Source organism: Rattus norvegicus, chromosome 4 (assembly GCF_021556685.1).
Source record: "Rattus norvegicus strain SHRSP/BbbUtx chromosome 4, alternate assembly SHRSP_T2T, whole genome shotgun sequence".
Taxonomy (NCBI): domain Eukaryota; kingdom Metazoa; phylum Chordata; class Mammalia; order Rodentia; family Muridae; genus Rattus; species Rattus norvegicus.
The window spans coordinates 66,678,694-66,822,204 of record NC_141537.1 but is presented as its reverse complement, the minus strand read 5'-3'; the positions used below and the strand labels follow the sequence as shown (position 1 = coordinate 66,822,204).

Below are 143,511 nucleotides of genomic sequence, written 5' to 3'. Positions count from 1 at the left end.
GAGACAGTCTTTCTTGCTGGTCTGGAGCTCATCAACAGACTGAGTATCCCAGGACCTGCTTGTCCTGCCTGCCCACTGTTGCAACAAGAGGCATCCACATCACTGTGCTGTCCTTCTTTCCTCGGGTTCTGGGGTTCTGACTCAAGCCACCAGGCTTGCATGCATGTACTTTATCAGTGGAACCATCTCTTCAGCCCTGTTTTTCAGTTTCTTAAAGTGAAATCTTAGATTTATTTTTTTCATCTTTCTCATTTTCTTTGTATATGCTTTGATGCTATACATTTTTTTCACAGCACTGCTTTTACTGTATCCCTCACTTTTAAAAAACTGGGTTCTAGTTTGGTTCTTTTGTTGGCTAGTTGGTTGGTTTTATTGTTGTTTGAGACAGGGTGTCATTTAGATTAGCTTTGAATCTGTTATATAGCTAAGGCTGTCCTTGAACTCTTTTTGTTTTCTTGCTTGTGTTTGTTTACTTGATTGCTTTTGAGACAGGGTGTCTCTGTATACCAGCCCTGCCTGTTCTTGGAGCTTGCTTTGTAGATCAAGCTGGCCTTGAACTCACAGAGATCCACCTGCATCTGCCTCCCAAGTGCTGGGATCATAGGCTTGTTCTGCTCCCACCTGACCTGTCCTTGAGCTCTTGATCCTCCTACCTCCTTCTCCTGAGTGCTGACATTACAAGTAACCTACTGCAAAAGGTAGTTTCTCTCACCAAAGCTGACAGCTGCACTTATCTATGGATAGAAATACAATTGTGTAGAAGACATTTGATGAACACACCATGTCCATTTAGGGGGACAAAAAGCTTCTATACTATGGCCTCTGACCTTCTCAGCCATGGACTTTTGACCAGGCTTAGAGTACCAGATGAAGACTGGGCCAACCTGAAAGCGCTTGTAATCCTCCCTAACTGTGAAGTCGCTACTGTTCCACTGAGCACATCTTGAGTGGCTGGTCACCATTGCTGCATGCAGGCTCCATCTACAGCTGAGTTAGAGCATTGATGCTGCTTTCCTCCTGAAGTGTGTTCAGCTCTGTCTAGCATCATTAAGGCTCTCCAGTAGGGAGGGAACTTTCAGCCCAGCTCTAGCTTGATTTCTCCATGTCCTGTCACCAGAATATCTGATGTCTTCAGCAATAAGGTCTTGCCATCTAGTTCTGGTGGGTAATGAAGGAAACCAACCCTTAGTTCTTGGGTTTTTGTTTGTTTGTTCTTTGACAAGCCTTTATTGGGATAGAAATCGTGGCTCGAGTCTAGACAAACCACACCAGGTCAACACCGTTCCATGTGGAAGAGGTTTACTGGGATGAAGGAGACAAGAAGCGGGTAAGAGAGGGAGAAGAGAGAGAAAGAGAAGAGAAATGAAGAAAGAGAAGAGAGAAAAGAGAAAAAGAGGATGGGAGCAGAAAGAACCTACCTTCTATTTGAACTGCTCCCAGATAAAGGTGGGAGCTGAACCAAATGTATGCTGGGAATGTATGGCCATTGCCATGGCAACAAAGCCAATGCACAGGTAACCAGGTGAAATCACTGCTGGAGGCAAGAGTAGTTCCTGATACCCAACAGCCTTGGCCTTGAATTGATCCTCCTGGCTCAGCCTGCTGAGTGCTAGGACTATGGACAAGTGTCACCATGCCTGGTTTGTATTACGTAAATATTGGTGAGTTATGGTTATCTCTCTTGTGACCTCATTGATCCATGTTCACTCAGAAATATATCCTTTAATCTCAAGTATTTCTATGGAGTTTTTCAGTTTTCCCTTCTTGTTTTCTAGTTTAATCTCACTGCCATTTGTGAACTTTGTATAATTTTTATTTAAGCGTAGCAGTGCAGGCCTTTAGTCCCAGCACTAAGGACACAGAGGGTCTCTGTGAGTTTGAGGCTAGCCTGAACTACATTCTGAGCTCCACATAAACCAGAGCCACAAAGAATGAGACCCTGTTTCCAAAAAACCTTTTTTACTTATTTCTATCTATGACTGTTTACATATGAGTGTTTGCCTGCATGTTTGTATGTATGTATACCACACGTGTGCCTGGTGCCCACAAAGGCCGAAGAGAATGTCAGATCCCCTGGAATAGAGTTAGAAGTGGTTGTGAGCCACCATGTGGGTGCTGGAAAACTAGCCTAGAAAGAACAGCCAGTGCAGTTATCCACTGAGGCATCTCTCCATCCCTATTTAGGATATTTCCAGTGTGTTTGTGTGGTCCAGGACATGACTTGCAATGCTGATTGTTTTGGATGAGTTTGAAATAAATCTTTTTCTATTGTTGGATGTCATACCGTACAGGTTCCAGTTGTACCCAGTTGGCTGATGATGTCATTCAGTTCAACTGTGTCTTTCACAATGTTCTACCCTCTGAACCTGCCAATTACGAGTAGAATGGGGTTGCGGTTTTCAGTGATGAATAGTAGAGTCGACTATTGCAGTTTCTACAGTTGAATTAACAGGTTTTGGTCTGTAGGCCATTGAACTGTGACTCAGAGCTAGGGATGGATCCGTGTCACCCCTGAGCACCTGGGGTGATCTGGAAATGCTAGAGAAGTAGAGTTCAGATGGTCTCCTTATTTCTGTAAGGTTAGACACCAGTGGAACCTGTGGTCCATGCAATGGAGACAGTTTCTTAAGTTTTCTGTGGTCACACCTAGTTAACAGTAGGACCTCTCATTTAAAATGGACCATCTGTCTCTTTTTCAGAAGGATGTCCTCCCATTCTCACCATGAGAACTTGGAAGGTTCAAAGTAAAGGGGGAAAATGGTAACTCCCCAGAGACTGTGCAGCCTGTGAGACGATGCACTCTCAGACTTCTTAGTGTTGATACTCAGCCAAGGACACTCCGAGTATAGTGCTATGGTACAGAGAGCTCTTGAACTCCTGTATACTGACGGCATCAGAGTCACCTCCAAACAGGGTCTCTTACAAAGTAAGAAGTAGAAGCCAGAGTTCTCCCAAAGCAGTGGCAGACTCAGAAAACCACCCTTGCATGAGTAGGGATGTACAGTAGGCTGAAGACCTTCATTCTCCTGTCCTATAACCAGGAGGAAGGAGTACTTTGCTTCATTTCTCCACAGGAGCCTGTTGAAGCACGCCATGCCCAGTCTCATCTCCACATGGCTCCTCATCTGCACCGAGTCTGGGTAGAGTTTTAAACACATGTGCTGTCATGTAAACCTCTGATCAAACAAAATACTCTTTTTTCTTGCCTGTCTGCCCTTGTTGTAGGGGTATCACATTTGTGAGTAGAGAGAAGTGAGAAGTGAGGAGAGGAGAGGAAAGGAGGGGGAGGGGAAGGAAGGGGAGAGGAGGGGAGAGGGAATGCTAGAGAAGAGGAGTAAAGTGGAGGAGAGAAGGGCAGAGGAGAAGAGTGCAGTAGAGCCATGGGCAGAGGAAAGGAGAGGAGGAGAGAAAAGGGAAGAGAAGGGAAGAAGAGGGGAAAAGAGGGAGAGAGTGGCAGAGGAGAGGAGGGGAGTGGAGGGCAGAGGGGAGGAAAGGAAAGGAGAGGACAGGAGGGGAGAAGTGAGGGGAGAACAGGGGAGGAGAGATGAGGATGATAAAGGAAGAAAGGGGAGGTGATAGGCTAAGTATTGCTATCAATGCCACAGTCTCCTCCCTGCATTGGCAATCGGCTGTTATCCTGCACCAGGACCAACTCCAGCCTCTGTGGTTCCTCCACTTGCTGTGATTCCGTCTGTCCAAACGCTCTCCAACACACGGACAGGGCTGTGCCTGTGAACACAGCTCTCCAAAACACCTAAAAGACACTGATCCTCACTGCACTCTGCTTTTGTTCTTATTGATATGAATGATGACATTGACGTTCTTTACACGCTGGGCCAGAAACTGGAAGTTTCCCCAAGGTTTTTTACCATAGTAGATCACGACACTCCTTTCCTCTAACCAATCCCATGTCTCAGTAAATGAAATGCTTACACGTGCATGAGAAAACATAACAGTGTTTCTCTGAAACACTTAGTTAATATGTGGAGAAAGACTCTGTAAAGGATAGGACTCAAGGGGCAGGAAGATAGGTGATTTGAAACATATTCATACAATGGAAAAGTATGTCAAGGGGGAAATGGGCAAACAATGGTTTTCCAGAACAGTGTGCACAAGTTTCACCCATGACACTAAGAAAAATCAGTAGAGAAAGGAATATATAACAAAACATCCTTCCTATAAAGGTCAAACATGTCTCAATATTTATCTTGCTGAGGCAAAGACACAGTAGGTGCTTGTTATCTGTGGGTGTCACATCTATGGCATAGCCCTATAGAGTGGAATGGATACTTAGGTCTCCAATGTTTGTAAGTGTATAGAGGACCTGTCCTCTGTTCTTGTCACAATCCTCCTTTAAGTCTGGTATAAAACCTATTCACAGGGGCTGCAGAGATAGCTCAGCGAGTAAGAGTGCTTGCTTTGTAAGCGTGAAGTCCTGTATTTGAATCCCCAGCACTCATAGCAAGTCTGGACATGGCTGCACATGCCTGTAACCACTCCATGAAGGAAGAGAGAAGAAGGATTCTTCTGAGAGCTTGCTGGCTCGCCAGCCTAGCTGAGATGGTTCGGTGAGAGACTTTGTCTCAAGGAAATAAGCTAAGAGTGATTAGAAAGGCTCTTGAGATCCTACTGTGGCCTCTGCATGAGTGTGTGCTAGCACACACCCACGTATCCACTACACGCAAGTGCATCGTGCACACACAAAGAAAAAGAACTAACAAGTAAATGCTTTTCCTGTTCTGGTTGATTGTATGGGCAGTATACAACTCATTTCAAGAATAAAGGGGATAGGTGTCGTTTCATATAAGGGACTAGAACAGATTTTAATATCTGTAAGGGTTACTGGAACCAGTGTCCATGGGACTGTGGGATGGCTATATTATACTCCATGGATTGTGAGATGCAATTTGAGGAATAACTCTGGACGGAAAAGGTAGAAACTAATAAAAACAGCTCCCCCTAGTGGCTGTGATGGGAGGGAATGCCCTGGTGGCTTAAAGCTTAAAGAATCATTTGTGTTTTTCGTTCTTCACACATTAGAAGTACATATTTTTAAAAAAACAAAATTGGATTACAAAAGTAGGATCCCTGAGGTAGAGAACACCGGGGAGAACTGAACAAAACTGTTTGTCAAGCTGGGGAGATACAGCCTTCTTTCACGTGCTCAACTTTCCATGCTGCCCAGCCGACCCCTGATGGTTATTTCTGACACCAGAGGGTAATTTTTCCACATCAAGTAATCCTGCAGGTCACTGTGGGGGGACGACTTGGAGTCCTATAATTCAATTCGACATGATACTGCATGATCTGTGCACGGATCCCACAGATGTTTTGCAAAGTGTCCCGTTAAACTTGTGTTTGTACTTGCAACACAGTACACAGTCCTGTGACCCTCCAACCTTGGTTGCTGTCATTTAAAAAAATTGTTCAAACAACCCACACAAACATATTTTCTGGTTTTTTATAGACTAAATAAGTGAATGAATAGCCAGATGAAAAAGCACATTGGGGCAAGGTCTTGAACAGTCCCTGTGAGCATCTGGATGCATGGAATTGGCCCGGCTCTGTTCTCGCCTGGAGATGTGTTCAGACCTGAAGCTGGGAGCCATGCTGTCTAGAGATTACTATAGATGAATCATGTAGGCACCAACTTTTATTAACTGCTTCTCCCCACCCTAAACCAGGGCAGATGAGCCCAAAAGGTCCAAACTTCTAACCTTTCTGTATTCCTTCCTTCCTCCCTTCTTTCCTTCTTTCCTTCTTTCCTTCTTTCCTTCCTTCCTTCCTTCCTTCCTTCCTTCTTTCCTTCCTTCCTTCCTTCCTTTTTTCAACTCCTGATCCTCCAGCTTCCACCTCCCATGATCTGGGTTTCAGGATACATGGCACCACACCAACAGCAAACACTGAACTTTCAACAGGTTTTCTGGTGATTGGCATTCACCAAAGAGCCCACCAAGACTCAACTCATTGGAAGAAAGGCTGCTGCGGTCACTTGGTAAATTCCACAGGATTTAGGAACTTTGTGTTAGATGCTCCCAGTCCTTGGAAATAGATTAAGTTTTTGGGAGTCTGTGACAGGAAACCAGAGTCCAAGAAAATACTAGAACAAGATTCTCCTATTTGTAAGCTATTCAAGAGCTCTGTGCTTGGAATAGGGGATTCCCTCCCACACAATCTCAGAGACAAAATAATTTCCTAAATGACCTTCAGACACGATTCTGAGCGTCCTTAGGTAAGACACAGACTAAATGCTCTACAGTCAACAAGAGCTACAGGCAGACGGGTCCCTTCCACCACTACTTCGTTATAGTGGCGATGATGCAGTTTTAGTGGTAATCTTTAAAGTCACAGGAACTTCCAGGGCCGGTTGTGCATAACAGGAGGAGCTAGAGTGCCACACACCCTTTTATGGGTGTGTGCAAAGCAGAAACAGTCTTTATTAAGAATTATTAAAGACAAGAACTAAACCACTACCATGGGACAGACCCATGGCTCCAGCTCATATGTAGCAGAGGATGGCCTTGTTGGGCACCAGTGGGAGGAGAAGCCCTTGGTCCTGCCAAGGCTGGACGCCCCTTCCCCAGTGTAGGGGGATGTCAGGGCAGGAAGGAGGGATGGTTGGGAAGGGGGAACACCCTCATAGAAGAAGGGGGAGGAGGAGAGGATAGGGGGCTTATGGCCAGGAAACTGGGAAAGGAAATAACATTTGAAATGTAAATTTTAAAAATCCAATAAAAAAAGAAGAAAAGAAAATACAAGACAGACCAAAAAATTATTAAAGAAAAGCAAAAATTAAAAGTAAGAAATCAAAGAAGGAGAAGAAACTCCCAGGAGTGGTGGGGTTTCCAAGAGAAGAGAAAGCTGATAAATTTCCACTGTTTAGAAGTTTTATGAGTGAAGGCAGTCTCTGGACAAAGACTGAGATCTCTGGTGAGACAGGTTAATTCTCTGGGCTATCCTGGGCAGAGCTATAGGAGGGCTCCTATGATATAGGCATGTGCTCCTGAACTACAGGGGGACTGGGGACTGTCTACACACCACTCACCCAGTTAGAGGAGTTCACCAGCTTTGACCTTGGCTGTCTGCTAGCAGTTCGTCTCTTGGCCAGTGTTACCGCCCACGCTCTGACCGTGCTGGAGTGTGGTTAATTACACTAAACTCTCTTTGTTCTCACATGTTCATGGTCAGTCCGTCTCTTTACCATGGCAGAAAGTTAGTCACCAGCATATAACTAAGCCCTCCTTGGTCCCTTCATATTCCTTGTCTATAGGGTGCTCTAAAGTGACCTTCTAGGTGGAAGGTCTTATTAGAAGCCATCCTTACTTATAATTAAGTCTGCATGGTTGGATGTATTAGAAGCCAGAATACATGAAAAGACAACAGTCCTTATACAAGTGTCTCAACGGTGTGACGGGAGGGATGGCAGGTGTGCTGTCACTGGCTCAGAGCCCCACCACCCTTCCTCTTCTGGTTAGCTTGGCTAGTCATATCCAGATAAGACCCCTTTTATTCATTTTCCTCAGCTCTCCACGCTCTGCCCTTTTAACCCTTTACCTTCCTTTACCCCCCAGCTTCCGTTTGCACTGCAGCGCATGCGAGCATCCGGCAGATCTGATGGTGGGTCTTTCTTCTTTATCACCTACAAATAGAGAGGTGGCTCTGCCTCACTAGTACGGGCATGGCAGTGCTGAGAGCACTTTATCTTCATTGTCCAGCAAAGGAGATGTATCTCAGAGCTACTTAGAACCAAGATGTACAGTGGGAAACAGCTACCAAGTAATGCTGCCTCACACTGGGTTGGAATTGACCATCGATATAAACTCAACTGGGAAACACATTACCTTGTCTACACAGTGCAACCCTGTCTCAAAAAGGAAAACCAGAACCCAAACAGACAAAAAACAAAACAAAACTAATAGTAAAAATAAAATAAAATAGTAGTGTGTGTGTGGGGGGGTGATAATAGCAGTGCCTGTGGGCACGCATGTGCACACACACACACACACACACACACACGTTTGCATGTGACAGTTCTCTGCATTTGTGGGGAACAGGCTTCAAGACCCACAGAGCTATCAAAATCCGGAGATGCTCAACTTCCTTCGATGAAATGATGTAGCATTTGCATAGAACTTACATGTATCCTGTGTAGACTTTACCTCATCTCTAGATTACTAGTGATACAGTGTGATGCCATGGAAATAGTTATGAGCACTGGATCATTTAGGGAGTGATGGCTACCTGAGCCAGGGAATTACTTGGCAGGAGCTAGCTGGGCTAGCTGTACGTGCCCAGCAGTCTGAGTTTGATTCCTGGAGCTCACAGTGGAAGGAAAGTTGTCCTCTGATCTCCACATGCGGGTCTTGGCATATGTGAGCCCTAAACATACACAATAGTAGTAGTAGCAGTAATTATAATAGTAATAATAATAATAATGATGATGATGATGATGATGATGATGATGATGATGATGATGATGATGACGACGACAACAACAACAACAACAAGCCAAATAAAAGTATATTTAAAAAGAAGTAATGGCAAGAAAAAAATGGCTGTGGATGTTTGGGTCATTTTCATTTTTCAAAATATTTTTCCCTTTTATAAAATCAAAAGTAGATCTTTTTCATATAATATATTCTGTGGTTCTCCTCCTCCTACCTATTCCAGTTCTTCCCACCGTCCTAGTCTAGAGCCACTCTACTTCTGTCTCTTGTTAGAAAACAAACAGGTTTTTAAACAAAATATGATTAAAAAGAACCAAAAAGAAACAAAACAGAGCAGAAGAGCCAAAGAAAAAGCACAAGAAACAAATGTAGACTCAGGAAGTATTTTTGCACATGCAGGAATCCTTTAAAAACACAAAACTGAAAGCCACAATGTATATGGAAAGGACCTGTAACATAATAAATAATAAACAAACAAACATATCCTGATACATTCCTTAACAGTGGTTTGTTTCCCTTAGAGAAAACAAAGTTTTTATTTGCAAGTGGCTGTCAATTGTAGACAGCTTCTGGGTTTGGGAGGGGCCATCTGTCTGCTTCCTTCGGCTCTAGGACCCCATCTGGTGCAGACCCGTGCAGGATCTGTGTGTGGCCACAGTCTCTGAGTTCATATGTGCATGAGTCCCGCTGCGTTTCCTTGGTTTCCTCCATCCCGCCTGGCTCTTATAGGCTTCCCACCTCCTATTCTCTAGGGTTCCCAGATTCCTGAAGGGAAGGATTTGAAGGAGAATCCCGTTTAGGGCTGAGAGCTCTGAGGTGGCTCACTCTCTGCATATTGTCTGGACGTGGGTCTCTGTATTCGATCCCATCTACCGCGGGAGGACGCTTCTCTGATGAGGGCTGAGCAGGGTGCGCCGCTCCATGAGTATAGCAGAATGTCACTGGGACTCGTTTTATTGCTGTGTTCCTTCAGCACAGTGGTTCTCGACCTCCCTAAAGCTGTGACCCTTTAATAGACTTCCTCATGTTGTGTGTGGTGACCATACAGTTATTTTCGTTGCTATTTCATAACTGTAATTTTGCTGCTGTAATGAAATATAATATAAATATCTGACACGCAGGATACCTGACATGTGACCCCTGTGAAAGGGTCATTTGATCCCCTCAAAGGGCTGTGACCCACAGGTTGAGAAACACTTCTTTAGTATTTGGTTCTCCCTTAGGTCCCTGACCTATCCTGTATGAGGTCCTTGGGCACCCAAGCAGTGCTGAGCATGAGTTCTACCTCACGAGGTGGGCCTTGACTTAATCAGATATTAGGTGGTTACGCCCACAACCTTTGAGTCACTATTGTGTATCTTGGAGGCAGGTCATGGTTGTAGATACAAGGGTTTGTAGCTGGGTGGTGTTTACCTTTCTCTTTTGGTATCATGCCTGGTACCTCCCAGTACCATAAACACTAACTAGTACGGAGGGGTGAAGGCTCTATTTGGCTCAACTTCTCTGTGTTCAATGAGTTATGTAGATGTTGCAATAGAGCTTTGCAGTCAGTTGGTAAAGGGCAACCAATTGGCTTGCCAATGGTCTGGGTTCTTTGGGGATTCCCATGGGACCCCTTTGGCCAATTGCTCGACAAGATGTAGGCCATTCCTAGTACTGGAAGCTTCGTTTGGTGATAAAAAATATTCAGTTGGGGCTCCACCTTCTATGCCCTTTGTCTGTTTCATTTAGATCACTTTCATATATGTGTATATCTGAGGAACTTTCTACTGTATTACGTTTCCATATGACCCCTTAAATGGACCTTATATTTTAGCTTTTCCTTCCTCTGTTTCTTCTCCCCTCTTTCCTCCCTTTCCTCATTTGATCCTCTCATTCTAGACCCTCCCCCTCTTTCGGTTATTTCTTGCCACCTACTCCTTTTGAGTATTACTTCTTCTTTGTGTACTAGATCCTTCAGGTGTCCTGTTAAGTTACCAGTATAAGATCACTCCAATTTTTTAAATGTAGGCACGTAATCCTATGAATCTGAGTGTAAGAACCACCATCATTGTATCCCATAAATTTGGGTATGTTGTGTTTTCACTTTCATTCAATTCTAGGAAGTTCTTAATTTCTTTCTATTAATGTCTGTCCTGACCCATTTTTCATTTAGTAGTGGGTTGTTCAGCTTCTGTGAGTTTGTAAGCTTTCTGTTGTTTCTGTTGTTGATAGCAGCTTTAATCCATGGTGGTCACGTAGTATGCAGTATGTTATTTCAATTTCTTTTATCCGTTGAGCCTGGCTTTGAGTCTGAATATGTGGTCAATGTTGGAGAAAGTTCAGTGAGATGCTGAGAAGGTATATATATTGTGTTTGGATGAAACATTCTATAAATATTTATTGAGTTCATTTGTTTTATAATGTCTGTTAGTTCATTTGTTTTATAATGTCTGCATTTCTCTGTTTATCTTTTGTCTGGATGACCCGTCTTTTGGCAAGAGTCAGGTATTGAAGCCATGCACAGAATGAAGGGAGAAATGCAGGTCTGATGAAAGGCCCTGCTGCTAAGGTTGCAGTCGGCAACTCGGAGAAGCTCTCCGAGTGTGGTACAAAATGAAGGACTCAATTTCTCAGTGGGACTTCCTTTTCTCGGCCAGATCTTATCTGGAGCATATCTCTAAGCACCGGTGCCTAACCTTATCTCCAGGATGACCCAGCACAGATCGTCCTACAGATGCTGCATGATTCAGCATGTAAATCCCTCTCAGCTCAACCCTTCTCCCCATTTGATAATTAGGTTCTATGTTTTGACCAATCAACAGCCCTTCTACCTGTAACCCCCCCCAAATCCTCTGAGGATGGCCAGATTACAGGCTCAACTTCCTCTCTCCCTATAAGAACCTGCCACACAGATTCTTGGATTTCCTCTTCATGTAAATGAAGCATTCCCAACCTAGCCAATAATCACTCTGGGAATCCCTACCCATTCCCCAAGATCTATGTAGTCCCTGTTCACCCTGAATAAAGTTGAGTTGAGTCACTAAAGCTGATCCTGGAAGTCTATCTATTGTTCAGTACTCACAACATCAGAACCCTGCTCACGCCCCACCAGTGACCAACAGCCCCCAGGAGGGGTCACGAAGGACATTACAGGAACTAGGAAAATTTAAGAGTTAAGGAAATGTTTGTTTCATTGGTTTTGTTTGTTTATTTTGTTTTGTTTTTAATAGTTGCATAGGAGCCAACGTTCATAAAAGATAGTTAACGTATAGTTCAAAGATTCTCAGTCTACTGTATTTCCATTATACTTCAACAAAGCCAGCATATACAAGGACAATCCCAACAAAGTAAGAATTTGTTTACACAACTCAACCCAGAAGGAGAAAAAAGCATTTGAACACATTAATCACTTGCTCATAATGAAAACAAAGATTCCTTCACAGATTTACGTGTGTGTAATGTCTGCCCTGAAATTCCCCAAACCCTAACATCTCCAGAAGCCCAAGTCCCTTAGAGGAAAAGATACTTGCACATAACCTTTGCAATTTTCCTGACTTTCTTAAATGACGTCTAAGTTATACATGATACATAATATAATGTCAGTGCTGTGTAAATAGTCATTATATTCTATTGTTTGGGGATTAGTAAGAAAAAAAAATCTGAGTCAAAACAGACTCACCGGGGTTGGGGATTTGGCTCAGTGGCAGAGCGCTTGCCTAGGAAACGCAAGGCCCTGGGTTCGGTCCCCAGCTCCGGAAAAAAAAAAAAAAGAACCAAAAAAAAAAAAAAAGAATACTTTGAAAAAAAAAACAAAACAGACTCACCATTTTCCGAGTCCTTTCTTGCTCCTTTCCTCTCTCCTCTGTCTCCTCTCTCCCCTCTCTCTTCTTCACTCTGACAGGATCTCTCTCTATAACTCCAGGCTGGCCTCAACTCTTGAAATTCCTGCCTCAGCATCCTAAGTGCTGGAATTTCAGGAGTGGAACACAGTCCAAGATGTAAAATGCTTAAAACCAGGAAGGCAGAGCCCACGGGTGAGCAAGATTGACTACTGGGTGTCTCCGATCCTCATTTGGTTGAACCTGCAGAAAGGGAAGGGTATATTCTCCACCAGAATCCTCCTCAGCTGGTCTGGCTCCTACTTAAAAGGGCTGCCTTAGACCCCAGTGCCTTTCTTTGCCAGCCAGAGAGAGGTTACTGGGAAAGGCTTGCAAAAACATTCCCTGTAGCCGAATGTAGACGGGAGTGGACAAGAAAACTGATGGATTATGTAATCTGAACAAACACCTCTGCTGATCCCACAGGGTTCAGGTTGCTACCTGTCCAGATGTGTTCCAAATTAAGTGACAAGAACTGGGTCTCTAATCTCTCCATTCACTGGATGAGGGTTGTCTCTTAAGCTGAGGTATGAACTTGGGAAAAAGACTTCAGTCAAGCTCAAATTCTGGAAAAGGCTCAACCGAGAGCTGTTAGCTGCTACAACAGCCTGGGTGTGGGGTTGGGGAGATCTGAGCTGCATAATGACATCAACTGCAGAAGGGACCATTCCACCTACAACACAGATAAATAAAACCAGCAACAAATGCCAGCTTGTAGAGCAAATATTGAGCATTGTTCACCCAAGACTGGAAACAAGAGAATGTTTATTCTTACCATTTTGGTAATGTTGTGAAGGCATACGTCAGTGCATTAGGACAAGGAAAAAATTCAAGTTGTCTTATTTTTGGCTCTTATAGTAGGATGCCATGGACTGGGAGGTTCAAACAGCCTGCATAATTTCTCATGGCTTTGGAAGCAGCCAGTCTAAGATCACAGGATCTCATGCCTGCTGAGGGTCCGCATCCTAGGTGCAGACAGCGTTCCCTGAAGATGTTCCCTGCAGATGTCGGGGGAGAGGCAGCAGGCTCTCTCCTGTTCTTTTGGAGCACTATCCCCACTGCGGGGACCACTTCCATGTCTTCATTACCTTTGAAGGTCTGAGTCTTCAAACACCGTGACACTGGACTTAGGATTTCAACATGTAAATCTGGGGAGACACAAAGGTTCAGGTCATAGCAATGGTAAGAGGGTTTGAGAGAAGGAAGTGATGCAGTTTGCACGCACACACACACACACACACACACACACACACAGGGTTAAACACACGGAGAGCATAAGAGAGTGGAAAGGGATATGTGAATTGATGAGGCTGCAGAGGGACAAAGTTCTTTGCATTTCTATTGATGCTAACAATCAGAAAAAGAAATTGAGAAAGGAACCATGTCCTAACCAGGGCGAGCATTAGGGATCAGTTTGAGATGTAAGTACGGACATTTAAATCTTAATTTAAAACGGAAGATTTAATATTTTGAAAACTACAAAATGTCGCTGAGCGGATGGAAAACAGATCCAATGAATAGTGGTCTCTTGACCATTAAAACTTGGAAAACTCATTATCTTTACGATAACAATTACCCCTAAGTTTACTTAGAAGTTCAAAGAGATTTTCTTCAGAATTTTAAATGTGTGGATGGATGACAGTACAGTTCGTGTGGAAGAGTAAAAGACCTGGATAACCTGAACAATCTTGGAAAAGAAGAAAGGAGTCGTACGTTACCATATTCCAAGGCAAACTGTGAAACAGCGATTAAGACTGCAGGTATGAAATAGAATATATTCTTAGGGTATAAGAACAGATAAATGAGTGGATAAGACAGAGTTGAAAGATGAGCCAGTGGGGTTCAGCTCTTTGGTGGCCTGCAGGTTGGAGACATGGGGAAGAGTTGATGCCGTGACCAGAGTCTGAGAACACTAGAAGGTTCCCATTATATTGAGGGAGCTTAGCCACTTTCCTGAGGCCTTTGATTGATATGAGGTACATGTAAACTTGGCAGCTTAATACACTCTATTCAAAGTACACTGACCTAAATATTAATTTCGTCTTAAAATACCTTCTTCTCAGACATGATGAGCGGACTTGTGGTTGTGAGACCTCGCCAACTCAACACATCAGTGTCAATCAAGTTGACATGTCAACGTCCATCATTTCAAAGAGGAAGGGTCTTCTGGCGCTAGAGCAACTCGATAGCTGTGCCAAAAATAATCATTTCTAACTCAATGCATATTATGCAGAAAATGGAATTTGACATGGACATAGAGCAAAATGTGACAGGTAAAATTGTAAAGCTTTTATCTAACAGGAGCAAGACCCTGATTTCAATATCTAGGGATAAGCAAAGATTTCATAGGAAGCCAAAATCAATAACCATAAATGAATATACTTGACAGCTTAGAATTGATATCAATTTTTAAAAAGCTACAGGTAAGAAAGTGAAAAGACAAGCCACTTCCAGGTAGACAACTGTCACACCCACAGTGTATGTGCTTATTTGACAAGGACTCATGTATATATGAAGCGCTCAGTAATGAAAAGGATAAATAGTATAATTAAAACTTGAATTAAATCATTCAAGAGAGTTGGAAACATAACCAAAAAGACATATATCCAGGGGCTGGAAAGATGATATAAGTTCCCAGCATCCATGTAAAAGCTGGTCATGGTGACATATATCCAAAACCCCAGCTCTAGGGGCCAGAGAAAGAGGAAGCCATGGGTTCACTCCAGCCAGCCTGGAACAATGAGCTCCAGGTTCACAAAAAGACCCTGTCTCAAAAAAGTAAAATGGGAGCAACAGAGAAAGATGGTTAGTGTTGACCTCTGGCCCTCACATGTGCATGCACAGGTCAATGCATTCATACACTTATGTGTACCATATGCATGCACCACATATATACACATTCACAAAGGAAAAACTGTGTCCAAATGGTCAGGATATCTATGGGCAAGTGTGCAATACCACTCATCATGAGGTGAACACAAATTAAGACCAAAAGCACACACCCCATCTGATCAAACACATGGACAACCAACCCCTGTGGCGGGTGATCCTGAAGAGGGGAGAGCAGGTGGGGCTCCTGTGGTGTTGAGGAGAGCATGACTGCATCAGCTCTCTGGGAATCCGAGCTTCCAAGAGTGCATAGCAACTCTGTACCTCGGTCATACATCCAAGAGGGATGTGTCTATTTTCACCACAAAAAGGGTGTTTTTGGAGAGCTTCAGCAGCCTAGTGCTGTAGGGTGTAAGCAACCCCTTCTGTCTATAAGTTAATACGTGCAGACAGTGGGGTATCTCTCAGCAATAGAGAAGAAGAAAGAATCCAGTCGCCGTTCTCCATGGGATTCTACCCATGTGTTGAAATGTGTTTGTAACTGAAAAGCGAACATCCATGATGCTTCTGTGATTCGTGGACATGCGTGGACGGACAAACATTTGTAGTCACCAGTTGCATGCAGTTCCAATGAAGGTGACCGGTGACCGAAGCCCTGTGACATCTTCTCACTCCACCTCTCATGCTGTAAGTGTGTTGGCTTCATTGTTCATTTAATGCCACGTTGCTCACATTTAGTGCTTTTTGTTGTCCACTTTGCTGTTTAAAATGATCCCCAAGTGGAGTGCCAAGAGCCATGTGGTGCCCACTGCAAGAAGGCTGTGGTATGAAGATTATTAAATGACAAGAACACACCAATTATGGCTTTGTTGGTTTACATGTACTGATAGTCACCTACATTCACACACACTCACATCCACACACTCACAAACACTCTCAAACAGAGATACACAAACACACACACTGGTTTGTTTTTGTTTGTTTGTTTGTTTGTTTTATGTGAATTGACCAGATGATGAGACTGTTGTCATCAGATACTCACAGGGGAAAAAAAAACCTAACTTCACCCCAGGAGCAATGGTTCAGTATTGTTCCTTTCTGTGTTTGTTGTGAGTTTACAGGCCACAGTTACTGTGACTAATGAGAATCAACCGTACATGTAACATACATGTATCATAATACTCAATAGGAATTCCATTCATGTTCTGTTTAAAAAACCTGGCGGTTCCAGCCTTTGACCATCAGAATAGCAATGGCCTCCAGGGGAGTACTGAATGGATAATATCATAAGGACGTTCTATGAGGGAAGGTTCTGCATTTTCACCTGAGAGTTGGCGGTTAAAAACAAGGGTGAGAGAGACTTGGTTTCAGAGAGACCATTTGGGCTAACTGGGTGCAGTGTTCTATTACAACCACAGGGTGGCAGTGTTGTAGAGATGACGTCTCTGAGTGTTCTATTACAACCACAGGGTGGCAGTGTTGTAGAGATGACGTCTCTGGCATTTGCTTAGCGGTGGGGTTGTGCTTTCCCTCCTCCTTCCTGCCTTTGTTCCTGTGACACTCTCAACGGCGTCCTCTTTTTAAAATTAATTATCTTTCTTACAACTATACAGTATGTGTTGAGCATGTCTACCCTCTACCCTATCTCCCCTCCCTTTTCTCACCCCTCCTCTTTCTTATGGATGTTTAAATGAGGTGCCCATTACAGTCTCTGGCATTTCAATACTTGGTCCCCAACTGGTGGGTAGGTCTAGTATGGTTTTGCTGGAGAAACGTGTCACTGGGGGTGGCCTTGACATCCTGAAGCTTTTTCTCATTCTCAGTTTGATCTCTCTGCTTCCTGACTATGGTTCAAGACGTGAGCTCTCGGCTGTTCCCACCACCACATCAGTATCTCTAGTTGTCTACTGCCACACTCTCTACCACGATAGAGTCATCTCTCTCTCTCTCTCTCTCTCTCTCTCTCTCTCTCTCTCTCTCTCTCTCTCTCTCTCTCACACACACACACACACACACACACACACACACACACACGGAGCTGCAAGCCCAATAACCCCTTTCTTCCAAATGGCCTTGGCTATGGCAGTCTACCAGAGCAATAGAAAAGTAACCAATACAGTCTCTAGACAACCTCACTTCCACTTTCATTTAATATTCAGTGTTCGCATCCATGTAAATTTATCCTGAGCCATATGTTTCCCATGTTCTCAATTATGCCCACGCCCTGACCACTCAAAATTATGAATATTTTTTATTTAGTTTCCCTTTATGCTTGTTTTGTTTGACGTTTGTATTCTTAGTCTACCTGAAGATTTAGAATGCATGTGGTAAGGTAGGAGTTTGAGTTAAAAAAAATCCTGTTGTTTTTTTAAGACAAAATTTTATTACGTAGCCCAGCCTAGCCTGGGATTTGCTCTGTAGCCCAGGCTAGTTTTAGTCTTCTGAATGTTGGGATTATAGTGGATGTCACCATCTCTAAAATTTACTTTTAGGCCAGCATGGTCCTATGTGCCTATAACTACAGCATTTGGGAAGTGGCAACAGGAGGGTCAGGAGTTTAAAGACACACTGGCTATGTAGTGAGTTCGAGGCCAGCCTGGGCTTTGTGAAAGTCTGTCTCCAAAATAACAAAAATTATAAAACCAGCTAGCCAATTTACTCGGAGTTTTGGAGGTGCCATAGTGCATTAGTGGGCTCTATCTCAAGGGTGAATTCCTGTGAGTAGCATTCCACACTGAGATGCTTAAAAAAGTTAGGAGTTAGGGCAACACAGGAGGCAGGACAGTGTATGTGCTTGCTGCTCTCTCCTCCCAGCCTGTCTCTGTTGTCCCACTTGCCTCCACATGAACTTGTCAAGACTGGTGGAGGTCTCTGCACAGATCTCTGTTAGATTTCCAAAGGGCGTCCTCTGCTCAGGACTTTCATAGTCCAATATTCAGAGACTGAGAGATAGGGACTTTCTTCTCTGCTACAGGCAGAGTGGCTGCACCGAAGAGCCCTCTGCTATTTTCTCTCCACTGTGATTCCCCACTGAGGCGTAGGTGTGCGTGCCTTTGGCCCTTCCTCACAGGGAGTGTTTCAGAGGTCAGCAGCCTCTTAGCCCTTCCTGGAGAATGGGAGGGAGAGACTCCAATTAATGGCACCTACCTGTGTCCCCACCAACTTTACCACATGAGTTCCAAGTTAACCACATCCTTCCCCCCCCACTCCTTTAAACTCATTAACTACCCCTAAGTACAGTATATGGTTCCTTAATAAAACCAGCACAGCCTTTAAAATAGGACTCTATGTGACAGCTGAGTCCTCAGTGGTTGGTCATGTGCCTCCTGCTGTTCTCATGTGGGTTACCCCAGTGTCTCGGACTTCTTAGGGAAAGGCTACAGTTTCTCCCAGATGTCATGCCTCTGTGCACAAAAGAATAAAAACTAAAAAGTGGAGGAGGAGGAGCTCTTTTCTGATTATGTTATCATAATTGTAATAATTCCTCGATTATTCATTCCACCAGTCTAGGAAATGTGTCCCACTGACAGATGTCAGATGTTAGGTATGGTGTTGTGTGCCCATAGACCCAGATGCTCAGGAGGACCATCTGAGACCAAGTGTTCTGAACCGGGTGACTTAGCAGGACTCTATCAGTGAGACTAAAGCAAACAGCCCAAGAGTGTTAAAGCAGGAAGAATGAAAAGAGGGCAAGGTGAACCTAGTCACAGTTTACTCCCCTTTCAAAGAACGGTGCTAACACAGAAAGGAGATTTTCAAAAGATGGCAGGAAGCAGGGATAACTGAGGTGCAAAGCCAGTGCTGGTCAGAATTCATAGAAACAGTGTTGAGAGAGGTGATGGAGTTTGCTAAACTAGGAGAGAAAAGCGCCCAGCAGGAATGGTACATGCTCAGAAGTCGCATCGGGGTGTGCAGTTCTTACACTTTGCACCACATACTGACTTGGTCTGGCTTACTTTCCTCTCCATTTATGACTATCTAGACTGAATTATGTAAGCATGATGACAACCGAGGAGCCGAAGAGAAGGCTGGGTGGGTAACAGCGCTGGCCACCAACTTAGTTGAATCCCCAGGACGTACACTGTCCTGGGACCTTTCAATGCTCCTTGCGGCACATTCAAGTCTTCTCACTCCAGATACATGCACAATAAGTAAATACACGACCTTGTTCTAAAAACAAATACAGCTATGGAAGAAAGAAGAGGAAAGTATCTTTCTGACCATCGTTAACTCCAGTCTCTTTAGCTAAGTCTTCAGAGGTCAGTTATAAACCCAGGGAATGCTTGGGAAACACCATGCTGGAATGCATCTTCCCCCTGATGGCTTCCACATCTTCACGCTCAGACTGAATATGACCTTTTTTTTCTTTCTGTAAGAGTGAGGTCAGAAACAGGTGAACGATAGACCAAATTTACTCCAGTATAATTTATACCCAGATAAATGTGCACAAAATGCTGTCTGGAGTTTTCCAGATATTTAGCTAGCTCTTTCGGAGAAACTAAAAGTCTTGGATGTGAAAAGGTGAAATTCATGGGCTGGAGAGATAGATGGTGCAGAGGTTAAGAGCATTTACTACTCCTCCAATGCTCCTGAGTTCTATTTCCAGCAACCACAAGGTGGCTCACAACCATCTGTAATGGGATCTGATGCCCTCTTCTAGTGTGTCTGAAGACAGCTACAGTGTACTCATATATATATAATAAATAAATCTTTAAGAAAAAGAAAAAGGGAAATTCAACAAATTAATATTTGCTGGTTAATCAAATACAGAGTGCGCCAATGAACGGGGCCAGGTTAATATAGAAGTTGGATTCTGCTCTCCTGATGCGAGAGTCTGTCAAGTGTCGATTCCAGATAGGGACAATGACAGAGATGAGGGGAAAACAAGCATGGAGAGCAAATTTGTAAAGAGGCTGACACAGGAAAACAAACATCAGGGGAAGTCAGGAGAGCATCTGGCTGGCTCGTCATGTATGTGTCTGAATTTGGTTTAAGGAAGCATGGTGTCTAGCCACACTGTTGATAATAGAGAAGGGACAGGGGCACGATGCCAAGAAGCTGGGGAAACAGTGAGCTACATTGTCAAACCCTAAGAGTGCCGGGGAAAGGGAATGGATGACTTTAGCATTCAAGATGGGAAACAGGAGGATGTACTAGCAAGGGGTCTTGTGTGTAGTTGTTGGGAAAAATACGTATGAGACAGGAGGCTGAAGAAATCCATGGACCACACTGGCATCTTTAGGATCAACCTAACATTACTCAAACCTCCTCCTTACTTACCAAAGGAAAGACTTGGTGGCTTAAAGCCTTTTAGCACAGAACCTGTGGGTCAGGAATCTGTGTAACTCAGCCGCAATCTGTGACTCCAGTTTTCTCACAAGCTGTAGCCATCTGAAGGGCCACATGGGAGAGAACCTTCTTCCACAGCTATTAGCAGACTCAGTTGATCATGGACTGTTGCTCAGCTGGTAACTAAGCACTTCTGTTCCTTGGATGTATCTGTCTCTCCACGGGGAAGATTACATGGTGGCTGGCTTTCCTTGGAGCAAACAGGCAAGAGAGAAGAGGAGAGAGCAAGAGGGTCAGTCAGAATCTTTTTATTGTCTCCTCATTTTTGCCCCCTCTGGAGAGGAGGGATACACCCAAAGGTGCTGACACCTGGAGGGCATTGTGGAAGCTGCCTACCACTGGGGCATTACTAGAATCAATCTTTGTCAGATGCAGATATGCTGGGCAGAGAAATGCTTGGGCCCTTATGTTTAGGAGAACGAACATTTCTAACCTTACTTGCTCATGATAAATTCTGTGTTAAAAGGAAATAGGGCTTTAAACGCTGAAAGAGGGATTTGCAAAAGAGATGCGGTGAAGGGGACTAACAGGTAAGAAAAGAAGGACCTAAGGCTTACAGAAAAGTTGAGAAAACTATTGTATAAGAAATGTGTGGCTGGGCAGTGGTGGTACTCACCTTTAATTTCAACATGCTGGAGGCAGAGGCTGGTGGATCTCTGAGTTCGAGGCCAGCCTGGTCTACAGAGTGAGTTCCAGAACATCCAGGACTATACTGAGAAACACTATCTCAAACATAGATAGATAGATAGATAGATAGATAGATAGATAGATAGATAGATAGATAGATATAAAATAAAAAAAAAACAAAGAAAGACAGGTCTGTATTCAAATATTAAAAGTCTCAAAATGTCCTAGGCTAGACAGACTCATTTACATGAAGATGAAATGTTGCTCAAAGACAGTGTAAAGTTCTGAGACTTTTGAGTGTCCCCATACAGCAAAGCCATGCTTTAAGGAAGACACTATACTCTGTAGACCTGATACCTGACTGTTCCCTGTAAGAACCACCTGGAACCACAGCATTTCCCTTGTATGTAAAATGGCTAAGCTATAGCAGACTAGGGCTGTTTCTATAAAAGGAATCATCAAAAAGGAAAAAGAAAAATCATGTTGGGGGAAATTCCACAGAATGGGCCCTTTCTTCTCTAATGGGGTCAAGGCTTAGAACTCTTTCCCACCACTCACTTTGGGGTGCATTAAAACACTTGCTTTCCTCTAAGCCCCACTTCATCCACATGCCACACAAATGTCACCTCCCTGACCAGTATCTGAAATAGTATCCACCTGCCCATTCTCTCATTTTTTGCCTGACATTCCACTGGGAATAAAAGATCTGTGAACCAGGCACTAGTAGCATAACCCTGTAGTCCCTCCCAGCTCTCCGGGAAGCGAGGCAGGGAGATCAGGAGTTTAAGGCCAGCCTCAGCTGCACAGCAAGGTTGAGGACAGCCTGGGCTACCTACATTCTACCTTATCTCAAAAACAGAACAAATCAACAAAACTCTATGAATTAAAAAAAAAATCAGGCCACTGATTTAGGACTTGGCAAAGTGTGTCATTGGTTAATATCTGTTTAATAAAGCCCATAAAACTACATAAAAAGCAGGCAACGAGTGTGCTAGAACTGTGATAATTCAGAATTCTGTGCACGTGCGCCTTTTCATATATGTAGTGCATTTTTTAAAATCCAGAGTCAGGCGACCTAAACAGTTTGAAATGTGGACAGCGCTTCAATCTGCTTGGTTTCTCTGAGGAAATAAACTCGCGAAACAAAACTCCTTTAAGCGGAGACTCTTAGGGAGCACACTGGACGCGCACGCCCTCTCTTATAAAAATGTATTCTTGTCGCTATTTGATTGGTTGGCTCCGCCAGGTCCCCCTCGTTCATTGATCTATGTTCCAGTCTATCATTTCTAGACCCAAGCACCCTATTGGTCCGTTTCGACGCTCCGGCAGGAGGCGTTCCTCGATGACGTAAAAGAGCCTCTCCGCCCACATTCCGAGGTCTAGGCGGAGACTTCCCTCGACTCTGTCTCTGGGGGCGGGACATGGATGAGAGAGGGACTTTTGATACGGTATAGATGGCAAGACGCGCGTCCGATTGGTCACTGGCCTGGAAGGAGGTGGGGTCGCCTCTGGATCCAGGGGCAGAGCTCAAAAGCCCAAGGGAGTCTCAAAGTTTGTCTGGAACACTAGTGGGGAGTGGGCTTGTTGCGGGAGGACTTTCTTGGGATGAAAGCTGCCTTCTTGCCTTCCTTTTGGATGCACAGCCCGATTTAACCCCTGCACTTCCCGCCCGATCCCAGCAGTTTTGTCCTCCCCGGGGATTCACAGATCTCCGAGGACACGGGTCGTGGAGCCTTCGGCAGGGCTCTCGCGGGTTCCTGCTCCAGTGCATAAGTTCCACTCGCGCACACGCAAGTACCCGCGGAGAGAGGCGTCTCACCCGCCCGCGGCGGCTCTGCGTGGTCCCTTCCTGCCTCAGCATCCTCGGCCCTGCGCGGTGCCCACCGCCATGGAGGTGCTGGAGAGCGGGGAGCAGAGTGTCCTGCAGTGGGACCGCAAGCTGAGCGAGCTGTCAGAACCCGGAGAGACTGAGGCTCTCATGTACCACACGGTGAGGACCCGTGGTCCGGGCAAAGGGGGGCGGGGGTGAGGAGAAAAGTGGATTTTGTCACCAGCTGGGTCCTGGGAGGCAGCGTTTGGGAAGGGGCATGGCCATAACTAGAGGTCTGGTGAAAGGAGTTTTCTTCTATGAACACTTGAAGGTGCACAGCTGGGACCTTTAAACTTTCTTCCGAATAAATCACCCTTTGTATTCCAAAGCAGTTTATAGTGTTTTCCTATCAGTCGCACCATTTCCTATTGCTAACGGTACAGCAACGCTGGGAAGGGACGCGTTTTGAGAATAATGCCTCCACCCAGTTACATTGATTTTGGGGGGGGGGTATGCTAAGGTTTGTAACTAACACACACACACACACACACACACACACACACACACACACACCAAAATTTGGACAAGCTAATGTAATATTTTCTTCCCATATGGTTTTTTATCCCCACCCCACCCAGTTTCTTTACTTTCTTGTTTATATCTTTAAAATGTTCGTGAGTCTTAAAAGCCTTTCTTCCCCACACTGGAAGGCGGCTGCCTCACTTGGCTGCTTAGTCTGTGTAGCCGCGAACTCCTACCCCCCTTTTCAGGAGAAAGATCTCTGAGAAGTTTGGAAAATCTGAGGCATGTTTCTGAGAGGCTCTGGGGAAAGATGGGACAGCTCACGAGTTCTTTCCTGCAGAGACCTCTTTGGAGACTCAGCTGTCAGAAGCGTGAATCTTTTAAAGATGTCACTTTTAGCTTTTTTTGCAAGAGAAAATCCTGTTTGTAATAGCCAGTGCTTGTAATGTGGCTTTGTTCAGACCTCTTAGAAGGAGAGAGAGAGAGAGAGAAAGAGAGAGAGAGAGAGAGAGAGAGAGACAGAGAGAGAGAGAGACAGAGAGAGAGAGAGACAGAGAGAGAGACAGAGAGAGAGACAGAGAGAGAGACAGAGAGAGAGACAGAGAGAGACAGAGACAGAGACAGAGACAGAGAGACAGAGACTGAGAGACTCACTGAGGTAAGGACAGGCTTGGCTGCATTTCTGTCTTACTGCTGTTAATGGGGTCAGTACTAGGATATTTGAAACTTTTGCAAAACGGCCAGTCAGGCTCCACCTCTTTGGCCTTTGCTGCTGGCTGACTGTATTTTGGGAAAAGGGATGGGGCCTCCCTGCTGCTTCCCACCAGAGCATTTGTGGTGGCTGAGAAGGTTTGGTTAAAAAAAGAAGCCATGTGTAGGCTGGAGAGGGAGTGGTGGTTCACACTGGAGCAAAAGCCAGATGTTGAGTGTGATTCTGATCATCCGGCCTTTGCCCACTGTCTATCCCGATGAAACCTTCAGGTTGGGAGCCTAGGTGTGCTTCATGGGCTTCAGAAAGAGCCTGAGCATTTCAGACCATAGCCTTTTTTTTTTTAACTTTGGGGACTCCAGATGTTTGCACTGACATGAGCTGCAGCTTGCCACGAGTGGAGAGACAGCTCTCCCCTTGTTTTCAGCAACAGCTCTCACCAAAATGCCTTACGCATGCAGCCACAAGGCCACAGCGTCAGGCCATCTTTCAGTGGGTTGGATAAAATGTGCAGACAGCCACATTGCTGGATCCTGAGAGATCCCATGCCGGGCTTTGAGATAAGTCTCTACCTGGGACTCGCAGGAGCTGTAGGACAAAAGCTTGGCTTGGCTCCAGCTGCCTACCATCCTTACAGATTCAGGGCTGAAGACCTTGCATTCCTTTTGATATTAACAACTTAGGTGTCCTGTGAAAGGCAGTGTTGTAGAGTTGGTTTTTGTTTTTGTTTTTGTTTTTTTTTCTGACAACCCTCTGCTTCTCAACAACTATTATATGGTCTCCAGACAAGTGTCTTACTTCTGAACAGCTCACATACACAACATGCCACTCATGGTGGCTGTCAGTCATTAGTATGTGTGCATGGATTACTAACAAAAGAAACATAGATGGCTGGATCCTAGGCCTCTGAACTGGGGCAAGTTTGGAAAAGATTTATAAATCTGTATTTTTTTTCCCCCTGCTAGCGCTCAAACTCAGATGTCTCTGTTCCGAGCGGTCGTCAGTGCTCTTCATCCCTGATGGCACAAGGCTGAATCCCCAGTGTGGACCAGTTTTTATTTTGTTTTCACTCAAAGACATTCTTTCCCTTCATATTTATCCAGTAATTTCCACGTGCCAAACACTATTCCAAGCACTTGGGATCCATAATGAACCAAAATAGACCAAAGCACACCACTCTGAGAAGTTGATGGGTTTTTTTTTTTGCATGTTTGTAGGAAAAAATAAACAAGAAACGGCAAGCATAAAAGAGGCGCGCAGTATAGAACGGTTGACATTTTAAGTGCAGAGGAAGAAGTAAAAGCAGACTGGTGTCACCCCTGTTGTCTACCCCAGGGTAGAGACCTCAAGGACAGAGGCTAGGATAGTATCTGTGCAAGGGTCTGAAGAGGGGAGTGTTAACCCCTTGGAAAAGCCTAGGCTCAGGCTGGCTGTCAGAGGTAGGGAACCTCAGCCATGTTCTGTGTCGGTAACATCATGTTCTGTGTCTCGGTGAGACATTTTCTATGTAAATGTGGGCCACTTCCAAGATGCTGGTGCCTGGTTTTGGAATGACCCGGGTACCTTTTCTAAGTTGAGTGTGGTGAGAGGAGAACGTTTGGGGTAGGAATCAGAAGAGAGACTGTCTTTGGAAAAAGTTCTAAGAGAGATCATAGTTACAGTCCCCACTTTACAGAAAGGGCTTCTTTCTTTGTGTGCCTGTGCCCTGCTGCAGTCTCCCAGGCCCCACCCTTGGTTGGATGCTCTTTTTGTTGTTGTTGTTGTTGTTTAACCATCTTTTGACTATCTATGATGCATGTGTGCTGCATGTGTGCCCGTAGAATCCAATACAATCTTGGATGTTACTCCCCAGGTACCACCCATGTCGTTTCTTGTTTGGGACAGGGTCTCCCAGTGGCCTGTAACTTGTCCTATAGGCTAGGGTGTATGGTCAATGAACCCGAGAGATCCACCCTTCTCTACTTCCCCAGTGCTGGGATTACAAGCCTGAGATAGCAGGCCTGTTCTTGTTTTGTTTTTGTTTCGTGTTTTTAACTATGGCTCTAGGGTTTGAACTTCAGTCCTTGGGCTTGCCAGGCAAGCGCATTCTGGCCTGATCACCAGATCTCTCCAGCACTACTGTCACCATCTTAAAAATCTCAGTTATTTTTGGGGTAGGAGCTCTAGACTTTTATTTTGCAAGGGTTCCCCCAAATTATGCTGGTGCCCTACTAATGTCGAATACTTTACTAAAATCATGCAGTTTCCCCTCTTTCATGACCCAGTGAGAGCGCCCCTTCTTTGTCCATTTTTTTGCCGTGGGTCCCAGGGCTTCAAACTCGGGTCTTCAGGCTTGTGCAGTTAAGTCCCTTGATCTGCTAAGCCGTCTTGCGGTTTAAGCCCATCTTCTTTTAGTTTAAGAAAACTACGGCTTAGTGCACTGGAGAACGCTGTGGGACCTGGGCCTCGCCCCTAACTGGATGCAAATCCAGATCTGCCTGACTCCAAAACCCTTTTCACCACTATAGGTTGAAAAATCCCGACTTAACGAGAAGTATCTGATTAGAAGGCTGGGAGAGAATGATAGGGTTATAGAAACTGCTGAGTCCCAAAGCAGCCAACGTTTAACTGGAGCTGCCAGTGTCTTCTGTAGTCAGGTTCATTGCTCTAAGGCGGGATTTAGCGAACGACATATCTGATCTCAAAGGCTCTTTTTAAACAAACTTTTAACATGCTCACTTTCAAAAGGAGAAAATATCCAAGTTGCCCGAGGTTGGGATTTTTTCTTTTTCAATTGTGTCTTGTGAGCCATGAAGAGCTATGCTTTTTTTCTCCTTTGGCTAGCGGTGAAGACTTCTGGGTCTTGAAGGCTCAAGGCTTAAGGGAGATGGTCAACAGAATGATGAAACCCTTGAATAGGGTGGATGTGGACTTGCTCAGCGGATCCCGAATTACTAAAGCTTTGGGCTTCCTCTCAAGGCTTGTATAATAAAACCTTCTGAGCTAGAGGTGTGAGTCAGGTTTCCAGCACTACCACTGAAGTGAAAAGTCGTGATTAAGGTGAGGTATGGCCTTTTAGTTCAGTAAATAGTTTTTCTATGAACTCTGCTGCTTCCAGACTGATCAAAGCTGAACGAGTGTTCAGCCCCAAGGCTGCTACAGAACCTAGGACTTGTCTCTCAGGGCTGAGAAACCTTGCTGGCATGCCTGGATGTTCTGAGGTTATATGAACCTGTAAGGTTCTATACAAATTATATCCCTGGCAATTCTCTGTGGGCTTTTGCAGTATAAAGGACAGATTCACCAGTTCTCCATTAAAGCTCAGTACTCACGTAGCACAGGCTTTGGTGAAGACACCAGAGAGCGGGATGCTTGGTGGAATGGGATTCCCAGGTTGAATAAACGTCGTCATCTTGGCTACTTTTCCTTTTCTATTCTATCTGGCAAACAAAGATTCTGTTAGGTTTTTTTTTTTTTCTGAACAATTCTATTTACTTAAAATGGAGTAGGTAGAAACTAGTCTTGGCCAAGGCGGCCACAGATGTTCTGTGTGTCTTTAGTGTATAGTACAACGAGTTGGGGGGTTATGCTACTCCAATTTTCCATGTGGTCAGTTTCTGAGGTGAAATGGCTGGTGTCGGTGCTTGGGAGGGAAGCTGATGGTATCCTGAGGGAAACATTTGGCTTTCTCGTTGTCTGCTGAGAGGAGTCCACCTCCTACGCTGAAGGGTTTGGTCTTCCTGCCAGCAGGCCCAGATACTAGGGGGGTTCTGATGGGCAGTGAAGCCTTTGGCTGGACATTCTCACTTGGATGTCATTTCCTGTTGTCACCTCCTGCAAAGTGCTGGTGAGGAATCTGGGTCTTCGTTGGCTGAGAATGTCACTGTTTCGGGTCACCTGGCCTTCGCTTGTTGAATAGGCCTAGAGATCTAGCAGGACATAGAAGTATAATTTGTCTTCCAGGCCCTTGTCTGATCTTCCTACATCGTTTTCCTTTTCAAATTTTCCCTCTTTCCCGGGCCCCAAGTATTATCGCTTTGATGTCCTCTCCCCAGCCCGTCTCTTTACTTCATGTTCACTTCTGCTAATATTAAAATTTCGAGTGCGTCCATATCGAGCCATCATTACTTTAGAGCAAAATGTCAGCTCTGTACATACCTGAGGCAGTAGCCGGGGAGTATGGCAGAGCACTTGGGGAATGGAGGGCAGGGTGAGTCTCAACTGCTCTGTTATGCCACACATAGGGCCCTTGAAGGACAGCCTCTCTTGCTCATGTGTGGCTAATTTAAGCAGGACTTAAAGATTCCCAACGTCTCTGTAAATATCCCTAACCCCTTATTCTTGTTGTTTCCCAGATGGGGGTGGTATTAATTGGTCTGCAGTATTTCTCATATCGCAAGGGGCTAAGAAATGTAGCTCTGTGTTTGAATGATTCACTAGCTCCCCAGTGTCCCAGTGGACTTCGGTTCCACCCATCCATGTGGGATTCCTGGTGGGCACAGTGGTTTTGGATATTATACCCACGGTGACAGTATGCAGACTAAGAAGAGAGGTGGTTTCTTTCATATGGCCCTTTTCTGAGTTGGAGGAGACTTTTCTTTACAAAGGGGTTTGTTTGCTTTCCACAATGATTGATTGATTGTGTGCACGGGTGTGTTCATGCGCATATGTATGGGTAGTGTGTGTGCTGCACATGTATGTGGCCTACAGAGACCAAAAGAGGACGTCAGGTCCTCCGAAGCTGGAGTTACAGGTGTTTACGAGCCACCCAGCATGGGTGCTGGGAATCAAACCCTGGTCTGCTGCAAGAGCCATCTCTCCAGCACCCCCCAAAATTTTCTTAACAACTTTCCAGAGTTAGTTTATGTTTAGGATTGGGTCATACACGGTCATTTCTAAATGCACAACTAAAGAAGGGTTTAGTTTAAAAGAATTATATATTCTAGCTAACCCATATAAATGACACAAAAACCTGGTATTTGACAAGCTGTAAACCTAGAATGGACAGGTTCTGAGCTATTCTAACTGACACCCAATCCGCAGGCCCCGTGTTACCTGCCGTTTGAGTCTTGCCCGGGGCTGATTCCATTCCATCATCCGGTCCCCAGGGTGCACTTCTGGCCATGTGTTTATGATCCATGTGACCTCATGGTGGCCTCCTCCTCTCTCGGTTTCCTTCTTCTTCTCCTGTGGTCTCTCTTAAGACCCCTCACTAGATAGATTCTCAGGTCCAGCCTTTCTCGCTCTACTGCCCAATCACAACTCTAGCCTTTCATTAACCAATAGCTTTAAATTGGGGAGCAGTGTTTCCACAGCAAAGTCCGATGTGTGTGAGAATTCACCAGTCTGGGGGCAGCCAGACCCTGGGGTTCAGAACTTAGCATTTGAATACATAGCAGCACCACACCAACCCCCAACAGCCAGCGTAGGATTGAAAACACTGGCTTAGATTAATCATTTTGGGATGAAAGAGATACTAGAGACCAGGTGTGATGGTTGGTATAATAGTCTGTCAAAAGTTTTGTTTGATTAGCAAACAAAGGTGTGCCCGCTATCTCTCAGAGGTGGGACAGCAACTAGAAAAATGTTTTAAATGGATAATTATTAGCTATGAGAACAAAAGAACAAGCCCGGAGTCTGTGCCACTTGCAAAGTCTGAGGATTGTTTAGGCGTGCCGTAAGTATCCAAGGAAGGACCCTTACAGTGGTAGAGAAAAAAACATCCTGGGCTACATACAATGCTTGATCACGGAGGTACGGTTGGCGATGGACCAGGAGGGAGTGTCCTGGCTCATTGCCTGGGACATGCAGAATTAACTACATTATCCAGACTCTCAGCATCAGAGCCCAATACCAGGGCTAGAGGTAGGCAGCAGGGCATGGAGGCAAGAGAGACTCCTTCCTTTCCAGGGCCACAGCAGGGTGAAAGCCAAGGGCCAATTTCAAGGCTGTTTTCCTACTTGCATGGGGCTATTGAAATATTGATGAGGCATCCTGTGTCTCTCCACAACCTGGACCTCCTGCCACAGCCTGGCCTCTCCGCTGACTTCTGTGGGAATGGTCCTGAGGCCTTGCCGGGGTTGAGCCTATGACTGTAGGGCCCCAGTGAATGCCTCTGTTTCCTGCCTGAGAACTGAAAGGAAATAACGAGACCTGTCACCTTACCATCTTTGCGTTAACCTTGAGCCAGTTCCTTCCTGCTCAGATGATGTTCTTCCAAATAAAAGTTCCAAGTGACCTTGGTTTTTCCCTGGATGGAATTGTATGCCATAGGTGTGGCGTACAGAGTGGGTTTTATATGGATAGTCTGAGATTTGGAGTCCTAAAGGAATTTGTCCCCCCCCAGAAGACAGACTTCTTGAGGTCAGATGTGCCTTCAGTTTTTCTGTACTCTTCTCTTTGCTAAGGTCAGGCATGAAATGTTAATCAATCCGTTATTGTTCCATGGTACACAGTCTTCCTAGGAAATGGAGAAACTGAGTGATTCTGGCCTCTTTTGTTGATAGAGAACAATGTATCAGTACACGCACATATGTATATACATTTTAAATCTGCATAGTCATGAGGGCTTTTTAAGATATGCACGTTTAGTTTGATAAGGCAGTGTCTTAGCTAGAATTTCTTTCGCTGTGAGGAAACACCACGATCAAGGCAACTTGGGGAAGAAAGGGCTTATTTGGCTTACTCGTCCATATCACTGTGTATTACTGGATGAAGTCAGGACATGGAGGGCCAATCCTTGAAGGGTTGCTGCTTACTGGCTTGTCCCCATGGCTTGCTCAGCTTGCTTTCTTATAGAACCCAGGGCCACCAGCCCGGGGATGGCACCACCGACAACAGGCTGGGCCCTTCCCGTCAATCACTAATTGAGTGCCTTACAGTTAGATCTTATGGAGGCACTTTCTCTGTCAGGGTTCCCTACTTTCAGGTAAGTAGCTTGTGTCAGGTTGACCTAACCACTTGGCATCCATCTCTCTCTTTTTGTTCAGGGACTACAATGAGGGTGGAGCAGGTATGTAAGAGCTCCCACTTTCACTAGGGGTGGGAGTGGGGGTTGTATTGTGCAGTGGGTGTGTCTTTGATCCAGGTTGCTGGTTACCTTGGGTGTGCTAGTTGGATTTGTTTCTTTGCCTGTAATAGAGGCATTCATTTTGACCCTGTCCTCCATGTGTCTTCAGTTTGCAGATGAGCTGTCCCAGCCAAGAGAATCTGATGTCATTTGGAATGCAGAAGGGCATGCAATTATTTTCTCTTGTGCATCTCAATTCTTCTCTTGCCAGCTTCTATCTTCAGCTATAAACACAGGTTTCTGCCATCAACACACGCTTGCTAGCTGCCCCTTCTCGGGGCATGTTTCTGTCTGTCTTGTTTATGGTCAGGTTTTTTTCTTTTTTTCCCACACAAGTAGTTATCAGCTACAGCCTCCGTTTCTTCAGTTTTCATTGCTGTCTAGAACCCACCCACCCACCCACCCAACGTGTTCTGTTTCCTATCACTGATTGTAGGGTTCACCAGCCTCTCTCTAACTGCAAGTCCAACCATCTTTTCCCTGTGTTTCTCTGCTAGACCTTGTGGAAATATTTGATAATATTGACCATCGGTTTACCTTGTAACTCTTTTCTTTGAGACAGGGTCTTGCACTGTAGCACAGGCTGGCTTTGATTCTCTCTGTAGCTCAGGCTGGCCACAAACTCACTATCTTTTGGCAGCAGCCTCGTAAGTACTGATTTTATAGGCACGTGCTGTCGTGTCTGACTATCAGGGGCATTTGCCTGAGTTTCCCCAACACTGAGGTGTCAGGGTGATGGGCTTAGCATTTTTCCTCTTTCCCTGAGTTGTTAATCTTAAACATTGAGCATTTGGTCCTTGGCTGTCATCTCTTTTTCTGTCCTCCCCACCTCCTCTGTCAGCTGCAATGGAACTAATTCTTCACATGTCTCATTTGTGGATGGAGAGCAAGAGATCTTTGGAGTGTGACCTAAGATTCTTCTGGGTCCACCTTAGCTGCAGAATAGCTCAGGCTGGCTAACCCTTCATAATGTGTTCTCTAACTAAGGAGAACTGAGGCTACTTTGACTCCTGTTATCAGGTGCCTCCCCTTCCTTATCTCAGGGATGCTTGGTGACTCAGTAGTTCCAAGTATAAACCAATGCAGCGTTCTCATGGGCCATTCCTGGGACAGCCGCTTCTGGATTCAATGTCACACACCAGATAAAGGCTGTGTTTTGTCTGGGCTTCTGATACACTTCGGCTAGGGAAACCATGAACTTGGAGTGGTGGTGGTATGTAGAGCTGTTTGATTGTTTGGAAGGTCAGGGCAAAAGTCAGACCTTAGATTATGTCCCTTGCATCCCCGTGTTGTTTGGGTGAGTTACAATCGGTTCATGTTAAATCGCCTGCCTTGGGGTTGTTTTCCCCTGATGTAATTTATTTATCTAAACCTAACTGGCATCATAGAAGAGCTTTGGTGGTGGTAGTGGTGGTGATGGAGGTGGTGGTGATGGAGGTGGTGGAGGTGGTGATGGTGGAGGTGGTGGTGATGGTGGAGGTGGTGGAGGTGGTGATGGTGGAGGTGGTGGTGGTGGAGGTGAAGAGTTGAGATGGGTCCCTCTGAACTGCTCAAATCTCTATGGCTACTCCACTTGTAGCTGCACCTATGGTTGGTAACCCTCAGCTGGCATCTGGGGCATGTTGATGTGGGAACTCATTGTATGCAATTTGCCCCAATCGAAGGTCTGTGTTTGTGTTAAATAGGCTGAGTTCTGTTTTGTACTTTATGTCTTGGGTACCTACCATTGAAAGCTGTGTAGTTGGTTTTTGGTTTTGGGTTATTGTTGTTGTTGTGTGTGTGTGCGCGCGTGTGTGTGTGTGTGTGTGTGTGTGTGTGTGTGTGTGTGTGTCTGTGTCTGTGTCTGTGTGTGTGTGTGTGTGTCTGTGTGTCTGTGTGTCTGTGTGTCTGTGTGTCTGTGTGATACTGAACTCTCTAGTTCAGCCTGGCCCCAAACTCACTGAGTAGCCAACACCAAATCTTCCTGCTGAGCTCCTCAGAGATTTAGAATTACAGATGTTAGTCACCACACCAGGCTAAAAGTCTCCTGCCTAAAAACCAAAACAGGCTACTTAATGCCACTTTGCATACTAACTTAACAATATAATAAAGAAAAAAAAAACTACCACAAACTTTAATTAAATGGGTTATTAAAAATAACAACAATGAGGATATTAAATTGGTTGGACTATTTCATTGGGACAACCTGGTTTATGAGTACAGTTGTGTTTGTTTTTGTTGTTATTCTTTGAGACAGAGTCTCCCTGTGCAGTCTAGGCTAGTCTTAGAGTCATGGTCCTCTCGCCTCACCCCCCTGGGTGCTGGCATTCCACGTGCTTGCTACACCGACTGGCTAATTTGTATTTTATAATGTGGAAATCTGCTTTCTGGTTTAAAAGTTGGCTTCAGTGAAACCTAGACAAAATAAAAAGTGGAAAAAAAAACGGGGGTAGGAGACTTTTTTTTTTTCATACTAAGGAGAAAAGGCCTTTCAGACTTCTTGGCCAATAAGAAGTGCCTGGGGAGAAACAATCCACAGTTTCCAAGTTGTCTGAGTGGAAAATCCTGGTTTGTAGCATTTTGTGCCTTGGAAATGTCTGAATAGTTTTTGTGTGAAGGGAAATTCCTTTTGGCTGAGAGAAAGCAAGCCAGCCGGATTCAAACTGATAGGATGGTGTTTTTAGACAAGAGGAGGAAAATGGGATTTGTGGTGGCAGAGCCCCCTCACTGGTCAGTCCTGTTAACGGACAGTTAAGGCAGCCAATCAGAGCTTTGCAAGAGTCCCCAACCTCAAGGCCTTCCTTGCTTCCTGCTCACACATCCTGGGGAAATAACACTCTTAACTGGCTCTTCCTCCAATCTCAGGATAGCTGTCTCTGCTTCTGTCCGTCTCTGACTCACACTGTCTCTCTGTCTGCTCCCTCCCCCTCCCTCCCTGCTTCCCTCCCTCCCTACCTCCCTCGCTTGTTTTCTGAACTGATTTCGAAGCCTGTCCCTGCAGGCTATACCTGTTTTGACCTTGCGCTCTCCCAGTAGTGGCAAGAGAGACAGGCAAGGAGGTCATCGAGTTACAGGTCTTAAATACCCGGAATGTGTTTTGCAGCAGAGCTGTGTTCGGACTCTTTTTGCAGAGAGGAGAATGGAATGACAAAATGAAAGTGCGGAAGGGCTCTTTACAGAGAGTGTGGCATACCGAGGATAAACAGAAGTTCCCCAGCCTTCGGAGCAGAGCATACAACACAGGGCGATACAAAAAAGCTAACGTTGAATCTGGGAATCCTAAGTAGTTTGGTTTAGAAAGGGGCTTCAAACTTCAGATCTTTCTGCCTCCATCCCCCAAGTTCTCGAATTACAGACACACACTGTCACCTTCCCCCACACACCGCAGTTTTAAGGAAAGGGGCTCTGTTGGGGAGCGTTGGGAGCCAGTCCAAGATGGTGAAAGGTTTGCACATTCTTCCTGTGGACGGGAAGGCTGATGATAAGAGAAGGACCGACGTCGGAATGAATGTATTCGAGGAAGGAAACTTAGAAAGTGGCTAAAAGAGATAAGTTAGAACGGCTGGAGTTGATGGTGACACAATGGTCTGCTGGCCCCGGCAAGTTCATCCTGGAGCAGAAGCATATGAGGCCTGAGACCACAGGAAGGAGCAACGTATGTGAGAGGACTAGAAGCCAGATCCGAGGACTTGGTGGCCTTAGGGGAGACTTCCCGTCCCCTGCGTAGGCTGGCTGAGTTGCCAGTGACCTAGAATGGAAATGTTTAGAGAGCAAATGAGTTTGATGGGAAGATAGTGAGCTCATTTTAAGACTTGGTGACAGACAGATCTGTGGGACATCCGGGAATGATGTTAAAAAAGCAGTTGGAAAATTGTGTGTGGAGTTCTGGAGAGAGGTTCCGACTGGGGACTTAAATTGGGGTGTTGGGAATCTGGTGTTTTGTAGTGAAGCTAGGGGTTCATATAACCCCTATACACAGTGAGAGGAATGGTGAGAGGAATCGGAGCAGTAGGAAGAGGACGGAGTCGGGATGCAGGAACACTGTCAAGGCAGAGGCACGCTAGTGGAACTCAGAGAGAATGGGCAGAGAGAGTTCAGAAAGTGAGTACGCCTCCTTTACAGGATCCTGAAGAGGGGCGAGATGCTGGTCAAGGAGAAGACTGTGTGCACGTTCAGCTGACTGCCCAGCCTTGGAGGGGTGGATTTGCCTGTTAGTCCAGGGTTGTTTCAGTGTCTCTGCAGCCATGGGTCTTCTGTGGTGACAGAGCCTTTGTGCAGGGCATGTGACTCCCTCTGGGAAGAGCTGTCTGCTGAGAGTGCAGACTGCAGGAAAAGGGGGAGCCAATGAGTGGGGTGCACTGTACACAGGACTGCTTTGGTTTCTAAAAGGATTAATCCCAGTTCTCAAAACTGGCAGCATTTGGGTACCTCTGTGGTCTTTTATTCTGTCCATGGTGAGCCCATCTGTCCCTGGATGTCCTTCTTGTCAGCATAGTTTTTTTTTGTGTGTGTGTGCATGTGTGTGTGTGTGTGTGTATGTGTGTGCGTGTGCATGTGTGTGTATGTGAGAAAGAGAGTTTGTGTGTGTGCATGTGTGTGTGTGTGAGAAAGAGTTTGTCTGTCTGTGTGTGTGTGTGTGTGAGAAAGAGTTTGTCTGTGTGTGTGTGTGTGTGTGTGTGTGTGTGTGTGTATGTGTGTGTGTATGTGTGTGTGTATGAGATTTGCCAATGAACCACATGTGCTTTGGGATCCACAGAAAAGATGGCTGGCCACGGCCTTCATAATACTTAAGTGCTGGTGTTTGCCACTCCATTTCCCCTTGTTACTTCTGATCCGTTCACTAAGAAGGGCTTGGAACACCAGTGTCCACACTGTAGAGAAATGAGAGAAAGCCAGGTGTGGTAGCCTATGCCTGGGAATCCCAGCATGTGGACGGGACAGGCACAAGGAGCAGGAGTTCATTTTTCTTTTCTTTTTTTTTTTTTTTCAGAGCTGAGGACCAAACCCAGGGCCTTGTGCTTGCTAGGCAAGGGGCAGGAGTTCAAAGCAAAACTCAACTACAGAGGGAGTTTGGGCTGAGTTTGGGCCCAGCCTGGGCTTTATTCAAGAGTTACTTCAACGAGAGAGAGGGGTGGGTAGAAGAGGAGAAAAAAGAAAGAAAAATAGAGGGAAAAAAGCTTCTTCAAACAAATTGGCTCCAGTCTTGTAGGAAATAGTAACAGGGCAGGTGAGGACAGATGGCGTTGTAGTGTGGTCAGACTGTAGGAGAGACTAAAATAAATAACGTTCAAGAAAATGAGCAGTTCCAAACTCACCAGAGAAGGATACGGCCAACCTTGCCGGATGTCGTTTTCAGGCCCTCAGGCCTCCCAGAGATGTGAGGAGGTGGGCACATGGGGACTGTAGATACATGTGGCTGTAGAGAAAAGGTTAGTTTCTGGGCTTCGTGGAGGAGCCGGAATTCACACTACAGTTTCGTTTGGGGGCAAATTTCTGATGTCTTTTTTTAATTATTAATTTTATTTTGTGCACATTAGTGTGAGGGTATCAGATGCCTTGGAACTGGAGTTACAGACGGTTGTAAGCTGCCATGTGGGTGCTGGGCATTGAACCCGAATTCTTTGGAAGAGCAGACAGTGTGCTCCTAACCACTGAGCCATCTCTCTAGCTAGTTTCTAGTGTCTTAACTAGGACACAAAGAATTCTGTCTCAGCCTTTGGGTCCTGAAGTTTATTTTATTTCATTCCATTTTGTTTATGTTTGTGACTGGGTCTCACATAATGCAGGCTGGTCTTTTAAACACTTTTTTGGGTCTGTTTTAAAGTTTAAAAAAATATGTGTATGTGTCTCTTTTGAGTGTGTACACGTGCGTGTGGGTTTCAGAGAGACCAGTACAAGTTTCAGATCCTCTGGAGCTGGAGTCGAGCAGTTGTGCACCAACTTCAGTAGTGGGGCTAGAACTCTGGTCCTGAGAAGAGTAGCAAGTGTTCTTTCCAGCACCGGCTTCAAATTCTCCTTTGGCCAGCAATGACCCTGAATTTCTTAACTCAGATCCCAGGGATGTGCTGCCACACCTGGTTTACAAGTTGCTTGGCATTGAACCTAGGAGATATATGTGCATGCTAGGTGAGCGCTCTGCCAAGGGAACCACTTCCCAACCTTTCTCATTCTTTCAATAAGAAATGTCTTGTAAATTTGAAGCACCTGTAAAGAAACATTTTCTAAAAAAAAAAAAATGACCTTAAAAACATTATTTTGTTTTATGTCTAAGAATGCTTTTTCAGCATGTATGTAAATGTGGCATGTATGTAAATACATGCCTGGTGCCTGAGGTAACCAGAAGAGGTCATTGGAACCTCTGGACCTGGAGTTACAGATAATGTGAGCTGCAGTGTGGGTGCTGGGCACATAACATATTTTCTACAAGAGCAGCAAGTGCTCTTAACCTCTGAGCCATCTCTCCAGCCCCTGATTCTAATTTTTGAAGCATTTTTAGGTACAGAGCAAAACATAGCACAGACACAGAAAGTTCCTGGAACCCCTGCCCCGGACATACAAATCCTTTGTTCACCCCACTGTCACACTGTGGACTATGGCTTCATCAGCTTTGGTTGCCTGTGGCAGTGTTTCACTTTACTTTTGTATCTTAAGTTCAGTCGTAATGACTTTCCCCCCATACAACCAGCAAGAATCCGGAATAGCCTACAAGAGCCTTAAACCTGTTGGCATGCGCTTGCTGTTTTCTCTTCATGTTGACAAGGGCTTATTCAAACACCCAGGTGTACTTCAGCAGAGCGCAGCTGAAACAGTAGAATGTTCTCATGACTTAGTCACTGTACGCCATCCTTTCAGAGGGGGCTGGAATCCACCAAAGACTTTATATAAAATTCTAGTGAGGGATATTTATGTAAAAACCAAAGACTTCCCATGCCAACTTTTGTGACTCTAACTTTCAGCTGGCCATGCACTCACTGGGGAGGTGCAGGTACTGTGTGAAGTTGTTTTTCTGGTTCTGTTCTGGGTTTGTGAGTTTTCTTTCCAGGATTCTTGCTGCAGCCTGTGATTGACATTTGAGAGCCCCTAGAAAGCAGGGGCCCAAGGGGTAAGGCCATGACCAAACCCAGATGGAAAGAGCCTGGCTTCCCTTGGGTCCAGGTCATCAGGGGCTGTGTAAACATAACCAGTGACCTTGATGGTCTGGAGGCGCACAATTTTCTTGCATGGTGAGAGAGGTAGACATAGCTGCCAGCAGATCCTTTGGGAGGAGCATGAAGTTCTTTGGTGTTGCCTTTGACTTTGGGAAGACACTGGATCAGCAGAAAGGTCACGTGAACCAAGAAGGGAGATGTTTGGGCTTTCTTGTTCTATCTCATCCTGATTCTGTTGTGGGATTCCGTTCATTCTATGGGGGAGAGAGGTGGGAGCGTGGCTTCCACACATCTCCATGGCTCTGATTGCCACCAACAAACTGTTGAGTGTGTATAAACTGTGCTGACATGGCACACAGAGAAAATGATGGTCCCTGGAGTCTCAGATGAATGCAGGTGTGATCCACCCCAAGTGGATCCAGGTTCTAGGTTCCACAGCTACATGAATGGAGCCGGGTTGCTCTGTGGCACACTTGTTGGAAAGCCCTGAGAATTCTAGTTGTCCAGTATTTCCTCCAGTAAAGAATAAACACCGTAAAAGCAGATCTTCCTGTGGTTAACCACTGTCGGGGACCTTAACTTCCAGAAGAGTCTTGGACACTTTGCAGTTATCCAATAAAATGGTTGATGGATGATGGGTAAAGCCTAAAGGAGTGTGGTTCTGTCTGTCTAAACCCCAAGTGTCTCTCTGAGACTATTTCACTAAGCTTTGAGAGAGAAAGGAGGACACGGCATAGGTGTCTACTGTTGTGCCTGGTGCCAAGCTACTTACTTCCTTTGCCCTAGTTTTCTGTTTCCGTAACTTCAGAGAGACATAGGAAGAAAATGTGTTGGATCATGAACTTACGATGAAAAGTTCAATGAGCAGAACAGGGGGTCTGGGTGTATTCTGGCTCAGCTGTGAAAAGATGTTGAGAGAATAGGGTTACTAGAAGTTTCCTTGGCTCCCTACAGAGTGACCTTGGGCTCCAGGCCCTTTGGTGATTTGCATGGCTGAGTTCACACTTCAATTTTTCAGGCACCTGCCCCTGAGGAACTGAAATTCTCTGTGAGTTTTGATGGGGGAGGGTTGAGGCAGGTGTTTATATCCTTGAAGTTAGTCTTATGGTTTCCATTGCCGTGAAGAGACACCACAACCAAAGCAGCTCTTATAAAGGACAATATGTAATTGGGGCTGGCTCACAGGTTCTGAGGTTCAGTCCATTTTCATCATGGCAGGAAGCATGGCAGCATGCAGGCAGACATGGTGCTGGAGAAGGAGTTGAGAGTTCTATCTATATCTTGATTTGAAAGCAACCAGGAGAGACTGACATCCTCAGGCAGCTTGGAGGAAGCTCTCTCCTGCAATTGGTGGAGCCTACGCATAGGAGGAGACCTCCAGTGCCCACCCCCACAGTGACACACTTCCTCCAACAAGGCCACATTTCCTAACAGTACCACTACCTAGGGGCTTGACAAGAGGGGACAAGATACCTGCCAGCCTCTGCAGCATTACTAGACATTGAGATGACCAACTTCATGTTTTCCTTATGTAAACAGCCTTCATCGCTATTTAAAGGAATCTGTCAGCATGAGGAGAGTGGAGGAGGGGGACCCATAACTGTGATTGAGTGGCCCAGGTGAGGTTACAACCCATGGCTTCACAGAGCTCATAGCTCCTCCAATTTATGACACTACTTCACTACCCCCAGCTTCCCAGCAGAGCAGCTCTACCATGCCACTGAGAAACAGAACTGAGGACAAGGAAGTCACATGGAGTCCCTCTGGTGTGGGCTGCATCCAGCCTTACTTAGGTTTTCTGAAGAAGGTCATAAAAGTAGCCTGCAGTCTTCCACACCTGTAATCTAAACACGTAGAAGTCAGGGATAGAGGGGCATCACAATTTTGAGGTCAGCCAGAGTTACATCCTGTCAAAAATAATTGGTACGTATCCATGGAAGTTGAGTTATTCTCTTCCTCAGAGAGCCTCCTGAGACCTGCATTCTAAGACGTTATCTGTCTTTCCTTTCATGTGGACCTGTCAGCCCCCATCATACAACAGAAATCCACAGAGGCTCCCTCCCTGTGGATGGACCCTTTCCCATGGTGTCTTATGACTGTGGTACAGGCAACATAGCTCCAGGAAGAAGCTTCTAGAAACACGTGTCTAAATTTCCACCTCCCCTGGAAGTTACAGTTTTTATTTTCACGAAAACGTCACTGCGGATCATGGTGTTGATGTGGAAGAGCAAGTCCTTGGCCATGCAGCTGACACGTTCTAAGCAGTTACCCAACAGTTCTTTGTGGAACTCCAGTACAGCAAGACATTTTATAATTTCAGAGGCTTTCTGGTGTCTTTGGTCTTTCATGAAATGGTCTTTGTCAACTGAAAGAGAAATCCCCTGGTTGAGAGACTTTCCTTTTTTACTGTTCATTTAAGAAACTCACTTTGGCCAACTTGCCTTTAGAAAAATAAAACAAACACACACACAAACCAAAAAAAAAAAAAAAAAAAAGACAACCCCACACCAGTCACAATTTAAAACTATAAAATTCACAAGCACATTGGGCAATGTCTTGAAAACCCAGCAATTTAAACAGGTAAGAACATACTTATGCCATGAACCCAAAGTGTTTGAGCTAGGTCCTCTAGGACTCGTGTAGCTACTGGCCCAAGTTCACGGAGCCTGGAATTTTCCTGTACATTTATTCTTCCATCTCTAGCACAGAGACCTTTGTTTTTATGACTGCAAAGCCAGCTGCTTCACTTGTAGCCCGTCCTTACACTGGGAAGGAAGGGAAAGGCGAAGCAGGAAGGCCTGACTTGTGAAGCCAGCGATTCCACCCACACCTTCAACAGAAGGCCATTTGCCTTTCCTTGACCGCCTCTCCCGAAAGAGCCACTAGAAAGAAGGCCTTCTCATAGCTGAGTGCCTTTCTGTCCAGGGCAAGCGCTGGATGGGAAAGGCAGTTACTCCAGGGCCAGGCAGCAGTGTCTTTTGTGGCATCGGAGTCCCATTTGACCAGGCTTATGCAGTCATTGGACTAAAGATGAGCTGTGAGCTGATCACAATCCCTTCCCCCATAGATGAAGGAGCTGCTTCCTTTTCTTCTCTTGTTTCTCAGGGGAGGAGGAGGGAATCCTCAGCGGTCCTTTTGATACTTCTGGGTGGGTACTTCTCTTCTGATCTGTTAACTGTGGCTGGAACATGTGTGGACTGTGCGGTTCCCTTCCACTGGTGATGTGGGTAACAGGGAACAGTCAGTGTTGTGTGTAGGAACCAAAAGGCCTTATTATGCTTTCCCAGGAAAAGCGGCCGGCCAACAATAATTAAGGGGCCGCCTCTGAGTGCAGGGCCTGGAATCTGGCCTTCTGGAATGATCGCAAAGCAGAAACCGTTGTAAGACTCAGCCCTGCCCTTGAGGAGCGCAGGCTAGGAGGGCCTACAAGCCACAGTTGCAGGGAAGAGGCACCAAGGAGGTGAATGGGGGAAGAAGGAAAAGCCATGGAGTCAGAGTAGCCAGGGCCAGATGTTGGCTCTGGGGGAGCTGATTTGGAAGAGGCATTTGTGAAGCTCTCCTGGATGGTGGATGGAAATCTGCTTTGACAGTAAGCAGTTTTGTTGGAAATAGTGCTGTCACCAGTCAGAAACCCGGTGTGTTTTCCCTGCAAGAGCAGCCTGAGCCGCCAGTGCTTAGGGGTGTTAGAGTACCCCGGTGACTATAGGTGGCTCTCAAACTGGAATGGAACCCTCCGGAATGCTCTCTAGGACGTTGGATGTATACTGTGTATTGTCACCTCTCATGAAATGCCAAGGAAAGTAAGTAGGAGCCAAGCAGTGCTACATGTCGTCGGCTTAAATTGCAGGGTGAGGCACCAGCCATGTTCTGTATGTGTGTGTAGGCCCTGTTGTGGCTGTTCCTGTCCTGGAAGCATTTTCAATAAGCTCTGCTTCCTGTTGCCTCCAGGACTCCATTAGATCCTGGCTATTGACAGGTGAGAGCTGATGGCCTGAGGACCAAAGAGAATTGCACATCAGCAAGTTGTGCTGTGCACTCAACAGCTGCACCCAGAACCTAATCCTTAGACTTGGCTTTTTTGGGGGGGCGGGGTGATTGTTTTTTAAAAAGAAGTGAAAAAAGAAAAACAGCTGTGTTACATTGTGCTGCTAATTCAAGGCCTCTTAACACATTCTCAGGATTCTAACTTGGAGAAGACACAGGTCGAAAGTGACCTTTCTGACCATCAGTGGTGGGCTCATAGGTCCCTGAGTTGAGCCACCATTTCCCCTCCACTTACCCTGGCTGCCTGGCTGTGGCAGGCTCTCTGATTTGGAGCACTAGTGGACCTTTCTGAGTTGGTTGGGGGTACAAACAAGAGTGTTTTCCAGCCCCGTGCTTCCTTTTCTTCTTTCCTTGTTCTTGGCATGGCCGATTCTTTTCTACACCCGTTTTGAATTTTATTTGACCTCAAATTGTTAAGTTTCCTTTAAGTTGCTTAAAAGCCTTTCAAGACCTGGCCAACAAGAATGCACTTGAAGAGTGTAGATTCAGAGCCTGACTGAGGGCTAAGCCACTCCTGACCACAGTCCACTCACTCACTCCATAGTCCCTGAAGCATGCAGAAGGCATTTGCCACCGCCCCTGCCTGCATTTCCCATGTGGCCACTGCTCTGCTCTCTCCTTCCCCCCTCCCCTCCCTTCTCCCCCATCTCTCTCTCTCTCTCTCTCTCTCTCTCTCTCTCTCTCTCTCTCTCTCTCTCTCTCTCTCTCTCTCTCTCTCTGTGCTGTTGCATTCCTCTCCCTTGTTCTTGGGTCTGTCTTCCCCCTTCTCCCCTTGTTTTAGCTTCTAGTAGCCTTGAACTAGGGTGACCTCTTTCATTACGAGGAGTTGATAGCCACGGTGTTTTGGAGGGTATCCACTACAAGACATGTATCCCTACCTGTTTGGAGTGTATTTCTCTCTGGTGTATGAAAACTGCATGATTTTAGTCCCAGACCTATGGGACAGCTAGGGCCAGAGGAGGAGTCCCATTGTGCTAAACCATGAACTAGTGAATAAACATTGGGTACAGCAAGGACAGGGGCTAGGCGCTCTTGGAATTAGAGATGGATGAGGAGTCTGGTTTCCGGTTGGGCAGATAATTTCTTCCCATTTTGCCTTTCCTGTCCCTCACTCTGTTTATTTGAAATACTGGTTCTGTAGCCCTACCCGTTCTTCAACCCAAGTTTAGAAATCTCTGCTCTGTATTTTCAGAGCTGGACTTGCAGGACGGAGACACGTGAAACTGAGCTGCTGTTTACAGATGTCTGGAAGCTTAGTGCAAGCCTTGGAGGGTAGCTGGCATTTGCTACCCTCCATTTTCCCCAGCTGAAGTTTCCTAGGCCTAGGAGGCACTCTGCCGGTGTGCCACCTTCTTAATTAGACCTCTGGTCACTTCCTTGACTGACTTCAACAGTTTTGGAGCTGTGAAAGCCCTGTTGTGATACCTCCACTGTCTATGGCAATGGTGCTCTGTCTTGGATGCTGGTCACAATGACCTTGGAGCTTAGAAAGCAGTGATATTGGTGTCCCAGCCTCAGATTTATGTTCAGTAGGTTTTGGGGTAAGATCAGGATGCCACAGGTTTTCCAGTCTTTCCTGGTAATTCCAAAATGAGTTTGAGTACTACCTGGCTTTGAGCCTTGACACTCAAGACTAGTCCACGGATGGGCAAACATCAGCAACACACGGGAGTTTATCCTTCATACAGGAGTTCAGATTCTCTTCCAGAGTCCAAGTTTGAAGAGCCGGCCATCTTCAGATACACTAGTACATACAAATTATTACAAAGCAGTGTCTACATGTAGACATTGAAACAGAAAAAAATGTTGAATTACTGCAGATAAATATACACAAATAACAAATAATAATTAGATACTGCGTTCTTTGGCAACATAGGTAGATTAAGTTTAGTAAAGTTTCCCCATGTTCTGGTCACTGTGTTTTGGTACTTGGAAATAGTTTTTATTAAAGTATAATTGTCTTATTTTCCTTTCCCTATTTCCTCCCTCAACCCATCTTGTTCTCTCTCAAATTTGTGGCCTCCTTTTCTTTGTTATTTACTCCAATAAATATATAGTCAGTGTATGTGCGTGTGTGCATGTGCGTGTGCGTGTGCGTGTGCGTGTGCGTGCGTGTGCGTGCGTGTGCGTTCGTGTGCGTGCGTGTGTGTGTGTGTGTGTGTGTGTGTGTGTGTGTGTGTGTGTGTGTATGTGTGTAGTTTCAGGGCTGATGACTAGGTTATTGGATAAACAGTTGTGGGGCTCCTTCCCGGAAGATGTATTTTTCCAGCTCTCCTTGGTTGCCTGTAGTTCTTTGTCTAGGGGTGAGATTTCCCCCTTCCCTGTTAGCATGTGTGTTGGTATCATGCTTGTTTAGAGCTCCTTTAGGGCAGCCATGTTCTTGACATTTCCTGAATGTAGCTTCAGACCTTTCTAGAAGGTGGAGTCTTGCCGGCTTTTCCAGTCTTTCCAGCCCTTGTTCTGCTTCGTTCGCTGAGTCTTAGGTGCAGGAGTTGTATTATCAATGCATCGGTTGGGGCAGGGTACCCCACGACTACTTATTCTCTGTCTTTTGATAACTTGTGTGGGGTCTTTGGTAATGGTCTCCGTCTGTTGCAAAGAGACGTTCTGAAGGGTGAGAGTTACGTTTATCTGTGAGTCTGTGCTTATAAAATCTGAGAACTACTGGCTAAGCCGCTCGAATGTCTGATCACCCTGGTATGTGGCTTCCTGGACCCTCAACATTCTTCAGTGTATGAGGGGAAGCTAGAGGGAGTTGAGCAAACTGAGAAGTCCATCCTCGGGGTCAGCTCTTGATCTGCGTCGGGATCTTACCACCTTCCCTTCCTGACCAGTACTTCATGCATCGGTCCACTCAGAAGCCCCAGCATGTGTCAAGGCAAGGATCTAGTCATTGTTCTTTTGAAATCAGTCAGACAGGACTTTGTACAGCTTGTGCTTTTTGATAGTTTGAACCAATGGCCTCACCTGGCTCTGTGTTGTTCAACCTGCCTGGTAGAGTTTGCCCTGTCTTGATCTCCGAGGTAGAAGCAGGAAACTCAGGCGGAACAGTATTAAAAAGGAAACAGACAAAGCTTTTGAGAGCTGTGATAGGTGCACATGGGTGACAGGTACAGGGCCCTGGCATTTATTCCTTCCCTCTCTGGTTCCCACAGACAACTCTCATGAACCTAGCAGACACAGAGGAAGGGTGCCCAGGAGCTCAGAAGGATGGAGAGCTTAGGATCCGTTCATAGGGAGCAGTGGCCCCTCAGCTCTCATGACTCCTTATCAGCATTTGAACCCTGAGATGCCAGATGATCAGGAAACAAAGTATAGGTTTGGGGGATGTAAAAAAATTACTTCCTAAAAGTTGCCCTACCTGCCTCCCATGGTAGGCCAACAAATTTGAGAGAAGGCCAAGCCATGCATGTCTTAGAGGCAGACCATCCAGGGTAAGACAGGGATGTTGGAAAATTCACAGACATAAGGCATGTGTTTTACCTGGTTTTCTTTTCTTTCTTCTATCATCTATCAATCATCCACCTATTTATCATCAATCAATTATCATCTATCACTTTCTTGTCTCTATCTCTACCGATCTACCAATCATAACCACCATTTATCACCTTCATGATATTGTCCAGGACCAGGACATCCTGAAACTAGTCTAATGCTTCAGTCAGATGCCTCACAGATTCTATGAAGTGCCCCACTCCAAGTCACAGCTTCTCATCTTTTCTGAGCCCTCGTGAATATACCCACCCCTTCTTGTGTGCCTGCAGCCACTGTACTGCTGGAGCTCCCTCTCCTCAGCGTGTTCTGGGTCTCTGAGAGGACGGGACTGGGCTGTAGCTCCTGTCACTTCAAAGCATCTTGGGCTAGGATCTTCTAGTCTAGTAAGCAGACTTCCTTGCTTTGTTTGTGGTAGTGATTATGCATTTGATGAAACCTGGAGGCTCCAGGCTGCTTGGCTCCTGTAGAATATACAGATTTGTGACAGGTAAGAATAATGGAATGCTATTGATAGCCCATAGGCATGCAGTGTTGTAACATTTTTTTTCAACTTCTCCGTGATTTACATTTTTTTCCCAGTGTGAAAGGCGGGCGGGGGGGGGGGGGGACACAGCACACCTCCACAGAGGACTATCCCGGCACTGAAGTGTGAGCACTGAAGTGTGAAATGGTGACCGTGGCTATGAGACATTTAGGGCATGATATCTGGGGCCGATTCCTCCAAAGCTTGACGTTGAGATGAGCAGGCAGAGACTGCGTCGGTGGGCTTTACGGAGAAGGAGTATGGGAGCGGCAGCTCTGAGCGCATGCGTGATGGCCGTGGGCGTAGGCGGGGTGGCGTTCCATTTGGAGAAGGAACCTCAGAAATCCCTAGATAGGAAAGGGAAAACTCGGTTGCTCACATAGCCCTGTTAAAACCAAAGCTTGCTCAGTCAGAGCTCTGAGTATCACGAATTCACATATTCTCAGAGAGAGAAGGGATGTTTTGGACGAGGCTGACTCCATCAGAGGTGGTGTCTGGGGAACATCTGGTTCTCACATGTGGGAGTAGAGCGCTCAGCAGTAGGAAGCAGAGGGCCATTTGGCCCAGCCTCCCACTCAGTGTCTCTCTCAGTGAACTACACTCGGTTTACACAGCTGGGCAGAGTGACTCCAGGGTACAATTCTGAGAATGAAGCCACTTCTAACTCCAGCAGATGTGTCTCCAAGCCTGTCTTACATAACACCCAATGGCCTTCTTCCTGCTCTCCTATATCGGGGTGTGGAGAGTCTGTAGGAGGAACAGCACCCTAAGGAGAGCTATGTCCTATGTCCTTCGCTCTCCTTGTCAGCTCCTCAACCCTTCCCCAACCCAGCCATCTCCTTGCAGCTCCCCAGCTCCCCTGACTTCTGCTTCTATGGAGTGCAGAAGCAAAGGCCCTTCTGTCCTGCCGGGGAGGCTGCAGAACAAATGACAAAGGCCCTTTAAGAGACGGAGACAGACCAGAGGACTGCAGATGTGAGGTTACAGTGTGTCCGTGGGGGCTGCCGAGCTGCAGTCAGCTTGTTGCTGAGGCCTAAGTATGGGGCTCACTTGTGGCTTCTGGAAAAGAACCCCTCTGCCGCAGCTGTGGAATTTTTCAGCGCCCCCCCATCCTGGAGCCTCCTCAGAGCCCCCAGGGAGCTCAGGCTGTTCCCTCCCTCGGCTTTTTGGAGCTCTGTTATAAGTTAAACTCGGTCTGAGTTTATGTGGCGAATGTCCTTGGGAGCCTGACTTGCAACCTTATCAGCGCCTGATCTAGGAAACACAGAGAGAGGCCAGGTCTTTTCAGTTGCTGGAGTCACTGGTGTTTTAAAAAACGCCGTACTGTTTATAAAACACGCCCATTAACATTATGTCTTTCAATTCATACAGCCTTCTTAGAGAGCCCAGATAACGGATGGTGACATGTCTCTTCTCACTGTCACTTTTGTGGCTCTGGGTATCATCTGTCTGTAGGTGATGGAAACCTCATTACCTCTTTAGCCTGGGACTCTCTACAAGGTCTGATCATCAAGTTTCCAGTGTATCCCAAAGACTCCTCAACTAATTCCCTCCTGCCTAAATTTGTGCTGTGTTCCCCACCTGAATGAACAGTGAGGTCATCTCTCCACACGCACAGCAGCATCTAGCAGCTCCGTCGTCTCCCCCTCCAATCCAGCTGTTCACACAGGCCTGCGCCTTCCTTCCTGAATTCTACTCCACGCCCTTCTTCTGTTCCTTTAGCCTCCTTGTTAGGACAAGGTGAGCCCTGTTTTCTCTAGCGGAGTCTCCTGGAACGTGCTGTGTGTCCTCTCTGCTTCTTGTCTCCCTCAGATTGGTAAGAAATCCTTCAGAGTGCAGCTCTGGTTATGTCACTGTTACTCCATAACTCCACAATGGCTTTTACGTGGTTGTGGGGATAGAAACACAACACCCAGTCAGAGGGGCCTACAGCATCCTCTTTGGTTTGACCTCTGTATAGCTAGGTCTCTGATTAGGTCTCTTCTCATACATAAGAGCTCCCTCTCTTCCTTCCTTCCTTCCTTCCTTCCTTCCTTCCTTCCTTCCTTCCCTTCCCTTCCCTTTCCTTTATTTCTTTTTAAATGTATTTTATGCTCATTAATGTTGTTCTGCTTGTATGTACATGCACTACACGCTTGCAGTGCCCAAAGAGTTCTGAAGAGGGTGTTGAAGCTCCGGGAATTACAGGCACTTGCGAGCAGCTGCCGTATGGGTGCTGGGAACCAAACTGAAGTCCTCTGTGAGAGCAGCAAGTGCTCTTGACCACTGAGCCATCTGTCCCTCCAGCCCCCCTCCCCCGTTCCCCTTCTTAAAGCTTGTTAAATATGTTCCTTATTGCGTTGGGCTTTTGCACCCATGCCTTGGTGTAAACACTTCTTCCTTTTGCTTTGATCAGTTAGCAGTTGCTTGTCCCTCTGGTCTACCCAAGGCATAAACAAATGCTCGCTGCTCTTCCCTAAGAAAAGAGTTTCTAACCTGATCTCTTTCTGGCCCACTCCTGATTATTTGATTGCCATCTTGTCTCCTGCCAATGTGAGAGGGATCTCTTTCCTTTGCACCACTGCTGCCCCTCCCCCGTCCCAGCTCTCAGAAAGATTTGTTGACTGAAGGATTCTGCCCATCAGAGTTAGTGATGCATAATCATTGGCTTCGGAATTGTTCCTCAGAGTGCACGGCACTATTTTACACAATGATCTCTGATAGCTAGAAATGATATGGAACTCACAGAGTAAACTTTTGGGCAGTCATTGGTTAGATGCTTGGTCACCATCACTGGTGCCACAATGCAGGGAGGCTTGTAAGAGGCAAGATTAAAGACTGACTTGTAAGGCTGGCGGCGGCCCCCTCTCTCCACTCCTGTGTTTTCCCATATGGCCCTTGGCACCTGCATCATCTCAGATCTCCTGAGTAAGTCTGGGAAAAATCACTCATCTGTGTAGCTAGGTCTGTGTGTGCTCAGTGTGGGGGCATCTCCAAGTGCTGTTTGCTGCTTGCTTCTTCTGAGGAGTACAATAGGCTATGACTTACTGTGAGGTTGTTCCTCCAGCTCCCCAGGGCTGTTTGGCTTTCCCTTGTGTTCTTCAAAGAGACTAGGTACCCCTGGTTTGTCCAGCGTGCCTTGCTGCAGTATCAGACTAACTCCTAACAGCTCACCACTTCTAAGCCAGAGTTACTTTGAGCTTATGGATTCCTTGGTGGGTCCAGGTCTTCTGTGTGAGGCAAACCAATGAGAAAACTGGTCTGTCTGCAGCACTCAGACAAACATTAGCTGAAGGTGTTCAGATTTTCACTCCAGCTCTGCTGTTTTAAGTCTCTGAAGGAGGTGGTGCACAGAGGGATGGAAGGGAGAGGGGGAGAAAGGAGGATGGTGAGAGAATGAGAGAGTGAACCTTCTTCCCATCTGCACTGGGATTGAGGACAGTCCCCAAATCAAGGAGGACTCTGTTGCCAGGGTGTCCATCTGGGCACCTGCTCTCAGGAAAGCACAAGTATTTGCCCGTGAATATCACAGCGACTTTGATGTTCATGGTGTCCTTTGGTTATGCATGGAATTCAAAATAAGAGATCTCCTCATCCTAGATTCATGGTTTTCCCATTTTCTTAGATAGAAAAAAAATTTTTTTGTCATTTTCGTTCGTCATAAAAAAGCATTACCTCGCTATAGAAACCTAAAAGCATTTATTTGTCATTTTGTTCATTATATAAAAAAGTATTGCCTTTCTGTAGAAACCAAAAGCCCTGCATCCCTCAAAAAACTCATTATCCACTTCCCCATTTGATGCTTATTCTGACAGACCATCAGCCACCGCTTCCTATGAAAGTCTGACAGGGTTATGGTCTGTTATATGGCTGCTGGGATTCGATGCCTTCTGTTCAGTAATAGAAACTTCCCTACTTAATACTGACCTATCACTTTTAGTGGCTGGGTCCATCCTTTGTATGTAAGCTTTGTAGTTTCTTAGTTAATAACCACGCAATGTTTGGCTGTTTCCTATATTTTGCTTTTGGAAACCCATTGTCTTTGTCTTTAACTAATAATTTCGGAGGGTGAGAACTGCCCAGATATGAAGTGGAAGTGCTTGGTAGCTTTTCTGAGACTCCATGGGAAGCCCAGGGCTAAGTCCAGGCAGCTGACCACCGGGAAGGTGACTCAGGCAGTCATGCCTGCGCTGAGGCCATGGGTTCTGTGCACACTAGCTCATTGTCACACATAAACAGGAGTTCTGCTTGACTGACCTTCCACAAACCTTCAAATCCCACATAGCCCCCTCTATTTTTGATGTAACTCAAACTCTTAGAATAGGCGAGCTATGCCAGTAGCTACGCAAGCTTGATTATTTTCATTCTGATTTGTGTTTAACTCTCAGAAATCACGCTAACTTTTTAGGGAGTCAGATCATGCTGGGGTTGGAAGCCTGCCACCCTCCAGGCCTTTTAGAAGTGTGGGTATTCCCAGAATCTCACAGTGGGGCACACAGTTCTAAAATGACTGGGGCTAGGTGTGTACGCACGGTGTTAAGGGAGCTCCTGTGTGCTGGAGGCATGGCTCAAGGAGAAAGCTGTTCTTAGAACAAGGCGCATGCTGTCGGTTCCAGACAAGTGGTGTTTAACAGGCCGCTGGCCCCTGGCCCACCCTCCAGACCTGTGGAATGTGCTCTGTCTGGACTACACTCCCAGCCAGCCAGGCCCTGACTTAGAGAGGTCTGAAGCCCGCTCTCCTACTCTCTCAGCCCTTGGCCCATGCCCTTGCTCTAAAGAGTAATCTGTTGGGAAAACTGGGTTTCACCCTAGGCCACCCCCCTCATTCCAGAGGCTGTCCACTTACCTGTGGAGACTTGGGGGCTTTTTTGTTTGGTCGTTTGTTGTTGTTTTTCTTCCTCGTGGTTCCTTCCTTACGTGGGTTTTCCTCAGAATGTAAAACAGAAGACAACGCTTCTAAGAATGTATGTAAACTTCAGTTGAGATACATCAACCCATTCTGAGCTAAAGGCTGTGACAGACAGAGAAGCTGGAGAAATGGCTCAGATGTGGAGAGCGGTGAGGGGCAGCTCCAGGCACCCAAGTGGAGTTGCAGATGCTTGTGACCACCATGTGGGCACTAGGAACTCGGCTCCTCTACAAGACAGGCAAGTGCTCTTAATCACTAAACCATCTCTCCAGCCCTCTTTAAGTTTTTTGTCCTGAATAAGTTCAAGCCTGAGGGAAGTCATATAAACAGAGCAGCAGGACCAGGAGGTAGAGGTACCGATGCCTAACAACCCGAGGCTGCGTCCTGGGAAATACATGGCAGAAGGAGAGAACTGTCACCCTTCCATTTGTCCCCCAATCTCTACATGTGCACCGTAGCACACTTTTCCCCCAACCCCCACATAAACAAGTAGACGTAGTCTAAAATCTAAAAGTAAACAAATAAAAGCCCAGTGCCACAAAGATAGGTCTCTTTCAACATACATACACGTACATACATACAGGTACACACACACACACACACACACACACACACACACACACACACACACACACACACTACTGAGTGAGGGTATTTATAATTGCTTGGATTATTTTGTCCACGTGAGATTGGATAGGCTATGTGGAGTCTCATCTCTGGAGGAAACTGCTTCTTCTCCCATGAGCCATCACAAGTGTACAGCGCTTCATCTAGCAGCGAGGCCTTGTGGAATGTCCCCATCCCCTTTGGCATGTCTACCACTGTTGTTGCTGTGCAGGCCTCCTTTAGGCAGCTATGTTGTTGAGAAGTCTTCGGTGCAGCTTTCCTGTCAAGTCTTGAGGACACTAACTGGCAGCCGCCTTCCTGGTCTTCCGGCTCCTACAATCTTTTAGTCTCCTTATCCGTGATTTTCGCTGAGCCTTTAGGGATTGCGTTAAGGATGCATAACTGGGGTTGCGGGAGGATGGGGGAGGGGTGGTTACTCAGGATTTTGTTTGTTTGCTTGTTTTGTTTAATGGCCCTTTGAAAGCTCATTGAGACTCGGTGACATCCCTCCCCAGAATGCTTCGCGAGTGTCTTTGAAGATCCAACACATTTCCTTAAATGATCTCAAAGTCGTATTGCTCATGAATTTGTACTCTATTTACCTTTTATGTCCTTGATCAGATTGCCCAAGTTGTCCCCAAAATGTCCTTTATAGATGCTTCTTGTTTGATTCAATACACGGATCAAATGTTGCTATATGATTTACAGACTTGATATTCTGGGCGTCTCCGTCTCCAGCCAGGAACCATTTTCTTTTGCTTGTCTGAAGACTGCAGGTCCTGCTGGGACTGCAGACTGGGGCACCCATCCCTTTGACTGCACAGCGGCCTTACATGTTGCTTGTTGTCTCACTGGGCTCCATGTCTTTTGCATTTTCTTCTCTCTTCTACTCTTTTCTCTGCCTTCCTTTTTTCTTTCCTCCTTTCCTCTTCTCTCTCTCTCTCTTCCCCCCTCCTTTCACTAACCTATCACAACGCACATAGACTTCTATGTCCTTGCGTGCCGAAAAGACTGAGAAAACATAAAGGTTGTCAGCTCTTGTCCAGGGAGACAGCATCAGTGGAAGGCAGGAGGGTATCTTGTGTGCCAAGACCCAAGTAGAAGTGGCACTGTGATGCACTGGGGAACGTATGGGCTTTTAAAAGCCACATGAAGATGTTAGACTAGCAAGTCTTTACGGAGTGGTCTACTGTATGATCTATTGTATGATCTATTGTATTACTTAACTCCACGTGCTCTTCTCTCACAGTGGGAAGAGTCCTGTCTTCTCTTGTGGTGCTGTTAGAGATTAGGAAAAATACTCCAGAGCAAAGATCCTGCCATACAGCTGAGCTCAGATATTGGTGACCATTATGTACATGATGTCCCTGCTAGTGTTTGCTCCAGAGAAGACTCAAGTGAAGAGCTGGCTGGTCACGAGGTTGGCTCAAATGAGACTGACCTTTGGGATGGAGTTTGGGGTGGATGGAAATTTGAAAGGCAGGTGCTGCTCTCAGAAGCAGAAACAGAAGCTAAGCTCCCATCGTAAAGCACAGCACCTGATACCTGGAACACAGCCTGAGACTCAGAGCCAACTGTCCCAGTGCGTGGCACTGTGAATGGCAAAGGAGACTAGCTATTAGGAGCACCTCTTGTTTGAGCCTCACACTGGGAATGAACTGGAGGGGCAGGGAGCTGCTGTGGGAGGGGGCTGGCTCTCAAACAAAAGCCGGCATTGATTTCCATTTTAGAACTGCTAGTGACAGAATGATCATGGTTGTACGCCAGAGGAGCTTCTCTTCCCGAGTGTTTGGTCTAATGGTAGACAGTTGGCACTAGGCTGTTGATGGGACTTCCATTAGGAACTCACTGTCAAACTTCTGAACCGGCCTAAAATTATCTGCTTTGCTGCTTCTATCAGCACAGGCTGTAGGAGCAAAGCCCCATGGATGATACGGTTGGAACAATCATTCTGGAGGCTGAAGGTCCAAGGTCAGCATGCCAACATAGAGCAGATCTAGTGAGAGCCACCTTCTGACTTGCATGTGACTTCTCCAAGCTGTGTCCTCACAGGGCAGTCGAAGGGAGGGAGGGAGGAGGAAGTGACAGAGGGTAAGGAGAGCATGCAGCTCGTGCTCTCTGGTCTCTTTTTATAAGAGCACTAATCCATCATGAGGACCCTGGGCTTCAGGACTTGACCTAAACACAAGCACCTTTCGAGGCCTCTCTTTCAAATAGCATCACATTGCAGACTGGGGTTTTAACATACAAGTTCTGAGGGTTCCATTATCCCTTCCTTCCATGGCCTATCCCTTGGGAATCCATATTCAGTGGAAACAGTTACCTTGCCGTGTATTGTGTGTGGGGTGTGGAGGCAGGGACATGATATGGAACTACAGTTCTAACAAAATGGCTTTTACAGGGGATTTCAAGAGAGCACCACACCACATGGCCCCTTCCTTTCTGCCTCGTACACATTCCTATTTATGCTGTTCGTTATTCCAGACGTGAACCCAAGGCAAAATGCTATTGCTTATTCTCTGTCAGACCTCCAAACTGAACTTTTTGTAGCCCCAAAGTAAAGCTTTCCCCCCACCTCTCTTCAATAAAGTCCATTGTTTTAAGCTGCACCTCTTCCCACTGAACTATGGCTAAAATCAACATATGATTCTGAAGTGTCCGGGTCCAATACAACCAGCATTTCCAGAGTTCTTTGTGGGCAGAATTTTTATTTTTTTTTCTTTCACGTGCTTTCTGAAAGAGCATCCTATTAGCATCCCAACTTATCAGAATATCGTTCTAAAGAAGTATTTAAGCAAGTCATACAATCCAAAGACCACACGATGAGTGGATCACATAGCATTGTCGGTTAGGATATAAGATGCAGTTGGTTCTAATCTCTCCCGTTTCTACAAGAACTTCAATGACTGCTCAACATGAATCTCTTTTCTCTAACCAATGTCATATATCACTCTCCTATCAATCTCTGCTCGCCTAAGTCCCTCATCCTGGAGGTGAACATCGGGCTTCTCTGTGACCAGTGGCTCTTCCTGGGTGTTCTGTGAACTAAAGACAGCAATGAGAACTTGTTAGAAGGGCAGAACTCTGGGCCCCTCACAGACCCAAGAAATTAGAAACTGGTATGAGACATGGTGTCCATGCCTTAGTGGGTATTCTGGTTGGTGCTGATGTATCCAAACGGTTAAGATTTCCTGCATCAGACTAGATAGAGTCGGGTAGATATTTATCTCCTTATTGACTGTGCTGTCACAACTGACAGTGTTTTGTTTTGGCCACCTTCAAACATCAAACCAGTTTAAATAGAGTGCGATATTGAGTGACAGTCCCCTGGTCGATTCAGTGTAGATGAGAATTTATGACCTGTGTCAACGGATGCTGATGGTGGTGGCATTCCCTCGGGCACTGAAGGTTTCTTTGTTCTTAGTCCTTTGTCATGAACGTGGGCCGTGCCTACTTCTTAGAGGCCTCGTCAGTACTTTCTGACACTAGGGATCTTTGAAAGGTGGTACAAGGAAATATTCTAGAAGACCTAATAGCATTGACCCAATCACTCATGGACTCTCTTAACATATTAATGTTAGCAACATCCAGTATCTCATAAGGGGTTCCCAAGTCTCAAAGTCAAGGGCTTTGCCATTGCTTCCATTTAATTATTCTCTGGGAGGAATCGAATGCCTAAATTAGTAGCATTCCTTGTGTTTCCGTCTTGTTTTATTCTTTTTCAGCTTTAGTGTTCCCATCTTAAATGAATGTAAGTATATTTGTGTGTAGATGCCGGCATGCTTTGTGTTTGAATGACAAAAGGTAGGCAGACAGACTGCATTTGCTTACTGGAAAAATGTCTGTTATCTGAGGAAGGAGTGGTGCTTGGAGATTGGGGACAGTTCACTGTCTTGCCCTTTGCTATCTGGATAAGGGGTGGTTGCTTTCAGAGTTCCAGTATGAGTCCTTTCCTTATCTAACTCACTCCCCTAAGTAGGTTAATCTCTTAACAGAAGGAGATTTTTGTCAGTACTGGTTTGCAATTCTGTAATCTAAAGAAAGGGTAGAATTTAATGAATTTGCAAGTAGTGTTTCCAGAACATTCAGTATTGGGTTTCCTGTTCTATTACATCAGCTCCTATCCTGCCTCTGGGGTGGGATTGCTAGGGACAGGAACAGGGGTGGGGAGGGGGGTGGGATGGGGTGATGCTGTACAAAGCCAGCCTCTTCAGGAATGACCTGGGTTTTTGAAGTCGGTTAAAATGTTTAGATTTGGTATGTCGGGAGCCTCAAATGCTTCATTCTCTGTACTGATAACATGAAAGGGTTACCACACAGGAAAATAATTTTTCCCTGTCAGAATAGATCTGGATTGTGTTGGAAGCCAGAGATGTTCTGCTGGGTAAAGTGAGGCTTCCTCTTTTATTATTTTATTTTTATTTGTATGCTTTACATAAGTTACGTCCTGACCACAGTTTCCCCTACCTCCACTCTGGCCCTGCTTCCCCTTCCCCCTAGATCCACTCCTCCATTTCCCTTCATGGAAAAAAACTAAAACTAAAACTGGAGATCAGGCCTTCCAGAGATATCAACCGAACACAGCATAACAAATTACAGGCTAGGCACAGACTTTCATATCCAGGATGGCTACTTTTGAGGCAACCCATAGGAGGAAAAAGTTCCCAAGTGCACGCAAAGCAGTCAGAGACACCCCCAACTTGCACTGTTACAGGCCCCACAGGGACACCAAGCTACAAGACCATAACATATATGCAGAAGACTACCTCAGGGCCATACAGGGTCCATGGCTGTCCTCAGTCTCTGTGAGCCTCTATGATCCCTGCTTAGTTGATTCTGCAGGTCCTGTGCTCACAGTGTCCTCCACTCAAGTGGGGCTTTTTGTACCATGGTGATTTTTAAAGGGATGAGAGGTCTGTTTAGAGCTTTGAGGAATGTATTTTTGCAGAAAACAGATGTGAGATACTCATGACACCCCGACAGGGTGAAGCTTTGTGTCAGGTTGTCCCAGTGTTCTGAGCTGCCTCATGAGTTCAACATTCTGGGCTTGTCAACTGAAAACCTCTTAGGCCCCTCTCAGCCAGCTGTTCACTGAAAGCTCCTGACTTCAGGCCTGACATTAGGTGGGTAGGCGGGAAGGTCAGGTGGAGACCTGGGGTTGATGGATTTTTTAGGGTTATTTCAGTCTTAGGGTACTTCCTAGGAGAGGAATCCTATAGATTACAAAGGTTAAGGGACAACTGTAAAGACACAGAACAGTGGTACATTCCGGCAGTGTGACTCTTGAGATCAGGGGACACCGGGCAGATGCTGAGATCATCTATATCTGTCAGGAAACACAAAAGAATGAGCCTGAGATTTTCTGGGGACAGAATGCAGAAATGAGTGGCCATGGCCAAGACTGGAAGGCTTCTGAGGAGTCCCTGGCAAGAGAAGGAGCCTCAGTGGGCTAGAAATGCAGCTGAATAGTTAGATGCTTACCCAGTGTGCTTGAAGCCTTGGGTTCTGTAGCCACCACAGTGTGCAAACCAATGGTTTTCCAAACGCTTCGTCTAGGTTTGGTGTGCATGGTTGTTAAGTCCTACCTTCTGAGGAAGCCGAGGCAGGAGGATCACTTGCACTTCTGGTTCAGCTTGGATTATACCCTGCAAGATTGTTTTTAAAAGGCCAAGGAGAATCAGGATGGACCAGTGCTTTGCTGTTCAAACGTGATGACCTGACTTAGGAATGCATCTGTAATTCCAGCTTATAGCAAGATGGGGACGAGGGAATCAGACCGCCTTTCTGGTTAGCCAGCCTAGAGTATGCAGCACGGAAACAAGAGACCCTGTCTTAGAAATAAGCTGGAAGGAAAGAACTGACCTACACACACACACACACACACACACACACACACACACACACACACACACACACACACAGTACAACAATCTAGAAGCTTCAGTTCTCCAGAGACCACCAACCCCTTAAAGAAAGGGGGGATGGTGGCCAGATATGGAAATGTGCAGGGAGGGGTTGTGACTGTCAGGAGCAAGTGTGTGAGAGCTGGGCACTGTTGCTGCCCTACCTCTGTGTCTATGCATGTGCACATGTCTGTTTAGTTCTGTATTTATTTGTGGTCACTGTCTTTTAAGCTTGCATCCCTGTGGCCAGTTTTATAAGCTCAGCTCTTGTTATTCTTTAGGGGCAGTATTATGCAATGTAAAATTTATTAACCGTGTAATCAGACATCTTAGCGGTTTAAATTCTAGCTCCCACACATTCCAATGGGGTGTTAACCCAAGTCTTGGTTTACTGTGGTACAAAATGGGTCTGATCATATTTACCTAATGAGGTAGTTGTGAGAATCCACAGTAAATTCACTATATATTTAACTAGATGTTAAAAGCACCCAGTAAAATGCTTTTACTGTTGTTTTGTTTGAGGGTTATAATGGGAATGTCAAGTATGAACCTTATAAAAGCCAGGGAGAAGCAACATGGAAGAGAAATCGAGGAGAGATCATGAAGGCAAGAAGTAATCGAGGGGCATATTTTAGCACTGTGCTTTCCACTGTGCCCGGAAACTGCTCATTAACTCAGTTCATGCTTTCTAGACAGCTCATTTACTCTCCTCGCTAGATGCCAAAGGATGTGGTTCAGCCAGGATAATTTAATCTGGACTTCATAACTGATGTCCATCACCCCACGTTGCAGGGTGTGAGGAATCCTTGCTTTGGTTCCCCATCTCTGAAGAGTTGAATGTTATTCACATACATACATTATACATTTCTTCTGCTTTTGAATATGGTATATGGCTTCTCTCTCTTTCTTTCTGGTATAACAAATCACACCACATCTTTCTGGCCTAAAATAACCATAAGTAATTTAACCCAAGATTCTGCACCGGTGTCTCGGACTGGGCACACTCACATGCACTGGTCTTTTGCTGGTCTCAGCTGGCTCCTCACGTGAGTCAGCTGGGGTGGGCCTCCTGCTGTGCTTCTAGGGTTGACTATCAGTTTATCAGCTTGGGAGACAGAGGAAGGGAGTGGTAGAGGTTAGCCTCTCATCACCCAACAGACTACTAGCCCTGGCTTGTTCCAAGGGCAGCTCGGACTCTCAAGAGAAAGACTGGAAATGCCAAGGACTTTGGAGGCCCAGTTTTAGGAGTTAAACAGCATGTCCCAGTAGCCCAAGCAATTTAAAATGTCCCCCTAGACTTAGGGAGCAGTGAGAGGACACCCCTCTCCAGGGGAACAGCTCAAAGCATTAGTCATTTTTGTAATCCTTTCTTCCAACAGGGATTCTGCAGACCTATTGACCAATCAGTTGTCATCCCTTGAAGTCCAGGATTGTTTGTGTTGTTATTTTTCCTAAAGGCCTCTGTGATATCTTCTACTTTATTTTAGTCCTTCTGTTTTATGCCTTGATTTCATGCTTTGGATCTTAAAATGTTACTCACATGCTAAAGATTTAGTTTCCAGACTCCATTATTGGGAAGGGGGAGAACATTTAGGAAGTGGAACCTAGCATAAGGAAGTTAGATAGCTGGGAGCATCTCCTTAAAGGGGACATTGGGGTTCCATCACCTGTCTCTTCTCTTTTCTAGCTGCCTTGAGGTGAATGGCTCCCCCTGCCACAGGTTTCCCCTATGGTGTATTGCCTTGACACTGGCCTAAGAACAACGGGGCCAAGAGGCCCATTGGAACCATGAGCCAAGATAAATCTTCTTTAGCTGAATATCTCAGGCATTTTGTCATTAGCAACTGAAATCTAACAAAATGGGTATTCCATCTCCCTTCCCATGCGGTGTCATCTCAAGTTCGTTAAGTGCTAGTGCTGGAGAATTGGGTCTGACCCCACTGCCCTTTCCTGGACATCCACCCTGACAAGATGATCTTATGTGTTCTTGTGTGGTGGCCGGAAGAGCTGAGAGGTCAGCTGGGTGACCTCTCTGGAGGCTGCCCAGGTTCTCTGGCTCAGGAACAGCTTGGTTACTGTCTTTGATGCAGGCGATGTGTATGCATGAGTAAACAGGCTCCATTTGAACTACAGGATCTCTTGGGACAGTGACAGTGCATTGCCGTAGATGCTGGACACATAATTGAGTTCCTTGAAATTAAGCTCTCTTTAACCATCAGATGATCTTAAGCCTTTGGGTTGGCTTGAAGTAGCTAAGAATTCATTTTCTGATTCTTTGTAAGGAGGAGAAATTCTGATCGTTTCCCCCAGACACAAGATTTAGCATCTGTATTAGTCACTGTTCTGTCACTGTGATAAAACACTATGGCCAAGGCAATTTATGGAAAAGTTCATTTGAGCTTACAGATAAGAGATTTAGAGGCCATGATGGCATGGACAGCTCGAGAACAGGATCAGGAAACGGGATAATATCTTGAACCACAAACATCAAAGAAACAGAGAAGGGGTTGGGGGGAGAGGCAGACAGAGACACAGAGAGAGGGAGAGAGAACATACAGGAAAGGGAGCAAATTGCAAGTAGTGTAAGGCCTTGAGCTCTGAAAGCTCTTCCCCAAGTTACATGCTTCCTAAGCCTTCTAAAACAGCGCCACCAACTAGGGACCAAAAATGTTCAAATACCTAAGAGAATGGGCGATATTTCTCATTCAAACCACTACAGGACCTCAGTGATTAGCCTTGAAGTCTCACACTTGATGGGAGTTATTTTTAACACGTATTTTTACCTTAGAGTTCTAATTTGTGCCAGGCCATGGCATTACTTCTGGTTCTCTGTTGTGCTAAAATACCTGGGGGAAAAGGCAACTTTAGGAGGTGTTTATTGGCATCTACCACTCCGGGGGACACAGCCCGTCATGGCGGGGGAGCTCTGGGAGGCAGGAGCACAAGGTGGTGACTCACACTGGGTCCAGTCAGGAAGCAGAGGACAGTGAACGCTAGTCCTCAGCTTGCTGCCTCCTTTTTATTCAGTTGTGGGACTCCAGCCTGGGAAACGGCACTGCCCACAGTTAAGGTGGCTCTTCCTGCCCCAATGAACTGATTAGAAAACCCCTCACAGGCGCGTCCCGAGCTTATCTCGTAGGTGATTCTAGATCCCAGCCCCGGGGTGAATATTGACAGTCAGTATAAAGCAACAGCTCTCAGCCTGTGGGTCTTGACCCCTTTGGGGGTTCAGATGACCCTTTCACAGGTCATCTAAGACCATCAGAAATGTCAGACATTTACGTTATGATCCATAGCAATACAAAATTACAATTATGAAGTAGCAACAAAAATGATTTTTGGGGGGTGACCACAACATGAGGAACTGTTAAAGAGTCGTGGTGTTAGGAAGGATGGGACCAATGGTAAACCACACAAACGCTCTTTGTTACACAAACCTTTGATCTTCCATATTCTCAGGGAATTCTCCATCACCTCCTGGCTCACAAACTTAACTTTGTTTTCTCTGAGGGTCCCTTGTAGGCACTTGTACAAGCAAGCAGAGGTACCTACTTAGGGACCACAGAAGCTTGGGATGGTGATGATTTTAGGGAACATCTACAGGGAAATACTACCCAGTGACTGACCTGGTTTAATGGCTTCTCAGGACTTCAGGGTACCAAGTACGGCAGACTCTGTGGAGAAGAGGTCCTGTTGTGTGACTGTTCCCTCCTCAGGAACAAAAAGCCTTTGACTCAGAGTTGCAAACGAAGAAAGCACAAGCTCATCTAATGTGTTCTTGCTTACTGTTCTCTTTATGCCTTGGCAGAGGGCAGAGATAAATGTCACCTACTTGTCATATGTCCTACTTGTCATATGACCCCAGCTTTCTTCCAGGTGTGCTCTTTGAGAAAAACTTGTGAAATGGGTGAATTGAAATGCAGGGAGCAGGGAGTAGGAGTTATTGGGGTTTCCAAAATAGTCTTCATTTTCATTTTTTCTTTTATCTTTTTTTTTTTTTTTGAGACAGGATTTTTCTGTGTCATAGCCCTGGTTGTCCTGGACTCGCTTTCTAGACCAGGCTGGTCTCGGACTCATAGAAATCTGCCGGCCTCTGCCTTCTGAGTGCTGGGATTAAAGGCATGTACTACCACACCTGGGCAATCTTTTCTTTAAAAAAAAAAAAAAGTCCACATTCCCTTGAGCTTAAAGGTTCATTACTAGTTGAGGCCCTGGTCTGGTCGTTTTAAGTCTGAAACGACCTCCCCTTGCCACACCCCCACCCCATGTACACACCCATTGAAAGAAGTCAAGCCTGAGTGGTGATTATAGTGTGAAAGGTGGCTCTGGGGTTATAGAAGCAGGCAGCTCTGCGGGTGGCCAGGATGTGGCCCAAAAGGGCAAGGAAAACAATAAGGTCATGCCATTCATTAATTTATCAAGCATTTGTTTGCCTTCTGCCCGGCTAGCACTGTAACTGAAGGCTTTCCCATGATAAGGCTATGGGTAACATGATCAGTGGCCACATCCATGAAGAGGGGAAATGGGTAGCAATGCACAGGTAACTGGAGGAGGAGAGGCGGGTTAGGAGGAAGAAGAGGAAGAAAGGTGACTTTTGGGAACACGTTGGGTGCACAGCATCATGAATGGGGAAAGGCAGTGTTGTGAAACTTAGAGATGTTTTGCAGGAGATGAAAGGAGGAAAATTATTCCAGGATGTGTCCACAGCAGGGAGATTTGGTGACCCCTGAATCTCTCCATCAGGCCAGAGTGGAGTAGAGTTGGGAGATGGGAAGAAACAGAGGCAAACGTCAGGAGAATCTTCATGTCAGGAGGGCTGGGGATGAACACACACACACACACACACACACACACACACACACACACACACACACCACTTTTTTTTTTTTGCCTCCTAGTAAAAGTCGAACACATCGACTTCCATATGGGAACAGTTTCACCTGCCCTAGTGCAGTAACTTCTTACAGGAAGCATTGTGTTCTGTGTGGGGCCAAAGGATTTGGAGTCTGGACAATGAAGTGCAAACTAAACTAAACATTGTGGTTCTTTTGTGCTGCTTCAGTGTCTTAGCTATGGCTTCTTGGCTCTTCAGCATGGCACTCTCTGTGGGTGAGGAGTTGTGTGGAGAAAGAGCTGTGAGAAAGGAGGTGAGGTCGGAGCAAGAACTTTGTGAAAAGAGAGAACGCAGCTGACATTCAGAGCAAAAGTTCCTGGGGAATTAGGTGCATCACACAAAGCCAGAGGCCACAGTTGCTTCCCTTGGTAAAAGTGGCCTTTGGAGGGCCGAGGAGATAACTCAATTGGCACAGTACTTTCTCTTGTGAGCAGGAGGACCTGAGTTTGACCCCTAGAACCTACCCTAAAATTATCTTATTTACTATTTATTTATTTATTTATTTATTTATTTATTTATTTAACCAGGTGTGTTGATGTGTGCTTTTAATCTCGGCACTCGAGGGTTGGAAGTAGGTGTTTCTGGGTTCACTGGCCAGCAGCTGAGCCTACTTGGTGAGCTGGAGTAACCAGTAAGAGATCTACACTCAAAGTGCCTAAGGAATGACACTTGAGGTTTTACACACATGCACACACACACACACACACACACACACACACACACATGTGCTAGTTGGAGTGACAGCCAGATGCTGCCCCAAGAAAATGTCACAAGCCAGACAAGTTACTTGAAGATGTTTTATAATGAAAACAAAGGTTCAAATATCAAAACCATACTGTACTAAGATTGTCTTTACTTCCAGTTGCCATCTTTTAACTTAATTTCCACCGATCTGGTAACGCATTTGTGAATACTCACAAGGCCTTTGGGCGACTGCTTTGTCTTGTGCCTGTTAGTATAGGGTGGCAGTAAAATCTGAGTCCTAAACTCTTGGGGCTTGGCTAGTGTTTAAATATCAAACTGGTGATCATTTCAAGGGGCTTGAAGGTCTGCCAGGTAAGAAGATAAATCATCCACACAGCAAGGACAGCTGGAATCTGGCTGTGCCCTCCAGATGGCCTGGGGGACATTTCTCCTCCTCTTTGAACAGGGTCTTTCAGAAGTTGCAATAATTCAGGGTTTTTTTTCCCCTAAAAATGTAAAGATAAGAGAACAGAGTTATATATTAAAAACCTGAGTGAAGTTATTTGTTAATTATTCCCCCTGAAATACTGTTTTTTGTTTTTTCTCTTTCTTCCTTCTTTTCTGGCTTCTTGACTATTCTGGCTTTATTTTTTCTTCTCTTCCTTCCTTTCCTTTTAGTTTTTGAAATGAGATCATTTATTTTATGGCTGGTTGAAAGATGAACTTCATGGTGCAATTGCTGGCCCTCATGGGCTTAGGTGTTCCTTTGAGGAATGCACATTGGAATCTGGTACGGGCAATTTGGGGTGCCTCATCCGCCCAGTCCCCGTAGTGTTTTATCTCAGTCTCGGTGCCCCAGTGGTACTTTCTCTTGCACTTGGCAGGGCAGGCACACGTGCCACAAATGGTCGGCCTCAGAGTCACAGCAGCACATCTTTGCTCTCCAAACCACGACATTCCTTTCGGCATCTTGCTTCTCCCATTGAGGCAAAAGAGACAGAAGAGAAGGCACTTCCCCCACTGCCTGTGGATAATCTTGTGTTCCGGGAACTTTAAATAATTTCTTAAATATTAAAATGCATGGATTTTAACCCCAGTTGGAAATGAAAAGGCCAGGTACCCTCACACATATTTCTAAGGCTCTGAGTAATTTTGAGCACGTTAGTTTGGGTGGCAGGGCTCACAGGGCGATGAGGAGGTAGCGTTAAAGGGTTAATCACAGCATAGTCATTGATGCTTCCCTCCACCAGCCAGTCAGTACTGGTTGTAGCAAATGCCAGTGAACATAGACTCTTCCTGCAACTATTTGGTGGCTTCTTACTCTATATACCACAAAAGTGGAAGTGAGCAAGAATTTCAACATAGAGTCTAGTGACTGTGTGTTTAACCACTTACAAAAGGCAGGTGGAAATCTGAAAGGTCAGGTCAGGGGAATATTGCTTGATTACAGCCATTGATTATCTTGATTATCTTTCAAGTGTGTGTGTGTGTGTGTGTGTGTGTGTGTGTGTGTGTGTGTGTGTTTCCATCAAAGACCTTAGTGCACAATCCGAGACACTGAAACTTTTTTTTAAGATTTATTTATTTTAATTTATCTGAAGACAGCTACATTGGATCCCATTAGAGATGGCTGTGAGCCACCATGTGGTTGCTGGGAATTGAACTCAGGACCTCTAGAAGAACAGTCAGTGCTCTTAACCACTGGGCCATCTCTCCAGCCCTCAAGTGTGTTTAAATGGGACTAGGTGTGCACTTCAGTTACAGTGCCTCTCCAACAGGCAAGAGACCCCAGGTTTGATCCCAGTACCACGTACAAAACAGGGCGGGGGTTAACACCCTGTCCCAGAATTTGGGAGATGGAGGCAGAAAGAACAGAAATTCGAGGTTGCCTCCAGCTGCATAGGACGTTTAAGGGCCAGCCTTCGACACAAGAAAAGTTGCCTCAAAAAAGGTGTGAAGACCATAGGAAAGCTGGAGAATTTTGTTTAATGCCAAATAAGATCCCAGCCTCCCGGGTCCCTGGAGAGGGGTCGAGTGAGGCTGTATTTCAGAGCAGGGTCCCTCTGGAGCAGAGCATCCTGCCTCTGGGATCTGCTGACAGAGGAGGGCCAAGTGCTGGTGCTGAGGTAATCTGCAGCCTGTCTCCTCCTGGGCATCTGGGACTGTGGGGCGTACCAGGAAAGTAGAGGGCAAACCGGGGCAATGGATCACCCAACTCCCCAGCCTCCCTGCCTCTCCCCTCACTCATGGCCAAAGAAGGCAGAAACATTCCAGGCTCCTTTCTCAGGTTTAAGAATAACGTTCACCCCTGAGAGACCTGCAGAGCTCGTTCAAACCAAACGATCTTTTTTGAGAAAGCTCTCTCTTTCTCTCTATCTTTCTCTGTGTCTCTGTATCTCTGTTCCCCCCCGCCCCCCCGCCCCAGTCCTTGTCTTCTCTCCATCTCCCTCTGTCTGTTTCAATCTGTGGTGCTGGAGATCCAACAAATGTGGGACAGGTTTGTGAGTGCAGCGTTACAGGCACTAAACGATCCACTTTAAAACTAGGGGTGCTCCTCCACTTTAAAACTAGGGGTGCTCCTCCGACCTTTGGATGTAGGTGAGGCACCTGTGGGAACGTGACAGCCTGAGGGCTGCACCTGGCTCCTCCGTGTAAAACCTTCCCACCTGCTGAGTTTCCTGAAAGCAGTGAGCTGAAGACCTTTCAGGGAGAGCAGGCTCCGGAGAGATGATCCCTGCCTGCCGCCACTGCTGCTTCTACTGGGCAGCTGTTGACTTTCTGCAGGCCTGAAGGTTATCTGTAGTCGGCCAGTTATATCCTCAGTGCTGTGTAGCCTTTTCTTTTTAGGAAAAATAATACACAGTTAGGACAAGGTGTCGCTAAGTGCCAACTCCTAGAATCATTCAACACTGTGGCTCCATTTCAACCATCATCTTGCTTATCCATTCTATGTAAATATAACAGATACTGTTTAGCACCTCAGGGTCAAAGGGCAAACGCCTGGTTATCCTGTGGAGGCTGAAAATAGCAGAAGCCCCAGCAGAGGCCTCTTGGATGGGATCTTCTCTCTCTGTTTTTTTACCCCATGGCTCTCCAGAACAGCTTTGTTTTCTCTTTCTGCCTGCGTACAGACACACACACACACACACACACACACACACACACACACACACACACCTACCTCTGTTTTTCCTCCTGATGAGGTTGCATGTCTGTGTGATATCTCTGGCTGGTGTGAAAAGTCTTGATGATGTTTTTCCACTCTGCAAAGGTCCTCTTTGTTGACTACCAGTGAAGACCTCTCCTTTCCTTGGTTGTCTGACCTCCAGCTGTTTATGAGCTAGTCTGCATCAACAGTTGCCTAGACACCATGTGAAAACAGGCTTGGATAAAGGCTTTTCCTTCCTTCCTTCTCTCCTTCCTTCCTTCCTTCCTTCCTTCCTTCCTTCCTTCCTTCCTTCTCTCCTTCCTTCCTTCCTTCCTTCCTTCCTTCCTTCCTTCCTTCCTTCCTATCACAGGTACATTCTGATTTAAGGTTGGTGTTAGAAGTAGCTCATTGTATATATCCTGGCCTTAAGGTACATGGAAGTCAAGCCAGAACCCCATACATGGGATACACCCTTGTGCCTGTTGTCAACATTCCAGGGTGGTCATGGATGACCCAAATCTTTCTCCTCCGCAACCCCATATTACCTTCCCTTCGTGGAGACTCTGTGTTGTAAATGGCCTTTTTAAAGAACATTAGCAAAACCAACAGAAAAATTTCAGACACCATTATTCATCCTCCAGTTACTCGGAGCTCAGCCAGGCTGGAGTGTGTGTGAAGAGAGAAGGCGGGTGCCCCAAGTTGGTCATGGTGCAGGAATGTGTTATGTGGAGTGGCCATTAATCAGCCCAGTGATGTGCAGGTTTTCAGCAGGGCAATGCTAGGAGCTGGTCCTCTTTTAAAAGCAATTACAGTGACTTAGAGGGACAAACTCCCTAGCCCTGAATTCTGCTACTTCCCAGGAAAAAATCATGATGGAGTCAGGAGACACCAATGGGCACACTTTTAAAAGTCTGAAACGACTGAAGGATTCTTAAGCTCCTGGGCAGGGAAATAAATGACTGTGGCCGGACCTGGGGTCAAAGGAGAAAGAGATGCCAGGAAACCATAGTGTTGGTAACGTCAGCAAATATTTACTGAGCACCTCCTACGTGGAGGATTTCCCTTTATAGGTGGGGTAGCGTCACTGTCAATCAGTCAACAAAGTAGGAGTCACATAAGAAAGTCCAGAACAGATAAACATTAATTTCAGATAATGACAAGAGCAAAGGTGGATACTAAAACAGGGTTTGGGGACCCCAGTGGAGGCATGGGTACCATCTTTTGGAGCTGACTTTTGATATGGGCAGCTGAGGGCCTGGGAAGGATTTGGAATCAGCAGCCAGGAGATGGGGAAGGAGGTGCCTTGTGGAGGAGATAGAAATCCAGATACAGAGGACGTGCAGAGCGTACACAACAAATCATCTCCAAGTTTCCCAGATGGCCTTAATTGACTTTTGGGGGGGGAAGCCTAGCATGGTATTAGTCACAGGATGGATAATAAGGATGTGTAGATTTTTCTCATAATCGCTTCTTGCTGTTTGGAGTGGTTATGTCCGACAAAGACATTGAGTTAGCAGAGGAGAGAAATGTGAAGATTCTCATAAGCCTCTCGTGCTAGCATTTTAATCAGTCAGTTGATACATAGTCTTAATAGTGTGTACATCTGCTTAGAGACACCTCATTCACTGTGTGCTACTGGCTTGTTTACACTGGACCATGGCCAAGAGCGCCATACCTTGTTTGAATGGCACTTATCTGTCCCGAGGATGTTTTCTGTGAGGCACATCCCAACGGTGCCTGGAGCTGCTTCAAACAGCATACTCATCCACAGTACAAAGATGTGTAAACATGACACTGGACAGACCCTGCAGAGGACACTGTTTCCGGTGTGAGGGTGGTGGAGTCAGGCAGCTGGCACCAGGAGCCTGAGTAGCAGATGACCACTGTTTTCCTTGCTTTGCACAGACTCACAGGAGACCATGGAACTCCCACTCATTTTGGGGTGGTAAGTAAACCGTAGCAAGCAAATGAGTCACAAATACGGAGTCTGTGGATAGGAAAGTAGAGAGCATCCCACTGTCCTGACTGGTCGTAGGTGGTTGACAGTATGGTAAATGGCTTTCCATGAATGTGGCTCTATTCACAGAGTCAAGTCTTGAAAGCTCAAGGAGGAGAAGAAAAGGCTGAAAAGGCCGAGGTAGGTGAGAGACAGCCCCATATATCTTAGAAAGATTGAGGGCAGTCATATTGCCTTTCATATAGGAGGGGCTTCATCATGTGTGAATATCCGTGTTGTGGACTAGTTGCCCAGAACACGATAGAGCTATAAGTTTACTGGAATCATGCCTAACTCTACCTAAGTTAATTGACAGGTATTTTGCCCCACCTCCTGGAAGCCATGATGGTGAATCTTGATCTTTTCTTTGACCACTATCATCTAATAAGAATAGATATACATGAAAACCATAGCTCATGTTGCCCATGCAGCACAGACAGGCACGGTTCTCTTTCCGCTTGTTTTAAAGCTGTGTGTGCTTATGGTGTTTATGCTCCTCCTGTGTCTTCAGCATGGAGATGAATCAGCTGTGGACGCTGACTTTTCGCTGAAGGATGGTCTAGTGGGGAAAGCGTGGCTCTTAGACTCAGAGAAGTAGCTGTTGATTCTGTCTCTGCCCCTTTCTGAGCTGCACAATTTTGGGTCCATTGTAGATCCTCTCTGGGCTCACACTTTCTCACTGGTAAACTGACTAGGAAAATCACTTAACTCATATATATGTCAATTGTGAAGATTTATTGAAATAATACATTTAGCCACTTTTTCATTATGCCTCCATGGCTAGGTCTTTGTTGACAGCTAGTTCGTCAGTGGCTTCCTTTTAAAACTAATGAGTCATCATGCAGACAGTGACCTTTGTCTCCCAGCTGCTCTGCCTGGAGAGGATCACTCCCAACCGAACCATTATCACATCGATAGTGTCCTCTGGCTTCTGCATCAGTAAACACCTTAACCTGATATCACTGTTTACTCTCTTCCTTCTAAACACAAATGTTCTAGAGTAAACAGGGAGGAAGATTCCCTTAGATTGTTTTCCCCCTCTAATCTTGAGGGAGGAGTTGCCAGGTTTTCTGTGTCCCCTGTTTAAGGGGTTCAAAAACACTCACTTGCTATGACAGACAAATGAAGGGGATGGGCAGCTACTGGCTCAGTATGGTACCTGTCTCACCAAGGGAAAAGTGTAGTTACCAGGAGTGGCTTGAACCACAGGATCCCGACCAATAGCCAAGTCTTTGTGACACTAGACTAGAGACATAACGATTCCCCCCTTTTATGATAATTTTGCAATCACATGATTCTATATGGTTCTTTATACCTACACCTTATACCTAATAAGGACATGTTCTAGAATTTATACTTTATTTTAAAAATCTATTTATGGTACTGTGGATTGGGCCCAGGGCCTTGGTATGCTAGGTAAGTTCTCTGTCACTGAGCTTCATTTTTAACGTATGAGATTCTTTTAAAAAGGCTCTATGTGAAGTTAGCAGGTGAAACCAGCTACTGGAGAACGTCATAAGGTCAGCCTAACAATGACAAAGACGACAGGTCATCGTCTCATGCTAAGTGGCTCTGTCTCTCTGAACTTTGATAGCTGATAACTGCAGGAGAGAAATTGGCATTTGTTTGCGTTGGCTTGACTTTAGAGATAACCTGGGTCCTTGATGGTCTCTGGACCCTGAGGTGAGATGACTAATTTTTCAGCTAGGGGGAGGAGAGGGACTTCTTTGTGGACCTGATTGGGTCTCTTTTCCATGTTATGTGACAGTCCCACCACATCTCCCATTATATTTGTGTGTCCTGTTATATTTCACACTTATGTAGACATATGCAGTACCCCATGTTTGATCTGAGTGCTGTAATTCCTTTAATACCCATCTATTGCTTTGTGGAGTCCACAGAACAAAGACAAGACAATTCGTCTACACATGTCTAGGATCTTGTAGTCTAAAGCAATGGACAGGATAACAAGTTACTGTGATGGGGCTACTTTTCAGTAGTTCACTAGTATTCGTGCTGCCATAATCAGTTCAGTCAAAAGATTCAAACTAGAAAACTCATGTGTTGAGCCAGGCACACTTTTAAACAGGAAAGCGAGCATTCTTAAGTTTTAATACTTATCTTGGTTAAGGCTAGTTAACCTTACGTTTCCTTCTGGTAGTTGCAATGGGTATTAGCTAGTGGGAGCCAAGTAGGGACATCAAAAACGATAACACACCTATTTTATTTTTGCCTTAAAGAGGTAGAGAGATGGTGGAATAGAGAAACTATAGGTAACTTTTGTTCCCATCCTAGTGTTTCTCTGGCTGTTATCAAGCCTTAGGGGAAATTAATTGGATCCTGAATGGATTTGGGGCAGAATAGAGTACCAGCCTGTATAATGGACAAGCGGCTATTTTTTGGACAAGTGTCCTGGTAGGCCTTGTGCTGCAAGACAGTTTCTTTGTATATCTGGAACTCAGTCTAGTTTCCCCAACACATCCTGAATTTATCTTCTCTGAATTGAAGACTCTGTTCTCTGGTTGGAGAACAGAGTGACACACTGTGGAGGCCTGAAGACAGTGAGTAAAGCAAGTGTGGCCTCGAGAGGTGCCCGGGATTAGGTGTAGAGGAGGCCTTGTTGAGGTCACATGGGGATCTTGTTCCTACATGTAACCAGGAACCAGCACAGAAGGACCTGGAAGGGCAGTTACATGGAGGAAGTGCCAGGTTACAGAGCTAGTCAGGGAACTAGCTCAAACCCGCTGGTGCACTGTCAGCTTGCAAAGACAGGCAGAGAGAGGGAGTGGATGTGGAGGTCAGTCTTCAGAAGCATCAGTAGTCAACTGGGTTGTGACCTGTCTTAAGGTAGAACACAAAATGTCTTATGCAAATATGTCTCCTTTCTTCAGTTTTTCCTGTGAATGTTCCTTTTAAAGGAACTCAACTTCTTGCTGCCCTGAACCATTAGGAGAAAGACACACCCTCCTCCTCTGACACTCGCCAGTAACCCCAGACATAGGCCAGGGCAGAACAGCAGGTTTGCCGTTTAGGAGGCCAGAGGTGAAGTTCCAGCCAGACTTCTCAGAGGTGTGAGTGACAGGATGGAAGGCAGACATCAGGTTCAGAAGGTCTGCAAAAGGGGGAGGCCTGGCCTCCCATGCCAGGCTAGAGGCTGTCTGAGGCACGCAGTCTCCCACGGCTGCCACCCTTGTTGCAGGATTCACTTTTATTAGCATAACTGTTTTCAGGAGTGAACGAAGAAGAGGGGGTATAGGTGTAGGAGCAGGCAGACGTGAGGCCAGATGACGGGTGCGTGATGTTGTTGTCTGCCTGAGATACTCCATGTGGCAAAGCGCCTTAGCAGCGGTGACTTCAGAGTGGGGATTTCTCACAGACGTGTAGGCTGGAAAGATCTTGGAGCCAGAGTAGTTGGATGTGGTTGAGGGCTCAGTTCCTGGCTCATAGATACCTAATGTGTTCTCAGAGAAGGAAGGACAGGGGGCTAGAAAGATGACTCGCAGGTAAAAGCACTCGCCACTACTGGAGTCTGCCGGCAGGGATTCACATGCTGGAAGGAAAGACCCAGCTGCCGAAAGCAAACCGTCCACTCGCACTCCATGGTGTGCCTGCTCGCCCAGCCCCCACCCCTACTGTTTAAACAAAGAAAACGTACAAAATGAAAGAAGAAACGTAGCCATCTGAGAAATGTAAAATATAAGAAATATAAGGGGAAAGGAAGGAAGGGAATAAGAGAGAGAGAAGGAAGCAGAGGAGAAAGAAGAGAAGGAGGAGACGGGAGAGAGAGAGAGACAGATGGGGTGGGAGGGAGGAGGGTGCATGCTGTACGCATGTGTGTGGAAGCCCGAGGTCAGTCTTGAGTGTTCCATGGGTGCTGTCCATCGTGTTTCTTGAGATGGATTATCTTTGTTGCCCTACATCTTGCCCATTAGGCTAGGCCGGACGCTCCAGAAACCCCTTTGTCTCTGACCCTCCAGTGTTGGGATTAAAAGCAGCTTCCACACTTTGACATTGGTTTGGGGCGTTGAAATTCAGATCCTCACACCTGTGCTGTAAGTACTTTAGGGGTTGGGGGAGGCATTTCTTCTGCTCCTTTTCAGGAGAGAACTTGTCATATCCCGAGGGCCCTTCCCTTGTGACATCATCTAAACCTAACAGCCTTCGGAAGGACCCATTTCCACCCATATTGTGCAGGAGAGATCCAGCATGAGGTTGTGGGATAATACAGTTGTGGGATGATTTTTGTCTTTAGCATTACTACAGTTACCACAAACGTAGCAATTAGAAGAACCACATTGATCTCTTCTTGTTTCTTGTGGGCAGATTTCATGGGCTAGCTGCCTCCTTTCCGGTCTTTTTACCACCTTCCAGTCCGGTGGCAGCTGGGGCCTCAGCCTCTGTAGAACCCCTCTTTTGGGTTCTCTAGTCAGTTGTAAGCTGGGTATACTTTGGGGAAGTTGGCCTGTCTTTTTTAGAGCAGCAGGAGGACGGTCTCTCTACTCGGAGGAACTCCTGGTTAGGATAGCCCTAGGGTCCTAGTTAGGATTATTACTGCTGTGGTGAAACGCCCGTGACCAAAAGCAAGGAGAAGAGGGACAGGTTTATTTGCTTACCCTTCCGCATTGTTGTCCATCACTGAAGAAAGTCAGGACAGGATCTCAAGCAGGGGAGGAACCTGGAGGCAGGAGCCAATGGAGAAGCCATGGAGGGGCACTGCTTACTGGCTTGTTTCATACAGCTTGCTCAGCCTGTTTCCTTATAGAACCCAAGGAGAGCACCACTCACAAGGGTCTGGTCCTCTAATTGAGGAAAGGCACTACAGCTAGATCTCAATTGAGGGTCCCTCTCTTTCAAATGACTCTGTCTTGAGTCAAGTTGACGTAAAGGTAGCCAGCACACATGGGCAGGAGGGTCTCTCATTTAATGAACTAGTCAACTGAGTTAGAACCTTAATTACATCTACAAAATCGCCCTCATATCGTAACCTCCCGGTCTCTCCCCTACTCTTCCTGCAGAGGTTACATCCTGGGAAGGGGCTAACTACACAGAGAATGTAGAACAGAAAGCAGGGAGTTGGGGGTCCACTTAGAATTGAGCCCACCAGAGCAGACGAGAGAAGGTGAGTGGCCAGGGTCTGTCTGGTGCCTCAGCTGGCAGTAATGGGGTGGGTATTTGGATTGCAGGATCAAAACTATGCTTTTAGGTAATTTTTAGTCAAAAGAACATAGAAGCTACTGCCAAGTACAGTTCAATAGCACCAGCTTCCCATGGGTGGAGACTTGGACTCACACAAGAAAGAGAGTCCATGGTAGAGTGGTGCTGGGGGCCCTGGTAGAGCCTGTTTGGTGAGGAGCTGTGAGGGAAAGGGTCCTTGCTGGGCTTGAGAGCCTGGTGTGCAGAGTTACCAAATGGAGCTGCCTGCAGCCTGTACTTTCCCCAGCACAGCTCAGAGGGTGTGAGTCGTGATTGCTACTAATGAGGGGAGGAGTTAGAGGGGGAAATTTCTGTCCACTTAACAGCCTGTCAGAGTAGAGGTGCTCAGTGGCTTGGGGAATTGGTGCTCTGCAGACTGGCTGTGTTTTAAGCCCACAGTCCCCAGGGGGCTATTCATTTACTTATTTAACAAGGATGGAATATCCAGTCTCTGCTCTCTGGACAGAAAGAACGTTGCTTCTAGTCAGGTATCCTCACTGTTCTCTGTCCCCCAGGACTATTTAAACCAGGTTTCACTTAATTCTTTTAAATGGAGTCTGTTTTGCAAGGCTGGAAAATGTGTAGGGTTTTCATTTTTTCGGTTTTTTGTTTGGTTGTTTTTTTTTTTTTTTTTTTTTTGGTTGGTTTGTTTGTTTTTTTTCCTCTGCTATCACAAACTTGAAAGTTTTTGTTGCAGAAAATATAGACCAGGAAAACCACACATCTGATTCTCTCTGTAGATATTGTCCTCTCACCACCTGTCTGAACATCCCTACTTCCCAGCATTTTGATAGGTAGCCTGTTCTTGTTAATCATTGAGAAACCACAGAGAATTCATGTTTTTCAATGCATACATGTGTGTGATAGCGTTTTAAAATACGTTAGCAAGTGGATTTCTGCTGTGGCATTTTAAACAGTTACTTAGGTACCCTTTTAGTTATTTAGGAAGTCTTCTCTGGGCCATTTTTTACCTCACACAGGAGGTCGGTGGCAGTGCAGGGTCATTTGCTCCATTCGGAGACCCATCTTGGTGGCTGAGGTCCCGTGTGTTGGTCCAGAGCTCAAAGCTCGCCAGTGCAGTCTGCCTGCTGCTTGTAATGGCCAAGCGCCTGCGGGGTATTTACCTTCCCCCTGCCCAGTTCCCAAGTTTCCTTACGGAGTTTTTAAATGCCTCTTTTGTGAGTTAGCAGCCCCAGTAAACAAACCACTTTGTTGAATCCAGGAGTATTAACACCACCACAGTCTCCCAGTTTGACCCTGCGTGGCAGACATCACAAGGTGGCGGGGTGGTCCAGCAGCTCATTGGTTCCACACACAGACTCTGTGTACAGTTCAATGAACTGGGGGTTTGTCTTTCCTGTTTCCTTCTGAATGGGCTGCTGGGGCAGAAAACTGTTAGAAAGAGGTGAGCAGAAGATCGTGGTGGCACTTCTTTAAAGGGTAGACAGAAAGCCTGACTCTACCAATGAGAAGGAAGGGCCTCAAGGAATGTGGCATGTGCAGTCTAGTGGGGCCTCAGGCAGGGCAGAACACACTGTCATCAGCTCACATCTTCATCCAGCGGAGGCTCCATTTTTTATTTTTTCCTTTTGCTTGTTTGTTTTTGTTTTGTTTTGTTTTGTGTTTTAGACTTGGTCCCATGCATCGTAGCCTTGCCTTAAAGTGATGTTTAGGGAAGGATGACCTTGGACTTTTTTTTTTATCCTCCTGCCTCTGCCTCCTGGGTTACAAGTACACTCAGGTGCTACACGGTTTCATGTGGTGCTGGAGATTAAACCCAGGACTCGGCCAACTGAGCAGTATAAAATCTCCATCTTGACAGTATACTTTTTTGACTTTCTGTTCTCTACATATGGTGATATTTTTGGTTGCCATCTTGATGAGAAAGGGACTCTGATAGCATTTTATGCTCAGAGGCCCAATTGTGTGTAAGCTGGTCCTGAGGCATGAGAGGCCCATTGTGTGTAGGCTGGTCCTGAGGGGGGCACTCACAGCATGGCCTGGTTGTGTATTCTAGCAATTTCAGAATCCTTTGGTCTCTTCTGAGGAGTGGTGTAGAAAACATGAAACCATGACCCCGGACTGTCCTGGAATTTGCCTTGCCTCTCTTTTTCCCACTAAGGTTCATCCGAGCCAAGGCTAGGAAGATTGTGGTCCATGGATGGGATTGTAGGTCAGGGAGAAGCAGTACAGGGCTTTTAGGTCTCTGTCCACACTTGGCCTGTAAAAGTTGAGTCACGGTTTTGTTTTGTTGATAAACGCCTTTCCCGCTGTTTGTCTCTAAGGCCAGCTGTGGGAATTGTGGAAATCAGTCAGTACTGTCCAGCTGTTAGCTCAGCTGTCCGAAGGGAAGCAAATTCTTTGCCAGGAGTCCCAGAAAAGGCCAAGGAGAGGGGTTCTCAGGGAGGACTGACTCAGACCAAAGATTTATTTTTAGGATGTGTATTTCCTCGGGTGTAAGGGGAAGTGCAGGGCAACCGCTTCACCACCACCTCCTGAATGTCAAGGGTGGGAGAGACTAGAAAGCTCCAAGGACTCATCTGGGGTCACAGAAGCAGGTAGTGACAATTTGCCTAAAACTAAAGGCCTTCACATTCCAAATGGAGCCTTCTTCCCAGTACACGCTCAGACTCCTCATACTTTATTAGTGAAGCTTTGCTGACTTCCTTTCTAAGTTCTTCCCCGAGTTCCCACCAGGGCATCGCATCATGGTCCCATCGAAGCCACAGGCGCTTCCTAAAGCCATCGGCTGCGTGGATGGGGGAGAAGAATGTGTCAGGAACAGCAGGCAGCTCTCCGCATCGAGCAGCTCCCCACCATGGTTCAGCCAAGAGCCATACACAGAACAGCACCTCAGGTTGTCTTCCGCAGGAGCGGGTGGGGAGGGGCTCAAGGAAGGAAACTGTTTGGCAACGTTTTAACATGTGATGCTTACATATGTTTCCCAGACAGACTCTATGGAATACCTCTGGTTGGTTGTTCTTATAACAACCTCCCAAGATTCCATTTATGTCCTTTCTTGGAAAGAGATGAATGTGATCTCTGCTGCTTAGAATCAGGATCCTTTTGGTTGGTCATGATGCTTTCTACTAAGTCGTTGTGGTTCAGTCCTTTGTGCAGGGCTATGCCATGAGTTCCCAGTAACCCAGTGGGTGGGGTATATCTCAGGCTTCACAATGGTTGCTTCAGGTCATCTGGGTCTTTTTGGTCAACAGTTTCACCAAAACAGGAATTTGGCAATGCTGCTTAGCTCTGGCCAGTTCCCTCACAAAAGTTTGGAGGGATGGTTCAGCAGTTAGAAGCACTGGCTACTCTTCCAGGGGACCCAGGTTTGATTCCCAGCATCCACAGGGCAACTCACAACCATCTGTCACCAGTCCCAGGGAAATCTAAGGCCCTCTTCTGGCCTCCAGGGGGCACTGCACCTATGTGATGCGTACACATACATGAAAGGCAAAACACCCACACACCCATACGTACATATGGTAAAAATAAAGGGAAATGTATTTTAAAGTGTGGGTGGGGTTTGCATAGCATTATCATTTCTGGCTAGAAGAGAACCAAGGAATACAATGGGCGTGATTAAATTTAATTTATGGAGAAGCAATCACAGGGAATGAGAGAGATGATTAGAGAGCCGAGATGTGGGCCTTTTGCAGAAAGGGGAAAAGAAAAAAGGTCCACTATAAACTGATGGACTGACAGCCAGGGATGTGGCTTAGCTGATGCAGTGCTCACCTAGCACACACAAAGTCGTGGGTTTGATGCATAGCATATACAAGTGGTAGGTCTGACCCCTCTGTGTGGTATGTGGGGGAGGGGGGAGTACCCCACATGCAGATCTGTAATTCCAGCACTTAGGAGGTGGAGTCAGGAAGAGCAGGAGCTCGATAGCATGCCTTGCAACACGTATGTGTTGAATTTGTTGGCACCAGAATTCTGAAAGGCAGATTGTATTTCTGACTTTCAGATGAGATAGAAAGTACCAGTGACTTGGCCAAGGTCGGATGCTAAGGATAACAGAGCCATCTTAAAATACAGCCACCTCTCAGGACCTAATGGAGGACTGGTAACAGTCTGCCTCTGTGATTACCAAATCTGTAGACACCCAAGCCTTTTACGCAGTGCCTTAATATTTGCATAAACCTACACACCCCGTCTCATGTATTATAAATTATCTCCAAGTAACCTACAGAATAATGCTATGTAAATAAATGCTCATCGTGTTGTTTAGGGAGCAGTGGCAAGAAAAGAAGTCTGTTGATGTTTGGTACAGAAATAGGTTGCTTGGGTCATTGGTTTGCTTTTGATAGTTTTCAGCTTCAGTCCTCGGTTGGTCCGGTTTGCAGATGGAGAGCCCACAAGGCTAAGGTCCCCTGATGTGTGGTAGCCACCGTCATTCCAGAGGGAAGGGTGGCATATGCAGAGTCTAATGGACCAAGAGAACACATGGATGCACGCCAGAGCTGTGGGATTCCTGGCGCTCTTATCTGTGGTGACGGAGCTGCTCCTGGCAGGGAGCCACTCACTCCCCGAGCGCTTAAACAAGACATGTACCTTGTACATCTGACACACCCCTGCCCTCTGACATAGTCGGCTCATAAATAAAACAGAGTCTGTGGAATGTGCAAACTTCATAACTCCTTCACCTTTTCATACCTGGCATCTGGCATTAGGTCTTGACTTAAAGGTCGGATTGCATTGCAAAGATGTAAGCATTCCAGGGTGGCAGGAGACTTAGGGTGGGTGGCTTTGGGGGCCTCTTTTGTTTGTCGAGCCTTGCGTTTGGTCCAGCCTGGACCCTTATTCAGGCACCACGTGCAGCCTTTGTTTTCCTCAGGTTGGGATGATCAGGCCGGCGCCTGTGGTTTTCAGAGTTTCCGTCATTGTCGCTGGTCTCCAGCCTCCAGGCTGTGTTATCATACACAAGTGTTTAGGAATGGTAGACATTAGTCCCTTAAAGTGGACTCAAGATAGTGAGAACAAGTATCTTAACTGTGTCTTCAATGAAGTATATCAGGAACACCTGGAATGTTGGGGCAAAGCCCAAAGGTTAGCAATAGATGAAGCTGGGGGTGGAGGTGTGTGGGTACACTTTCTGTTCAAGAGTAGGAGGAACCTAAAAGCTGTAGTGTGTGTGTGTGGGGGGGGAGATATTTCTAGACCAAAACTCCCTCCCTATTCACTTACATCATGAAAATATAAAGGGGTTAAAAGAATACAGGAAGGAATATCAACAAGGTACCAAATAGCAACCAGGAAGAGATGCTTAAGGGAATTTAGCAGAAGATGATGCATCAGATATTTTAATCCGTTTAACTCCACCTGCGGGTGAGCTGGCTTTGGACTGAGCTGTGTTGGAGACTTTTTGCTAACTGTGGAAGAGTTAAACATGCAGGTTTTCTAGGCTCTGGTCTATAGGACAGACCAGGCATGGGGCCCCTCTGTGTTGCCAACACTCCCGTCTAACTTTGCCGTGAAGGAGAGAAAGGAAGAAGGAGGGGCTGGCTGTGAAGACAGCTGCTCTCCGTACCCCGAGTCTGTGTATCTCCCCTTTATAATTGGGGAGACTAGAACTACAGATTCCATATAGCTCTGGCATTGAGTGGCTAGGTCCCTCGGGATTTTGCATGGCTTTCATTATGGTGGTCAGATTCAACTGCCTGCTGAGGTAGAAGAAGCAAGAAAGGGACTCACAGGCTCAAAATAAACCCAAAGGCCTCCTCAGTCTCTCAGGGCTCTGCTGCTCTAGAATCATAGGAGCTCTCTCTGTTATCACAAGGAGATGGTCCTGCTGATGGGGCCCCGAGTTAAACGTCTAAAAGCATTTTTTAAAAAACAAAAATTAGGAATCTGAGTTCCTAGCTCTCTGTTGTGGAGGTGGGGGATTTTGTTGTAAGTGTCAGAAAGCAAGTAAGAGACCAGGAATCCCGCCTGGTTCCTTTGGAGGATAGTAGTCTCCACCCTCTGGCTTGTCCTAGCCTTGGGAAGATAAAGTAATGGGATGGGAGCTCTCTATCTTCAGAGAAGCTACAAACATTGAACGTGGAAGATAAACATCACTATATCTTCTTGTTACTCCAACAGGAGAAGGACAGGCTCTTGGTCAGGCCTAGAGGCTGGTTTGGCTTCAGAAATTACTCAGATACATGTTTGGAGGTCATTTGCAGCTGTAGATCTCAATGATGCAAGCAGGAAGCAAATGGAACTTGTTTGTGCAAGCTAAGCAAAACTGTTGGAGCCCCGTTGCAGGGACCACCAATGGGCTACTCTTACCTGAAAGTCACAGACTCGTGTGTGCATACACACACACACACACACACACACACACACACACACACAAAATAGAGAGTCTTCAAAGGAAGCAGTACATTTTCCCCACAGCAAATAAAAGAAGAGCTGCTGCGGTCCATTAAGGGTTGGGCTGCATTCATAATTTCTTATTTTAATGGCAAAAAGTTATGTAGTTTAAAAGCCATCTGTACTAGTGCACGACACCAGGCAAACAACATCTGTAAAAATTTACATTTATATAATAATAGGCAAATGAAGGGCAACAAAAAATCTTGAAGAACATTTTGAGGTTTGCAGCAAAATTGAACAAGAAACACCAAAGACTTCCCAGACAGCTATATTCATGATCAACCTCCGGGTCAGAGTGACCCAAGTGTTACAGTTGGTTTGCACTGACACATTCTTCACACGAGGGTCAGCAATTTATGTTAGATTTCACTCAGTGTTGAGCCTTCTGGGGTGTGGACAAGTATGGACATGAGTCAGCATGACTCCAGTGCCCAGAGTTAACTGTCCCCCAATCCTGGTGTGCCCCTGCTGTCTTAGATAGAATCTACCTACACCTCTATAATCGGATTATAATTCTACTATGTCGTTTTATGTATAAAGAAAAGCACACTTAGATACAATATATTAAAGTGTGTGTGTCTTAGGGTAAGACTTGAGACAGTTTCTGTTACTACTAGTTCGATTTCAATAAAACAAATTACATTTGCCAATTAAAAATCAAACCCATGAAACGCATCCTCTCCCACACAGCTCCTTTTATAATGAAAAGAGGTCCAATGCTTGGCCCTTATCAATATTATTATTTTTATTTAGAGACATCTGTAATTACCTAACGTGTAGTGCCAGATACAAATCGGGCACACTTGGAATTTTCTAGTAATGAGGTTTGACTCTTCAGCCCTGTTTGTTTGTTTATAACTTTGACAGTGTCGCCTTCTTCCTTCTGGTTGCGGGGTATGTACAGAGGCCTGAGTGGGAACCTCTCTGGCCTAAGGCCTCCAGAGGAGGGGCCAGGGAGGGCAGCCCTGTGGTCTCTAGAGCCTGAGGACAGCTCCTTCTATCCCAGCACAGGAGAACTGCTTTGTTGGAAGGAGGTCTCTGTTTCTAAAGTGAATTTGAGGCATGTCTTCTAAATCCTCTGTGTGTGTGTGTGTGTGTGTGAGAGAGAGAGAGAGAGAGAGAGAGAGAGAGAGAGAGAGAGACGTATTAGCTTCTTGCTATCTGTTTTGATTTTTGAAGTACGAAGGCCCCCCTTTTCTTGTCCCCCCCCCTTTTTTTTTGCCCAAGTGTAATCTTTTTCATAGGTAAGACCGTCCCAGCTTCTGGTCCACACACCCAGAGAATGGAATGCTTAGTGAGTGCAGATTGGGGGTTTTGGGTGGCTGTCCCAGTGGTTCTTCTATCTGAGCCTCCTTACCTGCTATACCGGCTTCACTGCCCCCAGGGTATAGGTCACAGGGTCAAATAAAACAAACCCACAATACAGAAGAGAGCACTTTCCCTTCTCCTAAGTCGAAAAGCCTGTATAGCTTCATTTTATGTTGCCTGCATCATTTTAGAAAATTACAGAGTGCCGTAGCTGAGTAGGCTGCTAACCATGGCCTGCCAGTATTTGTGCCTGGTTACTATTATCTTTGTTGGCAGTGCTTAGCCTCAGAGCATGGAATATCCCTCTCCTATTTGGGACAGACTTCAGGCTAGCAGGCAAGCCCGGGTAAGTAGTGTTTGTGTGACTGTGGCTGCCGGTGTGTCTCAGGCAGGATGGTCCAGAACATGTCCCAGATTGTGCAGTAAATCTTTGATTCAAAGCAAGATACTCAGTATGGACCAAGTCCATCATCACCCACGTTACCATCTCTTAACCTATAACACCCTGTGTGTCGAGGTGGATAAGTACTGACTGAGTCTAATGATCACTACACAGTTCCTCAAGCATGCTCTCCTTAACACACACACACACACACACACACACACACACACACACACACACAACACACCCCACACACCACACAACACACACACACACACCACACACCACACACACACACACCACACATACAACACGCACACACAGATGTGGCGTCGGGCTGACAGCTACAGAGTTCCAGCCTGCTTTCTTTTCATTGGGCTATGAGCACCCAGGACTATGGGCCAGAGAATGTGCTTCAGAGAGCTCCCTTTGTGCCAATGAAAGTTCTACCTTCCTTCCTACCTCCCTCACCTGGCATGGTGCCTTGTCTAGAGAGCTGTATTTAAGCCCCATAGGATGAGAGGCCTCACGGGTGAATCCTCTGAGGGAGACAGTAGGAAGCCTAGCATCACCTACTTGAACTCAGGGTCCCTTGATTATCTTCCCAACTCATTTCTTTCTCCTGGCCCTCATGACCTCAAATCTTGGAGCAGGAGACCTTATTAGTATCGGGTCACCTTTCTTACCTGCTCCCCCACTTCCGTGTGTGTGTGTGTGTGTGTGTGTGTGTGTGTGTGTGTGTGTGTGTGTGTATGTACATACACTGGTGTATGCATGGAGACCAGAAGAGGACATTGAGTGCATAGAATTCTTTGCCTTATCCCTTTGAGACAAGAGCCCTCACTGACCCTGGAGCTAGGCTGGTAGCCAACAAGCCTAGTAATCCCCCTCCCTCCACTACTGTAGCTCTCAGGCTCTAGGCACATATGTATCTGCATCTGAAGCAGGACGAAAAAGTCATGCCATTTGAGTTAAGCTGGCATGGAAGTCCGCCAGCTACATGGTAGACAAGTGACCACACGACTGGAAAGCAAGCTTTAGGGAAAGTAAAGAAGCCCGAAGGGCCAGAGGAAGAAGCTTACTTAGAACAGAGAGAGGAAGAGGAAAGGGAAATACGGTACTTTTCTGAGTAGATCGGAAAAGTGGGGTACCTTTAGGAGCCGTAGGGCTTCAGCCCTGTAAGCTGCTTCGCTAGGTGGGGGCTGGAATTCTGAGAAGAAATAGTAAGTCCATTATCTCTGTAAAGCGATCGTTACTCTATGTTTTTAGTATGACTTAATGTGAGGCTGCCTTCCTAGGGCTGGTCTCATAGGCTGCTCATTGACCTGCCCAGCTAGAAGGTTAGGCCTCCACCCAGGCCAGAGATTTCATCCTCTTGACCAGAAAAAAAAGTCATCCCTCTGTGTGCCTTTATTATTGTTGACACCATTTATAATTCTTTAAAAAGAAGTCACCTGGTGTCTTCACTGAGCTGGATGAGACACAACCTGTTATGAAGTGGGGTTTAGCCCAGCAGCTGCGACTCAGATGACTCTGAGGTCTGGAGCAAAAATGTCTCCATCTCCTTTGCTTACCATCCATCGAAGGCATTCCTGCTCCACCGAACACTCTCTTGGCATAGTTGTACAGTTTTCATGTGCTCATTAGGAGGTGGTCGGTCTGTGAAGTCTGTCTGTTTAGCATGAGGCACTGCAGCAGGCAGCATAATAAAAAGTACACAGAGTGTGGAAACCCTTGAGCTTGGCATTGAACCTCAGTTCCGTCCTTCATCAATAGCACAACCCTAGACAAAGTACTTAAGCATCATAAGGCACAGTTTTCTCATTGATCCAGAGGTGTGCTCTCTTGGAGGAGAAGATCTGATAGGTCAACCACTCAGTTCCTCAGGCAAGCCCACCACACTACCTAAGCTACTCTGAGGAACTTTCCATGTATCTCAACCATGAGACTCAAATATCTCTTTCCTAGGATGAGCAAGGTGGGAAAAGTCCCATCAGTTGGAAATAAGAGGACCCTAGTTCAAGCTCGTGTGACAGATGAATGAGATATTGGACTATGAGTTGCTAGGCAACGTCGCAAGATTGCTATGGTCGTGGAGCAGGCTATGGAGGTAAACTAGTAAAGCTTGGTTAATTAATAGGCGGGGTGGTAAAATGGTATGCTATTTTCTCAGAAACAAACTACATTTACATAACCGTTGAGTTACTTGTTAGAGTATCTGAAGGGTCCAGAAGGACTCCCTCTTTGAGGACCACTCTGTTCTTTTCTCTGGTAGTGGACCATCAGACCATAATGCCTCCCTGTCTGGCTGACATTAGTGATGCACTGATTCTGACCTGAGCCCTGTACCAGCAGGAGGAGGCTGATCTGTCTGGTGTATCCCCAAGGCCAAAGCTGCGAGTAGGCCTGCCTAGAGCCATTTTGCTGGTCTGAGCGATGGCGTCTGGTGGGACTGATGGAGCATATCTCTTCAGTCCCTGACCCCACTCAGTGGTTACCTTTGTTAAGTTCCAAGGTGGGTGGCTTGGCACTGTAGGTCCTTGCTTCTGAGGAGCTCCCTTTCCCCAGAGGGGGAGGCTATGATGAAGCGCTTGTTAATGACTGTGAGTTTTTCAGGGCTGCCTGTCATTAGGGCTAAATTGTTTCATAACATAATAATTACCGTATCATCCAAAGTAGGGGAGCCCGAGGAGGGCAAACACAGCTAGGAGGTTTATTATTGGTTATCGAGAGGATGCTCATGAAAACATTCATTAGTGCTGCTCCAGAGAAAAAACACACAGTGTCAACGGAGCAGGCCAGCCTGAGCAGCCTCGCCTGGCTTCCAGATGGAACTGGAGGCTAGAGGTCTAATAGAGCCAGCCTAGCTGGCCGGAGGTGACCTTGTAGCTTGGGACATAACTGCAGTTTGGAAATGGTCAGGCCGTAATCCAGTTCTCACTTTTGTATATAGCTTTGCAATGTTTACTTCTTTCTGTTACTGCGATTTTGTCCTCAAAGGGAGCTCCGTCAAACACCTCCCAATAGTCACCATCCTTCAGGCCAGAAGGGTAGGTTGCCCAGGCAACCGTCCACTGACCTTAGCTTACTGTATAGCTAGAAATCTGGTCCAAATCTTAGCCGTACAACTGCCCTGCTCCCCATTGGACTCAGCTGGTTGCAGAGAGAGTTCTTGGGTCCCCATGCCGACGTGTGATTCAGAATCTCCATCTTCGGTTTCTCCAGATAGTTCCTGTGTATGAAGAAATTTAAGGGGCTGGGGATTTAGCTCAGTGGTAGAGCGCTTACCTAGGAAGCGCAAGGCCCTGGGTTCGGTCCCCAGCTCCGAAAAAAAAGAACAAAAAAAAAAAAAGAAATTTAAGATATCCTTGCCCTATCGTAAGTGGCCATGCCTTGGGTAGGCCTGGGTCTTTTCTGTCTTACTTATTTCATGTCCCTGGGTCTTCCTCAAGTTTGATATTTGGTAGCTGCGAAATCTGTGAATTTTGTTCTCAAAGGACGTTGTTGGTGTCCAAGGACAAATGTGGTATAAGCGACAGGATAGTGAGCGGGAGTGGAGCCAGCTTCCTGTTGAAAATGGAAGTGTGTATAGAATTATAGATGCTGAGGATGGCTTCAAGGTGGAGATGCTTTTGACACTCGGGCAGGTTGGGGAGGAATTTTTGGTTGTCATACCCAAGGGGGAGTGTTTCTGACATGTAGGCAGTATAGATTCAGGATGCTGTAAAGTGTTCCATAACATACAGAACTACACACACACACACACACACACACACACACACACACACACACACACACACACACTGCCATTGCCTCCACACCAGAACTAAAAGAATAGCCTCCAATTAATGTTATCCAGGCCTAGAATGATTTTGGCCTCTGTGACTTACTGCTGAATAAGCTCATCCCTTCTTGGTTCTTTCTGAGCTCTGGCTGTCTGGTCAACTCAGTTTTCCTGGCTCAACTCCTCTCCAGGATAACTAATTTAATCTGGCTTCTCTCTCTCAGCCTCTCCTGAATTGCTCTGCTTGGCCTCAGACTAACTCTAGCAATGTTCTAATCTTCTATCTCCTGCTCATTCTCTGTCCCATTCTGTCTTGACCTGTGCCTAGCTTGTTCTCTCTCTGCACCCTGTCTCTGTAAAACCGTCCCAGTAAAACTGCTTCCTCCTCATCCATTCCCTCCCCCTCCCCTTTCTCTCTCTTTGCACTGTCCCTTAAGTAGATTCCCTTTCTCCTCCCTATCCTATCCAAATCTTTCTCTGATTCATCGCTTTGTCTGCCACTCACTTTCAAACATGGGTGCTTCCTTCTGTGAACTAACTGTACCTTCATTGTTTGGGATTAAAGTATGTGCTAAGGGTGTGACTGTATTCCAGCTGGAGGGATTAACGGTGTGTGCTAAGGCTGAGCTACACCACAACTAGAAACATTTTTTTTCAATAATTAACACAATCTTGGGGTTGGATTAGCTATTCTGCAACCGGAGAGAACAGAGTGAAGTGGGCTGTTAGTTACTTACCACTACTGCAAGGCTTGCTTGTCTGATCTGGTCAACTTACAAAGAGAAAAGGTTTCCTCTGGCTTCTGTTGTAGAGATTCCTTTGCATAATTGGCCACTTTGCATAATTGATCTCTTTGCTTGATTGGTTTATGCAGATGCTGTTGCTTTGGGCCAGCCAGCATTCCTTTATGTAGGGATGCATGGCAGAACAGAAGTGCTCATTTTGTGGCTGAAAAGTGAAAAGGAGAAAAGAAAGATCCCAGGATCCCCTTTAAGGGCATTTCTTCTATGACCTGAAGCCCCCCTGCTAGGACCCACACTCTTAAAGGTTCCCCTATCTCTGACATACAGACTTTTGGGGCAACAGTCTAGATCCAAGCTAACAGCTTTACTTCTATTTCGGGCACCTTATGATAGCCACTCTCTCGTGTTGTGGAAATAAAGGATAGCTTCTCTCCAGCCCCACGGTAGTGGTTGGACGGTAGTAGTGCAGAATGTGGCTGATCATGGCAGTGATGGCCCTGAGAGAGTCACACCATCCTCCCTCACAGTCACCTGCAGTGGATTTTACCATTTGTTTTTCCTCCCTGGAATTAGAGATGTATTGTGCCACCGTGACCCTAGGCTGACTCTCCGTCATTGCCATGGCTAGAGAGTCCAGGGAGACGGGATGTTGTGTAACAGTAATGTATGATTCTGAGGTCATTCACCTTTCATGTTGTTCTTGATGGGAGATTTCTACCATTCTGTAGAGGAGCCGCACCTAGCTTCCCTGAATGAGAGCCCAGGTGTCTGGCTTGCTTAGCCTAACCCCTAGTCAAGCATGCAGGTCTGTGTGACTGCACCAGGGCACCTAGATAAAGTCAGTTCCTCAGTCAATCACAGAGTGATAAATTATGGTTACTTTAAACCAGTAAATGTTGGTTGGGTTTGCATGTGTATACGTGTGCCCAGGCCAGAGGTCAGCTCGGGTGTCTTTTTTAGGGCATGCTCACCTGGTCTTTGGGGTTCCTTGATTAGGTCTGCCTGACCACTGAGCCCCGGGAGTCAACCTGTCTCTGATTACCCAGCACTGGCTTTGTAGACGTGTGCCACCGTGTGTGTGCTTTCCTGTGTGCACTGGGGATCAACCTCGGGTCTTCATGCACAGCATGCACAGCATTTTCCCAACAGAGCCTTCTCTCCAGCCCCACTGCAGTGGTTTGGTGGACAGAGACAGGTTCGTGAGTGACCGAATCTCTATTTGTCTTGTGGTATGTGTGTGGAGAGCCAGTATCCAGAGTAAGAGAAGCTGATTTCTCCCTCCTCTTCTTGCAGCACTTCTCAGAGCTCCTGGATGAGTTTTCCCAGAACGTCTTGGGTCAGCTCCTGAATGACCCTTTCCTCTCAGAGAAGAGCGTGTCCATGGAGGTGGAGCCATCTCCCACATCACCAGCACCTCTCATCCAGGCTGAACACAGCTACTCTCTGAGCGAGGAGCCCCGGGCTCAGTCACCATTTACCCACGTGGCTGCCAGCGATGGCTTCAATGACGGTAAAAGCGGAGAGCAGGGAAAACGCTGGGGACCTCGAACCTTGGGACTCTAGCTCTGTGAGGAGACATGGTGCAGGCTCTATTATTGTTAGCATCCACATTAGCCACACACCCGCTGCCCGGCGGGCCTGGTGGTGAGGTAAATGGCAAGAGGGGCAGCATGAACGTTTCCTATGCTAGGCTACCTCTCAGGGACTTCCTGTGACGGAATCGTGGTGCTCTCTTTAACACTGGGTCTTGGGCAGCAGAGCAGCCATTTGTGATCACACTGGCCTCTTAACTAATGGTGCCAGACGGTGTGTGAGGCCAGTTATTTTAAGGCATCAACCATTTTCCTGACAAAGGATTTTTATGATCATTTTTATCTAGAAAAACTTCTCCAGCATTTTACACTGACCCTACACTCTTGGTGAACATTACTGGACTCTCCTGTTGATTTCCCCTTTGTACCCATTCTCCTCAACAGCACTGATGTGTGTCACTGTGGAAGGGCGGGCTGTTCTAACTAAGCCGCTGAGGTGTTTTGACCATTATTCTATATAAGCGTCTGTCTGCCGTCTTTTCTATCTGCCCAATTCTACACACACACACACACACATACACACACACACACACACACACACACACACGCAGACACATACACAGACACACATACAAACACACACACAGACACAAACACATACACATACACAGAGACACGTATATACACACACAGACACACACACACACACACGCACACACGCACACACACACACAATTAAACTATGTTTTATTTTCTTAGAGGGATAGCCAGTTATTTTAAGTACTTTGAGTAAACTTTAAAGATCTTGGTCTCTATTCTCATTCCAGCATATGACTTTTTTTTTTAACATGGCCATGACACAGTGGTCAAAATGGACCCCTTTGGGTTTTGCTCTAAGCCCCCTTCTGCCATGCCTTACTTACATACTGTGTATGTACAGCAGTGTCTTTTACAGGTTGCTCCCATATAACATAATTCCTCATGCTTCTCTGTGGTTAAAGGCCAACGCCTGTATCCAGATACATAAGGAAGTGACTGCTCCTCCGGGGTAATTCATTACTAGCCTCCAAAATAATTAACTTCTCTCAGGACTCAGAATGTTGTGGGTGTGAAAATTCGAACTCTTCTCTAGAATACGGGTTTTTTTGATTTTTGGCTTTTTTTTTTTAATTTTCGAAGAGGCACACTAATCAACATGAGGAAGGTGTGTTCTTACATACTCAGGAAAAAGGGTGCTGTGAATCTGCTAGTGGAGTCTTTTCTGCCTGCTAGAGCCTCAGCCACATAGATATTCTGACTTTGCTTTTTCTATGGAGAGTTTAGGAGCATGAGGAGTCAACCCTTTCCTGTAGTCTGTCGGCTGTCCCGGCCTTAGATCAGTAGGATGAGGTGTTTCACCTTCTGGGAAAGAAAGGAAAAGAGAGCTGAGCTAATTTGAGGACATAATGGTGTTTGGGGGTTTAAAACGAGGTGTTTAAAAATCTCCGAGCAATGTCTACCACACAGCTTCTCAGCCAATCATTTTCCACTCCCAATTCTTTTCCCCTCCTTCAACTTTAGTTCATTTCAGCAATGCCCTGAGATCAGATGCAGGGGATGACTTCTGATGTGACCGGCACCCTCTTCTCCCCTTAGCCTAATTACATCTGGTGTGTTATTATAAGAACATACCATTGAAGCGTTATTTGAAACGTATGAGCTACTCAGTTCTCTAATTTCCATGTAAGATTGTCAGACTGCGGTTGATCGTACATAACTGAAACCGTGGAAGGCGAACTACAGATAACGTGTTTGTTGTTGCTGTGTCCCCACGTGTAGGCCAGCCTGAGGACGTAGGTTGTCTAGGTTTCAGGTTACATTTCTTCAAGCCCTGAGTTGGTTTAATTGTTTTGTAAATGAACTTTAGCCTTCAATGAATGACTGCACAAATGACTGTTAGATTCTTCTACTCACCTTCACTCTAGGTTCCCTCCTGTTCTGGTCGTTCCTTTGCCTGTATTCGTCTCCTGCTTCCTTTGACGCCTCTCTCTCCAGCCCGTCTTCATTTGTGGACTCACCCTCAGTGTTTTGTATTAGCCAAGTACGTTGTGTGGGAAAAACCCCTGCCAACATTAATGACTTAGAGTGGCCATTTGTTTCCTCATGAGTTCTGTGCCTTAGTGCCCCAAAGCGATTCACTTACATAATTTTGGTCCATAATTTACCATGGGATTGGATTCAGATGCTGGCTGAGACGTTCTCAGGGTTAGATGCTCTACCCTAAAAGCAACAAGCCACTGCTGGTGAGTTCGTCGCCCTTTGTGTGGGTCTTTCCATGCGGCTGTCAGTTATCTTTCCTGGCACAGCCGGCTCACAGAGGATAGCACTGATTAGTAGTGGGAGGGGATTGCTCAGGAAGGCAGCTCTGAGGAGGCGCTGGTGCTGGAGGCCTCTTGGATGCTGACAGCCACTCTGTGAGTTCTTTGTGTCGGTTCCTTTACTTGTTTGCCACACTGTTTCTCTTTATTCACCAAGCGGCTCTCAAGCTTACCTTCAAGGCACTACGGGATTTATCAGGAGGGGAGGGTTACAGATGTATGTGACTGGTTATGGAATCGTTGTGATGTGCCAGCCCGAGTAGAAGTGACACACTCTGCATTCATACACTTCCTACACATTCCAAATGCTGCATTACCACCGACCGGCTCCTCGAGGGCCGTTTAACCTTTGTGGCCCAGCTTCCCTGGGTCCGAAACTAAGGTGAGAACGAGGTCTCATGTTGTCCTTTGAGGATTAAGTGTGATGGATGAGAGAGTTCATTGCCTTCCAGGTTCTGCTTCTTCTTGGCTCTAGAACAGTCACTATGTACGACTAAGATCTGCAAGAGGACAGGGCCCTCAGGAAGACTTTGTAGAAGATTTTTAAAAAACTTATTTTAATGTTTATTTATTTAGAGGGACACGAGTGTGTGCGTACAGCATGCACATGTGGAGGTCAGAGGAAAATTTGCAGAAGTTGGTTCTCTCTTCCCACCATGTCGGTTCCAGGGATGGAATTCAGGTCATCAGGTATAGCCGAAAGTGCTATTACCTAATGAGCCATCTTCCTATGCAAGACCTCTCAATTTACCAGCCTATGTTTAACAGTGGAGTTTAGTGGGTACTTAGCGGTCTAACTTATTAGCGGGCTATTTTATTTTTCCTCGTTTGCATTTTATATAACAGCTAGGTCCAGAGAATGTTCCCAGATTATAATTGTTTAGGGGACAGGAATTAACTATAAATGTAATATTTTTTCTTTGCATGGGGATTGTTAGTTACCCTTCTATGTTCAAGTATCCATGTAGCTGTTGGGTCTCTTTTTTTATATTTTGAGTTGAGGGAGGGCAAGTTCCATTCCAGGTCTGGCAGTTAGCATTGTGCTTGGTACTTTGAAGAGAGCAGTTGTTTAAAAAGACAGCACAGGAGCATCCATCTCTGCCCTGCGGGGCAGAACCGTGGAAACCATTGCTCTGCTTGGTGCATGGCCTCTCCATACATACCGCAGAAGCAGGATTTCACCCGTGTTAGCGCCTAGCTAATAGCAGCTGTCATTTGCAGGATCAAATATGCCAAAGAGCAGGAGGTGTGTTGTTAATGTTTTACGGCTCATATTCAAATTAATTTCATGTCTTGTCTTTTAGTCCCTTACCTTATAATTGCCAGTCAGTGAGATATGGAAAGCAGAAAGGGTGAGGAGCTTCTGGGAGGGGAGAGAGGCTGAAATTTGAATGGGGATAGTTGGCATGAACAGAGACCAGCGGAAGAGGGAAGAACCAGGCGTATGTCTCACACTTACGGTTTGCTGTGCGCAACACACAAGTTGGATTTGGCCTAATGAAATTCAGTAGACTAACTTTGCTTCAGTTCAACATGTTGGTTGTACACCTACTATGTGCCGGACTCTAGCTTATATACTTACGAACCAAGTAACATGTAGACCCTGCCTTGAGGAACTCAGAGTCTGATGGAAACAGTGTACCTAATACTCTATCAGGCAGAACTGGAGTAGTGTTCCAAGAGGAAATTAAACTGTAGGAGTTTCCAGGAGAGAGAGAGAGAGCACACCCACTGAGGGGTCAGGAAGAGCAGGATTTCAGCTGGGCCTTGGCTCCCTGCCTGGAGTCAGCCCCCTGGAGCTTTCTCCAGGGCCACAGATGGAGAGCAGAGAGCCAGGACTCCGGTGCTTTGAAAACAAGATCCCTGGTGAAAAGATTGTTCACAGAACAGATTTCCAAAGGTTCCGGGTTCCTTCCTCTTCCATTCATTAGTTGTCTTCCTGTGTCTACGTCTGGGTTTATTGTTGTTTCTACTTTGTCCTCCGTGGCTGAAATTTATTCCTCCCTGTGGTCTTTTCTTGTGCCAACACTTTTGTTGTAGTTTTTAATTGACTGATTGATTCTTTCAATTACAGAACTTGTGCTTGGTTCATTTCCAGCGTGTCAATTTCCTTGATGACTTTTTTCTCTGTATTTGGACTTCCTCTCCCAGTTGACTATTTCGCTCACGTTGCAGACTGTCTTGTGAAGAGGGACTAGACTTCTTTAGTGCACCTACTGATTTAAGTCATCTTCTGTCTAGTCATTAATTCTTGTAAAAAGAAGGACTATGGACATTTCAGCTGTCTTGGTAATTTGGGGTCTCATTATGGATTATTGGTAGTTTGGGAATGAGTCATGGAGAAGACATCCCTTTCGGGGACTCCCAGAAAGCAAAAGAACCAAATAAAATTAAAGAGGGGGGAGGTGTAAAACCAGGAGATACATTCAGCCTACAGACTTTCAAGGCACCACAAAGAGACACAAAGACTACAAGACAACAACCACTAGGGTCCCATTTATGTCCTCTTTGACTCACATTCCTTTGACTAAAGGGATCGTAAGTGCACACAAGCTAAGCCTCAGTATGAGGAGAACAGTCAACAGATCTTATTGAGGAAGGCTTTCCTATCTTAAAACCAAAGAATACCCTGTTGGGGGTCCCCCAGGTGGCACCTCGTTCTGTTTGTAGTTCTCACAGTGTGACAGGCTATGCCACTGATTTGCTGAAAAGAAGCAGAGGGAGTTCCGATGGATTTTGCAAAGGGCGTTTCCCACAGTCCATCTTCATGGACGTTCTGGTGATTTTCTTTCAAGTACATAACTAGGAGATGATGGATATGGGATAGGGATTGTTTGAGACGTTTGACAGTATGGTTTCATTCTCTCGAACCATGCCTTACGTCCCTCCAAGCCCAGGCATTGAGAGCAGATGACCATCCTAATAAAGTATGACTTCACTTTAGACAGCACACAGGCATGGAGTGTTTAAGAAGAGCCGTTTGCACCAAGCCCAGCATTCCTCACCTCTTAATAAGCAATAACTGAAATAGTACCGAGCCCTCACCTCCAGTGGTGGATGGCGAGCTTCCCACAGTTCGTGGGAAAGCCAGTAATTCAGCTCTCCTTGTCCAGTTTGACTTGGAGCAAACTCTGTTCTTCGGCAATTGCTCCCCAGCTTGAAAGCAGAACCCTCGGGTTTGTGGAGGGGAAACTGGGAAGGGGATAACGTTTGAAATGTAAATAAATAAAAAAGAAAGAAAGCAGCACCTGCGTGCGCACACGTACATCTGAGTAGAGTCTTGGTTTAGAAGGAGTCTCCTTTTTATTCATCTCCCTCTCTTCTACCTACCATAACCCTTTTATCTTCCCTTTCCATCCCTCCTAACTTTCCTTCCTTCCTTTCTCCTCCCATAATCCTTCTTTCTGCTTTCCCTGCTCCTCCTCACTTCCCCTTATCCTCCACCCCTAAAGTCCCAGGGTAATCATGCAGAGCAAATGTGTGTTTGCATTCTGTCAAGTAGACTCTGGGTTCCTAAAAACAAAATTTGGTGCCATCTACGTTTGTTAACTTTCTGGTAAGAGGTGTTATAACTTTCTTTAGTTAGTTTATGTATTTATTATGTGCATGCCCATGTTCTTGTGTGTGTGTTTGTCTATGTAAGGGTATGCACATGTCCATGTTCCACAAACGCTGAGGTGGAAGTTGGTTTTCTCCTTCCACTCCGTGGGTTCTGAGGATCAAACCCAGGTCTACTGAGCTTAGCTGCAAGTGTCCTTACCCACCGAGCCACACTGTGGACTTCGATAACTTTTCTTAATTCCACAGGAGATTCTATACCTAAAAATGGAAAGTTAAGAAACCCTGCTCTAATACATCACAGGACCCATCCATTTGAAGACTGACTAGCTGGAAATGTCTCTGAAACACTGGAGCCACAGAGGTTTATGGGGCTCAGGCCATGGGGGCCGCCAAGCCCAGGATTGTAGTTGCCCTTCATAGCCATTGGAGTCAGTCTCCACCCCATTCGGCCACCTCTTCTCAGGTACAGGCTGGTGACAAGATGCTGAGGGTGCTGCTTGTTCAGCCAACAACGTAAAACGGGGAAAAGAGGAGAGAAATGAAGAGGCTAAGAGAAATAGCCCAGTGAAATGTTCCTGGATATGCTTATGGCCTGAGGAATACAGGCTTATGTTGAAAAGAGCAAACCTTGAAGGTCAGTCCAGGGAAGTCTGCACCATTGGTGCCTACTGGGGGTCATGCTCCTTTGTAATCAAATTGGGATGTTGGGTGTATTATTCAGTTTCCTATTCCAATAGCAGATGTTGGTGTCGCCACCTCCTAAGGAGAGAATGTTTGTCCTTCAGCTTTGGAGGGTCCGGTGTGTCTTCCATGGCTGGCAGGGTCTGTGCTGAGGCAACACTTCACAGTGGACGTTCACGGTAGAACAAAGCTGCTCACCTTGGGTTCAGAAAGTAGAAAAGAGAGTCCCATAATCCCCTGAAGGACACACCCACTGACTCCACACCTCCCACTAGGTTGCATCTAGGTTTACACTTCCAGGAGTGCTGGACTGGGGACCATACTGGAAGATGCTTAAGACCCACGCCATAGCTGGGCTTCTTCAACGTTTTCCTCTTAAGACACCTCTTTACTCAAGAAAATTCTGCATGACCCTTGGGTATATAGGTCTATAAAATAGGATTATAGAGCAGATATTTACTATAAGAAATCATAAATGGATTTTAGAACGGTTCTTTGGCATAGGCGTAACTCTACCGTTAGTTGAAGGCAAAAGCAAGCATCCAGTTAGGCAGATGGCTACACTTATTTTTGTATAAAGCATTAACCTTGGACAAATATTGTATACTACAGGGTATAGTGTGTCTTCGGTGTCTTCGGAGTGGATTAATAGTCTGGTTTTAAAATCACCAGCACTAAGGATGCTGTTTTGCATGTACTTACAACATGGCAAGAGTATGTTTGGGGCCTTTTCAGAAATTGTTGGAAACTCTGTCCTAATCCCAACTCAAACTCATCTTAACATTTTTTTAAAAATGAAACTTAAGTTAGAAGCTCCAATGGCAGCTTTTAAAATCAAGCATTCTGACACAGTGGACGCCAAAGATGCAATAATTTGATACTTACAGGCTGAAGAATGATATCCAAAATGATATCATCTTAGAATGATACTAAAAGCCCTTGGTTTCTATGATTAAACTATTCCGTTTCTATAGGAGCAAGAAATTTTGTATGGACACTGAAAACACTGTAGGCCGTGACGTGCAGTGGTCCTGAGGGGTGACCTGAGGGGTTTGGGCTCTGACGGCTGGTGGTGCATGGTGTAGCCGATGACTGGCGGTGCATGGTATAGCCAATGACTGGTGGTACATGGTATAGCCAATGACTGGTGGTGCATGGTGTAGCCAATGACTGGCGGTGCATGGTATAGCCAATGACTGGTGGTACATGGTATAGCCAATGACTGGCGGTGCATGGTGTAGCCAATGACTGGCGGTGCATGGTGTAGCTGTTCTGTACAGTGCAGCGTTCAGAGCCAAAGCCACGGTAAAGTTGTTCAGCACCACCCAGGGCGAGCTCTGCCAGAAGTCCCTCCGATGCAGTGTGGGTTTGATTTTGAGTTACTTTCTGTCCATTGCGTGTTTAGAAGCTTTTCCGGTGACCTGACCAGCCCCGATTCCCACCTTCAGTTGTGGGACTTGCAGGTGAACATTCTGGGAAGTGTACCGCAAGGTACACATATACTCTGTTCTTTTGTTTCAGTGCTTATCCCAAGAAGAAACTCAAGAGTGCTAGCCTGCAGCACTGAGAGAGAACTTGGTATGGCCTCTGTCCTCTGAGGTTGTGTAAGAATGGGGTTTTAAAGTCTATACAGTATCAGCGGGCTAATCAAAAGTGATGTATAATGGATTTGTGCCAAGGTAACTTATTTAGGCTGGATTAAGAGAGTACCTAGGGGCCATCGAAAAGATGGCTCAGTGGTTAAGGGTGCGTTCTGCTCTAGAAGAGGTCCAGAGTCTGGTTCCCAGCATTTGTATGAGATCTCTCACAACCACTTGTAAATTCCAGCTCCATGGGATCAGGCACCCTCTTCTGGCCTCCATGGGTACTACATTCATGTGCACATACCTACACCCCAATACCTATACAAACAATTTTAAAAGTAATAATAAAAATAAATTACAAATCTGTCTGTATAAAATAAAGTCTGTCTTTGCTTGTCCCATGTCTATAGAGCACAGACAGATGAATGAATCCATTGGGCCTTCTTAGGCTTACAGGAGCTGGAGGTAGCTGGGTGGGCTAAGTATGGACACCTTGAATTTATGGAGCTGTTTTCACAGTTACAAATGAAAGCGAGTCCTCAGTGAGGAAGCTGTTGCTGGTGGGAAGTCACATGGCGTTCATGAGATAAGCTGCTACAGGAGGAGAAGGACTGTGGCATGATTGGGAAGCAGGTTTAGAGCAATGAGGGAAGCGTTGGTTGTAGAATCAAAGGAGGGAATCGTGGCTTCGAGCAGGGAAGGGGTGCACGCACACAGCTGCCTACAGAGAGGCAGGCAGCTGTGTTACACAGATGGCACAGAAAGGGTGGCTTTTGAAACGAGTAGAGAGATAGGCAGCAGGATTCACACAGGGTTGTGTGGGGGGGGAGGGGGTAAGGGTGACTCATAGGTGACTTAGGTTTCGGCTCTGTAGCCTTAGCGGGATCTTGGTGTTGACGTGTTCCCAGGAAGTGAGACCCAGAGAAGAAAAAGGCACCGAGATGAGATAAATAGCTAATCACATTTCCTCTGAGCTGATGTCGAGAGCATCAGCGTGCGTCATCCCAGAGTGGGTTAAAAGGATAATGTTTTCCTCATCTGCTTCCATACTGAGCCCTCTGCTGGGGGCGGGTCCACGAGAGAACCCCCAGCTTGTGTTTGGGTAGGACAGGCAGGGGAACACGGTAACATGGCTTCCCTTAACACATCACAGTGTAGAATAGTGCAAAACAGCAAAGATGACGACTGTTTACTGAGCAAAGCCACTCTGATTATTCACCCATGACAGCTCCCTGTCTCCGATGAAGAAACATACCCTGTATGTGACAGGTTTGTGTACATCAGCATACAGAATCAGTCTTTCCAAATCAGTCTCTCGTCCCGTGGACATTTATGTGGTTCATGCTCTAAACACCACGCCCTGCAGGAGAAACTGTGAGTTTAAAAGCAGTCTTGACTCAGGTACATCATGGATCTCTAGAGTCATGTTGTGGGTCTGGGCTCTGCCCAAATTATGAACGGCTTGATCCTGAGCGAGCTGTTTCAGTCCTCTTCTGACCTTACAGATCTTTAAGACGAAAACGTAATGCTTACCCACAACATCGCAGGACGGATTCCCTGAGTTCATATTTACTGAGCACTTAGAACAGTGCCTGTCCCTTTGCAAGCACCGAATAAGTGAACGCTGCTATCATTATTGTTCTTCTGTGGATTGCTCTATAATCAAGCAGGTAATTTACCAAGTGCCCTTGACAAGAGTGACAGGAATCTCTATACACAGGCGTGGGAAGAACACAGGGAGACAGAAACCATGCTGGTCTCAGAGGTCCACCCAAAGACTAAGGACAATGCGTTTTAGCTATTATGGGTTGGCCTTAAACCATGTTTGTTCATATCAGAAACACTGGTTTGGTGGTCTGTAGTTTAGGAGTGACCCATATTTTGTTTTTTCTATGCATACATATGGGCTCAAAAATAACATTTATTAAAATGAATACGTCTAGGCTAGGCCTGTATTGAACCATTGCTCCCTTGGAAAGCAGTGTACACAGTTGACAGTGAGCCCAGGATATGGGACTCATTTCTATGATGTGAACCTTTTTCTGAGTCCCAGGTCTGCGAAGTACCAACTGTACACTTTTGGGTAAGTTTTTAATCTCACAGGATTTTTGTGTTTCAAATGGGAGTAATGGTCATATTAACGTCTGTGGTTATGCTTAGGACTAAGTTAATATTTCCAAAGTACTTAGAACAGTACCCAGCCCATAGCAACGCTGATGGTGCTGCTGAGTTTTCTATCATGGACACCTCTTCACTTTATTTTAGGGCACCATGGGCAGATGGGTCACTGGTTCCCATGCAGTGGGTCACAGTTTTCACCGTTCTGACCATGTTCCACAGAATCCTTGTCCCACAGGATTCTGCCTTCCAGAACTCAACCTTGGGATTACTGAAGGATAGTGTTATTCCGTTTTTATTAGTCTAGGTGTTGTGCCTGCAGGCACGTTTTGGGTACCTGGTACCCATGGAGGCCCGAAGAGGGCATCAGATCCTCCTGTAACTGGAGTTACGGATGGTTTTACGGGCTGCCATATGGGCATCGAACCATGGTCTTCTGGAAGAAGAGCCAGCGCTCTTAACCACCAAGCCATCTCTCTAGGCGAGGAGATTTTTATGTGGGAAAAAAGTAAGATCTGTCAATTTTTTAAAAAAACATGTTCAAAGAGCAAAGGAGGTCCGGAGGAACCATAAGAAACTAGGATAAATTAGATAATATATACATACTAGACGATATGGTGACCAAGTGATTTCTCTTAACAATGTCTGCTTCCTCCTGCGTTGTGTGTATGTATGTATACACGTGATCAAGCACATGCGTGCACATGTGTTTATAAAATACAAGACTGAGTTCAGGTTTGGTCTTTTCCCACTGTAGTCACCTGGCGGTATATATGGAAATGATTGTGACTGCACTCCCGAGGCTGTCCTTTCCTTGGCTTTAAGCAGATCCACGCTTCTGCTCTCCAAGGCTGCCTGATGGTTTAGTCTGTTTAGCGTCTGTGGCGTTGACATTTGCTCCATCCTGAGCTCAGGTGTGCAGGACTTGCCCGCTATCATGAGACAGTGGCTTCTTTTCACCTTTGCCGACAGCCAAAGGGCGCCACTGAGAAGGCGCAGGTATGGGATTTGACCTTTGAGAGGAAGCTGTGTAAATAAAATCTGATGCTACAGGGGGGCACCTATCTTCTGGAATATACACCATTAAAGTTAGGAGAGGGTGGTTTTCATTTGAAATGAAACTTCAAAGGTACATAGATGTGATTCAGAAGAACACCTTTTCATTTAAAGTCTAAACCGCAGGGTTTATAAAAGTTAGAAACTATAGTATCTATAGTATCTATAGACAGCTGAGGACGCCTCTGATTCTAAGCCTCGGTGGCCCTGTAAATGTGTTTTGCCAATAAAATCCACCTGCAAGACTAAAGCCCTGGGCAAGTTGCAAAGGTTACTCCTTTTCTCAACCTACCCTGTGTTGACCTCCTGCCTTAGAGGTTACACTTACCTTTTTGTTTTCTCCAGCTTGATATTTATTTCCCTCGGCCACAGAATAGGCCAACAGCCAAGAGTTGGGAATACAAGCTGTCTTCTCACACTGGAATTTCAACCACACTGGAATGCTGGTCTCATCAAACTTCTTATTAACTGCACTTCTTTCATTTGCAATCAGCTTTTTCGTGATGTATCTGGCGGGTCTGGTTGGCCAGTCTACAAATATTTATGTATTTTTATTAATCATTCATGTGCAAGTCAGAGGACAGCTTTTTGGGGGAGTTGGTTCTCTCCTTCCACAGTTATGTAGGTTCTAGGAATTGAACTCAGGTCATCAAGCTTGTGAGGGAAGTGCTCTAACCTGCTTATCCATCTCACCAGCCCCTACTCATATTTATTGACACAATCTCCAGTCTTAGATGAATTATTCTGAAAATCAATGCAGTTATCTCATTGCAAGAGATTCTCATATCTTAACACCAGCCATATTGTATTAGCTAGCTGTGCTGTATTTGATGCTACCCGAAACCTTCATTCATCTATGCTTTGTGTATTTGTGGGGGCAACGTCTATTCCGAAGTGGTGTCAAATTTAATATATAGTCAAGGATGATTTCGAACATTGGATCCTCTTGCCCCTACCTCCAGAGTTTGAACACTAGGATCACTGGTATTTGTGTGGTACTAGGGACCAAGCATATGCTAAGTAAATACTCCACCAACTACATTAAATGCCAAGCTCTAAATGTCAGTACTTGAGGTAGCAATCGTTTTATTACTTGAACTCATGCACCTCCGCTACGGGGGATTGGCTGATTGACATGGGAGTGGGGGGCGGGGAGGGTCAGATAAGTGGCTGCTAATTCCAGCTACGTTCACTCGTATCCCTAAGGGTAGCAGGGAGTTGGACGACTTGGCTTGGCTCTGCTTATCTTGCCTTTGATTTGTATGGCTGTGCTCCTTCCCCTGGGACCAAGAGACTGATTATACCAACACACCCTTCTTAGGCGACAGTAAAACTGTGAGAACATCAAGCCCATCTCAGCTAACACATTTCAAGATTCTACTATGTTGAGAAGCTAACCCACACCGCCTAGGTTCAGTTACATGGCCAAGCTGGAGGCACTGAGAGTACACACAGCAAAAGGCACAATTAGGGGGTTCGATGGCTGATATTCACATAACTTGACTAGAGTAAGACTCACCTAGGAAAGGAGCTTCTGGCCGTGCTTGTGAGGGATTCTCTTGATTATTTCGGGCAAAATACTCCTCTAAATATGGGCAGCACCATCCCCCATTGGGTTGGGGTCCTCAACTACCTAAAAAGGAAAAAGCCGGCTGAGTGCTAGCCCATCCCTTCTTGCTTCATGAGTATGATGTCCCTATCCACGTCACTCTAACTACCATGGCTTCCCCACCCGGGCTTCCCTCTAACTGTGACTGCCTCTTAAGTTGCTTGGGTTGGGATATTTTATCACGTCAATTTCAAGTCACAACTAGTACAGAGAGAGAGAAGCCATCTGGAGTCAGCAATGGGCCCTTTCGGCCACTACAGAATCTGTGCATTAACTGCCGCCCCCACCGAAGCCACAGAGGAGGCAAAGGAGGTCATGGCTGCATGTGATAACTGGCAATTGTATTAATAGTTTCAAATACAGGCTTTTACAATACTATAAAATGTTAAAGAGTAAGAAAAGCCACAGCGTTTTGGATGATTGTCTTGATCTGTATCTGCTGTTCAAGCTGTTTCCTCTGTCTCTTCTCCTCATCAATAGTATACTATTACACCTCGGTTTTCCTTAGTATATTATGGAACTTTCCTTGGTTATCAAAGGGGCTTTGTAAATATAATGTGGATGTCTATGTAAATACTCCACTGTATAGATAGACCAAAATCCGCCTCATCTTCCTCCCCTCGTTCATGGATGGCTGTTTCCTGTGTTTTGCCTTTGTAAGTCAGAGTGTGGTGAGCTTATTTAGGTAGACGCCTTCACTTGCTTCCTTCACGAATGCTGGTAGGCACGCAGCAGCCCAGGGTCTGACCTCAGGTGGCAATGTAGGAGACTTAGATACCAGTCTCCTTGTTGATAAAAATGACACCTTTGAGCCTGAGCTTCATTTTAACTCAAAACACCTTCAAGATGGAGGACTACACTGCAGCCCTGGGTTGGAAGCAAGAGGCGACACCAGTTGCCTGTCCTCTTCTGAGCTCGGCGGAGCAGGGCCGTGGACTTTTCACTCAGAAGACTTCTGTAGTCCTCAAGAGAGCCGACTTCCTTTCTAGTTATCATTGCTAGATCTCTAGCCGCTGCTCCCAGTGCAGCCGTGATTGGTCTTCAGATAGGACCAGGGGCCGAGCATGAAGAGCAAACACTGCTCTTTCCTGTTTCCTACCCGCTCCTGTCTGTTGAGAATGGTTTTGTTCAAGCAGAACAACGAGCTTCATCTTCCTCCGGGCTTCCAGTTCAAGTGTCCTTTCTGCACTGATTTTGCCTGTTGTGGGGTAAACTGGATCACAGTCACTTTGACTGTAATACCAGGACGTGTGACCTTACCTCACGATTTACTGGTCATTGCGCGGGGCCGTTTTCCCCAGAGGTGCTCCTTCCTCTTTATTTGATTATACCCAGGGCTAAATGTCGTTTCTATGTCCCTTCTAGCCTCTGCTGCGGGCAGGCAGTGCTCAGTCTGCGCTGTGAGTGTGATTTCTACCAACAGAAGAGCGAGCGCCTCACTGCCGAGTGAATAAAGAGATCCACACCCTCTCTCTGCCCCATCTCCACCCTGTCCTACGTGACCCCCACCCTCCCTCTGCCTCTCCCTCCCTTCCCATTCTGTCCTAGCATGTCTTCCCTGTGGCTTCCTTGCTGTGCACAGTCTTCTAGCTCTGAGCCTCCTTGTGAGAGAGGCCTTAGTCATTTGACCTGTGGTTCAGTTGTTTCTATAAGCTGAGCAGGGCGCCCATCTGGCCGGCAGAGCGAGGTGTCAAGTACAGTGTGGTGTTCCTCCTCTGGCATCCATTAAAAGGCCCTTTGTTCCCCCACCAGCCCCTCCTGGTCCAGGATGTCGCCCACACCCCGTGATGGAAATCCCCCCCATCACAGCAGACACTCAGCAGGGTACGGAGCTCGCTCTGAAAGCAGACCGCCACCTTGTGAGTGGGAACCTAATCTTTTCTGTGCTCAGAGGAAGTAGTTTATGGGGGCTCAAGTTTATCTTTGTGAACTTTTGCTTCTCGCCACCCTCCCCACGCTTCCCTCCTCGGCTCTCCTGTATGATGTTTTTCTGGTACCTTTAAAAAAAATTAATAAGGAAGTTGGAGTCGTATTCCCGAGTACGCGTTCTCCCTTTGCACTCCTAAGCAGTTATGGGTCACCGAGCAGGCAGGGCTTGTTTTCAGATAGCAGGGAACACGTGTGCTTTGTGTGTGCCCCGTCTCAGTAAAGCTGGTGTCCAGTGAGGTCCTGACTGAGAGCTCTTCCTTTTCCTCTGCCTGTTTCCAGCCTCTTGGCTCTCCCTTCTCACTCCACCCGTTTTGTTCCTGCAGGGCTGGGCTGAGTAATTTGCTCTGCTGCTGTTTGGTGCAGTTTAAGCCCCAGGGCAGTGTGTGTCCAGTGAGGAGCCGCTGGCTCTGTCTCACTGCTTAGCCTAGCCGTTGTCGGCTCTCCCCAGGCCCATCTAAAAAGCCTTGGTAACAAGACAGAGCCTGGGCTCACCAAGACCCTACGTCCTCCATAGATGAGTATTAGCCAAACAAACTCAGAACTTTCCGGGGGCTCTGTGCAATGTCTCTGATGTTTAGTGTTTTGTAAGGCATAGGTAGGGAAGCAGAAGGGCAAATCTAGGAATTAGAAATGCTAGAGAGAGAGAGAGAGAGAGAGAGAGAGAGAGAGAGAGAGAGAGAGAGAAAGGGGAGGGTGGAGAGGGAGAGGAGGAGGAGGAGGAGAGGGATTGAGGTATTTTTGACTATATTTTTATATAGTATTAGATAGCATATTTACTTGGTTTAAAAACCAAAAAGTATAGTATAATAACATTTTTGGAAGTGTTGTTGTTGTTTTGTTCTTTCAAAACAGGCTTTCTCAGTGTAGCTCTGGCTATCCTGGAACTGACTCTGTAGACTAGGCTGACCCCAAACTTAGAGATCCTCCTGCCTCTGCCTCCTGAGTGCTGAGAATAAAGGCATGCGCCACCACTGCCTGGATCATGTTTAAAACCTTTAAAAACACATTTGAAAAACCTTCCCTTTCATCTTTTTTAATGGATTTTTAAAAATTTACATTTCAAAGGTTATCCCCTTTCCCAGTTTCCCATCCATAAACCCTCTATCCCATCCACCCTCCCACCCCGCTTCTGTGAGGGTGCTCACCAACCCATCCTCCCCTTCCCACCTTCCCACCCTGACATTCCCCTGTACTGGGGCATCGAGCCTTGGCAGGACCAGGGGCTTCTCCTTCCATTGGTACCCAACAGGCCGTCCTCTGCTGTATATTCTCCATCTACTTAGTTTCCATCTTGGTATGCTCAAGGAGCCCCGGGTACGAGCTCTTGTTCCTTTACTGTGATACTTTAAACACCATGACCAACACAACCTACAGAAGAAAAGCTCTACTCAGACTTACGGTTCCAGAGATTTTTTGGCAGCAGGGACAGCTGAGAGCTAAAAGCTTACATCTTGAACTGTAGGCTAGAAGACAGGAGTGCCCTGGGAGTGGTGTGTGCTTTTGAAACCTCAATGTCATGTCTTCCCCCAACCCCCAGGGACAGACTTCTTCTAGCAAGGCCACAAGTCCTCAGCCCCAAGCACTCCCACCAACCGGAAATCAAGTATTCAAATGTCCAAGCTGTAGAGGACATTCTCACGCAAACCACCAGACTGGGTTTCTGTCTGTCTGTCCATGTAACTCTTCTGGCAGGTCTTCAGGCTCATCATGCCGGGTGGGCACAAACAGAAGCTTTTGTGTTTGCCACTCAATTCCTTACCCACGCATACGCATTTCCACTCATTCTCCTCTCCGTAGTCTTTCGCTGGAACTTTGCTCAAGGTGTGGTCAGTGCTCACATGACTCAATTATACCTGATGCCCCAACGTGCTCACGTGTGGCTTGTCCTTTTCCCACAGAGGAGGTGGAGAGTGAGAAATGGTACCTGTCTACAGAGTTTCCTTCAGCTACCATCAAGACAGAGCCCATCACAGAGGAGCAGCCCCCAGGACTTGTCCCTTCTGTCACTCTGACCATCACAGCCATTTCCACTCCGTTTGAAAAAGAAGAGTCCCCTCTGGATATGAGTGCTGGGGTATATCCAGTTTTCTTCCTTATAAATAGAGATATTAAGAAGTAGAGGGGCTGGGGATTTAGCTCAGTGGTAGAGCGCTTACCTAGGAAGCGCAAGGCCCTGGGTTCGGTCCCCAGCTCCGAAAAAAAGAACCAAAAAAAAAAAAAAAAGAAGTAGAGATCGTTGGTCTCCAATTTATCCTAGGAGGTACATGAATTTGAGGGAGAATAGCTGTATGTGTATGCATGCATTCATGTGTGTATATAAATGTGACTGTATCAAGATTATGTTGTTATCAACACTGTGACAAATTTCAAAGGCATTGTGTAGAAAAAGCAGTAGCAAACCTGATTTCATTTTTTTTGTAATTGCCTCTATGAGATTAAAAACACAGAGGCATAGCCACAGTAAAAGGAGAAAGGTTGTCCGTGGGGTTGAGTTTTATTGCAGTGGGAGAGGAATGGTTGAGGTTATAGTAGAGTCCATAGTATTTGGTGCCACGGATGCTGGTTCTACATAGACTTTTCCTCTTCCAGTCACCTGATGAGCCATCCTCACCTAGCCCAGAAATATCCCACCTGCTGATTCATACACGCTGTGTTACTGGTGGAGATCATAGGAGGGCAGGAGTTTTCTCCTTGCTTAATTTAAGCCCATGACTGTGGAAAGTAGAAGTTAACACCACCCTACCTCTCCCTGGGTGTTTTCAGTGCCTGATGGGTAACAGACCAGAATCATGCTTGCATATCTAACAGTTCTAAGTTTAGAGCCCCACTTGTGTGACTCCAGACATATCCATGTAGTCACATCTCCTGTCAGCAAGATGCAGTGTCTGTCTGCTCCTGAAAAGGTAATGTAAAGGGAGAGGCACAAACACATAGTGGTCTCCTCAGTAGAGAGATCTGGGTTGCAGTTGGCCTTTGGATTCCTTTCTCAAAACCTCTCTGGGTCCTGGGAGGAATTTCAAGGTCTGTATTGGTTTTCTTACACCACAAGATTTTGGCTCACTTGTGCATGTGTGTGTGTGTGTGTGTGTGTGTGTGTGTGTGTGTGTGTGTGTGTGTGCGCGCGCGCGTGTGTAAATGTACCACATTACCACATGTGTACATGAAATCACTGAGATCAGAAGAGGGTATTGGATTCCCTGGAACTGGAGTTATAGGCAGTTGGGAGCTACTATGTCGGTGCTGGGAACTGAACCCGGGTCTGTCAGAGCAGCAAGTGCTCTTCACTGCTCAGCCACCTCTTCAGACCTCAGTTGGTTTTGCAGTATGTATGTAACTAATGGTTCAGGATCCTCTCCTCTTGCTCCCTTCTCTCTCTTCCCTGGTGGATATTTTAGAGTTAGATATCGTTATCAGTCACTGAGGAGTCTGGATCATGCATCCTGGGGCACGTTGCCTCATTTCAGAACAAACAGGTGGCCTGTGATTCTTTGAAATTTTCCCAGAATATTTTACCATAAATGTCTTTATCATAACAGCAACAGCAACAACAGCAGTAATAATAGTAGGCCTTAGATTTTAACTAGAGGTGTCAGGTCCCAGGTTTGGCTGTGAGAAGATGCAGCATTTGACTCTAAAGTAAGACACATTTGACAACTAGCTTCTGTCTCATCAAGGCTCTTCCAAGACTCACGTTTGAAATTCCTTTTCCAGGGAGACTCCTCATGCCAGACACTTATTCCTAAGATTAAGCTGGAGCCGCATGAAGTGGATCAATTCTTAAACTTCTCTCCGAAAGAGGGTGAGCTCATCTCCCGTCCCTCCCACACTCCAGGGGCTCCTTCTAAAGGAAAGGGAACACAGTAGAGGGCAGGATTATAGACGTAGCAGGCTGTATGGAACGATCCTCTTCTTAAAACGCTCAATCCCAAAACAGTATTTTGAATTCTGAAGAGTTACCTAATAAAATTATTTCTCTATCTGCCCTTTATTTTCAGCTAAGCACTAGTGTGGTTTGATGCTTACCAAGGATGGGCTTTAGATCCATCATTGAGTGCTGTGACACGCGTGTGGTTGGTGAGACTCACTTGTCCTTACGCCCTCCTAGTGTGAACCCACTCTCACCCCACAGTTACACAGCAGTCCACAGTGGCACTGGCTTAATTGAAACTTGAGTTGCCATCCTCTGCAAATGAAGCTGTAATGAGTCTGCACAACCAGGGTGTGTTCTTAGCTGCTCTGTTTGAGTGACAGTCGTGATGAGCTCCTTTCCTTGGTGATATCCATGGCCCTGATGATGATGCACATCTTTGGGCTCCTTGCCATTCATTTAGAACCCAATCGCTCCATTCTTGGAGTTGTTTGCTTTTTGCTCATTCCCCACATCTCTTTTATTTTACTTTTTTTGACTTCTTCATCTGAGTTCTCCCGGGAGACCAAGTTGGGACTGGACACAGTCTCTGCACCTTAGGAGGGCACAGGAAGCTCTCAGTATCATATTTATACAGAACCTGGAGCCCACTCTTCTTAAATCTGTGTCTGTTGGTGCTACACCTTTTATTTACATGTTCAACACATGTTTAGATGTACAGTTTACTGCATGATCAACAAAGAAGTCAGTGTACACAGTTACAGAGGACGCATGCGCCAGTGTGCAAAGTCGCACACGTTGTGTGAGCATGGAGTATAATTTACCTTCGTTCCTTTAGGACCTGATTCAGGGCTGGATTCGAGACCATTAAATCAGGGTTGGCCCTTTTACTATCTATAAAAGGTAACATTCTCCATCTGCATCCACATTGAGCCTTTGTTTCTTGGCATTAAGCAGCCCACATCCATGCCTTTGAGTCTTATAGTCTGCTTCCAAGCGATTTCTTTCATCTCTGTGGCTGCTCACCACCACCAAATGTACCTTGTTCTTTCCAGTATGTTGTGATGTGGCTCAGAAAGTGTCACAACCCAAACAGTAGATCCCCATAGTGTCATCAGGATCGAGGGTCCTTGGAGGAGGAATGGCAGTCCTTACACATTATCCTGGATAAAGACAGATGAAGACATCGAATATCCTTGTGTACATCATAATTTCTGGGCAGAGTAGCTTGTTGTCCCCTGCCCCTTCTGCAGCCTGGGAGCAGCATTGCAAATGATGTTTAGAAATCTGATCCTGAGGCACCTGTGGCCGGAAGGGCAGGCTTTTCCTGTCTGCTTCTCTCTCGTGGGCTACCGGCTGCTTAGAAAGGAAAAAGGCATAGCTTAGTCTGTGCCAGGCCTGGAGGCAGAGAAACTTTCAGTGTCCATGGGAATTCAGCTGGACTCCCCAGTGGAGAAATCTGATTCTTGAATTTTTTGCTTTTGCTGGATTTTTGGTTTTAACATAGCGTCATATACTCATGGCATAGGGGAAACCTACTAATATGTTAAGACATGTCAACTTTCTAGCCAAGTGCGTGATGTGTCAGAGGGGCATTCTCAGCCTACCCCTGAGCCATTCAGGTGTGTCAGAGGGGCATTCTCAGGCTACCCCTGAGCCATTCAGGTGTGTCAGAGGGGCATTCTCAGGCTACCCTTGTACAACATGCACGTGCCCTGTAGATCTGGAGATGCCGCATGCAGCTGGGATGAGGGGCCCACAAATGTCATCTCCCTCAGCAACAGTGGCTGACAGAACAGAAAGATCTTGTTCAGAAAAGAGAGAGAGGGAGCCCACCGGGACTTTGTGCAGGAGGACCCAGGTGAAGATCTCCCTTTAGAAGCTCATTCCACCTCGAGGTATTAGCTGGATGCCTCCTGGGTGTGCTCAGCCCTGGTAATGTGCCCCGAAGAAAGGCTTTCAGGGAGAAAGCATCTTGCACCCCCACTTCTTTTTCCCATGACTACTTATCTATCTAATGGTGGATGTAGGGTTTCTGAACGAAGAATGCCTGGCCTCCTGCCTGCCTGCAGGCCCCACCAGCAACATTCCTCCAGAAACAAAGGGGGCTTTTCTCCAAGAATTCCACAAGAGCTCTCAGGTTGGCAGTTTCCTAAAAGATTGTTTAAAAAAAAAAAACAACTGCACACTACTAACATGATTTGTATGTCAACCTGTGTAAACTCTCTGAAAAGAGTGCAGCGGGGACATCGTGTATAGCTCAGTCGACCGAGTGCTTGCACACATGCATGAAGCCTTCCATTCCATCCCCAGTACCGTATTAAACCTGATACGGTGCTGGAACACACATTCAATCTGAGCATCACAGAGGTGGGGGCAAGACGACCAGAAGTTCAGGGGCAACCTCAGCTGTCCAGAACTCAAGGCCAGACTGGGATGATGCATAGAACCTGTCTCAAAATATGTTACAAAAAATAAAACAATAAACACAGTAAAAACCATGTCAGCACCATGTCAGGAGTTCCCAGCATCCCAGGCTATCCCTGGGGTCATTGTTTTATTGGTGTCTCATGCCCATGTGTGCCCGGGGTAGTTTTGTGCTAGGACTAGTAAGTGTAACTCTGTGCTCACTCTCTCTCTCCCTTGCCATACAACAAGATCCACTGTTCTGCACCTGGCTCTCCTCTCCTCACTACGGCGAGTCTCTAGGTCACCCTGAGAGTTCCCACTCTCTGCACCTACCCCAAAGCTCCCAGTGTGGAGACACGTGTTATGTGTTTAACCGGCCCCTGAGTCTTCTGTGGTGGCTGAAATGAGCTCTCTTTGTCCACAGCCTCCGTGGACCAGCTGCACTTACCATCCACACCACCCAGTAGTCACAGCAGTGACTCTGAGGGCAGCTTGAGCCCCAACCCACGTCTGCATCCCTTCAGCCTCTCTCAGGCCCACAGCCCCGGCAGAGCCATGCCCCGGGGCCCCTCTGCCTTGTCCACATCTCCTCTCCTCACAGCTCCACATGTAAGTATCTGGGGACCCCTTCCGGGAGGCCAGGGATCCTCTCAGTCTAACTTTTCATCCTTGTAATGAAATTTTTGTTTAATGGTTCGATGTCTCTGTTCGTGCTATGTGGCTGTAACAAAATACCCAGGACTGAGTACGTTAGGAAGGAAAGATGTTTGTTGGGGTGCATGGTCCAGGAGGTGGTGAAGCTCAAGAGCTCAGTGCCTGCATCTACTTAGCCTCTGAAGAGGATGCTCTGTGTGTGGCGGAAAAACAGAAAGAAGAAGCAGGGAGTGGGAAGGACACATGAAAAGGAGGCAGGGAGGTTGTGTAGCAGCACTGCCATAGTAACTAAGCCCGGTCGGTCCTGTGCGACCCAGCTCACTCCTGCAGAAGGGCATTAATGCCCACACCTCTCTACAGTACCACCCTGGAGACCAAGCATCCAGCTGGGGACAGACTGGATCCAAGCCATAGGACCAAGCAGTATAGTAAGAACCCTAAAGAACACGTTTACAAAGACCTGCCTACAGATCTCAGGAATTCCCTTTTCAAATGCAGATACAATTCTGATCCGCGTGTTTATTTTCCAGGGCTGGAAGCCTCGGGCATAACATTTCTGTTCTCTCCCCCTCAAAGTTACGACACAAACATTTGCCATTAATGTAGGAGATCCTTACTTAATGGGCGCTAGAAAGTGCCTTTCATCTTTTAGATAAGCATTCTTGGGTGAAATTTGAAAAGAAAGCCTCTCGGAGATTAAGCTCTTTGATGTCAAAAGCTCAAAAGCAGTTTAATCTTTGTGTGTGTTTCGGGGGTTGGGGGATGTTAACCCAGGGTTCTGTGACAAAATCCCAGGTCATCATTGCACACACAGGTAAAGAGGATGGGTAGAGCATTCACAGTTTATTGTTGTAAAGAGGGAATCCGATGTCTACGAAGTCTTGAGAATTACAAGCAGATTTTTTAAACTATACTATCATGAGTAAGAAATTTTAAACAGAGTATTTTACTTTTTGAGAATTTCATGCATGCAATGTATAGGATTAACCAATATAAATGGAATAGTTTAAGAAGGAACAGGAACTATCAGCATAATGTGGATAGTTTTGAGAAGATTCGCTTGCCCCCATATGTTTTAGATTTTAACAGCACGCCACCATTACTGAGAACAAAGGCCTCCACTTCCCATCCCTGCCATCTCAATTCAAAGCCTGGATTTCACTGTTTAGGTTGCTAAAATTGTGTTTCATGTTCTGTGTCTGTATCTCCACCCCATATTCCTGTAAGCATCTCCCTGCTGTCTGCAGGCCCCTGGAGCCCCAGTACCTCTGCCCGTATTAGGTAGCTTCTTCCCCTTTGCTATCTCAGCCTCCTGAGCTCACCTGCTCTGGGCTGGAGCGTCTCCAGTTACTCTTCTGAGTACAGCATCACCTTTTGCTCACATTACCTGCCTTGTCCTTTCAAGCACCTCCCTCTAGAAAGCAGCGTTCAAGTCTCATCTCCTCCTCCGATCCTCCTCTCATCCCATAAACTCACAAGGGTCCTCTTTCTCTAAAAGTTGAATGCCACCCCAGTCAGCATCTCAAGAAGCTTAGCCTTGAACTGCCCTCAAGGTCTCATGGGTAAAACTCCAGTCCCACCATCTCGATCCTAAGCCACTCCAGAGATAGGGTCTGTTTTCAGTCCTCTGTGGCAGGGAGCATGGAGGTTACGCACTAGTGAGTCAGCCTGTGTGACTAATATAAACACGTCACTGTGTTCTGCTAAAGGCAACGGACTGTGGTTCTCAGCTTCATTGCTGATGGGCAGGACTCTTGGAAGCCTGAACTTCTGTGGAAGATGCCTGCTGGTGTGCTACAAGGAAGGGACTTAAGCCCTTTCCCATTAACCCTATGCCTCCAGAGGTGTGGGGTGTGAATGCTATACTCTTACTTTGTGTTCGCTGAATAGTGGGGCATTCCCTGGGAGACGCAGTGGATGGAGGCCTCTGCAGCTTTGCCTTTGAGATACTGGGGAGGTGGATCAGTGGGTCAGAACACTAGCCCTGCAAGCATGAAGACCTGAGTTGGAATCTCAAGCACCCACATAGAAATGCCAGGCCTGTATCTGCAACACCAGCATTGGGAGGTTGGGACAGGTGGATCCCGAGAGCTACTGGTTAGCCAACCTAGGTGAAGACAACAGGCTTCTTGTTCAGTGGGAGACTCTGCCTCACTAAAAAGGCAGAGAGAAATAGAAGATGCCTGATATCCTGTTCTAGTGTCCATATATGTTCACAAGCACATGCACATGTACCCTACATGTGTGCACCACACATACATACATGCACACATGAATACATACATATGTATGTACATACACGCATACATACACACATACATACACACATGAATACATATGAATGTACATACATACGTGCATACATACATACATACATACACACACATGAATGCACACACATACATGGCACACAGTACTCATCATACACACACACACACACACACACACACACACACACACACACACAAGTAAATAAAGAGATAGACCACCTACTCGGGCACACCTTCTCTATCCTTGCTTTTACTTCAGAGCACCTATGTCTGACCCAGTGAATAAGAGGCCCCCTTTCTCTGCACCGTGAGATTCTCCACACTCCATGTCGAGGTTGTTTTTCAGTCACTCCTCTCTGACCTTTCTGTGCTCCCTGGTCTGCACAGAAACTGCAGGGGTCGGGCCCACTGGTCCTGACAGAGGAAGAGAAGAGGACCTTGATTGCCGAGGGCTATCCCATTCCAACCAAACTGCCCCTGACAAAATCTGAGGAGAAGGCCCTGAAGAAAATCCGGAGAAAGATCAAGAATAAGGTGAGCTGTCCCCCTCTAGGCATTTCTGTGGCAGACAGGAGAACTGAGCCCTCAAGCCCCAACCCGCAAGGTCCACAGCGAGACTTCCTGTAGTCAGGTCAGGAGTGTAGACACTGTCTGCCTACCGTAGGTTCAACCTCACACCAGCATGTATACTCCTTGTTGCATGATAGCCTGCTCAGAGGCAGAAGGAGATACAGGAACCTCTCTTTATCTTTCTTAAAAAGAATCTCAGTCTTTCCATTTTTATGACGTATATAATATTTTCTTCTCATTGTTCTATATGTTAACTTATAAGCAAATACAGCTTTATGCGGGGGTTACTCAAAAGCTTGGGTTTGTTTTGTTTTGTTTTGTTTTGTTTTGTTTTGTTTTGTTAGTGGTCTGTGATAAAAACAAACTTCAGGAAGCCACCTAAGTCTCTGTTGCGTCCAGAGCTGTGACGCAGGCAGACAAAGGGAGCAGGGGAGGAAGGCAGAGAGAGCAGAAGACATGAGAAAAAGCCAGAGTTCCACCACTTTGCCCTCATGTAGAGCCAGCAGACAGTTTACACATATCCAGGCCCAGCTGGCTGGTTTTATATAATCGAGACAGCTGAGGGCCAGGGAGCTGACATCATTTTTCTGAACTATTCCAACCATCAGTCTGCGACCCAGGGGTTTGTCGGCGGGGTGGGAGGATCTGTCTGGGCCGGAAGCAGAGCTGGTGATAAGTAAGGGGGAGTCCACAGTTTAAACAGAGGGGGGGTTGGGGTTGGCCACGTGAGCGAGGCCGGCGTTGCTGGCCCCGTGCTCCTTCCATTCAGTCCTGTTTTTCTTTCAAAAATGGAAATTCATCCCCCTTCCCTCCTTATTTCACAGATTTCTGCCCAAGAAAGCAGGAGGAAGAAGAAAGAATACATGGATAGCTTGGAGAAAAAGTAAGCCTGCTCACTGGCCTGTTGTGTTCATTAGGCCGGGTTCACCCAGTAGGGTGAGAGGGTCTCCCTTTGGCTTTGTGAAACCCCCTCCCAGCGCATCGGCAGTGTTTGCCTGCCCCCTAGTGGCCATGTGGATGGAACTGCTTATAACTATGTTGTGTGAGTCCCGGCTCTCTGACTGACCAAGATCTTGAGTGCCTCCAGGCTGCTTGAGCAAGCCTTAGACTTTGACATTCCGGCAACCCCTCAACATGGATGCCCAGCTTCAGCCTACAGGAGCGGTGTTGTTTAACCAGTCCCTACTGGCCTCAGATGATACAAATAAGACTGGTATTTCCTGTACTCTGTAATGCATGCTGTAGGCAGACAGAATTTTTGCAAAAAAAAAACAAAAAAACAAAAAAACAAAACAACAACAACAAAAACAAAAAACAAAAAAACCCACACACACATGAAGGCAACCTTTGTTCTTTTGAAAGTCCTGGAATGCCCCGAGGGCTCAGAGAACTGTGTGAGTTGAGGACCATCTCTACCAGCCCTAGAGAGTAGTTCCAGCTGACCAGTTGGTGTGATTTTGAGGTACGGAGGAGGCCCTAGGAAGACCCACCAATGAGTCTTTGAGTGAGGTAGAGTACTTGCTGGCTTTTAACTAGTTCTAGAAGCTTCTACAGAAAGTCATCCTTCTGTGAGCTGGTTTAGGAGTAGGCAAGGTAGCATTAAGGACTTCATTCTGTTTTCTTGCGTTTCATCATGCCCTAAAGGTATTCACCATCAAGGTTATTTTCTATGATCTCTCTTCTCTGTCTCACTGGGCTTGTGTGCACCAGCACTTCACTGCCCTGGGTTCTGGTCCTGCTTGCCTTTTACTCAAGCTCCAAGCTTTGTATCAGATCTGAGCAGCAGTGCAGCTCCCTGGTGACTCTCTAGCCTGTGGTCTAGTGATGGAGGAGAGCAGCAGGAAGAGGTGGGGGACCTGACTGAGATGCCTGATGGGGTTTATGCATGTCCAGTGCACACTACTTCCTGAAGAGAGCCCCGGACTGCCGTGTCGTCCCTGTGGACCCTCACTGTCTTATCTATTTGGGCTGCTCCAGCTCTCCCTCACTGACCACGCCACTCCTTTCTCTGTGACACCAAAAGCCCCCGGTTGAGCCATCACCCTGTGGGGAGTAACCGAATGTTTCTCTGCTCTCTCCACAGAGTGGAGTCTTGTTCAACCGAGAACTTGGAGCTTCGGAAGAAGGTGGAGGTGCTGGAGAACACCAACAGGTGGGTAAGACCAGAGGAAGGGGTTATTTAAGTAGCTGGCCACCGCCCCCGGTTCCTGCTTCCTGGGCTTCCCTATACACACAGCTGTAAGCACACACACACACAGGCCACATGCATGTTCCTTACTCTTTAATGGTTGGCAGGTAGGATGGTCATAGCAAGGACTATTCTAAGGAAGTTGAAAAGGATTGGACTGGGAGCATGGCTCCGTCATAGGAAGTGCTTGCCTAACATGCACAAAGCCCTGGGTTCGATCCTCACCATCACAACAAACAGATTAGTGAAGAAATGTTTAAGAGGAGGCTTGGAGCAGAATAAATTAAATCCCTAAGTCTGATTCTCCTGAAAATGAAGGGTTTAGGGCTGGACAGGGAGGCACGGGGATGTAGGGTTAGTTAATCCTACTCACGACTGCTTATTAGTTTAAAAGATGGTGTTTTTGTAAGCCCGTTTTTAAAAAAATTAGTGACTTACATTTCGGTCCCACTTTGAAAACTTAGCTGTGGCTCTGAGTTAATTCTTTTGGCGTTTTCTGTGTCGGTTACAGCTTCCGTCACGCTGTAGATCTTAGCTCACTCCTTCTCAGGAGATGGTATGAGATTATCCCAATTGTACAGAAAAGGTCCCGGGACCCAGAGATGTTAGGGGATTTGCCCAGGATCACTCACCAGTTTAATCATGCGAATTTCAACAGAGAAGGATCCTATTGGGTTTCACTCTGGTTCAGGAGTAAGGGGTTAGGATGGATTTGGAATGGGTGTTCATGGGCTCACGTGGAGTTCACCTGTGCTCTGAGAATGCCATCAATGCCAAATGTCAAAGACTCCTGTCACCCTTAGCGAAGTACAGGTTCGGTGAAGTATAGGCCCAATAAATTAAGCAGAAAAAACTTCATTTGGAGTTAAGAAAATACGGATCAGCCGTTATGGGAGTCAGCCTAATAACATGTCAAAGGCTACATAGGGTGTCTGATTAGATCTCGTCACATGCTGTCACCAGCAACTTTACCTTTGAAGCCTGAGTCCTGTGCCTCTGTGCCTTATGGTTTCAAGAGCAGGTTGAGAACTTGAACTGTTGTCTGTGTGAATCAGCTAGATTCCTTCTTGGTAATCTGGAAGGGCACTTTCGGAGGGGATCAGGTGCCCTTTGCCTGACTGCTGTGACCTCAGACCTCCAGGCAGGAGTGTCCTCTCCTCTCCCCGCTGCTGACATTACCCAGGATCCCGATGGCTGCTCTTCGCCACCCCTCCCCCATCTCTGACCACCTTCTGAGCAGCACAGGTGACTTAAAGGCTTTCTTGGTTCTCTGACTCCTACTTCTCAGCCACTTCCTTAGCATTCTGTCTCCAGCCCTTCCCTTGTTGCAATGGATGCTCTGGGTCTGAACAGATTTAGCCCTGAGCTAGGGAAGAGGCGGGAAGAAACCCATCAGCATTGATCTTTCTGTCATCTGTGTCCTGGGGCCTGTCTGTCCTGGCTCTGCTGCTAGGCCTCCTGTTGGCCACACGGGTGCAGCAAAGCCTCAGTAGGGCTGTGCTGGGACCAAGAAGGAGCCTGTTGTGGAGGAAGGTTCACAGGCCGCCTGGCCTGGGAGAAGATCTCCCCCCTCCTTCTGGTGGCTTTGTCTGTTTATTCCTTCATTGGCATGAACATTTAAAAACTTCTCCCTTGTTTCCACCTCCCAAGTGCTGGGGTTCCTGTGTGCACCCCCCACAGCCAGACTGGAGCGTTGTTTTTGTTTGTTTGTTTGTTATTGGTTTTTTGGGTTTTTTTTTTTTTCTTGTTGGCCTCAGGCAGGCAGGCATGCACACAAACGGGCAAGGCATCCATTGCGAGCCTTCTTATCTTTAACATACAGATTCTCTTCCATGTCGGTACTATTCATCCCTCTGGCCTCCAAGTCCGCCATGCCTGTGGTGCTATTAGACAGTCCTGTGTTTACTGCGGAATGCCTTGCTTTATTTTCAAGTTTTGTGAGTTCTTCCTTGGGTTCTCTCATCCTCCTCAGAGAGAATATAAACACTCATTTTCTGGTTATCATTAGTTTCTAGTGATTACCTAGATAGATCAATACATAAGGAATTTAGGCTCCATTTCTTCTTCACTTGTTAGCAGGCTATTTATATTTAGTAATGTTGTGGGGGATTTATGCATGTATATGCATGTGGCTGGGGAAGGAATGGAGGCCAGCCACTGAAATCCATATCTTTGCCTATTGTTCTTTGCCCTGTTTTTTGAAACAGGGTTGAGTCCTACTGAACGGACCCTGTAGAGTTGCCATTTCTGTAGACTGGCTGTCCCCCAGATCTGCTCTTCTCCATCCACCATCACTCCCAACTCCAGTGCTTAGCCACCCACAGCATATAGCCACGCTTGCCTTTTAAAGGAGCACCAGCTATCCAAGCTCCTCATGCTTGCATAGTAAGCCCTTTGCCCCTGGGCTTGAACCCATGCCGTGATGAATGTCTATACTCCCATTGATGGGAAGCAGGAGATAGATGGATCCCTGGGCTCCCTGACCAGTCAGCCTAGTCTGAATGATGAGCTTTAGGCCAGTGAGAGCTTGTCTTAAAAAGCAAGGTGGACATCTTCTGAGGATGACACCCCTGGCCTACACACACACACACACACACACACACACACACACACACACACTCAACATATATAGAATACATATGTAAACCTCAAAATTCTTTGATTTGGATCTGTCATTACTTTCTGGGATCCTTCATATGTGTTTGCATTATGCATATTTCTTAATTAAAACCTTTTCATTGAACGACATGCACTGGGCCCATCCTCCATAAATGTTTTCTGACTCCTCATCGGAAACGTTTTCATAATTCCCTCAGGACATTGGTGTTTTGGCCCTTCCCTGACAGTGACTGTCGATGAAGACAGTCAAGACTAGTATATTGGCATTGGCCAAAGCAGAGAAAGGCTTCTGCTTCTTTTGTTATGTCTTTACCTGGGTGTAACTGACAGATAAAGCGGTATATTTTTGAGGGCCATCATTTAATATATGTGCACGTTGTGCAATGATCACTAGAGTCGAGTAAATCACCCCCCCCCACATGTGGTTACCTCTCTTCCTCTTGTGTAAGTGCTTTAGATCAAAATAAGGATTAGCAGAAGCCTTACTGCCCTGTCATTAATTGCAGTGACCTGCTGTACACTGTCAGCTCATAGAAAGAAAACCTTTTCATCTTAAAGCCCGGAACAAACATCTCCCTACTTCCCTAGTTCCCCAGCCCTGTGAACCAATTTTGCAATCTTTCTGAGTTGGAACTTTTTAAAGTCATTCTGTATATAAGCAGTGCCACAGTATTTTTCTTTTGTCTCTAACCAGCTTCTTTCACTTCTAAAACAGGGAACCATGCTGGTTGTTCCCAGTTTGTGAGCCTCATGCCTGCCAGGAGGGTTCCCTTCCCTCATGGGTTCCCTTCCAAGCCTCTGTGTGCTCTTTCCCTCTTCTGGTTCAAACTTAACTTCTAGGGGATAACCTATGGTGGTAATAGCTGGAGCCCGGCTCCTTATAATCTTCCCACAGATAATTTTACCCAGGAGCTCCTCTGGTCATCATAGCCAGGACACATATTTCGTGCCTTGTGGCTTAGGAGGAAAATGTGTCAATGAGCTGTTCTTGCTGAAGCATGGGCTGGGAGAGGCAGTGCTGCCTTCCCATCTCTTCTCTTCTGCCCTCCTTTTTCTGTTTCTTGCAAGGGCCTCCCCTTATTTAGAAGCCCACAGTAACCAAAACGACTATGGTGTAAACACTAACCATGTGCCCCAGCACCAGCTGCAGGAAAGCAGGTGACAGGGGAAGCTTCTGGACCCGTAGTCACATCACATGGTGTTTGAACTGAGCACAGGCCTAGCCCAAAGGAACACACAGCTGTGTTTGTGCTACCGTTGTCCTTCGGAGACAGCTGGACAGAAGTCAAAATAGATGACGAATGTGGATGGGGACATGGATTGCAAGATGTGGGTGGGAGATATAGAGGGACCTCATTGCAGATAATGTGACACAGTGAGTGAGTATTCATCACTGGAGGAGATCAACGCCTCTCCTGGCCAAGATGCCCAGATAAGAAGTACCAGTCACCTCTCCTAACCAAGATGCCCAGATAAGGAATACTAGTCTAGACTCATTTGCACAGCAAGAGACTCCTGTTATTGGTTTCTAGAGGAAAGGACCCCTGTTTCTGACCTCAAGACGGGGCAGGGATCCCCGTGCCTTCTTGTTCCAGAGCTGACAGACACATGGCAGGAAGGCACCTTCATGACACCGTCACTATGATGATCCACTAATTGCCTGCCATCAAGGAAGAGGGAAGTAAGATGGCGTCCCAGGGGACCCTTCCTCCTTAGCTCAGTTAGCAAGAGTATTTGCTCTTAGTGGTGTAAGCTGGGGCTGCTGGAGCCTCCTCTGCTGCGCTGGGCTGTCACTGACCTCTCAGTGTGAGCTCTCAGGATGCAGGCCATCTCAGGAAGGCCCACCCCTGTCTCACTCCCGAGACATCCTGTTCTTCATCCCCACTCTGCCTAAGTGATGCCCATCTACCATCCCGCCCGTTACAGGAAGGTGTTCGTACCATTTAGCGCTTGTTTTGTTCTACCTCTAAAAGGCTATGGGATGCAGCCTCTCTCCTCCTGCCCTGATTTTAGACTCTTAAGAGCTTGGTCTTAAAATGCATCTTGGAGAACCTGTTCTCCTGCGAATCAATATAAGGTCCAGTGAGGTTAAAGTCATAAAAATAATTGAAAGTAGAAAGGGGACTGGAATTCAGGCACTTGACGTTCCTCCTGAACTCTACCTGCCCCTCCCTGCTGCTGGGCTGCCCTCTCCTCTACCCATCATGGGGCAACTTTATATCTGGCCCAGAAGGCCTCTGTTTTAGAAGACTGCTTTTCCCTTCTCTAGCCACACCTTCTCCATGGGCTGAAGAGTCAGCAAGACCATAAGGATTCGGTCTCCCCAGAGCTTTCACTATGTGCTGGTACCCAGGTCTTGGAATTCACTTAACCCGTTTCCAAGTCTGTGTGGACTTCTACCCCAAGTCTGTTCTCTGATGGGTAAACTAGGGGACCAGTGACCCCTGAGGCCAATCTTTATGAAGGTTGTGTGTGTATGACTGGAGCTGAGGCAGGTGTAGGGGGTGGATCGAGAGGGGCAGGGAGAGAAGGGAGAGAGGTTGAGGGTTGTTCCTTCAGTGTTAGACCTGAGACTTCATTTCACTTTCCTATAGAAGATCTGAGGTTCCCAAGTCCAAGAAGACTTTGTTCTGCCCAGCACAGCAGGTGGTGTGACCACCGACACATCTGTATTAATTCTTTTTGAAACCGCATTCCAGAAAAGATCCAGGTGGGCATTGCCCTCCCAGTGCCTAGGGCTAAGAAGGACATGGGGCTTGAGGATTCCCTCCTTCTTTAAATAAGTAAATAAGTCTGCTTTTCTGCCCAGTGGTAGAGATTGCTTCCGTTGTTAGGTTGCCCTGAGAATCGGCCCATATGGCAGATAGACCTTCTGGTCCTGGCATGGCCAGAGAACAGCATCTGTTCCCTTCCTGAAGGAGTTACTTTCCCTGGCTGTAACAAAATATCTGAGGAAACCATTTTGAGACAAGAGGTTTAATTTTGGCCCATGGTCTGAAACAATGCAGTGGTACAGGAAGAAGATGTGGTAAGAGGGTGAGGCAGGTGGCTCTTTGCTGTCTTCTACGTCTCCCCCTTTCCTTCAGCCTTGGACAGCTCACATGCTGGTACCGCCCACATTCAGGGTGGTTCACTTCAGTTAAGACTCTCTGGGAAGACTTCTCAACACCCCTAGAGGTGCCTCCTAAGTGACTCTAGTCAGGTTGGCATTGAAGAATGACTTATATGCCTAATGTCTCTTCAGGATAATGAAGAGTACTGTCCTTTCCCGGTGCTGTGCTGCGGGGTAGAGTCCAGGGTGGAGAGAAAAGGGAAGCAGCCTGCACTTGGGTCTAGGTTTAGGATGTTGGGGTAACAAACGGGAGTTCAAGAATTCCAAAGTCACACGGTATAGAGAAAACCACAAAGGGCAGGCACTGACAGACAGAGTTGTCCCACTTGAGAGTAGTTCAAGAAAAAGCCTTAAGACTTACAGGATGTGCAGGACCCTTCCCTCAGGCCAAGGGAGGTGGGGATAAGTATTTGATCAGCAGTGGGAATCACCCAATTTTACTCTTTATCCTTTCCTTTAAGTCTATTTTCCTAAGTCCTCTAAGTCTATTTTCCTTGGTCTTTAAAACCCTATGTAAGAATCCCTAACATGAACTGAATGGTTCAAGCGTTTAATCCCAGTACCCAGGAAGCAGAGGCAGGTAGATCTCTGAGTTCAAGGCCAGCCTGGTCTACAGAGTGAATTCCAGGACAGCCAGGGATACACAGAGGAACCCTGTCTTGAAAAACAAAACGAAACTCCTATCACAGGTCTTTTCAGTTAAATCTGCAAGGGTTTGCCTGGGTCCTGCCTTTCCTGGGGTATCTGTTAAGGTTACAAGCCTGGTTAGTTTGTACTGTCTTTGATCTTCCTCCCTGCACTCTACTGTGCCTTCTGTGTCTAAGTTCCTCTCATCTCTTTTGGACCAGGTACTGGCCGAGCCCACCCTCTGCCATATATAGAGGAGTCACTGAGGACAGAGAAATTACCTAAGTTGCATTTCTCTAGACTTTCATCTTGGTTTAATTCACTTTTCATTCCTCCAGTATCTACACCCTTGTATGCATTGTGTTTCCTTTTCATATGGAAATATCTGAGACTTCAAAGAGTTGCTAAGAGCTCTGCTATAGAGCCCCCAGAGAGATCAGACAGGAGCTTTATTGTGCCTTAGTGGTGAATTTAGAAATCTCATAGAACTGGTAAATATTCTAAAATTCTCTTTTGTATGCTCCTAGGGCAGTAGGTGATATTATAATTCAGAAATGCTCTCTGGTACTTGTAAAACAAATATCTTATAATATAGAAATCCTCAGGTCTGGGGAGATGACTCAGGAGTTAAGAGTGGCTGCTCTTCTAGAGGACATAGGTTCGATTCCCAGCACCCACATGATGGCTCACAACTATTTGTAACTCTAGATTCGGGTGATCCAATGTCCTTTTCTGGCCTTCACAGGCACTGCACATATGTGATACACAACATAAACAGAGGCAAGATATCCATACCCAAAAAAGAGCATCGGCTGCAGTTGTTAAACTAGTGAGATAGTTCAGGTTCCTATTGTTAATGTTCTGTCCTGCCATCTCCTCACCCAATGAATGGGGTAGGTGCTTTGGCCTTTGGCCTCTCTCTGGGGCTCAGACCTTGAATGACTGGACAGAGGCCGTGTGGGGAAAGCAACACTTGGATGACTGCAGGTGGGTTTGCTCTAAACAGACTTGGGTGTTTATCTGCTCCAATGAGCCGCTGATTCATTGGGGGGCGAGAGAGAGGGGGGGGGGAGAGAAAGAGAGAGCACTCACTAGTTAATGCACACTGAGACTTTTTCTTTGTAAAATCTCTTCATGTTTTATATTAACCTCTGTTGTGGAAATTGGTTAAGAGTCCTGGTGCCCACCCAGGAGCTATCTGGATTCAAGAATGAAAGGCACACACATTTGGCAGTTAATTTTGGTTAGCTCGATGGCGGATAGCAAACACTGCCCCCTGGTATATCTGGATTAATACCCTCTAAATTTACATTTCATCTTTGTTGCCCCCTTACCTTCTGGACAGCCCCCATCCCCCACCCCACAAATGGGAAAGCCTGCTTTCCATTTATACTACATTTCAGATGTCTCTCCCTCCTCCTCCTCCCTGGTGTGGTCCATCCTACTCCTCACGGCGGATCCCCTCTTTCTCTGTTCTTTCCCCGGGGACCTAGAAGTCCCACCTTTTTAAGCCTGCCCAGCCATTGGCCATTGACTATTGATCAGTCAAAAACTAATTGGGGACAGGGACCTTCAGCTTTTGGACACACAGATTCCCAATTTGGGGGGCTGAATTAAGACAAAGCATTAGGACCAATTCCCAACATCTCACCCTCTCTGTAGAAATAAAAACAACAGCAGAGACAACTCTTCTCTCAGACATAAATTTAGCATAACCATAACGATTATGTAAATTGTAAAGTATATACAATTAGCATTTACTCCATCATATTTGTCTATTCCAGTACCATTATACTTTATTTTTATAATTTGATTTATAATGAGGTAAATCTACCATTATACTCCCTTCTATCATTAAGAACAATTAAATCAAATTTTATATATCTCTATCCTTTATTTATCTGGTTGTGGGAGGCAGGCAGCTTCTATTGTTTGTCTCTCTCTGTCTTTCTCTGAGCGGCCAGCCTCTCTGTTCAGCAGGGGCTCCCAGCATCTCTGAGCTCAAGATCTTGTATAGTTTAGAACCATGGGAAGAAATCTCCATGTAGCCTGGGCAAAATTTTTAGCCTATTAAGAAGCCAGTTCCCTCCAAATCTTAATCTAACAACATGGCATGTGTGTATTTTGTCTGAGAATCCCTAAATAATTTTTAAAAGTGATTTTTTTTTGCCCCATGTTGGGTGCCATCTATAGCAGTGGATTAGGTAACCCACTCTGAGCTCCTGGCAAGTCATGTGCGTGCTGCACCTGCCCATAGAGCTGTCTGGATTCAAGAATGAATCTCTCTCTCTCTCTCTCTCTCTCTCTCTCTCTCTCTCTCTCTCTCTCTATCTATCTATCTCTCTCTCTCTCTGATATGCCTTGGCTAGCTCAGGACTAGCCCTTCGCATGGCTAGCCCTCTGGTACTCCTGGCTTAACACCTACTAATTTTTTTTATCTTTGTTGCCCTGTTACCTTCTGGGCAGCTCCCCCCACCCCAGGGCCGCTTTCCCCTTCCACCTACATTTTGGGTGGTTTTTCTTCTGTAGCTCCTAAACCTGATCCCTCTGCTTCTGACTCATGATGAATCTGCCTCCTTCTTTCTCTCCCATCTCAAGCCCGGGAATCCTAAAAATCCCACTTCTGTCTGCCCTTCCCAACCATTGGCTGCTGGCATCTTTATTTACCAATCAGAACCAATGGGGGCGGGGCAGGGTCCCTCAATGTAGACACTCATGTAAACAGTTTTGGAGACCAAAATTAACGTAGCACAAATAGCATTAGGCCAAACCCACTTCACCTATGGCAGACATAACACATAAACTTGTATGTATATATGCTATAGCTAATTAATGTGTATGTATTATCCACTACTGTTAGTTGCTGTCAGTTGTCCCCTGTCCTGTATTCTCTGTTTGATTTCATTGCTGTAAAATGATACAGCAGTCACAACCCAACTGATCTCGTGTCTTACTAAGAATCTGGAGGGCATCTCTCCAGGTACTCATAAGGATATTAAAAATAAACAATAAAATAAATAAATAAATAAGTAAACAAAAGGTTTCGTCATTTTCTGAAGGAGGCCGGCCGACTCACCTAGAGAGTTAAGGTGCACTAGGAGATCTAATGGGACGTGTGTACACAGAGAAGGCATGGGTGACTCCCCCACCCCATAACTGGGATCTATCAGTGTATTCATTTTCCTGATTTCTGACTCCAATGGGAAATGAGCTTCTTGACTACTCAAAGGCTTACCTACACTGCTGTACTTTCTATTGCTCCCTCTCTATTTTGGAAATGAAGGATATAGAAGAAAACAAAATTAAGCCAAATATAAAGATAACATTGATGTATTTTCCAGTTCCTGCAAGAGTGTGTCTCATACTCTTGAAGCTTTTGAATGCCCTTCTCAGGTGTTGTTTGTTTGTTTGTTTGTCTGGTTTTATGTGCTGTGTGGTGCTTTATTTGGGTCAAGGCTGTAGCTCCTTCTTGATTGTTGTTTTGCCAGGATATATATGAAGATAAGCCACTGACTTTATTTTTATGCTTTACCTTAGGACAAGAATATACATTTTCAATCAAGCTGGACCCTCAGATTTAACAAGTTGTGAAAAATCTTTTGGCCTAGATAAAAATGTGTGTTAAGAGTGTTTCTCCCCTCTAAATTAAGACCTTGATCCCAGAAGTCCAAGAATCCATTAAGCCATAATTGTCCCTGCTCACTGAAAATTCAAAATACAACAGCAATGGGCAGCACGTGGAGCTCTGGAGGCACCACTGGGCTGTTTAGAGAAGGTGTCATAGTTTTAGCATTTCTGTTTACTTGCTAGCTTTCCTTACCTCAGGTCCTGCAGGCTGGTTGGCCTCCAAGTTTTCAGTGCTGCACTTGGTGACAGCTGTCCTTGTGACCTCACAGAGTGTCCTGCATCACCTCAGGCTAATGTATCCATTCTCAGGCCTTCCCGAGAAGGAGGCTCTCTTCACACACCAGCCATTGAAGAAGAAGCAGCACCTTTCAGAGCTGCATTTGCTTCAGCAAACCAGATTCCCCTGGCAGAGTGATTCTTCCAGGATCCCATTAGCTGTTGTGGCTAAGGAAGCTTTGCTTAGCTTTGCTGAGCTGCTGAAGCACACAGCTTAAGTAACTTGATTAGAGGCACAGAGTTGTCATGGTGAGGTCTAAACTCGGGCTCCTCTGTGTTCACAGCCCATCTTCTTATCCGCCATTCACGCACCCGCTAAGTAAGCATCACTAAAGCAATCCATCTAGTTGGCACCTGAGAGAGGAACAGGTCTCATCTTTTCCATTTATCTAAATAAATCCTGGGTTTGACTTCCTGACACCTCACGCTGTGCAGGGCTCATCTGGGCCTCTCTGTCTACCACTTGCATTGTCTTTAATACGCCCATAGATGTTCCGCAAGGGGTTTATTTTGCTGCACATTTTATGAATTTTCAATGAAAAGTAGTGGGTTCTGTGGCATCATTTCCATGCATGCCTCACTGTACTTGCTTCTTATTTGTTCTCTTCAACCCATGTTCTCTGTCCCCTTCTGCTTTCCAGTCACCGATATTCATTACACTCTCTCCCCTCTCACGGTCCCCTTCCTACTTTTCATCACACACATACATGCACTTAAACACATACATACACACATTTACATACATATGCATATGCACATATAAACATTCACATATACATACTCATATATAGATACACACATGCACATATATACCCATATAAATACACATATGCAGATACACATATACACAGGTATACACACATAGATACATATATTATGAACATGTACATATATGTATATACATGTACACACAGATACATACATATATGCACAGGTGCACATATTCACACAGGCATACATATATACATATACACATAGGTACTAAATACACAGGCATAAATGTACATGTACATACTTGCCTGTATATGTACATACACATATACACATACATATATCTACATGGACACAATGCACATATACCCATATATGTGCACATAGATATATACATATTCATGTATATACATATACAAACAGGTACACATATATACAAATATACATGTGTACCTACATGCATCCACATCCACATATACACACATCATACATGTGTACACTTACACATGTACACACAAATGCACATGAGCATACGATCACATGCATGCATACACATACACGCATGTATCCTGATGTATATATTCGTGTCATTAATACTGAACATTAGCTGGTACAAACCTCAGTGCTATTGGATTGGTAGTCACCTGGGTCCTGGCACAGTTCTCTCTTCTGTGGTTATTTGTAATAGTGACATTTTGTGTCTAATGGTGCACATATCACTCCACGGGGCTGTTGTCTATATCCCATTATGTTATATTTTTATTTTTTATATTTATATTGCATTTGTATTATTTTTTACTGTGACTTTCACTAGGCTGTTGAATAGGACTGTGTTGTACATATTGGAAGTTATGTAGACTATAGAGTTGGGTGGGTTGGGTTGATACCTTGGCCCAAGCGGTCACTAGTTATGGTGGCTGAGGCCAATACTCATCGTTGTGGCACAGTCAGTTCCTAGAACTCACCCACTCTTTATTTTCTTGGGGTGGCAAATGGTTTATTTTTTTTGTAGGATTCTACATGTATACCCCAGACTATATTGGGTCACAGGACCTTATGCAAATGCTTGAGGCGGATGAGTTAGTCTGCTTCTCCCTGTCAGGATGCTTCAGGGTTGCAGACTGGTCGGGCTTTTGGAGTGCTGCTTGTTCATATGTGCACACACGTACACGCACACACTCGTGCGCACACACACACACACACACACACACACACACACACCCCTACCTGCACACCATCATTTCATTCTGCTGTCACCAACTCCAGCAGAAAAAGCCCCAGCAAACTGCATGCCATCAATCTGTTGCCTTCTGCCAGAATTCCAAACTGAAAGCGTGCGTTTGAAACTACAATGATTGCTCATTGTAAAGGGCTGGGTTATACACCAGCCCTTTACGTTAGAAATCAGGACTCATTAAACAACCAGTTTCGTGTGACTCAGTGTATGATCACCTTTGAGTCTGTAAAGAATAAGCTGACGGATGCCAAGTGAAGACTCTCCAGTCAATGAGCTTGGTCTTCCTAGCTTCCTCCAGCCAGGCTTCCAACAGTTCCCAACCTTAGAGCATTTGGCACCTATAACTGGGAGGGTTGGAGTGGAGGTCTGGCTTGGAACTTGTGCACTCATTCTACCAAGGGGCTTCGGGGACATCTTCCTTGCTAAAAGTCCCTTTGGAGAATATTTGTCTTAGGGAAGGGGATGCTAATCCCTGTGGTCTCAACTAGAAATTGGAAGGGAGGAATATTTCTGCTGTCCTGGGGAATCTGTTTTCTCAGCAGTTCACGAGAATATGAACTGGGCAAGGACCGTGGATGGGCAGAGAGGAAGTGTGGAATGTTTGATGGTAAACAGGCAAAAAATAAAAAAATTAACCAGGATGGTTTTACTTCCAAAACACCAGAGGATGTATGAGCAAAGTAGATGTCATTAGTACAGCTTGGGAAGGGTCTTTCTAGCTGAAGGCCGGGTAGAGAGAAGCCACCCCTGTGTGGATCACAGCTGAGACTGTATCCTGGCTCAACACTGCTCAAGGCAGACTTGAGCCACCCAGTGAAAGCGTCAGCCAACACTGGAAGCAGTGAGGCCCCTGCTGGAGTTAGCAGCAGCCAAGACCGTAGGATTGATGCCTTGGACGATGTGGTCCTGTCTGTGGGCTTGCTTGTATATATGTCCCAGGACTTGAGGGAGAACCTCTCGAGGGGCTCAGGGTTGGCATTACAGATGACAGTCTATCCCACACATGGTAGAATTGCAAGCCTATAGAATGAGTTCTACTCAGCCAGTGGCCAGGCAGTAAATCACCGTAGGGTTTGTGTCAGTGCGTAGTGCAGAGGCGCTCTGAGGAAGTTTTGTAGGAAAGTAAATTCAGTGATAGAAGATGCTGCAGCACAGGGACTCCTGGTTATGAACTTTTAAAGTGGAATTTGAAATAATTGTGCTATCAGCGTTTCTTCGCCTCGAGCAACATACAGTGTGCTTTTAAAGCACATCCTACTTTGGTAAGTAAACACAGGTTGTGTCTAAATACATCTGGTCCTGCTTTTATATAACCAAAATGAAAAGTATGATTAAGTACAATAGCCTTCCACAGTAAATATCGTTTCGCTGTCCTATGATTATTGCACAAGGCAAAAATGCAGAGTGGCTAGGACCACAGGAAGATTTTATTTTTTAGCTTAGAAAGCCTCTATGTGTGCTGAGGACTGTTCAAATTCTTTTATCAATTGCACTGACACTGACCCTGCAGAAAGGAAAGCCATTCTTAAAGCCACCGGCCCTTGATTTGCCTAAACTAAGAGAACTCTTGACACTGGCCAGTACAGGATTACAAACCTCAGAAAAGCGTGCATGTGTTTTCATCATTGGAAAGATGTGCAGGGAATAGGCTGTGATGGGAAGCAAGCCGTGAGGAAATCCCAGAATTCTTCTTGCCTGGCTCTCAAGCATTACATCATGGTATGCATTTTCCTGAAAATCTTTATACTCAGGAGACCGTATTTTCTCCTAAAACCTTTCCGTGGACAGATGCTGGCCTTGGGCAGAGCTAATAAGCATGAGGCAGGGTTCCAGTGCTTGGTGTTAGTCACATCTCCCGGGAGACACTGTAATCGGGTGGGGGCGAGGTTTGTGCTCCCAAATCCCTACTATGCCCTGCCATACTGGGCTGAGGGTTTGCAGAGAAGTTCACAGACATCTTGATATCACACAGAGCATCTCTGAACATTCCCGGTTGACCTATCTGGGAATAAAATCCCCCTTTCCCTCCTCTCTCCCTCTTTCCTTCTCCCTCCCTTCCTCTGCAGAGTGCTCTGCGCTTACTTGTTGCTCACTGATAGACTGGCCATTTCCAGTCCTGCCACCACCTTCCCGCCCCTCCTGTGATTGTTCTCTTCTGGCCTTTGTTTTTCCTCCTTCTCTTGTTTTTGTTTTTTCTAGAGCAATGTCTCTCAGCTCTGGGTGAAAAGAGCCTCTTTGTAATTACCACTGCCCTAGTCTGTTCAGACTGCTGTAACACAATACCATAAAAGGAGTGGCTTGGAAACAACAGACATTTATTTCTTACTGTTCTGGAGGCTGAGACAGCCAAGATGATGAAGGTGCTGGCAGATTCGGTGTCTGGTAGAGGCTGCCTTTTGGTGCATAGAAAGAAGGTAGCTCCTAGCTGTGTTCTCATGTAGTGGAAGTGAAGAACTGTACTTTTAGCCCCTCATATGGGCACTCGTCCGTTATTAAAATTCCATTCCCAAGGCTACTCACCCCACAACCCCTGCCTACTGCTGATATATTCCAGCTTCGGTGTGAACTTAAGAACTTGGAGAGAGGGGACACAGAAACTTGAATGTTTGCTGACAGACACGTTTCTGCCTGTCAGGGTGTATTTGGGGGCTCCTCTCTTGCCCAGAACAGCTAAAGATGGGGGACAGGCTGCAGAGCTATTGTCAAGGCCGAGTCTGAAGCTCCAGGGGGTTCTGCCTTGATGGCACCAGCAGGCGTAGTCCTTTCCTCTAAGGAAACAGCACTTCCAGACTCTGCTCAGCCACAGGTGTGAGGCTGCCATGATTTCTGCAGGAGACTCATTCAAAGCATCTCGATCTCACTTCTCCCCTCCTGGCTTTCATGTGTCACCCCGGCAGGACTCTCCTTCAGCAACTTCAGAAGCTTCAGACTTTGGTGATGGGGAAGGTCTCTCGAACCTGCAAGTTAGCTGGTACACAGACTGGCACCTGCCTCATGGTGAGTTTCCCAAAGGGACTTCCTAACTCCAGCCTCCCCTGCCTTGAAAACGATAAAAATGAATGAAACCAGAGAGACCACGCATCCTGTTCAAAGGCTTCCTCTTCGGCGTGTCATTTCAAGGACATGACTGAGAGAGCATGATGGACCGGTGTTCTTTCTTGTCCCGTGTTCCCAGGTGGCTTGTTCTCAAAAGTCTGCTCCCCACAGCCTGGGGTCTATAGCTCCCCATCTTCTCTCCTCACCTCCAGGTCGTTGTGCTTTGCTTTGCGGTTGCATTTGGCAGCCTCTTTCAAGGCTACGGGCTGTATCCTTCTGCCACCAAGATGGCTCTGCCCAGCCAGCACCCCCTGTCGGAGCCATACACAGCCTCCGTGGGTAAGTCACCACCTTGTTTTGTTCCAAGCTCTCTGCAAGGAGTCTTATCCGACTGTAAAAGTGGAGCGTCTCTGTTTCAGGTGGGGTGTTCTGGGAGTGACCACAGGACTCCCTCTGTAGCAGCCGGAATTCTCAGGAGCACCACCGAGAGTTGTTAGATGTACCTACTGTACTTGCTCTCTGATAAGCTCTGACACCCACTTTTGAATTCTGATTTGGGGCGGGGGTGGGCTGATGTGGATCGTGCAAGACCAGAAAGTGAGGAGGACATTTAGCTTGCCCTGATATCTCAGTGTGTCTGAGTGGAATTAAATGCTGTTGCAGTAAGAGTTTGCAACAACATTCAAGAAGTTGTCCGTCTTACGCTCAAGACTTGGGATGCTCAGGTGTTGACTTGACAGCACGTACTGATCTCACCTTGATCAATGATGATCTTTGAGTATTTGGCAAACAGAGGTCACAAGGAGGGCATATAACTGAGTGGCACAGCTATGTTAGTAACAACACACACTAAGTTAGGAGGCACGGGATTTGAGAAAGGGACAGTTTCGCCATTCTCAAAATGCCTGTGGATTTCTGCAGTTAGGTATATCCAAGCCAGACAGGTGACAAAATGACATTCCTTTCAGATAATTTCAGTGGCTTCTTGGGGACTTTCTGTCCCTAGAGAAAAAGCTTTCAATTTTGTAAGTTAAGGGGAGCAGTTTCTATATCCAAGAAAATGGCTACAGGGTTGTCTATGTGACTCTCCCACAATGCAACAGTGGTCATCTCCATCTGACTTGTTGGATTGGCCTTATGCTGTCTCGGCAGATCCTAAGACCTGCTATCTGGGGATGCCTCCTCATTTGGCTGGGTTTTAACAGCCTCAAATATTTGTGCCCACTTTCCTTGAGTTGTTTTCCCGGGAAGAGTTATGGGTAGGGGTGAGAGAAGTTTTACCTAAAGACAGCGACGGTGGGAGTTGGCTTTGCATTTATCTACTTTTGTGTCCTTCCGGCCTGTAGAATTGGTATCATTTTAACGCATGAGCTCTGAAACCTGAAGCCATTGCAGAAAGCCAAACCCAGCTGTCACTCCATCCCAGGAGACGAGAGTGTGCCCACTGAGTAAAGGACGTGTGTGGGCCTCGTGGTATTTTGCTAACATCCGTTGCTCTGTTCTTCCTTCAGTGAGATCCAGGAACCTGCTAATCTATGAGGAACACTCTTCCCTGGAAGAGTCGTCCAGCCCAGCCTCGGCTGGAGAGCTCGGGGGCTGGGACAGAGGCTCCTCTCTGCTCAGGGCGTCGTCCGGGTTGGAGGCCCTGCCCGAGGTGGATCTTCCCCATTTCATTATCTCCAAGGAGACCAGCTTGGAGAAGTCAGTGCTGTTGGAGCTTCAGCAGCACCTGTGAGTCCCGTAGGTACAGACCTAGTGGTTGATGATGGAGTGTGAGTCGGCCCTGGCAGGAGAGCGAGTGGACACTCTCCTGGAGGCCCTCTCGGGACTCACCTTAAGCACTGGCACTGGGAAGAGTCTGTGCGTGACTGTTAGCAAGAAGAAGGTCTAGGAAGAGCTAGTCTAGTCTCCATGTCATCAGCCCAGAGCTGGCAGTAATGGCCTCAGAGAACAGGAGTAGATGTCCCCTCAGTATCACCGTTTTTCTCTCACAGCCCCAGAGTGGCCACATGTGGTAGCACATACCTTCAGTCCTAGCACTTGGCAAGAAGAGGCCAGAAAAGCAACAATTCAAGGCCAGCCTCAGCTTCATAGTGAGTTCACGTCACAGTTACCCGGTGACCTAGAGCACTTGTTCTGCAAATGTACCTTCAATCCAATCCTATAATTTCCTTCTAACTAGAGAGTAAAATAATGTTATGCTGGGTATCAATACAATTGATGATTTCATATGTTAGTGCACAAGAATTAGCTGTAACTGCAGATGAAATGGCCCTTGGACATGCTTCAGACCAGAGGTGTTTGGAATGGTTTCCAGGTACTAGAATATTTGCATGTACATAATGAGACCCAAGTCTAAACATGTAATTTATCTGCTAGGTAAAAAAGTTTTAGTTCTTAGAACAGCTCGGAGTTTAAACCTGGAGATTAGGGGTGCTCAGCCTGTATACATTTATACGCTTATATCGAGGGACAGTCCTGGTGAAACACACTACTTTTTTTCCTTCACGTTGAAAAGACTATCTGTCTCCAATTCTGCACAAGTTTTTCCTCTCAGATAGCAGTGGGGGATGAGGGGATCCTTTCTAAGACATAATGGCTGGTGCGATCTTAAGGTACTGTTGTTGTAGGGGACACTTGGGGGGCGCTGATAGCCTAGGAAGCTCTAATGTGTGGTGAAGCTGGTGAGTTAGCTAATCTGTGCTCCGAGGTGGCTCAGAAGTGAGGCTGCTCCAGGATAAGTAGCGAAGACTTCATTTCACTTCTCTCTCAACTCTGTGCAGCAGAGATCACAATCACACGTACTTTTATATGTCTACGTGACATGCACATACTTAACACTGGCACTAACCATGCCTGAGTGTGCTAGCAAAACAAATCCTGTAAGTAGCCTATGGTGAATAGCCTTAATTTTATTCCCATTGTGGAGAGAACCTGGAGGCAGTCTGGAAGCCCTGGGAGAGGATCTGGATGCCATGGCTCCCAGCACACTCTGCTCTCCCAGCTCCGGGGTGGAAGCCCATCCTGATCCCCATTTACTGCTGTGTCTCCTAAGTAATCACGCTTCTCTGACCTCCATCATAGCGCTGGGAGATTTAATGAGCTGATACACAATTGGACCTTGTGGTTATTTCATGGTATATATTCTGTGTTATTCATTAAAAAGTCATTGTCTGGATTCTTAATTCTAGAGCAGATGTCAGCCCTTTCCCTTCTTTCTCCCCCCTGTAACTTAAAATGCTGGAGTCATTGATATACAGCTAACAGCCATCGAAAGCCATTTAAAACAAGTCAGCATCAAACTACCACAGGTCTCCTCTGTGACCAGATACAGGAGTGAGCAGGTGACTAGTGGGAGATCCAGGGAGCAAAGAATCACCACTAGGTGTTTAAAGGACTCTGCCAGGGTCAGCCCTCAGGGCTACAATTGAGTCATGCTTTGGTGTCTGAGAATTTGAACAAAAGGTGGTAACTAATATTCTCTCCGTTTGATGCCTTCACAGGGTCAGCAGCAAACTAGAGGGGAACGAAACACTCAAGGTTGTAGAACTGGAGAGGAGAGTGAACGCCACCTTCTGAGGAGATCTCCACCCTCCTCTTCTCCTAGCTCCATTTGTGCATCCCCAGCCTGCCCTGCTCTTAAGTGCCCCCTTCACCACTGGATCTCGAGGAGAATGTGGACTTAGTGTTATGGCTTGAGAGGAGAGGCCAGACCAGGGGTTTCTGCTTGTATGTCCCCGTGGCTCTCCACAAAAGGGAGCTAGTACCTCTCCATCCCTTTCTCTTACTGCCATTGGAAATTATTGTAGGGGTGAGGTAGGGGTGGGATGAGCAGGCTTGTTTCCACCAATGGTGCCAAGAAGACAGTGCCTGATTCTTCCCTGTGAGGAGCAACTCCTGAAGGAGACGTGACGCATGCTCAGTTGAGACCCCAGACACTAGCCACAAACACGCCAGGGAGAGACAAGGCACTGACTCCTGAGCTCCCTTGCTCCCTAGGACTCCAGTGTGACCCTTGCCTACACTGTCATTTCAGTCTCCTCTCCACCCTGCACCCCGGAGTCCTTATTGAATGCCTGCACAGGCAGACGGGACTCCCACCACATTTTCAGGCCGCAAGTGCAATTCCTGAAGGCGTCAGGCTCTTCTCCTCTAGGCTACCCTGCCCACCGTGTTGCTTGTAGGATATCCCACACCCACCCATGCACAGCCTGCATCCCCACAGGACAGTGGCTCTGTCTCCCTGGCCTCCCCTCCCCATTTGTAAATAGTATTTATTAGCTTGCCGAACAGCTCCCAGCTGACCGTAGGAAAAAGAGTTCCCCTTCCAACCAGCAAAGACTTCTATTGGCCTTTGGAACAGGAGAGCCCCCAGGACCTGGGACCCCAGCCTTTGTAACTGATGCCTTGTTTCCTCCTTTTCTTTTTTAGAATTGGGGACCTATAAATTAATTGCTATTGGGGAATCCCCTTAGGCACGTGTCCCCTGTTGGATAAATACATGAGAACGGTGGAATACTGTCTTCTTGCTTGGGCTCTGGGCTCTATGGCTTTCTCTCTGTGTCCTGTGACACAGAAGGGAAGCCCTGTCCTGGACAATAAGCACTGCTGACAACCTTGCTAGCTTGTCCTGCACACCCACTTGCCCCGCTCCCTCACCTTCCTCCTTCCCTCTGCCCTCCATGCACCCGCCTTAACTAATCGGGGCTGGAGTTGGTACCTTTCGTACATCCACAGTGGTACCTTTTACAGTCAGGTTTGGAAACTTTGCAGCTCACCCAAAGAGACATAACCAAACCCCAAACTCATTTTCTTTTTATGATTAAAAAGTAGAAATTGTAGTTAAAAAGACAACTCCTTTCCTCTTTTATACAAATAAGAAATGGAAATTACTCTTTTATTGTATGAGGCAGAAGATTCTTTTAAAGTGTTCCCCCCACCTCCACCCTAGCTTGTAAAAGATTTTATGTAAGAAATGTGCTTACACTTTGTATTTTATTTTTAGCAGCAGCTAAAAGGTCTGTAGTTTTGGCCTCTCTCTCTCTCTCTCTCTCTCTCTCTCTCTCTCTCTCTCTCTCACATCATCATCATCATCATCATCTTTGAAATATTAGAGCCTGTATGAAGGGGATGATTATGGCCCTGCATTCTATGTCACATATGTCATTAGTGTTTGCCATCATGCCCTATGAGCAGCTCATGGCATCACAGGGAATGCTCCCTCCCTCCCTCCCTCCCTCCCTCCCTCCCTCCCTCCCTCCCTCCCTCCCTCCCTCCCTCCCTTCCTCCTTCCCATGGTGGGTTCCCAGCTGGCAGATGGCCAAGCTCACTTTGTAATCTGTGAAACCTGCCTCAAGGCCACTGTGATCCCAGCAGCCCTCCTGCCTAAGAGGCTGTCACCTTCCCTTACATGGAAGGCTCAGAAGCATGGGTTATACTAAGAGGGTGGCCAGTGACCTACTCCTCCTCTTTTGCCTTTTTGTCTTCTCTCTCCCCGTGATCTTGCTGGGCCTGGCCCATTCATGAGGCCAGTTATACGTCATAAACTTACAAAATGCCGGGGAGAGCCTAAGCAGGGAAAATCTTAGGGTTAGGGAGTGTTTGTATGACGAAAGGAAGGGTTTGCCGAGAGGAAGAGTTTGCCGTAAAGAGCGGAAATGGGGTTTTAGACTGATACGTGCATTTGCTGAGCTGAACCTTGGGTTTGTGATGTGCCTGGAGAGCTGGGTTGAGACACCATCTATGGAGGAGGAGGAAGAGGGGGAGGGGGAGGAGGAGGAAGAGGGGGAGGAGGAGATGTCTAGCCACATCCTTAGTTCTCTGAGGACTTTATTTTCTTCTCTACCTACTCCTTTGGGTGTCACTGTCTCCAGACAGCAGGGCTCTTTGTCTCTGGGAAATTAACCTTCCAGAATAGAATCTGTAACAAGAGAAGTGGGACACAAGCCAGAGAACTCAAACAACCCTTTAAAGGAGCGCTCAGCAACCAACACTGCCACTCTAAGAGAAGAACCCCTGCCCTTTTACTCCTGGCTCGGCAAGTGAAGGGAACCAAGCCAGTGATCTCTCTGGGATGCTCAGTGGAGTCCAGGGACCCAGCAGAGTTGCATGAGACAAGACGATTACGAGTAGTTAGTGGATGTGTGTGTGCTCACTTTCTGTTCCAAGTTTAAGGCTAGGATATTGCTCTTCCCCACCAACTGAGCTGTCCTGCAGACCAGTCAACACCTTACGGTTCTGTCTGAAGGTTGTAAACAGTGGTACACCCAACAGCTTGGACTGAAGCTTTGAGAATTTTTGAAGAAGGCTGCTCGACCTAGAGAAAGCCAGAACAAATCCGGCTGGTTGTGTTTTCTACCTTATAAACAGGTCCTACCATTTAAAATCACTTCAGTGATGGAGATGTCTCCCAAAGATTTAGAGAACAAGGCTTTTTTTTCCCCCAGTCGCCCCTCCTGGATCTTTTCACAGCTCCCAGCTTCACATTGGGAAGAGGACCTTGTAAACGGGGGAGTCACAACCAGCATGGAGGAAGAGCCCCTGAAGTGTCAGGACTGCAGTGTGTCTCATGCAAAGAGAGTGCTCTATAAAAATCTGACAGCTGAACTCAGTTGCTCTTTCCTGGCAGAAAGTGGGGGTGGGATCTAACATCAGTGCAGGCAAAATTAGATAACCATTCGTCTCATAGAAATGATTCTGTGCCTTGGGAATACAGATTTGGGGCCGCATTACTTACAAACTACACTCACCAGGTTAATAGATACCCCCTAAGCACCAGCCCCCCCCCAAGTCCCTACGAGCATTGTCCACACACAGCAGGGATATCGACGGCTTCCTCTTCATGCCATACAGATTCCCTCCGTGCCCATCTTTTGTAACCACAGGTCTTGTTAAAATTCCTTGCAGCACTTCATGTCCTCTCATGTCCCATGTGCTCAGGCCCAGAAGAAGCAAAACAGAATTCTGAGGGCCTCTGAGTCAGCTCCTGTGCCTTGTGAGGTGTATACGTGAGCCCCCACGGAGAAATGGAGACATCTTGTCCCCACCTGAGGAGTGGACATCTGCCTGGTCCTTGCCAACATGGAGGCGGAAATGGGAGAAAAGGCTTTTAGTTGCTAATTTGTTTCCGCTGAGCCTAGTGTTTGAGAAACCTGGATGAGAGCTTGGCACTCCCACTTGCGGCCTGGCAGGACCTGTGGAGCCATTAGCAGTGGGGGTCTTAGCGAGAACCACTTCATTAGAACACTTCAGCAGAGGCAGTTAGCAGGGCCCACAGGATAAGTTCTGCTTCTACCCCACAAAGGCAGTCACAGGAGAGAGTGGAGAGAGCAGTAAGGTGGAGGCTGGAGGGAGCCAGACACAGATTCTGGTTGGTTCGTTCATTCATTCATTCATTCATTCATTCATTCACTCCTTAGGTTTTTGCAGTTTTACTGAGTAAGAACAGGTGTCCTGAGGAAAGAGAATAAGAGGGACTTGGAAAACCAGTTTTAGTAGCCATTCAGAGGGTCCAAGTACTATGCTAGGTCTCTCCCCTTTCTCTCCCCGCAACCCCTGGTACTTATGTCTCCGATGTGCCTTGTAGCTGATCCAGGGTGACAGGAATCTCTGTCCCTGGAAGGTGTCATATATTACTGTCTAGGATTAGGTTGAAGTTGGGGGTGGGGGCTTTCTCCGTAGACACAAAGGTGGTTTCCCTCAAAGTGAGCCACTATTAGATTCGCCCATCAGGGGAAAAGAAATGGGGTTATATCCATTAGGAAAATCCCATTTCGTAGATAGAAGTTCAATCACATAAAAATGTGGCCAGGCAGGATTAAAGGTATTCTAAATCCTTACCACAGGGCATTTTCTTGATGCAAAGGCACTACTAGCCCATTTGAAAATTAACATTCTGTGTCTCTGGGCCAAGAGGCCAGCATTGTGCACGAGGAGAAAAACAATGAGTGCTGTATGTTACAGCCTAAAACTCGGAGCCGCCATGCTTTCTGTTGGTTCCTAAAGGGAAGGAAAGCTTTCCTGGGTATTTTTCTAAGGGGTTGAGGATTGTGCTGTGTTAGTTTTGGGCCTGTGAACCTGATTGAAATGGAAAGCAGGGGTGACTCATTGCCAGGAGAAGGAAATGCCATGGAAGGTACTGTAGTTTCTGGAGTCCTTTCTGAGGACACACAGACCGTCTGGCTCTCTGGGCAGAAACAGATCTACCCACTGCAGTGACCTGACTGACTGTGCTCAGCTCTTCGCCTCTATGAAATGTGCCCTGCCTGTCTGTCTCATCCTGTCTTCTGAGAGCGTGGTTCACAGACCTTGTGTCTGAGTGAAGGGAACCCAGGTTCAGATTCCGTTTCTCTGCTTCTGTCTTTTTCTCAGCAGCAGGGTAGGAACAGGCCTTTTGTGCACATACAACAGATGAAGCCCATGATGAGTCTGTGGGAAACACCAACACTCATGCACCCTGTGGGTGACCCTCCCTACACAGCGCAGAGCAGAGAGAGCCCGGGAGGTGCTGCAGGCTTCACTGAGCTTTCCTTGCCCAGACTGGCAACCGACTTTGCTCTCTTTTGAAAGACTCTAGCTAAAGTCAGCGTTGTTTAAATCCAAGTGCATCACAAGTCTGTGACCTGAACTGTCTTATGGCTGCTGCTGCTGCTGCTGCTGCTGCTTCTTCTTCTTCTTCTTCTTCTTCTTCTTCTTCTTCTTCTTCTTCTTCTTCTTCTTCTTCTTCTTCTTCTTCTTCTTCTTCTTCATAGCTAATTAAATACCAAAAAATAAAATAAAAATAAAATAATAAAGCTTTGTAGTATACTTGTACTTAGTTTGGGGAAAAAATGAAATTGTAATGCATTTGTATTTCCATTTCTTGCAAATAAATATTTTTCTTAGTCAAATGTTGCCCAGTCTTTAAATCCTGGTAACCTGGTTTCAAAGGCATTTGCCTGTGTGTGTGTGTGTGTGTGTGTGTGTGTGTGTGTGTGTGTGTGTGTGATGTGTAAGTGTGTGTGTGTGTGTGTATGTGTGGTATGTGTGTAGATGTATAGTGTGTATGTGGTGTGTGTGTATGTGATTATGTGATGTACTATGTGTGTGTGTGTGTGGTGTGTATAATAGAGTGTGTGGGGTGTGTTTGTATGTATGTGATGTATTGCATGTGTGTATGTGTGTGTGTTGTATGTGTGATGTATAGTGTGTGTGTGCTGTATGTGATGTATAGTGTGTGTGTGTGTGCTGTATGTGATGTATAGTGTGTGTGTTTGTGTGTGTATGTGTGTTTGCGTGTGTGTGTGTGTGTGTGTGTGTGTGTGTGTGTGTGTGTATGTAGATATTTTTCCCTGATTACCCAGCCAAACTGCAAAAGTAGACTCAGGCCAACATTCTTTATATTCTGTGGTGCTAAATCTGAGTCTTCACTGGAGGAATATAATAGTGAAAAATGCAATTGTTTTTCTCAGCCAGTGGCAGAGAATCCGTTTTCTCCTGAGATCCGTGTGGTCTAGCTGCTATGTTTGTTGTCTCCTACAGCTGTTCCTAACTACATTCCCAGAATCTATGAGTTTGATTTTGCTTCTCTCCAGTCTGGAGGCTCAAGACTGACGCTTTGGATTTGAGCCAAAAAGGAATGGGCCTAGCTCATAGGAGCAGCTGGGGAGGAGGCCTCATGACTTGTGCTCCAGAAATGCCAATGAAATGGCGGATAAAGGTCAGTGCACTCAAGCAGAATGAGCTTCCTTGCCCTGCATCTCTAGATCCAGTCATCTTTCTCCCCTCAGAGAGAGCAGAGCTTTCGCCTAGTCTCAGGAGTGCCCTGCAAAACCAGCTTAGGGAAGGAGGGGTTCGTTTGAGCTCCCAGTTTGAGGGCACATCCAACGCAGTGGAGAAGTGAGGCAAGGCTGCATCTGTAGTCAGGTAAGGGGTGAACGCTGGTGCCCGCCTCAGAATCTCATTTGGTTTTTATTCACCCCACGACCAAATTCACGCTGGTGAAACTGCGATGCTCACATTTAAGGTGGGTTCCTCCAATTCAGTTAAACCTTTTTGAAAACACCCACAGCCAGACACACCTAGATGTGCTTCTGAGGAGATTCTAAAGCCCCCTCATACTTGACAATGAAAATTGATTGCCATAGACCCTAAGGCCATGGACTATGCTTACTTGGGAGAAAAATAAAGTTTACTTTCCATCTCTTAGCATCTCGCCTGCTTCCTGCTTGAACATGCAGTAAACTTAGCCTTTCCCCCTGAGCAGCTGGACCTCCTTCTGTTCCCACTGGGAAGCCTTTCCCCCATGCTGTCCTGTTACAAAGCCCCCTGGGCTGCGTGCCTTTTTCATTTTCTTGCCTTTTATTTAGACAATAGGATATTTTTAATATGAGAATCATTCTTAATAAAAGTCACTTTATTATATTAAATTTACAAAAAAAATCACGGCCACTCAAACACTTGTCCAGTCCTACACTCTGTATACAACTCAATGAACTACACAGGTTGAATTCTGACATGCTTCCCTTTGTACTTGCACTGACTCAGTTATAATTTCCTACGCTTATCTACCACACAAAACAGAAAACCACGACAGAGTTGAAACTGGAAAAACAATTAACTCTATATCCTCTTAGCACTCATGCATCCTTTTGCCTGCTTGGCAACTTCTCCTCATCACATGATATTGCCCTGTCTTGCCACAGAGATACGGTCACGTTCATGTTTACCTGACACTGTATTTACTATAGCAAGGAACTGGCACCAAGCTAGATATTGATCAACAGATAAATGGACGCTGGAAATCTGTCTGTCTTATATGATGAACATTATACAGCTCTAAAGATAATACAGTTGAACATTATGTCCTAAACGGACCTCTCCATTTGCTGTATATCTGATGCTTTGACACCTAGGATCTTGCTGCATCTGGAGATGCAGCTTCAGCCATTCCACATCAATTCCCACCCTGTGTGCAAACCTTTCATATACAAACTAGCCAAGTTATAGCCTACACCCCAACTACCTCCTTTGTGAACTCCCACAAGGTTCTGACACTCTGGACATTATCCCTCCGGCACACACACAGGACCAGGTGCCAGTAAATAGAGACAGTCCTATACCCCAGATCTTTTGGAAGCCAGTCCTAAGTCTGCTCACCTTGGGTGTTCTAGAACACACGGTTAAGGCTTTTGCCACATTTTAGCCTTTTCTTCCTCTGCATGCTAGTTGGTTCTCATGTCCCCATGGGGCCTCATCTTGGAACCATCGATAACTAGCTATCTTTGCTTTTCACTGGCTGCTGTCATTTGATCCGTTAGCTTCCCCATACTCAGAATAATAAAATCTGTATTTGTAAAGCAATCCCCAAAGACTGTATTTCCTGGAATCGTTTTTATAGCTTGTTAGAACACATTCCTTGGGCATTGCTATAGCAAATTAGAGACTGGATCCAGATCGGCAGGGTTCACACAGTGGCCCTCTGACTGAGGTGGCTGTCATGCAGAGTTTTGTTACCTCGTTTCATACTGGTCATTATTTTGTTGCAGTGAGGAAACATGAGACCTGCAGGAAACATCTTTGCTGGTTGCTGGGTGAAGAAGGCAAGTGTTTCAGTCTGTAGCCCAGGGTCAGGTTCCAGGACAAACCAGACCAGACCCTTCGGAAGCTGAGATGATAGACAGTGGGAGGTACAGGTATCTCATGAGAGGAAGTGTGAGGGGAGATTCAGAACTCCAATGGCTGTGGCTTCTTACACTGGTTACAGTATTACTTCTTTGGCCTTGAAGGAAAGGGAGGTACTTATTGAATGTTTGTTGTGTAGCAGAGATGTGTCTGTGTGTGTGTGTGTGAGAGTGTGTGTGTTTGTGTTATGTATATGTATATGTGGTTGTGTATGGTTGTCTGTTTGGTGTATGTGTGGTATGTCTGTGTGTGTTGTGTGGGTTTAAGTGTGTGATGGATGTGTGGTGTGTGTGTGGTGTTTATGTGATATTGTGTATGGTGTGTGTGTGTGGTATATATGTGGTGTGTGTATGCTGTGTGTGAGTGTGTGTGTGTGTGTGTGGTGTTTATTTGATGTGTGTATGGTAGTGTGTGGTGTGTGTGTGGTATGTGTGTATGTGGTATATGTGTGTGTAGTGTATATGTGTGTGGTGTAGTGTATGTGTGTTTATCATATATGATATTATTTGATTCCTACAAATGCTTCATGCATAATTACTCCCTTTTACGGTTGAGTAAACAGGTTTAAAGAATTACGGCCGTATAACAAATCCGAAGATTTCACTATTCACTGTCTCTAGCCGTGTAGGCTTGAAGGACACCATTTCAGTGTAGGCCAGCGTAACTCCAGGAGCATAGGCTGGGGCATGGCTCAGTGGGCGGAGCCTCATGGGTATGAAGTCGCACATCTGTTAGCTGAGCAGGCTGCTGCAGGGATTTCAGGAGGCCGGGCGCACACCTCGCTGCCCCATCCCTTTCCTTACTTCTCGGCCTCACAGCCACCAGACCTTTGATTTGGTCTGGAGCTCAGGAGAATAAACACGAAGGGGAAAAGACTGGATTGGTGATGGACAAAGAGGGTGGGGGGATGGCTTTATCCTGGGTGACCAGAAATGAAGGAGCCTGAACAGAAAGGCAACCAGGTTGTGAAGTATAAAGTTGTCTACACAGTCTTTCCATGACACTTAAGTGGAGTTCCAGTCCGCAGCCTACTTTCCTCTATCCAGAGATAAAACCTTTATGTTTTTAAAAATGATTCTGTTTTTTTAAAAGATTTTATTTATTTATTTTATGTATATTTACGAGATGTCTCCAGACACACCAGAGGAGGGAATCAGATCCCATTACTGATGGTTGTGAGCCACCATGTGGTTGGTGGGACTTGAACTCGGGGCCTCTGAAAGAGCAGGCTGTGCTCTTAACCTGGTGCCATCTCTCCAGCCCCCTTTATTGAATCTGGAAAGTTCTATTTTAAAAAATCTGAAAACTGGTCCCGGTGGTGCATGTCTTGGGGTGGGCGTGTGCAAGCAGAACCGGAAGTTCGGATCCACCTTGGCTCCATGTGAATTCAAGGCGGGACTGGGATATATAAGATCCTGTCACAGAAGTAAAATCAAAAGTATAGTGTGAGGAATTCGAGTTGCACAGGAGCAAGTGCCTTCCTAACAGGTCTTCCAGCATCTGCTGTGGCTCAGAGCCTGTTGGATACCAGGTGATTTTTTTATGTAACCCATGCTGCTAGCGTAGGAAAGAGGGGCCACAGATATGTGACTGATCCCTAGCTACAGGGTTATGGGTCCTGGGTCCGTTTCGCCACAGGGCTCAGCAGTTCAGGAGACAGAATGTGGGAAATTGACCGAGCTCACTCAATGCTGTTGTTGGGTGGGTGTCAAACTGTAGGGAAGCCGTGGGACACCGGTCTGGGGATGGGGAAGCACAATTTGAGGTGTGGGACAGCCAGAGCTGGCTCGGGGGATCCTGGGTCTGCAGCGAGGCCCAGGTGTCTGGTTCTCGGGCTCTTGGGCATCTAGGAGCTGCTGGAAGCTGCGAAAGAGCTGAGAACAGAGTTGGGGACCTGTAGTCTAGATCTAGTCCGGGGCCAAGCTGAAAAAGAGGGAA

At 46.2% G+C, this 143,511-nt stretch overlaps 1 protein-coding gene across 2 annotated transcripts; it reads left to right on the top strand.

The window, feature by feature from the left end:
- Window positions 1-22,651: 22,651 nt before the first annotated feature.
- Creb3l2 (cAMP responsive element binding protein 3-like 2) lies at window positions 22,652-138,800 on the top strand. 2 transcript variants are annotated; one of them, NM_001012188.2, is given in 12 exon segments: window positions 22,652-23,102; window positions 87,576-87,792; window positions 104,607-104,782; window positions 106,420-106,507; window positions 109,410-109,594; window positions 112,297-112,443; window positions 113,304-113,362; window positions 114,563-114,631; window positions 129,774-129,873; window positions 130,125-130,251; window positions 131,424-131,643; window positions 133,416-138,800. In NM_001012188.2, coding segments are annotated over 12 exon segments (1,566 nt in total). In that variant the 5' UTR covers window positions 22,652-23,000; the 3' UTR covers window positions 133,492-138,800.
- The last annotated feature ends 4,711 nt before the right edge of the window (window positions 138,801-143,511 follow it).

Coding starts and splice junctions, on each gene's coding strand:
- Creb3l2 (XM_087658019.1), top strand. CDS start 23,001: ATGGAGGTGCTGGAGAGCGGGGAGCAGAGTGTCCTGCAGTGGGACCGC. Junction 87,793..104,606: donor CAGCGATGGCTTCAATGACG/GTAAAAGCGGAG, acceptor CTTTTCCCACAG/AGGAGGTGGAGAGTGAGAAA. Junction 130,252..131,423: donor GCCATACACAGCCTCCGTGG/GTAAGTCACCAC, acceptor TTCTTCCTTCAG/TGAGATCCAGGAACCTGCTA.